The sequence below is a fragment of the Taurulus bubalis genome, assembly GCF_910589615.1.
Source record: "Taurulus bubalis genome assembly, chromosome: 3".
NCBI classification, from domain to species: domain Eukaryota; kingdom Metazoa; phylum Chordata; class Actinopteri; order Perciformes; family Cottidae; genus Taurulus; species Taurulus bubalis.
Window position 1 is genome coordinate 29,888,103 of NC_136591.1, and position 144,179 is coordinate 30,032,281.

The following is a 144,179-nucleotide window of genomic DNA, read 5'->3' on the forward strand; positions in this document are numbered from 1 at the left end:
TGTGTGTGTGTCAAGGTGCTGTGCTTGGGTTTAACAGTGCATGTTTGCAAGTGAATAAGAAGCAACGTACCGGTGACAACGAGGTGTCAACTAAGCATTTAACAGTCTCAGATTCTGAGAACCCTAAATCCCTTAATGCATCAATTTTATTCTAATTTAACATTGTTATGGTGAGGAAAGTTAACTGAGCATTCCAGAGTGAAACGTTTTATGATGTTATCCACTTATTTGGCCCTGGAGTTCTGTTTGTCCACTTGTGAAAGATACAGATGGGTGAAGTAAAAAGAAAAAAACGGAATAAGTGAGTGGAGAAATCTAACGAATTAAAAATGCTTCTGTACTGGGCTCGGGGGGGTGGTCACTGAATGGGTAAGAAAACAAGCCTTGTCTTCAGCTCTTAACACTTAATCCTTCAATTCATCTGAAAATTAAAAAAAAACACTAAAACTGGAGATGCATAAAGCAAAACCTGAGAGACATTTTAAGGCAGCCAACTCGAGCCTGCCGCTACACTCACAGGGCACACTTCTGTCACCGCCACATATATCCAATGCACCCTTTCAACCACTGCGTTGTACTTCAGCTGACAGCGATCTGTTCACTCTTTGCTGCCTCGCCTGCTGCCACCCCGCTCACCTGAAAGCTTTCACTTGCCGCTATTGTTGCTGCCACTATTTCTGTTCAAATTACGTTTCAAAAGCCCCACCATAAAGAGCGAGCAATGACCTGAAGGTGTCTAAGACTACCTTCACATCGGGGGGGAAAGCAGCCTACTGCGCTGAGTTAGACCCTAATGTGCTGAGCTTGGCAGGGAGCGACAAGGTTAGAGCATGAGCTGTACATATTCTACAATAATTGATCATATTTTCCGAATGACTTGACAAACTGAAATGTTTTGCATTGGACAGGGATGATGAGTTTTAGACGTTCGCAGTCGTAAGATGTCAACCCAATTGAACATTTACGGAGGATTTTGTAAAAAATGGGTAGACGATGCTCTCTTTTACTGTCATTAAAAACTAAATGAGGGAATATATTTCGAATTATGGTGTTCATCTCTCCATAAAGCTCCAATGAGCGAACTATGACAAAGAGCGTTGAAGATGTACAGTTTACTAAGATCCTTGATTTGGATTAGTTCGGTACATTTTCACCCATTTGTACTTTCAAACCTTTTGGGAATCACAGGTCACAATTCCAGGGATAAATTGTAAAATGTACACATAAATTGCGTAAGGATGGAAGACATCATATTTCACAGTACGAGTCGTGACACATTTCACATTTTCTTTTTTCCTGGTGTTCTATGCAAAGTGTAGGCACTGCATATGTTTAGACCTTTTGTGTGTTGTGTGTGTGTGTGTGTGTGTGTGTGTGTGTGTGTGTGTGTGTGTGTGTGTAGATGTTGCTTATCTCTGCAGTGTGTGTGTGTGTGTGTGTAGGTGTGTGTGTGTGTGTGTGTGTGTGTGTGCCTACAAAGGTGTGTCACTGCCCGCATGTCTACATCTTCATGCTGCATGCTGCTTAAACTGATTATGGTCCAGTAAGTTGAAGAACAGTCTACATACGTGCACATATGTGGCACATTTCACCCAGCTGGAGGACATAAAAATATTATCATAATGGCCACAACACATTGTGCTGACAGTATCCTGCTGTCCTGTTTATCTATTTACTAATGGACCAAAACAGCCAGAGCGAAGGTTATATCAGCTCGAGCACTGTCCAAGCTTAATGCATGCAGTAGATAATAAGGCAGTGTCATTGGGTCGTCCTCTACGCATGCTTATTAGAGCAAGTTGAAACTGTTCCTGTGGAAAATAATGTTTGAACAACCTTTGTTCGAGCTGGCTGTGCGACGCAGGTGTGCTTGTGTGTAATTACAGTGTGTGTGTGTGTGTGTGTGTGTGTGTGTGTGTTTGCTTGTAATTAAGACAGGCCCACAGAGTCAGCAATGAAGCTCGTCTATAAGATCCTTGTGGGGTTTTCCAAAACAGAAGTTCTCTTGATTTAATTACCACAAAAAACATACAGGCGCATGCACACACAGTAAACAGTGATCCAACAGACCGTGTCTCGTTCTCTATTGCACAGCTCTCTATATTCCCCTCTCGTTTGTCACTAGCGGACCTTTGACAGCCCTCTACAATTTCACTGGTTCTTTGAAGGGCAGGAGGGTGGCCACCATGACAGGGAATTAACCCTCCTCTGTGGGGCCGCCTGACCCTCCTGTAGGACAGTATCGCCTGTGTGCAGCGACTGCAGTTACTATTGTGTGTATCAGCAACGATACAGATCAAACCTGATGAGGGGAAAAGGTCAGACATCCTCAACCGAACAGGCCAGGACTGGTGAACTGATTGGTCCACGGTGGCTACTGGTAGTTTGTAGCTGGGGGGTTGCTTCGTATGACTGTGGCTCTGGAAGGCAGAAGCAGCTGCTGCTGTGTCACTGCCGCTGGCCTGTGGGGAGTGGGAGGGTGCTGGAGATACAGGGCTCCTCTCCCCTCCTTCTATTACTCCTTTTCTCTATCTCTCCTCACCTCACCTCCTGATCTACCGTGCCTCTCTCCCTTCTTTCTTTCTTTCTCAGCAGCACTTAAACACCAGCACCAACAGGCAGAAGATAATGCATGGACACACACAGACACACACCTGGGAGGGATGTACTCTCATGTGTACTGCTTCGTTTGTTGTGTGTGTGGGCTTGAATACAAAAGGCTAGTCCTTCTTATCTTTGTCTGTTTTCCTTGTGCCTGTGTGTGTGTGTGTGTGTGTGTGTGTGTGTGTGTGTGTGTGTGTGTGTGTGTGTGTGTGTGTGTGTGTGTGTGTGTGTGTGTGTGCGCGCAGTGGGAAGAACGTACAAGATAATTCTACGTACAAATGTGCTTCAGTCTCTTTCTTGTTTTCGGGCAATGAGCTTCTTTTTTTTTCTTTCACTGGCCTGTCTCTCAACACAGCACGGCACTAATAAGCATTCTGCAAGCCACTCTGCTCTGCAATTAGCCGAAAAACCACGGGAAAAACATTGATAAACAAAGATAAAACAATTCACGCCTTACCCATCGCAAAGCCCTCAATCGAAGTCAAATGCTATTATCATCCCGGCAATGCATTTCGGCAGGTGGACACCCGCTCTGCCAAACAGACACTACTATGCCCTTGAAACGCATCAAACAAAAGCAGATGAGAGCGCCTGTTTGTTCAAACACTTATTAGAAGCCTATATAGGCTATTTATGTGGGTGTTGTTACTGGAACCGGAGCTAAAGCGGTGGTGGGTGCTTCATCCTTGTCCACACAGGGCTCTGGCAGTGTGTGCTGGGGGCCACTGCCCATAGTTTCATGTCAGAGCCAAAGACAGGGGCTGGAGCCACCACCAAGGCTGAAAAGCTCCATCATCCAGCAAACACGCTTGTCTTTCCGGAGCTGGCAGCACAGCAAAAGAGATGGTTTGAGGAATAAAAACAAACAATAATGAAAACATGAATTGTTCTCCCTTTCTTTTCTCATTGCCGTTTGTATCTCTTCCTCATCTCGTATTCCCCAGATTTCACTCATTTCAAGCTATTTCTTTCTTGAAAATGTTTATACTTAATGAAACCCAACCAGCCTACTCCCTGATGCCTTTGAACATTACTCTTAGCCTCAACAGATCAATATCAACCACATTCCCTGTCTGTCTGTTCGCAACTGCCTAAACTTTGTGGTAATGAATGATTTTTTTCTTCTAAACCTCAAATCCTCTCTGGAGGTTTCTGATTAAACCAGCAGCATCTGGGTTCTCCGGTTTGTTTTCCCTGTGAATGCTGTCAGGCCAAATAACATAGTTTTTAATCTCCCACCAATAATTGAAGTGTAACAAAAATCAAAATCCTCACATTCCATCACAGCAGTCACTCACAGTGATGCAAGCTGACGGAAATCCAAAGTGCAGGCTGGATATCGGACAAGGGGCCGAGTTGCATCACAGCACAAGATGGACAGCATATTGTATTGGTCAAACTAGTGCCGCGTCCGGCACTCTGTTTACATCAGAGCCGGTCAACGGGAGTAAAGGAGGTGAATTGGAGGTTGACTGGTGCCTTGCTTCACTAGACTCACTGACTTTTACAAGGTCTCTGTCAATAGCCGTGACAAGCTACTAGCAACATGTCTGCCCTCTTGAGAGCACTGGGGAACCTGCGAGTCTGTATCCTGAAGCTCAATGGGAAGAGCATAACACTAACAATTCCTAGAAGGCCTCTAAGGGACTTCAGTTTACAGTATGTTTAATGCACAGCGATAAAATACAGAAGTGAAAAGGGTAATAAAGTGCAGGTAGAAGAGATGATGCATTAATATGTATTAATAAGAATATAAGAAACACCTTAAAATATGCAACTTCATGGCATAACAAAAATTAAAACATGAATCAAATAAATTTGACTAATGTCAAGTGAATCATGATGCACTTTTGAGCCGAAATGATTCGTCAATTTTGCAGTTGGTCAGTCAACAGAATACCATTTTTTTTACTATTTGTTTATGAATCAATGATGTCCTTTTATGAGCAAACATCTCAAACATTCCCTTGTTAAGGTGGAGATACATTTGATGTGTTGATGTATGTAAGGATGGATCCTATTCATTTTCTATGGCGAGCAGGAGATCCAACATGTTTGTCAGATTTAGTGCTTCTCGATCATCAGGATTTGCTGCTTTACTTTGCTTTATTTGATAGTAATCAGACAAATGTTTGCTATTGGACTATTGGATGGACAAATCAAGATTCAGTTTAGGTTTTAAGAAATTGTGAAGGCCGTCTTTCACAATGTCCAGGCAGCTGGACAATAAAATACTGGGTAACTGTCACACATTTTAATGTTTAAACTGAAGTTTAAACTGAATATAATGAATTAAATCAATTGAAATTTTATAATTATGTTGAGAGGGAGTTTGTTCATCCAGAGGCCTTGAAGGCTTCTGCGTCTGTATTGAAAACTCCTTTGCACAGACAACCACCCGATTCTTCATTCCAGAGCAGACTAACATGACTCATAGTTATTGTCCGACAACAACCCTGCATCATGTTCCTTTCCCTCCTGACAGCCCCGTCTCCACAGCTGTGGTTTCTGCCTGATCAATGTGTATTCTTAGCAACTCCATCTCTTTCTAATTAAGATATTTCAATATGTTCCCATCAAGGATTTCACAACAAAGGTCAAGCTGACAATTATACAATTGTGTTCAAAAAGGTCTTGTTCGCGAAAGACAATCCATTCCCTGCATTTCCATAAGGCAAACGTTTTAGCAAATGATGACATTAGGGGTTTTGGGACATGTGAGATGCTGACCTGTGTCTCGCTCCCCCGCTCCAACTACATCTGCACTCCACTTGCTGTGTAATCACCTCATGTTCCCTCAGAGCTTTCCGATGGGACAAATGATCGCTATAAAACACAAGGAAACAAATTAACCACTGGTGTCAAGATTTTAATGGTTCCAATTAGTCAACACTTTGGGGAATGTGCATTATTAAGAACGATAGCGTGCCACTTCCAATCTGTGAATTCCCCCTAGCTTGCAGCAGTCAAAACAAATGTGTCCAGCAGTTTTTTCCTACAGGCCTAACTTGACTGTAACTAGTGTTGATTAACTCCTCCGTACGTGATATGAGAGCAGGACATTCAGGCAGACTGACATCGTCACCCGAAACCCACACACTTATCTCCACATGCCACATCACCAATGCGTGTGTTCATGCTAAAAAGAATGGTAGCTAAATGTCCAGACAAATCTATATTTTAGTTAAACACATTTTGTATGTCTGCAACTTGGTTCCTTCCTCTCAAATGTTGCCAATTGCAACTCACAGAAATAGTGCCAACCGGATAGCAAATATTTCACACTTCAACTTTATATTAGTTTTGGTTTCCTCCAACTTGCTCAGAACTGAGAGTTGTGATTTGAATACGCATCTGCCAGCAGCTCCTGACTGATTTGTTCCCAGATTGCATTCTTTGGAGCACTATTAGTTTGGCTTGTCCCCCTCTTTTGCAATGTTCTGACTCCAGACAGAGACAGTAACCAATCCGTTAGTAGCTTTTTACAGAGGTTGTGAAGCCAGCTTGAACTGCTTCTGTTTATGTATCATTGTATAGATGTCTTGTTACCTTTAAAAACATTGAGTACTCAACTGCAAGTGTAACAACACTTTGCATTTTAATAAGCCATGCTAGCAGATATGTGAGACTGGGATGATCACTGTAAGGACGTCAGATATACATTATAACCCAAAGTATTGGAAACATTCAAATGTTCTTTTGTAGCCCTTTTGATGAGCCGAGGTGAGAAGTTGAGGGATCACCTTGTAAATGCGCGAGAAGAAAAGTAAGGGCAACACCAAATATAGTAGGATCCATCCTTTGGGGACCATGAATGGCTGTACCACAATTTGTGCCAATCCATCTGGCAGATGTTAAGATATTGTGAAAAATGTAAATGTTGCCTTGTTGATGGAATTCAAGGAAAATACAGTGGATCATCAAAGTCAATAGGATTCATCATCTGGGGAACATGAATGGCTGTACAAAATTTAATGGAAATCCAAGTCCATCAATAATTGTTCAGCAGTAACAACATAACAAAAAAAACAATACATAGACTAATGGCAGCAAGAACAAATTCGTTTTTGAGTCTATTGGTCCTGCATCTTGGCTGCTCGTATCTGCAGCCAGATGGACGCAACTTGAACGCCACCGACAGGAGGTGACCCGGATCAGCCAGGATTGACTGGGCCTTCTTACCTGGTGGTGGTAACCCAACAACCAACATTACCATCCCTAGAGCCGTGAGCTGCAAGGAGGGATGTCACGATACCAGACACTTTGTAGTCAATACCAATTCCACGATGCTCGACACCAAAATCGATACCATGGTAAAAAATAAATAAATACAAAAACACTTTGAGCCAGTGTTAGGAAGTGAAAGGGGCCAGAATCCCTCTCTTTTAAATTGATGTGAAACAATCTCCATCAAACAACATTAGCAAACATTGCCGGCTGGACCTGTGTTAGCAGAACATAATGTAATATATTTGCTGCAGAATATTACACAATACAGGCCTATTAACCAAATGGCACCAGAACAAATACCTTTGCTGAACAAAGACTCAGCTGGCCTCTGAGATCTGGAAATAGCTGGAGTACAAAGGATGCGAATGAGCTTTTCTATCGATTGTCATGAAATATATTTGCACATATCTGGTGTTAAAGGCTAGGCCCCGGTTAAGACCCACCCCTGGTGTACCTCTAACCAGCTCCCCCACCCTTTCACTAACATACTGGCTTATTGAGCTTCACACTGCAGACAGGAGAGGTCAGATGAGGGCTCTGCCTCACCCGCCTCTCTGCATGTCTCCTTCAACTTGTATTCACGGAGAGGCTTGCCAACTTTCTGTGTCACGTAGGGATATTAGAGGTCAAGGTGAAGCTCTTACACCCTCACCCCACCCACACCCCAATCCCAAAACCCTGCTGCCCCACCTATCTCTGCCTCCTGAACAAAAATGGCTCTAGGGAATAGAGGAAGGGCAGAGGAGACAGACAGTAAGCAAGTGTGTGTGTGTGTGTGTGTGTGTGTGTGTGTGTGTGTGTGTGTGTGTGTGTGTGTGTGTGTGTGTGTGTGTGTGTGTGCAGATGATAAGGTGAATGTGAGTGCATGTCTGAGCCTGTGTGTAAGAACTTGTGTTTGTGTCTCAGAGTGCTGGCATGTTAGCGTGCGTGCGAGAGACACGGTATGTCAGATTTAAGTAAAAACCGTGGAGCGATTTCAAAGCATGTTGCCGCCGAAGAAGGTGCGCAGCTGTGTGTGAATGATAGAACGCTTGTGTCGCTCATCGTCTTTCTGCTCACGGCCGCGGTTAATTATTCACCGGGGTTGTGCTGCAGAGATGAACTGAGGGGCTCTGGGATAAAGGCACTGGAGGAGGAAGATGAAATTATAAAATCCTAATGACGAAACACTGGCTGAATGGTAATTTCTTAAATTGATTTTGAAAGGGTGCCCAGACAGAACTTGCGTGGAGAGACATTGAGGTGGGGATAGGGAGAGGATTCCTCTGTCTCTCTCTTCTGACATGTTTTAGCCCTATTCACCTCTGGCCTAATCTTCCTTCTTAAGCTTCACACATCTGTCCTTTTGTTGCAATCTCTTCTACTTAACCTCAACCTTCCCCTGCTCATGTTTTCTGTTCACATACCTCTGCGGTATGATTATCTGATTAACAGTTAACTCATTTGACTCAGTCCTAAGTATACAGGAGATACAGCTTCAAGTCTCAATCTTTATTGAGGTAAACAGCATGTATTTTTTAATAATTGAGAATGAAATCAATGGAAACAACTGCAGACAATAAGCATGAACACACTTGGCATCTGATCATCAGCCGATGGATGAAATCCAAGGACAAATCTGTGGTGATACTTATAGTCTGATAATATTATTCAGGTTGTGGACTTCATGCTCGATATCTTGCTTTGTAAGTGTGACTTTCTTTGACGCTTCATCACCATTTATATGTACACAACCAATGTGTTTATGATTAAGATATTTAAAACAAGTAAAACTTCTTTCAAAATGTTATCTGAGTAAAGTATTCGCATCAAAAAGTACTCATTATGCAGAATGGCAAATTGAATATAAAATATTTAAGTCTATATCACTGGATTATAATTATCAATGCATTAATGTGTTGCAGCTTGTAAAGGTAATGCTGATTGAAACTATGTTATACAACTAATATTTAGGCTATATAGTTTGTTCGTTAATTACAACTTTGTAATAAGAATCGGAACACGCAATATAGCCTAACTATTAATATTGTCAAATAAATGTAGAGAAGATTTAAAAGTGCAATATTTCCCTCTGAGATGTACGTAGTTGAGTATAAGTGCACTGCTCAAAAAATTACTGTAACACATAATAATCACAGTATAACACCAAGTCAGTGCATACAGGCACATTGGAGCTACACTACTGTGACAAATTATAAATTATCGTGATGAGATTCACTCAAGTCTTAACAGCCGTAATTTACATTTTTCGCTTTGATTTTCGGTTTGACTTTCAATCCAGCCCTCAATGGGTTAACAATTTTGGTTTCCATCGACCGTTCTTCAACATTTAGTTCTCGACGATTTACACAAAGAAGGTATCAATATATCAATACAAATGATCAACTTGAATATTTTTTTTCATCAGCATCTAATGTACGGTTTAAGTGTTCCCTTAATCTTTTTGAGTCGAATATAAAGTGGCATATTATGGAAATACTCAAGTAAAAAAAATACCTCAAATATGTACTGAAGTACAGTGCTTGAGTATCCGAAATGTACTTAGTTGCAGTCCACCAATGCAAGGGCACACAATTCTTTACAAGAACCAGATTGTCCCCCTAGGGGGTCCGAGGTGCTCTCTCCCAAAATCCTGAGGGAAACACAACCGGTATGAATGCCATTTTTTTTTTTTTTAGATTGATGAATACATGTATTGGCTGTAGCTCAATGGATAGAGCAGAGGAGCGGAAGATTCTCTGCACCTGCAGTCTGCATGTTGAAGTGTCCTGGGGCAAGATACTGAACCTCAAATTGCTTCCAAAAACTGTCATTGGGTGTGAGTGTGTGTGAATTAATATTTAGATTAAAGCCTGATGGGCATGTGGGCTCGTTGGCATCTTGTACGGCAGCCTCTGCCATCAGTGTATGAATGTGTGTGTGTGTGAGTGGGTGAATGCTGACATGCAGCGTAAAGTGCTTTGAGTGGTCGGAAGACTAGAGAGGCGCTATGTGAATGCAAGTCTATGTTCCCACACCTTTCCTATTGGGGGAGATACTGTAACTGACATCACATACTATTGGTAAATAGCTGCTTTATTGTAAAGATTCATCCATCCATTGAGAAAAGCACACGTGTGGAGTAGCTTAGTGAATCTTTATGGATGGATCAGAAGAAGGCATGTTCTCCTATACTCCACTTTCACACAACCTGTACATGCACAGTGCATTCAAGCAGAGGCATACAAACACACACCTCTTTGATCTTCCCTCTCCAAATCTCCCTCTGTCTGCTCCCTTGAGCGCTTCCTCCCTCTCCTCCCCGTCTATCTCAGTTTGTCGTCCTCCGTGACCACCACGCCATCCTGGCCGGTCCCCGTTCCCCTGTTATCCGCGCAGAGGGCCGCAGAGGAGAGCGAAAGGCACAGTGATTGACAAAGATAAGGCCTCTAATTAGAAGCAGTGATTGGGGGCTCCGGAGGGGGCTTAGCTTTCTGGCAGGCAGCGAGAGAGGAGACAGAGACGTATCCAGGGCGCCCAACCCCTCCGCAATTAGACACACATCTGCTATCAGCGATCAGCTCAGTGTCCCTGGAATGGGGAGACGTTCTACAGCACGTTGCCTGTCAATGTCATTCATTGTCCATTTTCCTTCCCTTGAACAACCCGCTGCCACCCCAGCCAATGGATTGGGGAGATACTGACACAAACACACATACACACATGCTCATAGAGTGAGCATGATGAGAAATCATACCCAGATTTTGGCACACATGTTGGACAGAAAGGCAAATAAATACACAGTCATGCAAATACTATAGTCGATGCACACACATGTCCAGTCATGGCTGAAAGCACTCGTGCGGAGAGTTAAGATGCCCAAATGCATCTGGTTAGCTGTTGTAAATGGTGCATACATAAATGAATACACACATGCATACATCATCAGAGGATGTGTTTAAATGAATGGGATGATTGCACATGGGACGAGACACACCCTCTCCTACTGTATATACACACCTTGAACATATCATTAGCATGCACAAGCCTGACTCAGTACTTTTATGACTATACAGTGTGAAAGTACAATCAGGCTGCTGAGATTTTACAGCCCGGGCAAAATGTCACATCATCTCGGCACCAAGTTTTATGACTCTAATCTGGGTGGCTGACACCGGCGCAGCACCCACTAGCATGTTCAAAATTGAATAATAGTACATTATGACACACAAGGGCATATATCACAAAAGCTCTTTGCAGCAGGAGTGTGTTGTTGGATCGAGACAATTTATGAGCAGATATGTCTACAGTCTAATTTCACATATGAGGGAGCCGTCATTTGAATAATCTACACAGAGGGAGCGGAAGGCTAAGGGATATTTAACATGATGAATAAGCCAGGGCCATACATCTTGTACTATCTGCTAAGGTATTACATTTAGAGTCCTTGCCAGAGGTTGAGGGGTGAGAAAGTGTATGGAAAAAGTCCATGTTAGTCCAAAGCTTTTAGAAAGAGAGAAAAGACCGAACGTTCAGTCGTGAGACACAGGGGGCCAGTTACACATAGTCTACAACTGAGGAGATTTCTCAACAGAGACATCCGCTGAAAAGGAAAATTAGTCTTGGACCAAGCTTAATCCATGTCTGTGAAACTGGCCACGGGTGTTTTCTCTCCAGGGGGCCTGTTCTTCATTATAGCCCTGTGTTTCAATATCACATCCCAGTCTCCGTCAGGAAATAGATCGCCTCAGCAACAAAGGACTTTGGTTTTAACATGCTCTGATAAACGTACCATGCTGGTCCGCTCCTCAGTTTGCTCTGTGCATTACTGTTTTGAGTCATTAAAAAACATGTTGTGGAGGTTAAATTTTGCTCTTCCTCTCTTGAACATCCTCTCATGAACATCCTGACATTGGCCTTGAATGAATGACCTTGAGCGAGGTGAGCACCGGGAATGCTCAGCATTTTAGGGAGCAGGAGAATATTGTCGTATCCCTTTAGCGCCGGTCAAACAGACTCTGTGACAGAAGGGACAAATCAGGACGACAGAGATACGGAGGCAGAAAGAGGGACAGGAGCAGGGATGGAAGGACGGGGGCAGATCTGGGAGCTCACTCAAGGAGAGAAATTGGAGAATTGGAGCATCCCCCCCTCGTGGATACAGAACATTTATGACCAGACATAAGAGATAGGGAGAAAAGAGAGAAGGAAAAATATGGAGTGTGTGTTTTCTTTGTTCTTTGTCACTCACATTGTACAGTGCAGCTTTTTAGGCAAAATATTGTGTCTCCTGCTTACTCTCCGATTCTGTCCTGAGGAGTCATCTTAGTCCAGGCGAGGGAGAGCTATAACAACCCGGATCCAAACCAACCATCTGGGAGCATACGACTAGCTTGCCATTAATGCAACTAGACTTTTTTATAGAGGCAAAACCGCACACAATAACGTTATTTATGTATTTTCAAAATAGTAAAATATAATACTGGGGATATTTGTACATTTGTCCAACCCTATTGCAAGACAAGGAAGTCGATACTGAAAACCTTGGAGTACGATCGATAAGATTTTTTTTTTTTCTGTGTTTTTTCTGTCCAACGTTAACATTTTCTTTCAAATATGGTTACAATAAATGAAGTTACGACAAGTAAATATATTGTTGGGGCTGGGTAAAGGTTTTAAGGACAATTTATTGTGATATCCCATCATGCAGCACCTTCGAGACAAACTGTGTCTTTTCAGCCAGTTGTAAATGATGCAGCCTTCTGCTGGACACTCAGCCTTAGAATTCAAAAGCCTTCCTGCTGCATGCAAACTGAATATAGCAGCTGTGTGAATGTCTCATTATTATAATTGGAAAACGAGCATGTTCTGCTCTGTACTTTTGTGCAGCCTTTTTCTGACTCCTACTTTTCCTCTCTTGTCAAGATGCATTTCATGTTTCCATATTCTGCTGTTGTGATAAATCTAAGTGTTGCTTATGTTACGCCCAGACACTGAGTCTCATGAAATCTGTGACTCTGCGAGGCCAAGTGAAGGCTCAAGTATTTATCAATGGCTTTTAACAGCAGGGGAGAGATGAACTGCCGGATTTTCCTTGCTCTCGTTTCTAGCGACGGCTCTCTCCTTCTCGCTTTCTCTCAGCTGTTCAGCCCCCATGCCAGGTTCATGTTCGGCATCCCATTGTGTACGACATTCAGCCTCAGTGTGAAAATCAGCAGATGGGTCACTTTGTTTGTGGCTGTTGTGTGTTTCTGCCTGTGCATGATGGAAGAGAGAGGGTGATGTAGAGCCAAAGAGCAGGGAATAATTTATCACCAATGTACCCTATAATTAGCAAAAACTAAATTGCGTGTCATGTAGGAGGCAGTTAAATAAGGCTCCTCCTCTGTCAAAGGACATTATAAACCTCAAAACGAGCTACAGTAGCAGGCGGCAGTGTATTGCCACTGACTCCCTCTGAACTGATAAAATAGGATTGCTGAAATAGGAGCCCATAGCCTGCATGATTTAAGACCCGGTTTGGCGAGACCAAAGCGCCAATAACTTTTTGATGAATTGCTAATTCTCAATTAATTTTTGGCTTTAATTAATCTGTTAATAAAGGCCACAGCAGAGCCCAAAGGCAGAATCATATTTGAAAACACAGAACAAATTCTGAAGAAATGACCGCAAAGTGCAGTTTTAATTCTTCCTTTATACACTCTGTTGCCTATGAAGGTATGCAGGCTAGCCTGAAGTACGAGTGTGTGTGTGTGTGTGTGTGTGTGTGTGTGTGTGTGTGTGTGTGTGTGTGTGTGTGTGTGTGTGTGTGTGTGTGTGTGTGTGTGTGTGTGTGTGTGTGTTTTAAACACCAGCAAAGCACTTCCACAGTTGGAGGCTGTTCTCATTTAAACAAGCGGTTGGCTGATTGATCAAATTGACTTTTTAGCTCACAACCCCTCAAGCTTCATCTGAGACCTTGAATAAGAATGGGACGTGGGATGTTTTTTTGTCCCGTTAAAATCTATCCATGACAAAGTGTTCGCAATACGACACATGAACCATTAGATGTAACACAAGATCAAATCAAATTTCTAATTTTATTATTTTATCCTCAGCTAGATTTTTCAATCTAACAATTAGATCTAACAATCTAATTATATTGATCTAAAATATAACCCTTTTCTTCTGATATGTTCAGATCAGAATGTAGAATAAATATTGTCTTGAAATGTAGGTGGAGATCGATGGCTCAAGAAATTTGTCAAATGACAGTAATGCAAATTTGACTTCACATCACAGAATGACAAAATATTGACAAATATATAATTATCTTTAATATTAAGAAAGCATTAAATTAATTAAATTACAACTCAGCAAAGTTTTTCAAAGTCAGAATCAGACCCAGTTTATGTTGAGTGTGACTCATGATAGTTCAATCCAGTTATGCCTTCTCTTGTTAGCTTACTGCATTTAACATCCTTTTGACTGGCACATCTGGAATGTGGCTGTTTTTAAGTCATATTTTTCGACAACTCTCAGATTTGTCATTCTTATTTGTTCAGATTCACCCATTCAAGACAACTTAAAATGGTATGCTGCTTATTGATGTACCACATGCAATACTCCATAACCAAGCTTGTATCTATGATACATAATAAATACTCCGTATCCAAGCTTTTATAAAGAGAAGGCCAATTCGCTTTTAATTGCGTTAGAAACAAGTGTCCTTACAAATCTTCACTTGACTAGCCAAATCAAATTGTTTGCAGTCTATTCAACCCTCGTTTCTTTAAAATGCATGTCATACATGACTTTTTTCTTTACTGGGCTTGTACACAGGTAATACAGGACTCCATGAATATGAGGTATGAGTTCACAGATAATTTCAATCCCTCCTTGGCATGGAGGAGGTAGGGTTTTGGTTAATTGCCGGTTACACCTAAGTCTATGGCCATATCTGTGCGTTACACTCATTGTCTTTTTGATTGATTTCACACTGTTTATTCTGTGTGTACGCCCTCCGGTGTTTCGGAGAATAATGCAGCGCACAGCACTCCCAGCATAGACGCCTCCGTTCATGCTTGGAGCTGATGCACCATCTATGGCACCAGGCGCGAGTATAAAGCTTAAGTGTCAGACGATGAACACAGTCTGCTTTGATGACGGATTTCTGTATTTTGTACAGTTCCTGGGGAGGAGCCCTCTGCGGCATGTCACCCCTCTTTAACCCACATCTCTGCATATCATACATCAAACAACAATGCTTTGAATTTTGGTGCAGCTGAGGAGTTTTTCAGCTGGACTGCAGTAGAATAGAATAGTCATTGGACAGTAATGCAAACTAGGAGGTAGATGTATTCATCATTTAGATGAATTAGGTAGCCTGTTGAATACTATCTACGCAAACTGTGTCAAGATTATTTGACCATACAGCTTAATGTGCAATAAGCTACACATGAGCACTGCAATGTGTTATTTCAGCCCTTTGATGCTCATAATCAAGCCACATACAACGATGAAATGTTGACAACTGACATGTAACATAGATTTTACAATCAGGCTTGCAGAAAAGCTGCATTTCACCATTAAAGTGTTTGCAGTCACATAATTAATACCTTAGATTTAAATCGCTTCTCTTAATGGCTCCTCCCCATTGTTATTCGTAAATTACTGCATAACATTGTTTGAAGAGCATGACATAACAGAGGTTTATTAGTGTGCCCCATCTGCTTCTGGGCCTCTTTAGGGCTGTTTACACCAGACAACCTGATGTTTGTGTCATTTTAGATGCAGGGCTTCAGATCTTCCAAATTGATAAGAAGAGGCCGGCAATAACAACAGCAGAATATGCTATTATCTCAAAGCGGATGTCAATGATCCTCTGTGTACTGACAAAGCCCACTGGTTAGACAGGTCTAAGGAGCGCAATAGTTCTTGCGCACGATAGTAAAACATGTTAATTCATTAATTGCACTATGGTAATGAATTCATGGTGCAAGTGAATTATGTTATTGATTCTATAAAGTGACACATTCCATAATAACCCATTTTAAATGTAACATGATTATTTTCTTTAATGTGCACATAATGAAATAACTGACCTATAATTGACAAGAAAATCTATCAAGGATCTTGACATCACTATCTTGTATAACACTGGCTCCTTAAACGTGCTAAATACGAGATTGGGAGCATTTTGATTCCCTCTCAAAAGTCTCTCGACGTGGCGACGGCTGAGCTGGCAGCTCGCGACAAACGGTGCAAAAAAGCACGAAATACGACAAAAGTGCTGACAGAGCTAACAGTGTTTACTTGAGAGGGAAGCGGAGGGGGTTGCTACGCTTCTGCAACGACGAGGTCGGTTGGGACGTGAGCTAACTAGTGGGGCTCGAACATGCACTAATAGCCCACGCGGCCCGCCCGGCGATAAAACAAAGCGAGGAGGATCTGGGGAGGAGAGGGAGGGCGACTTAATTCTCCGCTTGGGTGGATATTACTCCACTATATCTTTACACAGCAAATAGTAGTTTGCTGCTCTATTGATGTTCAGAACGTTAAATGCAGCTCACAGGTGTTTTCACTTACTCTGGTGATTAGACCTCTCCTCATGTTGATGTTGGGTGGAGCTACAGTATGGAGGACATCACTTCCTGTCATGTGACTATTTCCCTACCCCCTTATATGACGGACTCTCAAGAGTTGACTCTGGTAAGCAGTGAATTCAGATTCCAAATGCGTAGTAACCATCATCACTTCATGTCAAAACTAAAGTAGCAAGAGCTGCATCACTGTCATGTATGCATCTATAAATGAGACGTGTTGCATTGTGGGAGGTTTTGAGTTCACTATGAGTCACTAATTGTCCCACTTAAAATGTTGACATTCAAACATGGTAAGGTACAGGAAATATAGTGCACGGTGAATGGGAAGTGATTTATGACACAACCCATAATAAACTGTACATGTCATCCCTCCCTCACAGCTGCAACAAAACAGAGATGTCAATCACACAAAGTTTACACTTGCCCACACAGTCTTGAGAAGAGGTCTATCAGACAACATAAGTGAGAAAACCTGTGTGGGTGAATAATAGGAAAAGGCTTTAAGCCTCACTAACCCAGTATGTCATGTCCGTGCGTGTCCTATAGATCAGTGTTGGGCAGTAACGCTGTGCTTCACAGCATGTCACAGTAATGTAATCACTTTTTCAGTAATCTTTTTCATTTGATTTATGATACAGTTACTAATACCAGTAACGCTCCATTCCTTTGACACTTTAGGGAAGTCGGTTTATTTGCCTTCATACCAGGAATTTCATGAGACAGTTTCTATCAGTTTCCACTTTGTGGGTTCAGTTATTTATTTATTTTGTATCATGCATTCAGAGATAGACAGTAAAGGAAGAGAGAAAGGCGGCAACATGCAGCAAAGTGCTGCGGGACAGATTCAAATTCCAGCTCCTGCAGTGAGGACTCACCCCTGGAGGCTGCTGAGCTCAGGTCTGGTGCATGTCAGCTTGGTGTGCTGTGCTGGAGGGAGGCAGCCTGCGTCTCCCAAAGGAGGAGGAATATGTCTTCTAGTTACTCCGAGTTTGTATTATTTACATTTGCTGTCTTCTTAACTGCTCGTTGACCTCTTGTAAGTCTAAATTAAGGATTCACATGGGGGTTCTTCAGCTTCAGTGAGTGTGGACTTTTGGAGTCTCTGTGCAGTCATTAGGGAGTCAAGTAATCAGTATTTCATTAAATTGTTCAAGTAACTTGCCAAACATTGCGATAACTGCATGTGTGAGAGCAAAACAGCTACTGGCTCACAATTGCATCATACAGACAAATTATGGCATCAACATGAATTACCCATCAACACATGCGCACTGCTCAGCAGATTCACAACAACATGCCAAAAGCTACCAAAGTCTGTTCTCAATGACAGACCATAATTGCTTGTAAAACCTACAACACATAATAAGGCCTGAGGGAAATGACTGGTCGTATGCAGAATAGGAGCCATGTCCAGTTAACTACTTTAGTCAAATTACCACAGTTGTACAATTGTTGGGTTTTGGTTCCACTGAGTAAATATAAATTAAATGAATTTCCCTTTAAAGCAGCACAGCATTTCTAAACTTGAGAATCATACCCGAACACACCTCAGCGTAGGCAGTTGCCAAGACATTTGACACTTCTCAGCGAGTCGCATGGCAAACAATTGTTTAATCCTGAAAATAATATTGTTTTCCATTTCATTATCATACAAAGCAGGTGCTGCCTTCAGAAAACACCCTGCCTGTGAGACACATTTAAAGTTTTGCAAACGTTTTGTAAAGAACACGGTTTCACTCCAGAGATGTAACATAAACCACAAGTACAGAATCTGACTAAATCCTTGTTTGCGCTGGTAGTTCATCGGTAGAGGGTGTATCATTTAGGCTGAGGCCTTTCCACAGCAGCCCAGGTTTGATTCCAGCCCAGGATCCGTGCATGTCATCCCCTCTCTCTCTCTCCTCTGCCTTTATATGTGTCTCTCTCATAATCAAACATCTGCACTTAAGGTAAATTATCAGTCATTAAAGCCTATCATACTTAAAATGGGAAACATTTCTCCCACCATCATTATATTTGCTACACTTGCTTCATGGAAAATACAATTTTAAGACTGAACGTAAGATGAAGTGACTTGTTGAAAGGGACTTTTTTTTTTGCTTCTTTCTGCCTGGTTTTCACTCCCATTCCTGAGTCCCGGCAATATTTAAATCTGTTTCGTCTGCAAAGCTATCCATTTTAACTCCCAGCTCATTAGCAGCACTTCAAAGTCTCCCTGTATCGCATCTCTTTTCCCTTCTATTCAATCACGTGGAACAGTAACCCTTGCTCTCTTGCATGCATCTCTCTCTGCCTTTCCCTCCATCTTATTTTCCTACCTCTTTTTTTCTCCGGTTACTTTCCTCCTCTGAGGATGGTCATGAAGGTGACTGATCCCGCCCTTTTACCTGCCAGTGCACATATGCTTTATGCAAACTGGTGGGAGTAGCAGAGTGAGTGGGTGTTTAATGGAGATAGAAGACAAAGTGAGCTTTAATGGTTAGGATAAACACCACCGTATAGAACTAGAGGATTCTATTCTGCAACTCTGCATTTTCAGCCACTATTTGCTGCATTAACCAATACAGAAATGATAATACTGTAAGGACCTGTGAGGTTTTGATGTCTTTGGGAAGTCATTTTACCCTCAAGTGGAATGGAAAGCAAACAGAAAGGAAGCGTGACTGGAATGAGGTATGGATGCCACTTCCTTTAGGGTGGCCAGATTAGAAATGGCGACAGTGAACACAGGAGGAGGAATTGCAAGGCATGACAAAAGAGCAGGCGTAGGAGGGGAGAAAGTGGGACTGGGCGGGGGGGTATTGACACAAAGATCAAATGGATCTCCCTCTAATACCGCTGGATAAAAATTCCCTTCTGTCCCTGGGTGATCACACACCCAAATTATCATTAGAGAAATTATTATGAGAGCTGAGCAAATCAATATGCTTGTTAAACTCTTGCAAGGGTGAATTAAAAGCTAGAAGAGTGCATAATAGTGTGTTACCATGGTACAGTGCCCTTCCAGAGTTATTTCTGTGTGTGTGTGTGTGTGTGTGTGTGTGTGTGTGTGTGTGTGTGTGTGTGTGTGTGTAAAAATGAGGGTAATGGTAATCACTGCGGCAGTTTATGCTCTTTTGTGGCCGACAATTTAAAAAAATTGAAGGGGTGTCCAACAATCACTTAAAGGGACAATCCAATTATCAGTGTGAGGGGTAGTTACAGTTTGTGCTTGAAGGTGTGTGTTTTTTTTTTTTTCAACAGAAGAGATTAAAAGGTAGCTAGACTTAATTATTCAGCCAATTCCTAATTGTTATTACTCAAATTTAAGTCACAAAACCAAAAGCAAGGAACAAAGCAGCTGGGATTTATATGTGGCTTTGCTTCACTGGCTGCAATCTGGAGTTTTGATAGAAGTGAGAGAAAATGAGGGGTTATTTCACAGGGATAAGGTTATGTTTCGTTGATCAGAGCTGACAGGAGCATAAGAGGCTAAAGCACTTTTGGGTATTAACCTCTTCCACCCCACCCCTATTTGAGGAAAAACGCCAAAAGTGACGTACCAAAATTAAAATGGCTGTAGCTTCTGAACCACTTTGACTATTTGCACCAATGAGATATTGCCAGAAAGAAAACCCCCTAAAGTATCTTGTGAAAGTGTCAGAAAACCTGTAGGTCATACAGAAACAGAGCAGTGGGCCGTTGAAGTCAGTAAAAATTGAAGATTTTTGTCCGCCTAAAATAAAAAAGTATCTTTCAGTATACATAACTGCCTGTGGCTGTATCTTTACAGGTTATGGACAACATAGGGCTGTAACTACACTATCAGTGAACTCCTGCCTCAAATTTTAAGAAGATAGGACAAAGTATGACCATTTTACAGTGTTTTCTTTATAAAGAAATCCAGGCGCAGCTCCAAAAAAAAAGAACATTTGAAAACTCCAAATGCACACATGGTAACCAAATGATATTCTGACACACTAAAGGTGTTTTTTCCTGTACATGTTGATATATTTCATCAATTGGAGCAATATTTACAATTTACAATCACAAACATATACCAATGTGTGTAATAACCAATTACACACATTGTATTGTCTAACATGCCAGAGGCTGTTCACCTTGGAGACCTGCTGCAGAAACAGAAACAATGAAAAATATAACTTTGACTCCAAGTGGAGCAGATCTTTTGAAAAATAGATCAAAAAACAATTGTTGAGCTGGATGACACTCTTCTCCGACCTCTGCTCAGTGTGGTCAATGGCTGTCTTCTTTTCCTGGGATGTGTGAGTTTCAGGGTGGGTGCAGAAGGTGCAGGTTGTTGATCTGTGTTCTCATCCAGACTGTTAGAAAAGTTTTAGAATGAGTTGGTATCACTACTGTAATAATAATTATATTCACAAATGTGTAGCTCCATGCAAATATGAAATCTCCATGGGAAAATACAATAGAATAACAGTAATAGTTCAATGATAGCATGCAAAATACTTGTAGTCACAGACGAAACACATACCGTGACGTTCTTTTCCTTCTCGGTTGAGAGACAGAGGCCTGTGGAGGCTCCCAGTCCTCATCATCATCTTCCTCATCGACACTGAGAAAAATAATAAATACGATTATAAATAGTTTATGCAACTACGAATACAAATAATTGTGTCAGCCAGAAAGCTAGAATAACTACATTTGAGTCATAACTACTCAAATGTGGTCAAATGAACAAAACATCCTAAACATACAATCAATAAATTGCATGTGTAAAAAGTATTGTCTCTCCACCCAAAGTGACTATGTGGAGTAGTCATTTTTATATAGTCACACCAGAATAGCACAAAGATATAACCATAACACATGTGAAACATGAAATAAATACAGGGTAAACCAGCCATGATATGACTACTCTTACTTGTCTAGCACCGGATCAATCCCACGCATGAACAAATCCTCCTCGTCTGTGACATAATCCTGGTCACTGTCGGAGGAATCCTCAAAAATCTTCTCTAATGCTTCTTGGACAGAATACTTAGTTTTACTTTTAGCCATCGCAAAAAACAAGTATTTGTGGTCGAAGACGCGGTAACTAAAGAGCAGACTTGCTGGGTGTAAAACGACGCGGGAAGCTCCGTTTCGCGGGAGTTCACAACAATGTTTCTTCAGAGATAACTTGGTCTCCTAGCTTCAATACATTACTGTCAGTGAGCACAGCACTGAGCCTGATGATAACATTGTACAGTATTGAAAACAAGCGTCATTATGACCGCTAAAGTCTGATGAAAAGTGAAAATTATGAACCCGTTGATTGACGGCTTATGACAGAGAAAAAATAGGTTTGTAGTAAAGTCGCTTACCTTTTCTGAAGCCGCTAGCTCCATGCTAACTTCCGCTAGTACATCCACTCGTAAAATCAGGCGTATCCTGTAACTTTTGCCGTCAAAATGCTGCAAGACCCGCCTTCAGCGATTATCGCGACTGTCGACAGTGCGTGCTTGGGCTCCTCTTGTGAAAAATGCATAAGAAATAAAATAAAATCGATGTTTTCTCTGCAAAGATGAGGAGTTCTTGAATGCTGGGATACCAAACACGGCCATGTTTAATGACGTGGTCTGCGTGAGCAAGACGTAAGAGGAGGAGGGGAGGGGGAAATGGACGCGGGCGTCCTTGCGGAGTAGAAGAGGTTTTAAAGTGTATTTTGTAGGTCAACTGAAATATCAGAGAGCACAGGTGTAACTTGCGATAATTCTTAAACTGAGTGGGACTTCCCTTCATAAGATGAGGTTTAAACTGGCAGCAGTATAGTAGTGTGTCCCCATTCTAACTGGGTTCATATCATTGTGTCCTCTTACACAATGACAAATTGGGTTTTATAGGCTTTTACTTGAGCTTCAATCAACTCAAACGACGTGTAGTATTGGCAGAACATCTTGTTCTTGGTCTTGATCTTCAAAGATGCAATAATCAATATTTGTATATGAACAATGGCTCAAAGTGTCAAAGGAACGGAGCGTTACTAGTTTCTGAAATGACCATAAAGTGAGAAAAGGGTGTCTTATAAGAATCCACAGAGAAACATCAGCAACTCTGCAGATAGCCGGAGGTGCTCAGTGATTTGTCTGCTGGTACGCCATCAAAATTAGATTTGCACATGTATAACGGAAATTATAATAACACACTAACACATTCGATAATTTATGCAAAAGTCTGTATCCAAAACTATTCAAAAATATATATTTTCCTCGTCCTCAGTCAAAAATAGTAGTCAACAATCCTCAGTAATAGTATTATATGTAGAATGAAATGCTAGTGGTGGATGCGTATAGGATTACAAAAATGTTATTTCGACAATTTAACTTAATATAATAATAACTTATCTGACTTATTTAAAGAAAGTGGATTTAATACAAACAGACAAACTCATGCTCAATCACTTTATCCAAATGGTGTATGTTGTTTTTAGGGGGGTCAAGGAAAACAGGTTGGGAACCACTGTTCTAGCTCATTGTTTTGGTTTTATGGAGTCACCTCAACCCGGCTTCCTGCCTGAGCAAGCCAAACAGGCTCTTATAAACCCAATGTGCGCTACTTGTACGACACAAAATAGCAGATAGACACATGAAGCAGTTTGCTGGTGAACATGGCGAAGTTAGGCTAGAGCAATTGTCGAAGTACGCTGAGTATTTCAAAATACGTTGAATTGCATGACGTGCATCAGCGTGTCACACAAAGTGACAGCCACTTCCAACAAGATGCAGCTAAAAAAAACATCTCCCACAATCCACTAAAGGGTGGGAGTGTTTTAGACAATGACCCAACTATGTGGTGCTCTTTAAGAGACTGGGATAATTTTGTATGTGTACACCATGCGTCATCTAACTTTGTTAGTCAGACGTTTTATATTTTCTATTTTAATTGTATTGACCAAGAATGAGTGAGAAAATGGCTTTGCCTTACGATAAAGATTGTTGTTATTATACACTTTTTATTTCCCTTCTCCCACACCGTGATGAAACCGTTTCAAAAGTAAAATTACAGATTTTTCAGATCAAGATATTGGTTGCCATGAGATACAAAGATTAAATTGATCCATGTGAATGTGAATCCATGCAATCTGGAACGGTGCATTTATACTTTAGTATGAAATATTATAGAAATTGTTGCATCCTTTTTTCATGGCTAAGTTATTCCCTTCTTTTTTGGCTCTATATCTTAATAATAATGATAAAGCCAAGTCTTGACTTGTGCTTTCAAACGATTACTCATATTCACAGACACACTGCTGTACAGAGAGCTGAAGTGAAATCACTCACAGATTGTTGAAGTGTCAGTTGTAATAACACAAATTAAGTGAGTGGAACTCATCTAAAACCTATTGGGGAATCTAGTTTTTTACATTTCAGGGGAGGCTCAGTGAATGGAAGTGAAAAAATATGAAATTTGTTATCAAAAGAAGATTAGATAGAATCGCCTACATGTGTGCGATTTGTTGAAAGAGATAGTTTAGAGATACAGCAGTTTTGTGGAATTTTACTGTCCCACTTCCCCAGAGTCTCTTCCACTTTTTCCATGTTTTTGCTGTATATGTCACGCGGTAATATTAGGCTTGGCACTTGAGTGTCTATCAAATATCAATTATTATCCCATAGGCATCCAGGCATTGAGCAAAACTAATCTAAGGGCAGTTGAGGGGGCACCTTTTTCCATCTCTCTCTGAGGGGAGGCTCAGACTTTGAGAACCAATGAGAACCAGAACATGGTTGGTAAAACCTAGGATTCAATGCATTGAGTTACAGCAGCTACTGGAAGAGTGGTAAAGGGCTCTCAGTGGTGTCAGGACACTTGACACCACTGACTAACTCATTTGACACTTTTGATATCAAACTCAACTGCTTGTTGTGCAAACAATGTGAATGATACGCTTTTTTAATGAACAATCTGGACAATTTTCATGTGAATAAATGTCTATTAAGTCACTGTATCGCTGAATGAGGTAGCACAATGGTGGTTGAGCCTACGGGGCAATGATGGAAGCCCTGGAATTTGCGCAGTATTACGAACTAGGTGACTGTGGCGACATTCCCGAGGCAAAAAAGGCGCTCTCTGGAAGTGCTCATCATTTAAGAGAGCGAAACAGAGATCCTCCAGATTGTGACATCAAACAAAAAGCTGAAACTTTTCACAGCCGTAGCCATTTAGACAGCATCCTCTTTGCACAATACTTCAAGAGGGTCTCTTGTGTATAAGTCGTGCGACTCGTCATCTTTGCCCCCTTGTGTCAGTAACTAACTGCCGGGTGGGATGTCAGACGGCTGCTCTTTACTTTGCGGATGACTCACTGCGCCACGGTGCCTTTGATCCTCTCCCCAGCTTTGTGAATAAAGAATGCACTATGATTGACGCCGCGCAGGTACGTTATGGCCGTTTGAGAGTTGGCAGGGGAGAAAAAGACACATCTGACATGTTGAAAGGCCTCGTCTCTGCTGCTGAGGGCCAAGTTGGAGGAAAGCACTTTCGAGTTGCTTCCTCCCTCGAACCCTATACAATGCCAATAATGGGAAGCCACCCTGCACAGCAGCTAGCCATCCTTTGTCATGTGCCGCGTGTTTGATTTCGGCAGCGTTTGATTTCGGCAGCGTTTGATCAACACCCACAGCTATTTAAAAGCAGCGACAGCCCGAATAGAGATTGGGTTAGTTACAGTTATGTGCTGAAATGAACCTTCAGTGCTTATCACCCACACACACAATGTGACATGGCAAAGTAGAGTGAGGATCAGCCTTAATCAACTATAATGGGTGATAAAATGAGCTTAACCACTGCTACAAAACACGGCCCTCTCCTTATTTCCAGAGCCTCTTCAGTATTCTAACCCAGTGCTACATCATGAGCAAATACAAGCATATTATGTAGTGACAACAAGAAAACAAGAAAACAAGAGAATGGGAATCTCAGAGCAGCAAATAACACACACCCCGTGTATTGTGTTTGGACTAATTGAGAGGTGTGTGCACAAAATAGGTGGAAAGGACTCAACCTGCCAAAAATATTGATAGCAAAAAGCAGAACATACGTGTTTAAAATGTATTCACGCAGCACCACATTGATCCATTATAGATGCAGAAGATATAGATTGTGAATGATGCATCACAGACAAGACTAAGCCCTATTAGGGCGGCTGAGTTTGATGGTTTTCACATGAAATGCGCTGAGCATCTGGGAGATGTCACACAAATTCATCAGTGCAACTGGGGAAATCAAGCTGACATCTTCAAACATAGCCAGGTTGGTTATCGTAGACATGTCTTAACAGTCTTCAAGGATTTGGGGATATAATACTGTATTGTCATATCATCTGAGGGTGTATGAGATCAGTGTGTGGCTACAGAACATTATCAGGATTTGAAAGACGTGACTTGCAAATCGCCGACCATTCGTGAACCTTAAAGGCAAGGAAAAGGTGTGCGTCAGAGCGTTCATACATGTACACGTGAGTGCATGTGTGTATACTGTTTCTGTGTGTATACAAGCATGTGCTCAGCTGAGCTGTACTCTGTGTACTGGGCGTATTCAAAGCAATCTGCCACCTCTCCTAAAACTAGCTGAGCGCTGACTGCAACACAAAGGACGCCGCAGAACACCTGCTGAGGTGATGGAGATGGCTCGCAGCCAAGACGGCATACGCGTCTCATTCTGGCCCTAATGAAGACAACCTGACATAAATATGGAACAAAACGGACCACTCCAGAGACCTGCGTCGTCCCACCGCAGTGCTGCTGACATTGACTCAAACATTTGATCATCCTTGGGGTGTTGAGGCATTAGAAATGAGAGCAGAAGCGTGGAGCGAAAGCAGAATCGGGGAGGTAATGCGATACATTTAATGCATGACAGTGAGGCTTCCCAAAAGAATACAAATCTTTTTCTTTGAAGCCCACAGGTAAAAGAGCATACCAGCCACAGTTGCAGGATGAAATGATTGTGCTGCTGTAAACAAGTGCTAGCTCGCAGCCCTCGCTAGGTGTATGAAGTGTCAGAACACCTCAGTATTAAAAGAAAAGCTCCTTGAAGCTTGTAAGACGTTACTATCCTTAAGCTGTGAGTCTGAGTCAAAAGAGACAAACATCAATAGCAAGAACCCAGGTAATTAAGATAAGTCGGTGTTTGAAAGGAAACTGTTTTCGTGCAAAAGCAGCACCTTGAAAAAGCACTGTTTTAACAACCTATACGCATTTGAGTGATTTCTTTTCTCCCACATCGTAGAGAATGGAAGGAATGTGCCAAAATTACTGTTCTTCCCGTTGTTCTTGTTCCTTGACCCTGACAGACCTTTTCTTTTTTTTAGAACAACTGTAGAAACAAACCAAAAAGTAGCAGAATGCCCTTTTCTGCCCTAGCCTTCGTCCTTGCTGTGATCTATGTGGAAGCCTGCGGCCAGTAAGGTTGGCTAACAGTTAATATAACTGCCTGACAAGGAAACTCTGGCTGCTTAGAGAGATAATGGTCTTGACCACAGCGACAGTAATAGCCTTCCCCCTGCAAAGACGTGTTGCGCTGCCAGTTCAGCCCTCCATGTTGCCTTTTTATGGTACGCCATAATTAATATGCCATAATTGAAGCATATAAGCAAAGCTGGAATGTACAGCATGCAGTACACAGAGGCAAAAATAAATCAAGCAAAGATGTGAAAAGATTTTATCGCAGCTGTCAAATTACAAATCAATGGAAACATTTTTCCTTCTTTTTTTTCTATTCTATCTACATGGCTAATCTTCAGCCTCGCGTTATACATTATAAATGCTGAGCAGAATATGCAAAAACCGAGCAGAGCACTTCTGTCATCATTTCACATGAACAAATGCACTTTTAAATATGGCAGAAAGGATTAATAATCATCTATTACTGCCAAAGTTCATCAGGTTCTTGTTTCGCAGGGTGCCCATTTAGCGCCAAATCCTGCTGATGACATCTTGGGGTCTATGCTTCGCAGCTGTAATTCCTGCGAGGTTCAAACCATCCAATTTGGCACTCTCGTATTATCACGTCGGCTGTAATCCGTTAATTAGGGAAACAATCTCAAAGTCTTTTTTTTTATAATTAATGGCATTTAAATGATGATGTGATGTGCTGTATATGTGGGATCAGCCTTCCTTATAGCATGGTAATGATCCACGGCCTTCTGCTAATCAGTCAATTAATCACCATCCTATGAATTTAATCTCTTGCTTAGGCACTGTCCCACATAATGGGTTTTAAACATTCAAATTCATGCTTGGATTACAAATGAGGATCATGTCATGCTCTTCTTAAGATGGGCTTCTATTGACGGTCTTTGATTTGTATTGTTGTCAGCTGTTACATATTATTATTGTGCTTCAACCCACAAGGTTATGTCACAATCACACAGCACAATAAATCCATTCCAGCTCTGTTGTTGTTGTTTTTTTCTGTATATTCTGGCTGGGTGTGCATACAGTTCATGCTCTTAAAGGGTGGTATTTTCTAATGAAAAATAACCTCTCCACAATCTCTGGATCTCATTCAAAAACCTCAAAAGCCCATTTTGCTTTGGTGATTTCGCACAGCCCAGCGGAAAACAAACTCATGTTTATTTATCACACACTTAAAATTCTCATATCAAGAGCTCAGTTAGTTAAAATGGGAGTGGAATTGAAGCTTTGATTTAGAAAAGCAAACATAGTGGGGAAACCATGTGTAATGCATGTCTTGATTGGATTAATAATTTTTAAAAAGCCAATCAATATGACGAAAAGGTTCAACTAAACTGTAAATGGCAAGAGCACAATGTTAAGCGTTGGCCTTCTGTTAAAACCACTTAAGCCCTAAAGTCCCCAAAATTAATTTTCTAAACTAAACTGTAAATGGCAAGAGCACAATGTTAAGCGTTGGCCTTCTATTAATGTTAAAAACACTGTTGAGCCGAACCACTGACATTTTTAATGGCGGTGGGGTCCTCCCTGTTGCTCTGTCTCTTGTGGGTCACATATCTTTATGGAAAAGCAATAAGAAGTCACTGGAGTACCCCATTGCAGATCAATATTTTATGTTTATACACTGAAGGCTTTTAAAGTTGTCAGGTCTTTTTATTACATTGAGATATGTTGGGAAATACTGAAATAAGCCGTGGCAAACCAACCAGTCGGGTACAACCTGTGCAGAGAGATAGACTAAACATTATTCATATCCGAGTCTATAATTCCCTTCAATGCACTTTTTGTAAAAATGGTGGAATAGTTTGGGATGGCTCCACATCTCATAACGTTGATATTGCAATTCTAAATCAACATTTGAATGCTAGACAGCTTCTTTTTCATTAAATATTTGCATGTCTATTCGTTGTGTTTGATCCCCGTGTTTTTTGTGTGATGACAAATATCTCATAAAAGGACAGACATTCAACGACTAATTTGAAAACCTCAACCGAAATAAGACTGGACCACAGGCTTCAACCATTATTGATTATTATCAAAATCAATAATCAAATGCATCAGTTTTTTTGCTTTGTTTTCTTATAAATAAATTGAACCAAAGACCCCAACAAATAGCAGATGAAATCAGGAATAGTAATTCTACATTAATCATTACGCATCAACATAAATTGTTATTATTATTATTCAGGCCTATATGTAGACATAGACTACAACCCTGTCTCCTAAAAATTACGTTCCCCCAGAACTAATACGCATTCCCAATTACGTTTGATCAGAAACGTATCTCCTCCCTGATTATGTTTGTGTTTGACGTATTACAAATACATTTACAATCGTGTGTTTGTGTTATTGTTTTCTTGCTTTATTTGAGCATATTTTAATTTTTAAACTCTGCGGAGAAAAAAAAAAAGAGGGGAGGGGTGAGGCCAGTGACCCGAGTCCGGGAGTCGGCCGCACAGGGAGCCGAAGACCGTTTGCCCGCCGTTGTTAGGCCGGTAACGGGCCGGTGTTCAGACCGCGACTTCTCTGAGTCGGGTTGTTTGGGAATGCAGCCCAAAGTGTGTGATGAACTCCATCTAGTGCAGTAAACCACTGCGATCATCAGCAGACACTCGAATCTCTGTGGTCACATCAGCTGGAGAATCTGACGTGAAAAATATTCAAACGGGCGGATAAGAATGTGAATATGTTCACAACATTTCTGACCACATCCAAACATCTTAACTGTACTGGTCATACAGAAATGTTGTAATATGTCAAACACAAGGTACTGGTACAGTTAAGATGTTTGGATGTGGTCAGAAATGTTCTGAACACATTCATAACAGTTAGTATTTTGAAAACCGGATGTTGTGTTCCGTGACTCCTTCCGCCCGTTTGAATATTTGAACACTTTGGGCTGCATTCACAAACAACCCGACTCAGAGAAGACCGGAGCCGGCGCGAAGGAGGCTGTCACCAAGCGGTCTGAACAACGAGCCCCGATGCAAGCGATCTGAACACCGGCCCGTTACCGGCCTAACAACGGCGGGCAAACGGTCTTCGGCTCCCTGTGCGGCCGACTCCTGGACTCGGGTCACTGGCCTCACCCCGCCCCTCTTTTTTTTTTCTCCGCAGAGTTTAAAAATTAAAATATGCTCAAATAAAGCAAGAAAACAATAACACAAACACACAATTATAAACGTATTTATAATACGTCAAACACAAACATAAAAACAATAAAACAAAAATACGTGTATAAGCAACATACCTGTTTAATCAACGTATACGTGTATAATCAACGTATTTGTAATACGTCAAACACAAACATAATCAGGGAGGAGATACGTTTCTGATCAAACGTAATTGGGAATGCGTATTAGTTCTGGGGGAACGTAATTTTTAGGAGACAGGGTTGAGACTACAGTATATTTACTTATTTCTTTGTATCTGACTAAGATCTGTTTCTTTTACTGACTGAATGATGGGTGAGAGATGACTGATGCTCCTAAAGAGGAGGAGGTTCTGTCCCTCTTCTTTTCCGCTGTGTGTGTAAGCGTGCATATGTGTGCGTTATGTCTGAGAAAGATTAATACAGTTGGCCTACAGTGAGTCGGCCTATACCTTTTGGGGCCGCAATTTCTGTAAAGAATAAAATGTAGTGCAACATCCTCGTCGAATATATCGTTGAATATTTTTCTCATTGAAGCTTCGAAAGCCCAAAGAAATGTCATCCGGTGCAGCCCTGAGAGACAGTAGTTGCATGGTTTTTCAGCCAAACATATTTGGTTAAAGGATTCATATCTAAATTTGAAATGTATCTCAGCTGACAGAAACACGAATGTGATTTATTTGTGTTCTGCCTGAAGGATCCAGTGACAGGAGGAGCAGACAGAAGTGAACAGAGCAACAGATAAATTCTAGCTTCTCTTGAAGCTCGCCAAACTCAACCAAGGGCGATGGGTCTGCTCAATTAACACATTTCACTTTCTTTTATCCAGCCTTGTTCGCTGTCTGTGCTAATAACTTAGACATGCTGTGTTATTTATGGACGGGGCCAGTGCACATAGTGGGCTCCTGCTGGTGAGTTTAAGAGCTCGGCATCTGCACAGTTGTCTTTGAAGAAAGCGCAGCAAATGTCCAACTGGACTGTTGATGAGACGCCCTCCCTGACCCAACCCGTCACACGCTTCAACACACTCACATCAGCTGGAATATTAAACAGGTCAAAACAGAAACACCTTGAAACATCATCCAACAAAAATACACTGTAAATGGAGCTCGAATTGAAGGCAAAGTAAAGCAAGACCAATGTAATTATCAATATAGTTTGGCATGTTTTAAACTGCTGAAATGTGGTTTTGTTTTCTGTGTGATCAGCTTCTGACTCTATCTAATAATCCTCCAGACTACAGTGCACCAGAGGGACTCAAAACATGCAGGAAATGAACTCTTTGTCATCGTTTTCCCCATTTACCCTCGCATAAGAAGAAAATGTAATGCCAGGTAATGCAGTAAAAAGAAAAAGAGGTGCCAGTTAGCTACTATAAGAGACTTTAAGTGCTTGTAATAAATCCTCTTTAACTCCCCAAATTAAACTACTGTGTATTATGGTCCCAAATATGCTGACTATGATAACATTACCATCGAAGCGCATTAGCTATGCGTCCAGATGTCTTGTGACACATCACAGACAATAGAGAGGTAATGACATCCTGAAGCAGTCTGAGTGTAACATGTGCAATATGCTCTGCCCTATCAAGTGGATATATTTTAGCCAAGCTGACACATTGCTTGGGTCCTCATATGTGGTGGGCCGTTGGCAATGAAAACTGTGTTATATGGCCCAGTAGTGCTGACAGGTTTCTTTCTCCTTCTCCTCTGCCCTCCCCCTCTTCTGCTCTTTATTTCTCCCTCTTCTAGGCTGTGGAGAGGCTTGCACGTGGCAAGAGGAGGAGGGAAGGATGGATCTCCAAACCGATGTAAGAGCCTCCCCCCAGGGACGCTGGCGTCATACGCAAGGCCTCATGGGCCGTTGACCTACTGTCTGTGTGATTTATGGCGGCTGGGGGCCTCTGGCCACTGCAGACTCCTCTCCTCTCTCTCCTCCGTTTCCCTACGCACACACTGCAGGATTGCAAGGAGCCACACAGGCTGCACCACCGTATACAGGAGTATCCAAAGAGGAATTCCTCGCACATGCTGAGCTGCAGCACGGGCGCGTATACAACTCTTGCTTCCTACGCGGTCTCATACAGGAATAAACCCCTCCATAAACATTGCTGTACTGCAGCACCGTGTCCCGCAATCCCATCGCATGTGCATTAGACCGAGCCGACTAAGAGTATTCTCCATCGGACTGTGTGTGGATGACTATCGGTCATGGTGTGTCAGCTGTAGAGACGTTGGTTGTAGTTGCTGCTGAGGGGCAGAGGCGGATCAATGGAAGTGCGTTGAGTAACGAGGTGATGTTGTGAGAGCAATCAGCAGCCAGCATCTCTCCACTGACTCCACACACTGCTCTGCTTCTACATTGCAATAGCCGTCCTCCTCTATGGACTATTAGTGCAGCGACTTATAGTACTGTTCTAATATTAGACACAGGAGTCAGACATTTGCTCCTCTGCACCACCTTAAATATTTTGTTTTTTCTCCAACCGTAAAGGTTTGGAGAGGACACGGTGTCGTATTCACCATCTGGATTATTTTTGCTTTTAAAAGCTGGGAACTGGGAGTGTGTGCCAGCAGGTGCCCTCGCCATGGTGTTGCCACCCCCAGACAAACGCCACGTGTGCCTGACCACCATCGTCATCATGACCAGCATGGCCTTCATGGACGCCTACCTGGTGGAGCAGAACCAGGGTCCCAGAAAGATCGGTGTGTGTATTATAGTGCTGGTAGGGGACGTATGCTTCCTCATAGTGCTGCGATATGTGGCAGTGTGGGTCGGCGCCGAGGTGCGCACCGCCCGGCGAGGATACGCCATGATCCTCTGGTTTCTGTACATCTTTGTCCTGGAGATCAAGCTCTACTTTGTCTTCCAGAATTGCAAGGCAGACAGGAAGAGCCTGGAGACGGTGGCCCGGAAGGCTTTGACGTTGTTGCTATCTGTATGTGTGCCAGGCTTATACTTGGTTCTAGTGGCTCTGGATAGTATGGAATATGTGAGAACTTTCCGGAAGAAGGAGGACATGAGGAGTCGTCTATTCTGGGTGGCTCTGGACCTGCTGGACCTGCTGGATATCCAAGCCAACCTGTGGGAGCCCCAGCACACAGGCCTGCCCATCTGGGCCGAGGGCCTGATGTTCTTCTACTGCTACATCCTGCTGCTCATCCTGCCCTGCGTGTCGCTCAGTGAAATCAGCATGCAGGGGGAGCACATGTCGCCCCAGAAGATGATGCTGTACCCAGTTCTGAGCTTGGTCACCATCAACGTGGTAACCATCCTCATACGAGGTGTCAACATGGTGCTGTTTCAGGACAGCCGGGTTTCCACCATCTTTGTTGGAAAGAACGTGGTTGCGATCGCCACCAAGGCATCCACCTTCCTGGAGTACCGCAGACAGGTGAAGGAGTTCCCCCACCCGCAGAACGCCATGGCGCTAGAGCTGCAGCAGAACAGCCACACGCAGCCGCTGCCCAACGCCACTAGTTTGCCACATGAACCTTCGCCGGTGCAGGATGTCATTGACACATGACCGACCAGCGGTGGACTGAGCACCATTAGAAACGGACTGCTTTTTATGAAAGCTCCAGAAGTGGAGGTAGATAGAGAAATCAGCTGCATGACAGGATGATATTCTGCACTTGTCAAGCCCACAAGAACTGCTATGAAACCATAAAAGAGATTTTCAGCATCACCTGCCTGTCAGAACATATTGTAAACCTACACTTGACTGAGTGCAGCGTGCAGACTTTGAAATCAAGTCAAAGGTTTTTATGGTGTGTTTTTAATTGTTTCAAAAGTTTTAAAAGTTCAAACTTTTATGGGACAATCTCCGCAGTGCAAAGCCCGGTGACATTATGTTGTGTAAAACAGACAGTTGGTCCACCCCTCAGCGAGCGTCTTGTATTTTTTAAAAGGTCACTTTTTCAACAGTGCATCTGCGACATTTCCTTTGAGTATCCAGCAGCAAAGGACGTACCACTCAGCGTGACGCTGTGATGGAGAGGAAACGCAGAGAGTGACCAGGGTCAGTCATCTGTGCTGTGCTAGAGCAAGGTTGGTGGCAGATGAAAGCTTTTTTCCTTCTGTGTTTGGTTCTGCTGAGAAAAGAGCTCTGTGGAAGCTGCTGCCTCGGCCAGTGTGACACTTTACGGCCAAAGGTCTGATTAAAGCACCAGAGCTCAGCACTATACCCCCCACTGCAGGCATCCGAGCGTGTGTTTTATTGTGTTTGTGCGTGAGTCTATGTGCACGCACACTTGTCTGTAGAGGATGTGTGCCGGCAAGCATACATCACAGCAGGTTTGGGTATTTCAAATCGTTTCGGAACAGATGTGAGTGGTTGATATGTGTGATGAATAGCAAATGAGACAAAATATATAGTGATGTCAGAAAAAAAAAACTAATATGATGGGGGTAAGATACTTATGTTTTGTTTTGTGTACTGTACATTCCTCTAAAACTAGCTGAAGCCTTGAAGTTGGAGAATGCAGAGTCCAGAGAACACCTCACTAAAGATTTGACAAAAGATAAAGCATAAATACTATAACATACAAACAGAAAAACCTTTTTCTGATGTTATTCAGTTTATTATTATGATTATTATTATGAATTATTATGATTATTATTATGTACATTCTTTACTTGTTGGAGGCCAATGATGTTTTAATAAAAGTATGTATAAAAGAATAATGACGAGAGCTTGGTTTCTTTTTCCAAATTGTTCGTTATTATTAAGTATATATAATTTTTTAGCCAAAATAAATGTTCTCTATACGACATTCAGAGCAACTAGTTGCTATGTAAAGATACAGTGGAGTAATGTCTCCTTGAGTAGAGAAGGAAGTCACTTTCCTCTGTGTGTTGTAATCACAGCTTCTCTACTTTGTTGACACGCAAATGTGATAAAAATGTATTAACCTTTTTCTTTAATTGTTTTTCCCTTTTTCTTCCCATCACTCTTTATTTGTTTTTGTGTTCCGTTAATTCAAATCTTCTCTGCACCAACACCATATAAGTGATGAAGTAGAACTTGTACAGCTGATGAATTGCCTCCATGTTTCCATACAGAGTTTTATTAACTGACCAAAATGTTGTGGAGAGATGGAGGTCAGCTACGTGAGGAGAGTCTGTCACTCTGCTGTCGTGAGGTTAACTAAGTTTAACTGCTGATCTCAGCTTACAGAGACACTCCATTTGCGTTAACTGCCGGCTGCAAAGTGACAAAGAGACTGGGTGAGTCGGGTTTCATTTTCCTTGCAAGCAAAATATAGGGCACTTTTAAAAAGATCATTCTGATTTCATTCATGGGTCTCAAAATAGTTCACAGCTGTCTATTTGAACCATTGGAGCAAAATCAGACTGACTGGACCGCAAAGACCAGAACAAATTTCAGTCATATTATAATTCACAAAGGTACATATTGTATGACTGCATTACATTTTTACCATTGAAGCTATTATTAATTTAACATCTCCACATGTGCAGGGGTAAAACTACACTACAGACAGTAATGACATAAGTAGGTTTGCTCACTCTACTGCCAAATATCCAAGACAGCTATTTCAACAGCTTCATTTTATTTTAGTTGGCAAATTGCTTCAAGACCCAAGTTACAGTATATTTGCAAAATATGCGAAATACACAGAGAAGAAGACTCAAAATCATGTTCAGAAAGTTACACGACTGCAAGAAACTAAGTATGCACAATGAAGGGTTTTCTTTTCTTTTTCCACACCCGCGATATTGTTGCTTAAAGCTCATCAAACAACCAATCGTTTAACTGGCTGAGCAGGATCAGTTTGGGGCTTACAGTATCTGCACAAACTGCCAGTCTCCTCTCTTGGAATCTCAACACAAATATATAAATTGTTCTTGCTGGTGGTGGAGTGTTAAGTATATCTCTCTGGGCACATCCAGTTCATCCTGGTTGTCTGTTTTCCCTTCAGCTCCTGTCTTACAGTAACTCAACACCATGAAGCAAATAACTGACATAAAATATGAAGTCACTCTGACATAGTGTAGTTATGCTCCTATTTGCAGTGGATTTCCTACTGTTGAATTATTCATGGCATTAAGAAGTTGTTCATATGGTTTTTTATGTTATATTTTATCTATATTTTATTTTAATGTATGTGTTTATTCATGTATATATACATGGCCATTACTAAAGTAGACGATTGAGAGTGACACAACAGGATAAGAGATTAGATTATTATTTCCAGATAATTCCTGAATTCTGGGTATTTAGATCATTCCAGTTCATAGTTTTGGTCCATGATTCCTGACGGTAGTAATACTTTTGTTCTCATCCAGTGAATTGTTGAGATCTGGGAACATGGCGACATCATTCATAAGAGATCAGAACAAAAAACATGTCGTTCAAATCAAACCCTCAGACAGACTTGTTTGGAAGTGAAAACAAGGGCGAACGGTCAAAATATGTCTTTTAACATCCGAAGTGCAACACAAAGCAGATAATTGGCATAATGTCTAAGCTTGTACTGCTCTGATTTTCTACCAGATTGTGTGGTAAAAGTTCAATTTAATCAAACTTCGACCCCAAATGTGTCCAGAGAAATTCTGGCGTGGACATTATGACGGAGATAATTCTACTGTTGAGAAGAATTGAACATTCATTCTGTACATCTCTGAATTCCTGGAGTAATTTCACTCTATTCCCCGACCCTACCAGGACGTGGGGGAAAAGGAGGACGGTGGGGGGGAATTTGATAAAGGGATTGTTTTACATACGGATGTACCTGTAGCACCTTGTGTAGGATTATGTGCTGCACGTCATTCTTTGCACTGCTTCATGTAAACTATTCCCTGCTGCTCATTTGGTATAAAACCAGCATCACCCAGACAGTCCATTGTTTTAAACATCCATCATAGTTTACAGACAACTGCTTCCACCTTGACCAAAAACCGTAGTACAGGCGCATGTTTTTCCATTTTTATTGCAATCATTTTCAGTTTTGCCTCCAAATAAAGTGGTTCAGAATTTTTTGAGGCTTATTGGAAACCAGTTTGATCATCTGAAGGCATTTGTATGTTGTTGTGGAAATATTGCCATATAATCAGATTTTGTCAATTACTGAAATGAGTAATTCTCATAACCAATAGAAACAATAGACAAAACTACAAAATAAGACCCAAGTTCCTTTTGACAGACGTGTATGGTCAGTCTCAAACCCCGAACATCACTCTTGCATCATCACATAATATGCTGTTAGACAAAAGGATGCCATCAGTTGCTGTTTGCACATTTATACTCATTAATATTACATTACACTGTTTACTGCTAATCATCCAGGAAGTGATAGCATCAACTGTACCCCAATAAATAATGCTTTAAAATATTGTCACCATGGCTTGCACACTTTATTGTCATATCCAAGTCTCTATATTTAGAGTATACTTGTTATCAAGAACAGCAGTTTTGATGCCGTGCAACATAAACAAGTAGATTTTGTTTTGTAAAATGTAATTACACAGCTCATGCACAACAACATTATTTGTTAAATGTAAAAATACTATAAGTCTAAATGTTGAAATGACTTTGATAATGCTAAATGCAGCATTGCGAGGTGACAAAATGTCAGACATAGTGGAGCCTAATGGCCCGGTTGGCTCTCTGCTGCAAAACATATCTCTAAAAATATCTCTAAACAGTAGACTCAGCAAAATGTTTTTTAGGAGAACCAGGACCAATATTTGATTAAAGCTATTTCCCAGTATGATTAAGAGCCACAGAACCAGGCCCTGGTACTATTCAGAGCCTTTATGTCTGTGACTGAGACCAAATCTTTGCTGTAGTCTGGATCGCAGCTCATTGCTAAGCTTCGAGCGTAAAGCCACGATTGTTTAAAAAAAATCTCTTCAACCTAAGTGGTTAAAGGGGAGAAAGTAAATGGCAAACTTGGGACTAGAATAAATTACCTGTGGCTGCCTGTGCAACAGATCACCTTTCCAGAGACCCTCCGAGAGAGAGACTCATCCATAAATCACCAGGTATGTGAATCAGGAATGCAATGGTGCTCTCTCCTTATATGTAATAACTCGGTAAAGGCGCTTTTTCTCTCTCTGCCTCTGATTTACTGTGTATGACTTCTTGGAGCACTTGGTCTCAGTTAAATTCAATCAGAAACAATCAAATGAGCCGCTTCCAGATTTAAAGACTCTCTCTTGACCACTTTTGGATTTGCTGACTTGCCAGCTTTTGTCCATTTAGTTGCTCTCTTTGCTTCATACAAGTTAGTAAATGTCTCGGTGCTCACACCATATTAGTTTTATTGGCTACACCAACAATAAACTTCTTGCCAAAATGTAGCAATCAAGGCTGCATAGGGCTGCAGATATTTATGAATATGCAGCCATAAATAGTTGCATATTCACAGTTTTCCATGACAATTAGTTTAGTCAGAATCAGAAACCGTTTATTTGCCAGGAATGTTTACACAAACGAGGATTTTTTCTAGGCGGAAGGTGCATACATTAGACACGAGACAAACAACAATCAACGACAACAACAGTGCAGTAGTCTTACTCTCGGCCAGGAGTTTTGTAAATCTGACAACTTAACTGTCAAAAAAGCAACAAGAAAAAACACAAACACGATTAAACCCAGGCAATCAAAATTATTTAATTGTAATCATTTGGCAGCTTTATCTTTAAAATTCACTAATTGAGGGAAACATTACATTTTAATTATGGATAACAATAGAATGAATTATGACCATACTTTCTACTGAATACCAAGCAGTGTATCTGAGTCAGTTTTACTGTTTTAATTTAAAATGAGATTTGTGTGATTCTATATATCATGCTACAATAAATACAAACCCTGGACTCTCTCCAACAAAGATGCATTCTTGTAATGATGGATGTTTGAGGATTAGCCGAACAAGCACTCAGTGATCTATGGCACACTATCCTAACTATAACCTTGATTAAAGGAGTCATTGCATGACTCACCATTGCTTTGATTTTTTTTCCAGATGGTCTTATCAAAACTATCAGTCTCCATTGCACACTGTTACCTTCAACAGGGCTGACTGCTTAATATTCATATATACCTAGATAAGAAGGTATTGTGTTATCGTCATGAAGTGTACAGCGTGTGCAGAATGGATTAATCACTGAGCCACAACGCACAAGGGAACCGACTGTGGGGGGCTGCCATAAACAGATAAGCAAAAATGAAAGCCGCGCGGCCATCGTGGCTGAACGTCCTGTGGTTAGTTATGAAAACAGCTGACTGTCCTCTGAGCTTATGACTTGATTTATGTGCTATTTTAAAAGGGGCTTCATTATTGGCTGGGTTGCTTATTAAGAAACAGCCAGTGACCACGGGGTGAAGCTCTGATAATGCCATTGTCCTCATCGTTATTCAGTTTATTTTAATTATATCTAGTTATAAAGTTGGCAAACGGTTTAAATACCAAGGAAAGGTCACATGGTGGTACTGGAGGACGATATATAACACTTACGAAGTGTGGGCTGTGATCTTCCAGACTTTAAATCGACTCAGCCAGTGGATTTTGAATGCTGAACAAAAAAGAAGGCACGTGAGACACAGATTTGAAAAGAGTACCTGGGTGTCAATTCTAAGAAATCCACTAAAAAGAAGCAGCTTAACAGGATCAATGTTGAGAGTGCAGTTCACAAAATTGCCTTTCACATGTAATTTATATGCTGTGTCAGTTCGAATGCTGTACTTTGGAAAGCATCATGAACTAAATGGTCCAAAATCCCAAAAGAAAAACTAATTCTAGTTGTGGGGGTTTGTTCCAGAGGACCTAACTAATAAAAAAAATCCCATTGACATTCATCATAAAATGTCATATAATCACATACAATGCTTACATTGGGTCAATTTACATCTTAATGCACCTGACATTTATTAGGGCAAAATCACTCTGGTTACACTGAACAGGTGGAAAGAACTTGTTTCATTTTTAAAGGGACTATAGTCAAACAGGATTGGGAACATCTGCTTTAACAAACACTAATTCCCCAGACCTTCGAGTGTTATAGGTCAGATCGACAGACTGAGGCCAGAAAGGAAGATAGACCACTTTTTAGAAAAGAGATTACAGCTATTTGGGAAATTCCAAAATATGTTTTATCAACAGTTGTTAAAGGGACATTGTTTCTGGGAAGAGTTTTTTTTTTATGTATTTTTTATCATTGCTGTGAGCACCACGATAAAATTAAATTGACTTCCATTGAAATTGTATGAGGTAGAAATATATAAGACAATGTCAAAACCCAAACTTTCTCCATGGACACATCCAAATAGATAGTACATATTTGTTTTGTCATTTGAACTAACTAGCACAGTCAGAGTTCACCAAAGAAAGCCAAACAAACCAGTAGTTGAGAAAACAGGGTCGACCCACAGCAGCGTGTGTGCAGCAGCACAGGAGGCCTTCATGAGGGACTGCAGCAAGCGGCAGCAACCCAGTTTGTTCACCATCCATCATTGCAGCACAGCAATTTACCCAAACAGCAGACTGGAGTCAGAAAAAATACTGGCAAGGCACAAACAAGGAAAGAAAATGTCCCCATACTGTAACTGCGGGGGCGGCGGGTGAATAGATAAACAACTTTTCCAAAGCAGGATTACGATGCTGTATGTGTAGAGGCAAGGAATGTGTTGTCCTCGTCTCTAAATGTGGCACAACAAATGGTGAAGGGGAACTAAGCCGGCATTGACGGGAGACACGCAGTAGCTGCCCAAACGGGCTTGTTAGGGGGCAGAGAAGGAACTCATCAGTGCACAAGATCACGGCTGACAGGGAAGCTTGTTAACTGCAGCACGGTAGCCAAGAGGGTTGGTCATTAGGGAGAAGCACCAGTAGCCTTGCTCGTGCCATGCTGGTCTCACCAGATGGCTGCCTGTCTGCTGGCTGATGACGAATGTGGATGTCCATCATTAACAAATGATGTGTAGTATGTTTTATGTGCAGGAGATCATACAGCACATTCATTCCAGTCACATTTTGATATTTGAAACTTTATCACGCCGTCTTATTCACTTGGGTAAAGGAGCTCCATTTTAATTTCATACATAGCCATTACAAAGTTTCTCTGTGGCACTCTGAGTCCTGTTGCAACATTGCCCCCTGCTGGTGATAAAAGCAAATACAATCTAGATTGATGGATGCAAGATGCTGATCAAAACATGAATTTTCCCATCACTCACCTCTCAATGGACTCTTCACATGTTGTCTGCCGTCACCATAAATAACAAATTGTTTGCAACCACCCTGTCAGTGCTCTTCAACTTGATCATCACACAAGACAAGTTTACAGTAAGGTTCAACACATTATTATTCATCAATCACTCAGGGAGAAGTACACGACTCGTTCATTTAAAATGTATTTTCAGGGGCGTTTCAACCAAACAAGATTGTTTATTTGTTAGCTAATCTCACATATCCCCCAAATTAAAAGTATTGTTCCAATGTTTTACTTTAAGCATTGGCCAAGTGTGAATTTATGAATGTGATTGGAAGATGCTGGAACTTTAATTAAATATCAGTGAGTTTGTACGGAAGGAAAGCACAGCCAGCAGCATGAAAAAAGAAAGGATGCAATCAAACAGGGCGATATGGTCAGAATATATTATTTTCTGAGGGGACAATTGCTGCTGGTGCAACGGAGTAGCCGTAAGGAGTACATGGAACTCATTAACTTTACCTTAAGGGTGGTTTCACCATGAAATATTACACATTTTAAACTGCTCAGATCAAAACTGTGAAAGCTGCACCGTGTCATTTGGCTTCGAGTCAGCGTATCTGAGGTTTTCCTCCAGTGTTGTGACTTTGTTAATTAAATTCTTAGCCAGGAAGTTGAATAGATTACAGAAAATACTTAGTATGCAGTATTGCTAGAAGATAATCGTTCAGATCAGAAATTAGTGAGAGGAAGGATCTTTACCAACACAAAGTAAACCATCTTTTAAAAAAAAAAAATAGTACTGAAGGGAGACTCCACCTTACATATTTCAGTTTATAAATCATGTGGAATACTGTACAGCGTGTCCAAGCAGTTTTATGAGGTCTTCTGTGACTCTGGAAGGAGTTTTCTAATGTCTGAAGTTAAGGTTGCATTGTGGGAAATGTAGGATACATTGTTTTTGGACAAGGAACTAAGTCAGGGCATCTGCTGCTTAAATTTTAACCAGTCGAGTAAAATTACACGTTTCAGTAAAAATACTAAAGCGTTATAAATATACAAAATCTGAAATCTAGTAACTGCAGCTATGACATACATTTAGTTATAGACTATGTGGGTGAATCAATTAGAAATGCTCACTACTTCCATTGAGGTCATCTAAAATATGGTTGAAAAGAATACCCTTTTAATCCTCTAAAACATTAGAATATGGTGGGAAAAACAAAAACGGCACCCTAACCCTTCATTTAATTCATATACTTTAAACAAGCCAAGAACTTGAGACAAATGTACATGAATTATTTTTGACATTTTATTTTTTTTCTTCACATTATTGCTTTACAGTAAAATGCATTGGTTGGATATGTCCAGTATAGCAAGACAATACATTCATATAAGTTACACAGATGTCCTCAGTAATGTTTTATAGTAACTAACTTTACATTAAATATATTTTTTTTAATCATGTATTATTCTTGACAAACAACTCCCACATCACATTGAGCTCACAGTGCATCAGGTCGCATTCAATCAAGAAATACATACCGGTCCTCTCTTGTGTTCAATTGCCATTTCTAAAGTGTGTGTGTCCTAAAGTATGTGTGTTTATTTTGTACACAGGATTGCCATACAATCTGGATTTATGGAGAGAAATGACAAGTATGGCATCTGATGTCAACACTGTTCCCTCCCTCCCCCCCTTTCAAAAACAGTGACTTGTTAACAAAGACGCGAGTAGACAACCGGTAAGAACGCGTATTAAGATGACAAAAAAGAGCAGTGTATTTCCCCTGCCGTGTGTTTTACCACTCAAACCTGGCAACCAGGGCGTGACCACACAGAGCAACAAAAATACACACAAATGAAACCTCAACACTGCACATTCTGAATCAACTCGAGTACAGTACAGACGTGCCTTCCCCACAAAAAGCATCCCAAAAAAAAACAAAAAAAAACTAGGTCCTGTATGTCCAGAAGACCCACTGGAAGGGTTTAGGGAGGAGGAAGGGTGGCGTACAAGGATGTCAGTGGGTGTGTGGAGGCTTCTGTAGGCCCTGTGTGGTCACCTCCTGACCTTAAAGTCTGTTCTCATCCATGTTCTTTAAAAAGCGACAATGGCCGCAGGGCGGTGGAGGCAAGCCATCCATTCATTCATCCATCCATCCCTCTGCTCCTCCAGCTAGGGTTGGTGGAGAGTTAATGCCCTTGTGCAAGTGGGGACAAGAGGGGAGAAAGCGAGGGGTGGAGGAGAGCGTGTAGGACTTCCCTCAAAGCCACCGTTCCAGAAAAGTCCCTTTGGGCTCAGTTTTTCGGCCGTCACAAACACACATCTGTGAGCTCACACATCAAATACTACAAGACAAACTGACATCACATCTCCACAGGATCCCCGTCTTAATATGGCAGCCTTGCAGGGGCCTTCCGTCACATAGAACTCTTTAAATTGAGATTGCATATACAAGTGCCTGCTGCCAACAGCGTGGGAGAGGAATATTTCTCAACACTTAAAACCCTCCCCATGCACTTTTGAGTCTCTGCACCTCACTCATGGACTCCTCACGGGCATTTTTGCATGACGTCAAGATGTCTGGATTGCAGTGTAGCTCGTAGCTGCCGATTTTTGTAAAGTGAGTTGGGCGCTTTTCAATGGAGACGCCCAGAAGCCCTCAGCCTTTTGCTGTGCAGGAGCTGCATTGAATGTCCTAGCATGCGCTGCAGACAAGAGGCGGGTGTGCTCATGGTGTTAACGAGGTTCCAATCCATTCGAGTTGAGAGCTCATTGTGGGAAATGTAGTGTGGGCCCATACTGAGCACGCACACACACACACATACATACATAGTTCTCACACAGTCAAATATACACTGAAAATACACACACACACGGAAGCACTAGTTGATTCAGAATGAGAGGACGGCTGTTAAAGTGCAATATCTACATGTAACTCAAAAACAAGAGACCATCACCATCGCCATCTGCTGGAGTTGTCCATCTCTGAGTTTCCCTGATAACCGTCGGCTGTGGTTGGCACCCCCGCCCTGTGTAGAGGGGCTGCGGTACCCCCTACTGGCCAGGGGAGTGTTATAGCAGACAGTGTTGAGAACTGTCTTGTTTCTTTGCATTTTCTTGAAAACAACCATCTCCATGCTGCTGCTGTCTAGAGATGACAACAAGTCACCTGATGACAGAAATACGATGCATCGCACAGATTCTGGAGCCAGTTTTTTTCTGAAGTTGTGCAAAGGGAAAAGTGGACTGACTCATCGCTGAAAGAAAGAAAACAATGCTGGAGTGGAGTTGCCACCACCAGTCAGATACCCCTCCGAGTGGTAAAATCTCCTTACAGCACAAAGCAAGAAAAGCATTTCCATGTGCAATTTGTTTCAGTGAAAAAACAGGCAATGTTCTATATTTGCAACAAGCACTCCTCTGTATTTCATACTAGACAAATCCTTAGTTTGAAAAAATTAATAGAAAAAAAGTGTTTACATGTTTACATTGTGCAGTGCTGCAGATGCATAACACCCTCACAGTCATCTGATCTGGACTGTGGTTCAACTTGACACAGAGTGTCCGGACAAATTGTCTTTTTTTTCTTCCTTTTAGTTTTTTAAAGAAAACACAGCAGAATTGATCAAGCAGGTTGTGGGTGGAGGAAAGTTGCGGAGGGCGAGTTAAGTGAAGAGCTAACAGTATCTGCTCCCTGATGCCAAAGGCCATGCTAGGAGTGGGGTCCAGGCTGGAGGAGGGGAGCTGCCGAGGACAAAGCCCTCCTCCGTGGGGTCGAGAGGGAAAAGGGAGTGTACTTCTTTCTTTGGGTGCTGGGGTAACTGTAATTCTGTGAGGCGCGAGTTCATGGAGAGTTCCCTCTATGTGCGGGGTTTTGGTTGGAATCTTTTTTCTTCTTCTTCTTTTGCCCCCCCTCCGTCACAAACTCTGGTTTGGTTTGTGAAAAGGCTTTGGAAATTGAGTGGAAATCTACAATGTGAAAACACACACCGACAATCAACAGGGGCACTTATGATTCTGGAGGTCCCCAACATCTAAAGGCATGCTAGATGGGTAGAAAGTTAACAGGCGCACAGAATAACTAAAGACTTTTTACTGCAATAACAGGCAATGCCTGAAATAATTAGAATTAAGGACCAGCACTGTGACGAGAGGACAAATTAAAGAAAGAATGAAGTCCACTCTTACAGCGTGTACTGCCTCTGAGGAAATTAGATTTATATTTGGGATGAGAAGGATTGCAATAAAGAGCGCAAGAGAGAAGAAAGAGTCTGCAGATAGGTCCAGTAATATTGAAAAAAAAAAGAGCCAAAGATTTTGGGGTTGCTATGGGAGCGTTGAGGTTTTGGTATCGGCTGTGCTCTAATCCTCAAAGCACATGGGCAGGTTGACAAAGGTGAAGACGTTGTACTCGATCATGACGGAGATGCAGAGGAAGATGGCGTACAACACCAGGACATACAGGCCCAGCTTCACGTCCAGCCTCCATTTATTCAGGTGGATCCCCAGCACCTGCACACAAATACATCAGAGAGGGTTGTGCCAGGTATCATGAGTTTCAAATGAAATCTTAATGTGCAGTGTTTTGAGATAACGGGCAATGAAATGGACCAAAGAACAAAGTAACATGTAATACTTCTCCCAATGTTGTATAAAAAAAAAAAAAAGCATTGATGAACTGAAATTACTGTAGAAATTGAGCAGTTTAAATAAAGATCAAACTAAAACTTAGTTTCTTAATAGAAGTAACATTTGTTTTCCAACAGTGTTGTACCAAATGTTTGTTTGCATTGTGAAGTAGGGATTTATTGCAATTCAGAGTTCTGGTCTGACATTCTTTTCCAGTACGAGTTTCACATTCCACTTAATTATTGAATGCAGTAAGAGTATCCACATTTCTGTTTAGTCACAAAAAAAAAAAAAAGTCATCCATTACCTCATTTGCACCGTAGGATCTTTCATTAGGAAGGATAACACTGAATTTTAACATTTTGATGACCTAATTACATAACTTGGTTCAGTCGCTATTGCATAACAGTGAATCAGTGATGGTAGTAGCCAAATAGGGATGTTATTTATCCATGTAAAAGTAGTGAGGATTATTACATTGATACACTTAGAAAAAACAATTGTTGGTGAACATTTGGGACCCCGGCAGCATAATCATTAACATTCCTCACCGTAAGGCCCACGGAGCCCAGCAAAAGCACCACCGAGTACACCAGGCCGCGACTGTTGATCATCACCTGCAACGCACAGGAGAGGACAACAATTCACATCAAAGATGAGGAACTGGATTTTGGTAGTTTCTTACGCCAATAGGTACAATGATACAGAAACTACTTTTAAAGTAAGCACGCTCCTTACCTTTGATCCATAGCTGACGCACATTGTCTGTATCGCCCAGGGAAGCCCAAGTCCCACGAGAATATCAAACACATTACTGCCAATAGTGTTGGACACGGCCATGTCTCCCAAACCTGCAACAAAACCAAAGGAAGCCATGGGGGGCGGGGGGTGGAGACAACATTTGAGAACAGATATAAAAGATTTCCATTGAGACTTTGCCGTTCTGTACTTTAATTTTCTCGAGGGCTCTAACCTTATTCTGACGTGTTATTCCTGTGCTTAGTTCCTAAAACTATTTTATTTGCATGTAGTAGGCAACACATTTATGGACAGTACTCCAAGAATGTTATACTGGATTTGTAAATGCTTACAAAGTCTGTAAGTTCGATCAATTATTGCTAAAATGCACACGTGCATGGTAATGCCATCTGCACTAAAGTTGCTTACAATAAATACAGAGATCTAAATACAGTTCTATATCCATGTTCCTTAAGAAAAGAAACATCCCAGAAAGCACTTCCACCACAAAGGTCCTGGAGGACTAGTGATATAATGTATCTCAGGCAATATCAGCGTCTGGCTGTCCACCGTGTAATTTATAATAATAAATTACATTGATGGAATTGCAATCTAAACCCGTTTCAGAGGGAGCGGTCTACCTTGCCGAGCCACAATGAGGCTGGCTATGCAGTCTGGGACGCTGGTGCCTGCTGCCAGGAAAGTGATGCCCATGATGACATCGGGAATTCCCAGAGTGTAGCCGATTATAGTCACCTGAGAGAAATGTACAGAGTGTCGGAGCTCAAAAATAGCATTTTCTATTTGTATGAGAAAAAGCATGTCAACCGTAACACAAAGTACTCATGTTTAATGCTTCCCTGCTGTGTCCACCAGTAAATAGTGTATTGCAATTATCTAGAGCCCTTGATAACATTTTTCCTGTTTTGTCTAACCAAAAAGATATAAAAATGTACAATGATATTGTACAGAGAGCTGGAAATGCCTCACTCAATACATTAAGTTATTGCTTTCCCACTCACCATCCAGACCATAAAGTAGGAGAAGATGGCAATCCATATGGTGGACAGGATGAAGGAGAGCATGAAGAATCTCTCCCAGCGAGGCTTGGCAGAGTTCGGGATGGTAAAGAACAGCAGCAGGAGCAGAGGCCACGAGATCAGCCACTTCAACTTGCTGCCAATACCCCCTGCAGCCGGAACACACATTGGAGATTAGCCTCTTGCTCTTTGCTAATATGCTGGAAGACAAGTTTATTGCTCACATGACAAGTGCAATTTGAATGCAACACATTCTTTTTCCCAAATTTCAGTCACATGAAAGTGTTTCATACATGTCTGAAATGTCAAAGATGTGATTATTCCAATGTCCTTTTACATCCAAGTCCGTTTATACACAAATGACATACTTGGAATATGAAAAGGTGAGATAGTTTCATTTTCTTTCTCTTCGCTGGGTTTGTCCTCTGGCACGTTTCCATTCTCGATTTCAACCTTTCCGTCAATCACTTGCGTCTCCACTCCATTAGCTGCTTGGACCAACTTCTGGCGCTTTCAGAAAAAAGAAACTAAGTCAAAGAGTACATGAGCAGACATGCTGCGACTTTGCACCATGTTTTTTATGCAGCGTTTCTGCAGTCAATAAATGAATGAATAAATAAAAGAAAAATACAAGTACATGTAAACTGTGCCAGTGTTTAATGATGCTCTTTGGGGCTTAAAAAAAAAAAAAGAAATAAGAAAGTGTCTGAAATTTTAAACTAAACTCAGAAAGTCAAAGCTGAAAATGGAACACTCAACACATGACAGTAGCAGCTAGATACTCTATTGGGGCAACAACACTGGGCTGTACCTCAGTGATGATGAGGCGACTGGCCATTCGCAGACGGGTCTTCGGTCCAAAATGGCTGGTGACCATGACACGGAGGCCAGCTTCTGGGAACCTGAACTTTGAAGGGCTGGCGTTCATGATCTCGTCCACCATCACCACTGATCCACGGTGGTAAGCCTTGGTGGGCTTGACTGAGGTGTGGAGGAATATGATGCAAACATACAACAAAAATCATAACTTAATGAATAAATTACCTTTGCGTCAATCTACCACACCATGAACATATAGCCCAAGGTTTTTATACATTTTTTTGTTTCACTTAAGTGCATGTACTTAACGCTTCCTGACAGTGCGCCGTTTTGAAAAAGGAGGCACTGTTGGAGCATCCTTAAGACTAATTAAAACTTAGAGATATGTACTTACTATAAACATCTGTAGTGTCACTTTGTAGTCTGACGCACTACAGTGTCCCGGGCCAAGTTACTAAGGAACATAAATGGGCGCTCAACCAGGGCTACTTTATCACCATGTCAAAACTTAAGCTGCATCAGGCAATGTTGTATTTCAACAGGCACCATTCCCATTAACCTAAATCACAACTTTGGCAGTTTTATACATATACAAATCAAAACTTCAGCACAACAAAGTCCCCCAAGTCTTGTCTGGACAGGACGGGGCGTTTTTTCAACTCTGGAACTCCCTCCTTTCACACCACTCCTTCATATTTTACAAAGTGACCTCGACATTTATGTTAGTGCCTTTATGTTGCTAGTTGTCTCAAACAGTAATGAGGAAAGTGAGATGAAGCCATAAACAAACACTTAATCATTCAGTCGATATGACATTCCTGTTTTTTACCCGACGGTGGCGAATGGAAAAGATTCACATGTTAGGACTACATGAACCTGCACATATTCACAGGATGTTGCACAGGTATGCGTGTGAATATGAATAAAACTCGCACACAGCAGAAAAAACGCTCTTGGCTGAAATACTACTTTGGGGCTTGAGCCAATTCAGTTATGATGGGGCTACTTCTTTTAAAAAAAAAAAAAAAAAAAACACATCTCGTCTTGTGAGTAGCAGATTAATGGTCCCAAATTATTTATTCCTTTCACCCTATGCTCATATCATAGGAGGAAAATAGTTTAAATCTTGGAGATTCTCTCCCTCCCTCCACCTCTCATCCCTCTGGTATAAAACATAACACACACCAGCCGAGTTAAAATGATGTCTGGATACTGAACATCAAATAGCTTTCCCAAATTGCCTGGTGCAGCTTTGAAGTTGCCCAACCGTTGTGAATATTTATGATTGATTTCAAGAGGACATGAAAGACGCAACCTCTGACATCTTTGATCTAGCTATCTCAAATTGTTGCACAGGTGTCAGACACTTAGACCACTTCAGTCAATTTGTGCTCTAACAATAGTACAAATCTTTAAATGATTTATTAGGATCATATAACTCTGCATTTGTCCGGCGCTTACAATTAGATACAAGATGCAGTGCATGGAGAATAAAAAGTTCCAAAGTACACTTATTAGTTTAACTCTGCCTTAATCCGACTTATTATGCATGCAAGGGTGCACATAAATTAAGTGTGTAAACAGAGTCGGCATCAACATTTCCTCTTGTGAAATTCATTACCACTTCAGGAGTGAGTGGGTCTACGCCTCAGAGACCAGCAGAAGAAAGTAGTATGCAAGCAGAAAGAATTGGCACACAGCAGCACAAGACTGTTGACAGTAAGCAAGAATAGGTTTAGTAAGGCTAAACAGACAGGCATGTTAAGACTAACGCAGCCAAAAGGTAAGGGTTAAATATCACTGAGTAGACAGACTTCTAAAAAGGTCAAAAGTGGGAAAGCAATTAGTGGAGGACTGTGTTTACGAGGAAATCTCGCCCAAATATTACTAAAAGATGTTATTTTGAAAAATTCCCTGACATTGAACTGCATTACCGGAAGATGAAGACTATGTTCATTATGCGGTTTGTGCCCCCGTATGCTCAGATAAGCTTCAGTTGCTTATCACTCAGAATAGGACTTAGTGGGCAGAGGAAATGAATGGAGGAACAACGAGAACTGAAAATTACCACAGGAACGAAAAAAAGAGGGCGACACATTTGACAAACCTTCTCTTCAAGTAGTGCAGTTCATGAGGTCAAAAGGACTGAAGTTTTCCTGATATTTGGAAAATGATCCTGCAGAATCATGTTTAAAAAAGGAGTAGTTTGGCATTTTGGGAGATGCGTTTATTTGCAGTCCTGCAGAGAGTTGATAAGATCAATATCACGCATGCCTATCCGTTCCCGGTGTTTTATAGAACTATCAATCTTCTCATAAACATATTTCCCAAAGTGTTGAACTATTCCTATATGTAAATTGCAGCAGAATACCATAGAAGATGAAACAACTCACATTAGTTCAGCAGAAAGGGGCACTGGTTAAAGCCACATACCCGCCAACAGAAGGGGGAAAAACCAGTCTTCAGAGAAGCAAAGTCAAATCTTCTATACATTTTTTCCAACATCCAATTCATGTTCTGACAGAATAATGGGTACCCAGCCTGTCTGATTAACCTTACCTGATGAGATTAAAGGCAATGACGGGTCGTCATCCCAAACATAGTCATAACTAGTATTACCGTCTTCCATCTCACTGCTGGCTGCAGCGTTACCATTTGCCACATTCTTGTTTGGCTTCGACCCCATGAAAAATCTCTGCATGCTGGTGTTGAATCTAGTAACCAGACGGAACACAATCCCTGAATTAGAGACACAGAAATAATTGGGCCCAGAGTCCATAAGGGAAAGAAATAAACAAGATTGAGTTTCAATATTCACATTTGCAAATTGGGTTTATGAGCTCCTGAAGAAGGGCTCTAACTACTTTCTAAAAAAACTGCATCAGCATAAACTAAGAAAAATGGCTGAAATATGCTGTTATGCATACGAGGAGGGAAAAGTGTTCCCAGAGGCCAATCACACGGCTTTCATACGCAACAAGGGTCTTCGATGAGACCATTTGAGTGCCATTACATAAAAATGGATTACAAATGCTGCCTTTGAACAGAATGTGTGCAAATTACCACTCAGAACAGCTCCATCCCATTCAGAAGCTACACCTTTGAAAGCCAACATGAAAACTAAAAAGGTTTGGTATTTTACAGTTCGCAAGAAATAATTCAATATAGTTATCGTAATTCCACATTTTACTTTAGTTTCTGTTAAGCTACCCTCTGAACTTATAGCTAGTGATTCTTAGATTTGTATAGAGATCGATGAAGCCCAGCACGAGTCTGTAAAAGATAAATAATACTTTGTTAAATATGAAAAGACATATACTGAGTTTAATCTTTTTTTAAAAAGGAAGACTAGCAAGCTAAACACACAGAACCACAAACCATGATTGAAGACTGTTAACTGTTTCTAATTACATTAGATGTGGTTCAGCGGTTGCAACCGTTGAAGGCTACATATGAAGACCATCACAGTGGCTTAGTTTTAGGCCCAAGTATTCTGGACTAATGATATCCGAAAACAAATTCCCATTATTTAAGATTATAAAGTGGGCGACTGTGGCTCAGTGGTTAGCATGCCCATCTTTCAGAGGATCGGTGGTTCGAGCCCCGGCTCCGCTAGTCGATGTGTCCCTGAGCCAATTGCTCCCTGTTGCTGGGTCTACGGTGTATAGAGCAAAAATTTAAGTCGCTTTGGATAAAAGCGTCAGCTAAATGAAATGTAACATAATGAAGCATGAACAGAGTTCTACTCTTATTGTGGCAATACGTCTTTCCCTTTGCTGTCATTTGTTTTCACGATTGGCAGTGTGTCTACTATTTGAGGAGGAAGAAAAGAATCCTGAAGGTCACCTCAGTGCTCTGATCGAGCTAAATAAAACCCACTTTACACCATTTCACTGAAACAGCCCAAAGTGGGCAGCGGATATTTTTGGGAGAGGGCAGACATATGACGGCACATACAGTAAGCACTGCTTTCCTCCAAATGAGAAAGGAGCGGAGTGATCCGGTTAAGCCCGTGCTCTTAGCCACTGCAGAGGGAGAAAGATTAAACTCTTATGGCAGGGAGAGAGCAGGCTGCTGCAGAGTGCAACACAGATTACCAGCTGGACGGAGACAGCGGCACAGGACGACGTGGGCTGGCATTATGCAGTTTGGACTATAAAAGACACAAATGTGTCGCGATAGATGAGTCTGCATTTTGTGCAATCAGTTTGCTCATACAAGATGAAAGGCAACAGATTCAACGAGACGAAGTTTTCGGGGGCCGACTAAACAAATATTGTGATTGAATGCACTTATAGACAATATAGAAGAGAAGAAAACAAACTACTGATTATAATCAAAGGCTCAAATGACAAGCCAAGTGCCAAGGGGCAATAGTTTTATAAAAAAAAGCCATTACAGTTAATTATCTGTCGGCCGCTATGTGCAGCATTTATACATTTTTTCAATTAATTATAGAAAATGATTTTAAGTTCTGATATCAAGCATCACTGTCAAAGATCTAAAAATGAGAAAATGTTAAATTGTGTCCCAACTGTGTGAAATTGCATTATAACATTCTTTGAGCTTAATCTTTATCTAACATCTGGGATAAGGGGACATGAATGAGACCCTCCCCTCCAGCTGGAACCCCATTCTTCTTGTGAAAATACTGAGTGCTCTCATCATGCTCGGACTCAAATAAAGTTCTTAAAAAAAAAAAAAGTGCAGAATTAAAGCAACTCTCCCCGCGTGTACATGCTGGTTATTGCAGTAGGAATGTGTTTCAGTCAGTTCGACAATAATAACTGGGATTTATTTTTTAAATGTGCAGCACTCACTTCATGACAAGGATGTATCCTGCATACATGACCACCAGTATCAAACTCTCCCACCTGGTGAGGATACAAGTACAGGATGAATTATCAAACAGTGAATTCAGGTTCCCACACACTTGAAATAAGGGTAAATCCAGTTTCATTTAGCAGCTACTACTATGAATATTTGCAGATCTTCTAGCTGCAACCATTATTTTGTGGCATTTAGGAGTGAAATCAATAAGAAAACCTGGAAATGTCTAACATAAAAAAAAAATTAAAAAAAGTATGCCACAGACTACAAAACCGTGCTAAAACACGATGTCTTTCATTCAAGAGCTAATGAAAACACATTCTTAGTTTCGGGTGATTATACACTTAGAAATGGCATATAATATTCATAACTTTGTTTTCCCCCCTGAAATCCTACACACTGGTCCTTTCAAGTCAGACTAACTTTTGCTGAACAATGACATTTGTTACATGAACGGTAAATTGTGTAACATTGGCAATGACAGGTGCAGCCATGTCTATTAAAGTTTGATAACATGCCAACATAAGCTAGAGGCAAAACAAGACCAGGTGAAGATATAGCAGCAAAGTCCTTGTGTGATTAAGCTTTCCAATCATAAGTGACATTTTAAGATATGGACACATTGAAAGCAAAACTGGATGAATAGCTTACCAAACTATCTTCCCATCGTAGATGAACTGAAGAAAAAAGGATCACAGCTTCATTAAATTTAGAGTCGGAAAAACAAATTCAAAGAAGATGGTCTGATGTTGATTTAAAAAAAAATTTAAAAAAATGCATGTGGTCCAACTTACTGCAATTAAAGCCAAAACAGACAGGGTGTAGTAGAAGGAATCCCTGAAAACTGCCCACCAGGTCAAAATCACCACCTGATTTAAAAAGGGCAAAGTAAAGTCATATTTTAGATCATTGTATGTTAGGGTTCTGTGAAGCATTTTGGGTCCAAAAAAAAAAAAAAAAAAAAAAAAAAAAAGGCATTAACCAACAAACTCATTCTGTCAATTTCACTTGACAGAAAGCACTTAGAGAATAAATAGATTTATTTTAACAAATTTACCCTTGGAGATGAATAAAGTATATATCCATCTATCTATATTTACACCTCCAGAGTTTAGTTCTCTAGTTCTACTAAAACCTTTTCAGAGAACGCCAACTGAAGCAGATGGCTTTGTTACACCCCCCCCCCCCCCCAGCAAAAAAGAAAAGACTTCTGCTACACGTGTGCTCTGCAGTCTATAAATAAACAGAAAGATGCAGCCGTAGCAGTAAGTCACTCCCTCCAACACACACCTGTCCAGCAAAGATCCCACAGACACCAATGATGCAAAGGATGTTGAAGACCGCCGAGCCAACGATGGTCCCCACCCCCACATCACCGTGGGTGATGAAGACACCTGTACACATGGAGGGGCAGCCAATCAGAACTAGCGGTGACAGCAGCCATCTGGAAACGTCTGAGTGTGTGTGTGCGCGTCACTACCGATGACTGAAGCAAAAAGCTCTGGTGCAGAGCTGCCAGCTGCCATGAAGGTGGCTCCTGCAACATCTTCACTCAGATCAAGTTTCTGCAGAAATAAAGCAAAGAAGTTGTTTACGCAAAACAAAAAACGCATTGTGTGATGTTAACACTGACAAAGCAAAGACTGCAACGCCCAAGTACCTCACAGATCTTCTCCAGCGATGTCACAAAGTATTCGTCACATGTTATGGCGAGGGCCAGAAACATGTAGAGTGCCTATAGACAGAAACAGTAGTTACTATGAAGTGTGTGCGTGTCAAGGGCAAGACAGAGTGTGTGTACACACATCCTTAAATCAGCAGAAATTAGTGAAGTTAATAGAGCCTTGGCATAGCAAGATGTTCTCCAGCTAAAGGACGGGTGAAGGGGAATCTCAAAGCACAGCATCCAATTATGATAGTGCCTGCATTAAATTCAAATGTCAATTCAGCAACAAGCTGTTCTCTTGCATTTTGAAAATCTACAGGATCTGTCAGGGTAGATGTGAGAGAGAAGAGGGGGGGGGGGGGGGGGGGGGTAAGCAGCATATTTCAGTAGCTGGGGCAAGATCTATAAATTATAGATCAGCTGTGACATCAGGGCCCGGCAGCCCCAGCAGCGGTGCTCTGCTCTATGCTATCCACAGGGGGCAGTGCAGGACTGCAGTATGATCAGACCCCCCCCCCCCCCTCCATTGTACTCTTCTCAGCACTGAAGTCTGGACAGTTAGAAGTTACATTTCAGTGTGGAGCATCCAGTTTGAGTCACTTATTGTTTGAGTAGTCCAGTATACTGCGCTTAGACTTAAGTCTCTACATGGATTTTCACCTCACAAGTGAAATCAAATTTGGGTGCACACACACCCACCCTTATTGTGATCATGATAATGTTTTGAGTGACGAGAGAAGATGAGCTGCTACTCTCTAAAGCATCCTCGTAGGCGGAATCTCCGTGTGGTGAGACGTGCCAAACCATGTCAAGAAGGCAAAGTACTACAGTTCTCACAACTCTCCTCAGAATGTCATCGATTTCTAGTCAGAGTTAGACAAATTCAGTAGGCATCTTCAAATCATCCCGTCGTCCATTTAGTATGAAATTCCCTGTGTTTTACCTTGCCTAACTGCAGCGAAGGCATTGGAACAAAAATAAAAGGGAATCTTCGACTATCACTTTAAGACCGACTTTAAATAATGTATTTTGGTTGACTAAAATATGAGTTAACAGTTTCACGTCTCAGCCTTTCTACCCCAGTGGGGAGAAGGCTTTGAGGCAACATTTCATGCCGCGATATCTAATTTCCATTCATGGCCAATTCATTTTGGTTTCTGGTCAAATTTGTTTTAGCGGAATGGGGAATGTGTTATGAGGGGAGGAGCCTCATGATCTCAGTATTTCTCAAATCCTGCAGCCCTGACTTGCATTTGACTATTACACTTTTTAAAGCCACTTAAAATCCAGCATGAAGAGCATTACCTCCTGCTGAACAATACTTAAGAACTCCATTGAACTCCACAGGTCAAGTCGGTGGTGTTTAGCATGACTATATGTAGGCGATAATGCTTTTTCATGTGGACAACCAGCTCATACAAGATAAATGCATGGGAAACGGGGCAGGCAAATGGACATTTATACAGGCATCACCATTGCTATAATGAATGTAATCATTCTTAACATTAAATCTGGCAAAAAACTGGTAGTTTTGTAGCTGCTCCAATGAATACATTAAAAAGACTACACGGGTTATATCAGCTGATTATAAATCGTACGGATTTGCTCCCTGGCCTTTTTGTTTACGATATCATACACCCTGTTAAATGTGGTTGCGTTTTGGCTTTAATAATTCAAAATAAATGTCATAAAATATTAAAAGTGCAATTACTTAGCTATTCCCAGAGCTTTTGTTCGCATCCCACGGCCTTCTTCGGCACAGATCTGCATTACAGAGGACATAAACCTCCACGCTCAAAGTACTATTGAATTGTTGTTCTATCCATTTTTTATCTTCCTCACATCTGTGTGAGTTACATTTGTACAAAAACGGTGAATGCCGATTTGTGCAGAAAATCATTTGAGCATTAAAAAGCTTCGTCTTCACAATCTGGCTAAGCAAAAACTGCTACTTTGCAGTAATTCCAACCTTACCTTCCCAGCTTAAAGCTAAAAACAAGCAATTAGTGTGCTAAGTAAAAAGCTTCTAAATCCACCTCAAACCAGCTGAGCTCTACTGAGAGTGTTGACTGGGGACAGATGTGATGAAGATGCAGGTGCAGCAGCTTAAAAAAAAAGAAGTCCTCTTACCGCCGCGATGTGGAACAGAACGGCCCCGCTCTTACGTTCATCATTGGTGAAAACGTCATTGGGGAACTCGTGTATTGCTGAGGAGAGAGGAAATGTCAGTCACCCCACAGAAGCGGCAAAACAGCGAGGTACATGTCCCCAACCCACCGAGAGAGGACCACAGGACTTCATGATGGGTGTCTGTCTCAAGGGCCGCGGGTGCCCTGTTGGTTCAGCAAGCTGCCACTGAATTAGTTTAGTCATGGTAACAAGCCGTGTCATCCTGACTCGTCTTGTTCCATCCCGTCACACTATCTAATACAGCAAAAATCTCTTGTACATCTAAAAACAGGGCACCGCAGTCGGAGAGGTTCAAATGCAAATGAAATAGCAGCCTGTGATCGTCATCCAAAGAAAAAAGGTGGAAACTCAGACAACATCAAGAGCTTTGAATTTCCAAAGGACTGACAATCAGCCTGCAGTATGTCACACTACTCTGCAACCAATGACTTCATACCTATTCATGGAAGGAGAAGGAAGAAAACAAAAGAAATCACATCTTCTCAAAAACTGATGTAAAAGCCTGGGCTATATTAGGAGGTTGCAGTCATACAGAATTAAAGCAAGCAGGCAGAAGAAGAAAGAAAAAAGCAGCTCCCATGCTGAGGACTCATCATCCATCACCAGAGCTCCAGCTGGAACACAGTGTGGTCAGGGTGCCGCCATACGGCCCACATCTCTGGGAGCACAACCGTCCACAGTGCACCTGGCTGAAGACAGAAGCTGGCCGTCACCCTGACCGGACCCGGCATCTGTGGTGATCGGCCTCAGTCTGACCGGTTCCTGTTGGGCCCACAAACTGCAGGCTCGCGTCTCGTTTCTATTTGCAACGAGCCTGTAACATACTCTGCATACTGCGTACACAAGTTGCAGCCATCACAAGGCTACATTTAGACTTTTAGTGCAGAATGAACAGTCCGAATGAAACAGGTCTACAGTCATGCAGGAACTGTGTGGCTCTACTTGAGCATAGCGGTGTATTAGCTAATGCTAATGCCAGCGTGCCAACATTATCACAATGGATTAAGATTTTAGCATTAGTTTTTATTGTTAGAGTTTTTTGTTCCACCTGTTCTAGCAGATTTTATATGCTCGCTTGTGTGGTGCAGCATCATTTGGTGTCTGGCTCTAAGTAGATAACTGATGAACATCCAGCTTTCTTGTTCAAACTGTTTTGTTTTAAAAAACACACATTCTGTAAATCACCTTGATAAAAAATACATTGTTACCAATCAGCCAGGGTTGCCAACTATTTGCACCTTATGATGGCACTAGATGAACAAGCAGGGAAGCACCAAAGTTGATCACCCGACTATGTGCCAAGTTTTTGTTTGTTGTAGAGACATTTCACTCATTACCAGATACGTCAACCTCAAGACATGAAAAGTTAAGGGAGCATCAAAATCTGTAGGATTCATCATCTTGTTGCGATATTTCAGGTTGGATCAAAGTGGTGGACCTTGCCATCCCCAAAATGTAAAATTAAAGTAGATGTGACTGCTTTGCTGTGGCACTACCGTTTGTGCCATCATTTTGGCATTCGTAGTTTTCAAACCACTGTAGTCCGAGCCAGGAGAATAACGCCGTTTGTAATTGAATATAAGGCAAGCTTTGGACCCTTGTCGCATATGGACTCGTGAAGTGGAACAGTGCTCACCTGAGACTTCCCACTGCATCTGTCCCATCCTCACCGTTGCCAGTTTGTATGACACTCAGCGTTGTGTGCACACATGACTGAATCAGCGAAGCATTTGGAACACTGCACAGGCAAATCAGACACTCTACAGTATGTGGTGCAAGCCCACTCAATCAACTGATGCATTTCACCATTTACATCCCGTACATGGACATTTTTCATGTTGCATCTCCATTATGTCATCTCAGGCATTGACTTTGCCAGAAATGGCATTATAATTTCTTTTACGTCATGCTCTTTGATCCAGCCTTGGAGTTTTGGCGTCTCATTGCAGCAGCACCGAGACCGCCTTCATGACACAGTAAATGCAACAGATTAGACAAAGTAATAATAGTATGAGTAATGTCTTTATGACCTTAAATATAATGAGAAACTAGAGAACACCTGGCTGACATTGGGATCTTACAGCAACATGGACTATTGTAGGCCGCTTCAGCTCATTTCCCTTCCGACACGTTTATGTGCTGAATGAAACGTGTCGGAAAGCCGCCGGCCTCAAGCAAAGGCGCAATCAATTATAGGATTTGTCAGCTGTGCCCTCAGAGGTGACTGAAAACAAACTGATGCTGATACAGTAGGCTAAAGTCCTGATACCTCATGGCCCAACACCCACAACCAAACATTATTCTACCAGCTCCTACCACTAATGCCTCTGAAAAACATAAAACCAAAAGCATCAGGTTTGAATTTCCTGCTGTTAGATCCTTTTCACCTTCTGCTTCCATGTTCAGCCACCAAACCTGCAGGTCTGCCATTAATCAATAATTAAATGCCATTGCCATCCATGTTCTTCGGTTACATGTTCAGCCCCTTGCCTCTGTGCACAATCAGGTCTGGCTGAAAGCGAGTTAAAAATAGGTGATCACAAAAGGTGTTTAAAGGGCGCCAGCAGTGAGAGGGCAAGCAGGGGTCACCTCCCCGTCCCTGTAAACACTCAAGCAGACATCGTCTACAGGGTTTGTCTGCGTCTCCTCAGTATAGAGGTCGAACGGGACGTGAACATGCATCCACAGCCATTTTACCACACAAGGAAAGGACAGGATGTACAAACAGGAGCGGGTAAACCGACAGATTATTAGAGTCATGCATCTCATAAATAGAATCAGAATTTGTTGCCCAGTTGAATTTGGTATAATTTTTACAAGAATTTCTTACTTTAATATGATACAATTATGGCTTATGACTTTATTACTTGATGATACCACCGTCTTTTTTGCATGAAAAAGTTATAGAAAAAGCATTAAAGTCAATTATCAAAATATCTGCAGGTTCATTTTCTTGCCAACGGTGAATCATTCAATTAATTGTTTCATCTCTTAAGAGTTTGCTTGCTATTAATCATTTGTAATCATTTCATAAGATATTGCTTTAGACATCTGCACATCATGTATAAGATGGTGCAGAGGAGGCTGCTATCAGAATGAAGGATGTGTTGCTGAACAAAAGGTTATGCAAGTGTACAAATCAAAACGTGCATCTATGCTGCTGTTCTTGTGTTTGCGTGGGGCCGCCGTCTGTTTGAGGCAGCGAGGGAGCGAGAGGATGTCTGTAGCGGCACAGCAGGCGGGAGGTTAAAAAAAAAAAAAAGTCCTTTTCATAGGATGAGCTACAAAATCTATAAATAAACCTTGGATTCTCCGTTTGGACACCTGACTGTGCTGCTTATGCAAGAAATTACTGGCAACAAGCATTGGGAGGATTTGATGAGATGCCATCTTCCTTAAGTGTGGACATTTAGGGACAGTATGACAATTATTAGGGGTAAAACTAAAGAGTGGTCTGATGTTAGGGAGAGACCAGGGGAGGTCCTTTTCCACCCCAGATGTATTACATCATCTCCGCCTTCCCATCCACAATATTAATATCTCAGAGTTAATACTTGTAGCTTTAGTGTGAAAAGAGGGCCAAACATATTTTTGCCATATGTACAGGACGGCAACTTTTCACAAAAAGGAAAGGTGTCAAGTCAGCTGATAAAATAATTTAAATTCAGCTTGACATGTTAGGCCCAGTTTACGCCGGTCAGCGGCAGTAATACGTTATTGTGAATTATTGATTTAAAAAAGTGACAGTATTCATCCATTTGTAATATTTGCTACCAATTTGGAAATGTTTAAAAATAAAATCATGTTTGATTGGCAGTAATGTTATTCCATGAAAACATGCTTTATACTTTGTCTGGGATTCTAATGATATCAATTAAAATGCATTCAATAATTACATGTACTGTAAGCAAGCGTATACTTTGTTGCAGCACAAAGTTTAGCCATTTAAAAACACTGAATACACTTAAGTCCTACAAATATTGTCTCTACGCAGGTGACAAGTCTCTCTGCATGTACCAGATAACCTTAAACTATTGCTGTATTAAAGCCAGAGCATGACCGCAACTCTTTACATGTGTGCATTAATTCCATAATCTGGTAATATTCCAGATATTATGGTGCCGTTACATAATGGAGCTCAGTATCGGGTACCGTCTGTTGTCCCAGAGATGGAAAGACAGGCAAGTCTCCACCCAGCACAGCGGCGGCCTGGACCAAACAGATGTGGTGGAGCCACGCAAAGTATGTTTTTTTAGATGGAAACAATGTCATCACTTGTTAAAAACAGCCGAATAAAATTATTATGATGCGAGCATGATGTTTTGGCAGAGTGCCCGGCGCTACCTTCTGTCACCGACCCACAGCCCAGCCAAGTCATTAACGGAATACAGTTGACGCTCCAGTACAGTAGTCAAGAGACTCTTCAGAGGAGAAGGATTCCTCGGGTCATTATTAGTTTATTAGATAATTAGCTTACTCCAGCAGACATCAGTAAAGAGCATGACTCAAATGTAACCGGCAGCCATTCTTGTAAACATAACGAGCAGCCCGACTAGAAAAACATCTGTGTCTCACAGAAGCAATAACTTCTTAACGCAGGGGCTTGGGTTAACTAACACGCACGTATCCTCTTGTTAGGTCGTTACTTTCACATGCTCGTACATCACATGTACAACTGTTCTCGCATGCAATTTCACCTGCATGAACACTCATACCTATCGCACTTCTACATTTAGCATGAATTCCCCTCAGCCTTTATGTGACCGTGTTCATACGAGAGCGAGCGGTCAGGCTGCTGAAAGAGGCCAAGCTGGTGGACCAGAAGACACCTGGTTCAATAACCTAAAGGGGACGCCACTGTGAGACGGATGCATTCAGCTGTGTACAGGAGATATAGGTAAACAGCTCCCTCGGGGGTGAGGTATGGATCTGCAACAATACAGAGCATAGAGCCGCCTCACTGCTGCGACCACACGCCTTTAAACCCAATGTCCCTTTTCTCAGTTATTAAAAAAAAATAAAAATCTGCAAATCTGAAGCAGAACAGAATGCGACCGAGTGGATACATGAAGAGGTCAGGCGCGTTTGAACTGGGCAGCGTGGAAAGTGCAGGTGCTCGTGCCTGCAAGCCTCCTCTCCTCTGCATTGTTCCACCGTTGGCATGTGTGCGCGAAGCAAAAGCGAGGTCAGTTTCCATTATGCACAGCAGCATAATCCCGCTTGTGTAATTCCCTTTTAAGAAGCCTCCTTCTGGTGTGTCCCTGGAGTTGACAGACCTGCATTCCAACGTGGACCGGCTGCCTCCCGCTGGCAGATTCATTCCTCGTGTTTCCACCACAGTTCCTGCCCCCTCCCCATGAAAAGTAACTCAGCATACAAGATCCCATTGTTTGCCTCGAATCTTGCCTTTTGTTTTTGCCAACAGCAGAACTCATTCTACTCATACCTTTACACCATAACAGAGCAAGCCTTTTCTGGTTGACCATTCCTGCTTTGGGCCAGTCACCCACAGTTCCTCGGCACCCACGACACTTTAAGCCAAAAATGCAACATGTGCACCCCCTGGCCGTGGGAGGATTGGAGCCATATCTAAAACTACTACAAATCAAATCCAGTCGGATTAATTCATAGTACAAACCCAACCATACTAAAACCTTTGCTTTGTTGTTCACGTCTACTTCTTGCGCTGTCGTCTTCTACCAGGCCAATTATGCCACTCGAGTGGGAGTTTTAAATATATGGTATTAGCAGCATCTTTATTAAAAGCAAATTATTCCTCCCACAGAACATTAGCCACGGTGCTCTGCCCCCCTTTCCAATTTTCTTCGCTCCACAGTTGGCATCAGCCGGTCCCACATTGGGGAATCTAATCTAATATTCTGTCCCCAAGTAAACCTCAAGTCAAACAGCAAAATGCAATTCTGGTCATACTTCTGATCATTACCTTGAAGTTTTCAAAAAACATTTTAATTTGGAAATAAAAACTGACATTTACTTTTGATCCAAAGAGTTACTTGAGACGTGTTGAATTTAGGGGGAAGTGAGAGTGCATCCGTTTTCATTTGCCATGGGCCTGCTACTGGGAAAATGCATCTTAAAATATGCCTGCGACTGTTAAATAAGAGTATCAAGAAGTTGTATGAGCCCCTTGCAGTGTGGTTTAGACTTTTGTAGATTACAAGCATTCACTGCAATCAAGCAGGAGCACACACAAAAAGCACTTTGTGTTTTCAAGGAGTTATTACTGAAAGACGAATATCATTTTATTTTTTTATTAAAAAAAAAAAAAAAAAAAAAAAAAAAAAAAAGCACTTATGATGAATGGTTGCCTTAGCAGCACAAGTTTCAGGACAAGCAAAACAACATTAACTCCCCGTGAACCCTGAAAAAGGACTCCCTCGCTGATCACAGCAATAATGATGAGGAAAAGGCAGAGAGACCAAAGCTGGCCGAGTGTAATCTATGCAGCCCACAAACACCGGCTTAATTAAACTGAGCTTCAGATGTTGCACACACACAGAAAAAGCCTCCAATAATAATTATCATCCCATCGAGCAGTCCATCCACGGTTAGAGCTCGACACACCACTGCTGGATCATCAGGTCTGGACAAACAACTGCATAGGGAATCAGGACAAACATACCGATCAGCGATGCTAAATAATTCTTGCATATTGGAAGAGTTGGAAACGGAGAACTCTCTTCAGTTCTTGTCAAATGTGTTGCTGGTAAACACGTTTGTCACAGTAGAAAGACCATGAACATCCATTTAGATTAATGTCATCTTGTAAATAGCCCTGACAAGTGCAACATGAACAATACGTTAACTGTAGTCGGTCAGACAGAAAAGTGATCAATGTAGGATTACTTTCCACAAAACTTTAGAAAGTTTGCGTTTCTTGAATCTGTAGAGTTGGGGAGAGTTAAAAAAAAAAAAGCTGAGTGAATAAGGAAAAATATATAATTGGCCTCATCTGTCAGATTTTGTTTTCCCCAATTTAGGATAATTTGGCCTAGAAGTAAAAGAAACTTGTTAAAGTGCCATTTTGCAGTACGATATTGGGAAAAGCCCAAATCAATGTTGTAAAAAATTTACAATCAGACACTCAGTGCCCACAACTAGCCCAAACATAGCAACTGGTCATCTGAGGTGCCTGAAATCTGAAGCTATGACAGGATTATTCACAAGACCATGACCCAAGAACAAAGAGTCACATGATCGGCTCACAGTGACTGGGCAGCGCAGGGATCAGAGGGAAGACTAGAGCCGGTGAGAAATGTGTGGAATGTGAAGTATAGTCTGGTGATGCCAGTCTGGAAGACATTTGAATGGGGAAAGAAAAAAAAAAAAAAAAAAAAAAAAAAGTAATCCTGAAGGATTAGGAAAACTTCAAGCACATAATCTTGTCATTTGGTGCTCATTTCAACAAGACCCCACTGTGATATTCAAACAGTCTCAATACTGAATAGTTCAAATCAAGTAGGGTTAAAAAGGTTTGTTTATATATAAAATAGCAGGTCACGGCACCAGTGACTCACTAATCCCTGAGGGATGATGCCTGCTGTGACCAGTAATGAAATCATAGCCAGTTAGTTCTTACTGAATCACTTGTGATGCCACATAAAAATAAACTACATTTGAAAAATGACTTCCTAAAGTGTCTGCGCCCTGGTGTCATCCTGCATGCGCTAGCCAAAATACAAATAGTGAAACAAATCCCAATATTGAGTTGGCAAAATAAATCACTCTGGGCTTAAAGATCCCCTTCAAGGAGGTCTCATTTAGTATCTGCATTTCCACTTTATGATCCTGCTCTCACTTACAAAAAACTCCAAATCCAATAAATATCACCTCTAACTCTGCGGCTCGAGCACAGCGCTTTTCTCACCGAGTCATAGGGGAATCACAGAAAGCTCAAATGAAACAGATGATTGTAAAAACACACAAGGCAATTCAATTGACATCTTACCATAGCTGCTACTACATTTCCATCAATAATATAATGAAAAACGTAGCTTTAATGTTTTTCATTGCCTGATGCCGATGTCAGCACTGTCAATGGAACTGTCAGCATAACGAATTAGAGAGAACGCCGCTTCCTTCAAGTATACCGGCGGTGCTGTAACATAATCAATACCTGACCCTTTCAATAGCCCTTTGAGTGCTCATTGGAGCGCAGGTGTTCTAAACTGAGTCAGAACAATAGCGGCCCAATTAAAGCAGCATATCAACTCAAACTCAACTACAGGGTGCTACTTCGAATTAGTCCTACAATTTCATAAAAAATAAAACAGTTGTACAGTGTGTATACAGTGCGTCTAATGACATTCCGACTGCATTAGTCATGCCGGGTGCATTCATTGGTGCACAAAGATCAATAAATCTTATATATTAATATTCTATATATTTCATGAGGGAAACATCTGTTTCTTTAGCTTCTAAATGCTCCACTACATTCACAGGCTAGTCGCCAACTTTGTTTGCCTGCCATTTAGTGCCGAGCAGGTAGCATACAGCAGTCTTTTCATGGCGGTTTTGCCCGGGAAAGAATATTTTTGTAAGTTGCAGGGCGTGAAAACAAAATGCTGCACTAAAAGACGTAAAACGCTTTGTGGAGGAGGTGTGAGGAAAACTGCAGAGCAGAGTGATAATTATCTGTTGGTTGATTAGTGCATCTTTAATAGCATACCTGGTGCGGAACAGTTCTTCTCCTCCGTGTCGTTGTCTGGTATTGAAGCCAGTAGCCGTCTTCCCCAGTGTTCAGGGTTCGTATGTCCCTCCACAATCATCCCATGGCCTGCAGGAAACACAACATAAAAACAGCTTTGCTTACCATACAGTCAACATGAATGAAAGTATCTATTAGCTTGCAGCGTAGTATGCAAGTTTGGTGCACATGTTGGAGGTTAAGATCTGCTGAAACTGTAAAAAGCCTTTTCTTTTGATGCAGGGAAACCTTGAAACTCCATTTTGCACATTGTAGAAGCAGCAATGAAAGCCAACATGGCTGCTCTTACACAAAAGTATGTTTTATGACTCAAAACATCCATGAACACTGTCATAAATCCAAATAAGGTGGCTTATCTTTAATCTGTTAAAAGTTTTCATTGATGTAGATATGACGTTGTCATCCGGCGGCCGCAATAACACAACATGCAGCTGCTGTGCCATTATGTTTTTGGGTGGCAGAGTGGAAGGAGGAGCGTACAACTTTCATTAAAACGCTCTTAAGCCTCCGTAATGAGGACATAACTGCTGTCCCATATCTATCATGAAAAATCACCAACGACCTGAGCTGCGTTTTAAACACATTTTCATAAAATGGCACCACACAAACACAATGTGGATAAGCGGTAACTTGCTCCGGGATGATTCCAGAGTATTGGGGAATTCTCGATTATGAGCAGATCACTGGGGAATACCCTGAGAACAGATTGTTTATTTTGTGCACAAGTTGTTCAGATTACCTCCATCTGGCTCGCCGTTGTAGGTTACACAATGAGAGTCCACTGTTTCAAAGTATTTCACAGAGTTTGTAAATGTGCCTTTAAGAGCAGTGATAGGTTGTAAATGCCCTGGACAATTATAATAACAGGCCCTAGGCATGTCGTCAACTGCTTGTCTTTTTTTCCTTCCCTGGCCAACCAGTCCAAAACCCAAAGACATTCAGTTTAATGTCACAGAAGATGAAAGAAAACAGTTTTAAAACTTGGGAAAATAAATTAGAACTATAGATTCATTTTCTGGCGATTAAGTAATTAATAGTTGCAGCCCTAGTTTTAAGTAAATTAGAAACAGTGCCAACTCTGTACACATCTTTGTCAAATTTGAAGTGACTGAATGTTTGCGTACAGTGAACAAGCAGTTTCCACAAGAACAAAATGTTACTACTGTTAAGGTAGTGTTGGTGAATCTGAGCAGCTCATTTACACATCAAGCAGGAGGTTTCTGCCTACCGGATAAAAAAAATTAAAACAGTTTCTGCACCGTTAATCGTTTTCTACTCTGCAACCTTCCACGTCATGTTTTTAGAAAGTCATCTGCCTGGACGGCACGGTATTTTCTGGTGTACCGACCCCGAAAGGTCTTCATTAAATGTCTTTTAATCCGGTACAGTTGGACAGCCTGACGCTCAGCAGGCGCTGGACAAACAGACTGTACACAAGGCGACGGCAGCTGCTTCCCACAGCTCTACAATCCAAAAAACACCAAACCATCCAGTCATCGCGCCAACCTGTTCCTCCTCACTAACCGGCTCAGTTTCACTCTTACGGTCTCTGGCGTATCCTTTGTGTCACGTTATCGGACAATAAGAGTCATGTGTAGAGCACATGGGCCGTCATTTGTGGACACGATGGACCATTAAAAGATGTTTGTGGAAGTTTGCATGACGGTGCATCTAAATGCAATTTCTCCAGGCTGTTATGTGTACAATCACTTGACCGCAGCCATGAAAAGTTATATTCTTAAAATAATGATTGTGCCGTTTCGTGGAAAAAGACTGCGTGCATCTCTGAGTCCCCGTGACAGCATGGGCCGTTCGGTGCACTGCGTGCTTCCTGCTGAGCATCTGAATTGAAAAACAATAGAGACGGCACTCTGCCAGGACTTCTAGGCAGGCTGGGGGTAGAATAAGGACGGCAGTCTGTTGTGGGCATGACTCACGTTGATTAATTGTCTTATTCGTCACGTTCAATGACCAGTGTTGGTGTCGTGAAGAGCTTGGAGGTTTTGATTGCTTCTGATTAACCCTTGTTAGTTTGTCAGCAGGAACTTCATGTTTCATTTGGTGGACAAAGAACTCAAGCCGAGAATCACCATTTGATTTAGTTGAAAATAAAGTGAAAAGTTACATAACATTTGCAGACACTGGTGGTTGAGACACGCTGCCAATTTCACTAAAAGAGTCTCCGGTTTCTCTGCGATAATCTAGTCCAGATTAGACCTGCCACTACCTAAAATATCTAACACGCGTTTACAACAGCAAGAAACATTGACTTTCACAGATTGAATTTTGAGGCCACAGACACCACTCGAGACTATATTAAATTCTGCAGGGACAATGTCCGACCTCAGAAGATGATAACTATGGACCGACACAAACCCTCTATCCCAAAGACATTTTAAAAATAAAGCAGTTAGGAACAGGTACCTTGTGGAAGTTCAGGAATGAGGACATTTAAAACTCACTGCTTATCAATGATCACCCAAAACTGTGATTCTATGAACCATCAGCTGATCCTGGTACTAGCTAAACCAGGATGAGAAGGCCAATGAACTAAATGACTAAATACCGTCAGGGAAATAGTGACTATCGACCAGTTGTATCGACTTCTGTCATTATGAAATGTTTTGAGAAAATCACCATCAACCTATTGAAACTAGGGGTCAACTGTTCACTGCCTCCCGTTCAGTGTTCTTACAGGTAACAGTAGGAGGAAACCTCTCTGCAACTCAAGTCCAACTCATGCAGACTTCATTGAATATTTAAAAAAAAGGTGTGAGAGAGCTTCCATCCCTGCAGTCGATCTACCAAAAGGCTGTTTAAAGGCAAGCCAAGAAAATAGGCTCACAGTACCAGCCGACCTTGCAGATTTTAAACTTCTTATCCCTACTTCAATACAATATTTAAACCGCAGCAGATTAAATAAATAAGGATGAAATTGAGATGAAACACTGAAATGTTTGTGTTTATTTATTGATGATTGACCATTTTCCAGTAGTAGCGCGTTTTGTAATCTATTTTAGTTTTGTTTTATTCCCCTTGAAGTGTTCTTTCTTGTCTCGTTGCTTGTGGCCGAGTCGGTCTTTTATGAATTTGGAATGTGTTGTGGATGCAGCATTGGTGAAAGCCCAATCAAAATGCACTAAAATGTGGGACAATAAAGTAAATCTTGAGCTTTAAAAAAAGAAATTAAAAGCTGCCTCACATCTTTGTATCGCTTTATACATGGAATGTTTTGACTGCAGGTCATATTAAGTAATTTCGACAATTGGAAGTCACTGAGGTCTGAGAACTTGGGATAATAGTTATTCATTTTGATGTGACAATAGTGATACGTTTCAGCCCATCAGTAAATTAACATATTTTATATTTTTGCCAGAGTCAAGAAGTCAGTGCATCTTTAGTGGCTGATGGGATGGAACCGTAGAGGTGCACCATCTGAAAGTAGATTAATTGCTATAGCCATTTTCCACGAAAAATGCCCCATATCGTCTTGTCCCGGTCTCTTAAATTAGGTTTGTTATTAGTCCTCCATCTTTTGGTTTGGGGATGTTGCGCCAAAAGAATACAAACATTTGAAGATGTGAGCATTAATTGCTCAACATGGTAAAGGATAACATTATGTGCCTTAAAGTCAGCCTAATTTATAGATGAGCACATCAACTTGCAATAAGGCCAACCTGACAACTGCAGTTGCATTAAAAGATACTAAATATATCTTGCTACTTTGGAGCACAACAAACAAAACAGCTGTGAGCACACTTTGATTAAGACTAGAGGGGCAGCAGTTGTCATCTTTCAATCAGCTCAACAGGGCGATGGATCAAGAACCCCTTTATCTTTCTGTACGCTGAAGATGCTCTCCTAAATCGGGGATTCGCCTTAATGTTGACACACCACCACCAGATCACCGTCTGCCTGTTGCAGATATCTGTCAGAGCTGAGCCCTGCTTCCCATAAACACCTGTTCTAGTGCATGCGCAGCTCCATCACACACACGTGCAGCCCCATCAGCATGCACGACAGCATGTAGCGCCCCACCCCTCTTTCATGGAGATGTAACCCAGGAGTAGTACATCAAAGCCCATCCATCTGGACCAGTCCGCACATAAACACTCCCCCACACTACTATCAATCAAATGGGAGCCAAACGCATGGCACAGGTTTTACATGGACATGACAATGAATGTTCCTGTTGGGATGGATGAAAGACGAGGGCCACCGCTATTAAATTATACGGATCGTATAATGGTGAGCTTTGGGTCTCGTGGGTGCAGAGGGGATTTCTGGCCTTCTCATCAAACACTTCCTCTTGCATGTCACCTTGAAATCCCACCACTAGCGTCATCACCGCTGCTGGTCAAACAGGGGATGAAATTCACAATAAACGCCTTCTGTCAAATGTCCCCACATGACAATCATTGTGTGGGTCAGGAGAACTTGATTAAATGAAAGAAAGAAAAAAGGCAAGCCATTAGTGACAGAGGGGGGCTTACTTTGGCTCCCAGTGCCTTTGGAGATAAGAGATTTGCACTCGCCTGTATGATATCATTCAGAATAATCTTTTAAGCCTCTTGTTGTTTTTAATGTAATTAATAAAACTCTGATACATCAGTTAGAGATCTACAGTCAGGCAGTAGTTTGTCAATTTACAGCCTGCTTTCAGCGCAGGGGCCTAAGTGGTTGCAGATGGACAGATCCCACAACAGGGGCTGGGACCAGGTTTAGGGTTAGTCAATTTTAGAAAAAATGTAATATAATTATAATAAATAAAGACCAAGCCCTCTACTCTCCCATGCTCATATCCCGATTTAAAAACAGAAGCAGCAAATCCATGTTGGCACACGTTTTATTGGTCCCTTCCTATGAACAGCACTGCGCTGGGGGGGTGTTTTGTCTAGTTAACCTCTGATCAAAGTAGTGTGTGTGTCAAATATCATTTTTCACCAGCAAAATGTCAAGGTTGCTTGTTAGATTACATAACGGCATGTGAGGCTGTGTGGGATGCTCTGCGTGTCAGCGTTGGCACGGGCCCGAGGTAAGAGTTGTGACTTGTGAGCATGGGTGTGTGGGAGTGCCTGCATCGGGGGAAATCACACGCATAACCCATGATCAGCCATCGGTCTGCTCGGCGCGCACGTCGAGCGACGAACATTAAGCAAACAAACGGAATGAGCGACTGTGGTCTCGGCGTAAAAAAAATAAAAAATAAAAAAAAACCGGGATCCCTCGACGGCCATGCGGAACCTGGAAGCGTGATGAGGCTCGAGCGTGATTGAGGTGATCCAGTGGGTGTGTGTGCGTGCGTGAGTGAGAGAAGCCCCGGGCCAGGCGCGATGATGCCAGCACTAACCACCATCCTGAGCGCCAGTGTAGTGTGACCGACGATATGCCTGCCGTCAAACTGCCCCCCACCCCTCCAAAAAAAAAAAAAAAAAAAAAGCAGATTTGGGGAAAAAAAAAAAAAAGCGCAGACGAACCAAATTGTGCTCGTTCTGGGATCAGTTACTTGATCGCGGTGTTCATGTGGAGCATGAGGTGTGCGTGTGCCGTGATTATGAGCCTCCCTCTCAAATTAGAAACGTGCCGCTGCCACCGCGCGCACACTGCGGCATATACGGACAAACAGACACATGTCTCCAGCACCGAGATAACAGAAGAAAAAAGGCTGTAACCTGACCATAACCTGTGCGGTGGACTTTTTCCACGGAGGGTGCTGGGCCAAAAATCAAACAGAGAGCATCCAGGGCCATTTACTGCATATTAATAGAAACTACACACACCATCTAAAATGGGTAGAAAACCACAATCTGAAGCATCGCACACACATTTTGGACCTGCTCAGATTTGAACAAGCAAACGAACACAACGTTGTTATCCTCTGCCCTTGACATGATAGCCTATATAGGCCTATGCGTGTTTCTGTGCTGGATGCACTGGAATTACAATTAGCCGAACTGTTGTGCATGTGGGTTCATGGTTTTACTGCAGATCCGCTTCGTCCACTCACCTGTCTTGGTCAACAACGCCGACAGGCTCCACGCCACGAAAAGGGCACTGCAGATGAAGCACACCTGGACGAAAAGCATCTCCCTCCTCTTGCGAACTTTAAATATCTTCGCAAGTATTGTCTTTTTGGACGCGCTCCCGGTGTCGGTGTCGTCCCGCTCCATGCTGTCGGAGCCCGGCCGGCGGCCACTTCTTTGCGTCCTTGAGAGCCGAAGAAACTGCCGCCCCGCGCTTTCACTCTTCACACGGATCACAGCCGGGTTGCGGTCCTCATTTCAAGCAGTGCACGGCGCAGATGGAGAGTATAGTGAAGCGGACAGTTTTGTGTGTGTGTGTGTGTGTGTGTGTGTGTGTGTGTGTGTGTGTGTGTTTTTTGCACTTCTAGTCTCCGCCGTTCATAAGATGCCTCGAAGCTGCCGGGACTGTGGCTGCTGCCCAATGACACGGCGGTCAAATCCCAATAAGGGGTGTCCGAATAAAATCACTTCAGCAATGCTCCTGAATTCGAATAACGTATACGAGGGATGGATATCGGACGGGTTCCCATTGCAACGTGTATCCTGTCCCGTGACAACCACAAAAAAAAAGAAAAAAAAAAGCCTATCAGCTGCAATATCCTTTTCTCCGTGTAGTTTCGGTGCACGGCATGAAATGCGTCACCGTATCCGGCTATAAACGTGGACGGGCTCAGCTGCGCCGTATCGCCAAATCAACGCACCTGAAAGCAATCTGTGCTCATCAAGGTTAATTGTTAAATTCGGCCAGCAGTCGTGCAGCTCGGCTCGCGCGGGCGCCTCCCACTTCACGCGGATTCCTCCTCAGTGCAGAAAAGCAGCGCTGATGAGAAGAGGACCATCAGCTCCCTCTGCTTCCAGCTTTACCCTGCTGTCAGTGAGACCGGGCCCCTTTAACTTTCCCGAGGACTGCATGTGCAAAACGGCCATAGGAACACTCCCGCCCCCCTCGTTGTCCACCTTGAATCCTCCGGGGCAGCTTGCTCGTCGATCACTCTGGACCCCAAACATCTTTTAACGTTATTTGCGCGTCACCGTGAAATCCAACGCGCAGGTTGGAGGATGTGTGCGACGAGGCATGCCCTATCACGCTGCTCCAAAAACAACACGAATCACTGTTGTGTTATGAAACCAAAGCCATGTAGCATCATCCCAGGTCCCGAACACATGCAGCCTCTTCCATAACTGGCCTCCACGTCACCTGCTATCCTCATTTTTGATGTCATGCTGAATAATTGAGGTTATAGATCTTCAGGTTCACGGGCATCAGCGTCTGCCCCCTCCCTTTCAAATCTACAACCATGAATTAATTTCTCATTGCCTAAAGGTTTTTTTTTTGCCACGATTATAATGGTTTATATCTTTTGCCCTTCAGAAAATTGCTTTACACAACATAGAAATGAATAATGTAATGGGGACCTTTATGTCAGTTTGGCATTAGTAAATTACATGTGGGTAAATATGTCCTGCAGTCAGTGATCATAAGGCAAACTATTACCATTATAAGTGGGGACAACGATTCTGCTGTGTATTGAGAAAAGTATTAATATCAAGGATGCTCACTTGACTTTTTATGTGTCAGGAATTTTTCATAAGTGTATATGTCAGCTTGCATGGAACCGGATTCAGCCTCCACTACGTCCCTAAATAGTGTTTGATAGTTGGCAGCCCAACAAACATGTTACCCAACAGGCCAACTGAGGACTGGAGACCTGGAGGCTGCGTTTGATTGGTGGAGCTCAGGTGTCGTTGCTCACCTATTATTTGGTGATAGCTGTCACCAGGAGCTGTGACTTTGTTTTACAGGAAATAATTGGACAGATATATTCCCTGGACTCTAGAGTGCACGTTCTATCGTTCGTAAGAAAAGGCCTGCTGTTTGCTGTAAAGCAGATCTCCTCTGTTATTACCAGCTGAATGTTTAGACTGCCACTGGAACCATTAACTCGCTTCCCATTACTGTACTGTTAATAGTTTAATAGATTGAAAGAAGTGGAAGTTTCCACTGACAACTGTACTTTGAAGAAATTGTTCCACGTGTTGTGTTCCACAGGAAATACGCTTATTTGCTTTAGTTACAGAGTTAGAAGAGAAGATGTATCGTGTCTGTAGCTTTAAATAGAACATTCAGGAGTTAGCTTAGCGTAAAGACCGTAGGCAGAAGCTTAGATTGCTCTGTTAGAAGCGAACAAAATCTGAAAGCCAACACAACTAAAGAAAACAGTATAAGAATAACATGCGCTCGACTATTTCTAGGTGTTTATAATATAGCGTGTTTATTAGTGCGCTTTATAGGGGCTTTTGTCAGAGTGGTATCGATGATTGCATCTAATTCTCTGCAAGAGAGAAAATATATATATCCCAAAATGTCTCACTATTCTTTTAACACTTGAGTGCAGTGTTGTCTTAAAATCACAAACAGCATCAGGCATGTGTGGGGGGACTTGTGAAGCTGCAGAGCCGGAGCTGGCTCCAGGCCTGCTGCGGGTCACCTTAGCTGTCCATCACACAACAGGTTGACACGGTTGAAACAGTGTGTCAGCTCTTACATGCCCACTTAAGCAAAAAAAAAAAAAAAGCAGCATGTAAGGGTCAGAGGGCTCACACTCCGACGCAATCCTCCCGCAGACCGAGGTTATGTAAGATCAGGGCTGTCCCCACCGGTGCAGTACGAGGCAGACCTCCAAAAAACATTGCCCCTCATCTATGAGGAACATCCCAGACTTTGTGTGAAGGCTGCTAGTTAAGCATGGAAGGGGTGGCAGGTTATTAGACAGGGCTTTCTGAATCTGGCGCCAGGTCTCATCTTCATCCTGCAGCTTGGGTCTTCTGCATGCACACTCACACACACACACACACACACACACACACACACACACACACACACACACACAGACGTACACACCAACATGTGTGACCAATGGCCTTGCCAAGGGATTATTCCCCTCCAGGCCCATGCCCACACAGCAGGCAGGCAATTGGGGAGAAGTGCCAGGGCCTGCTTACAGAGATTTAGCCCCTGCTTTACACTCTGGTCAAACATACATACATGGCCTCCTTTGCTTCCTGCAGGACCTGGTGAACGGCCGCTGATCTGCGGCGGAGACGATAACGTGTGTGAACTGCGGTCTTAGCCGCCCGGGAGACGGTGAGAAATTGGCTTCGCAGGAGTGTTTTAATGTGGGCAGATGTCGAAAGGAGCAGTCGGTGTGAATGTGTTGTTTGATATAAATGCCAAGCATGTGTCATGTCCTTGCACTGCAGATCACTAATGACTCGATGTCAAGGGTGTTAACAATGAACTGTGTGAGTGTTGCACAACGATTGACTCAGCTGCTCATGTCAGCTTCCAACTCCATTTCTGCTGCGGTGATTCATGTGGTTTGTTCACTGGTTTAATGCATTAGGATCCAGCAGAACCATGGCTACGCTTACATTATGGTTTGCAAGAATGGATTTATTTTTCAATGCAGAATTTACTATGTAGGCTTTTGAATCAAGAACGGGCCGTATGTACCTCAGCAATGCACTGTAGATAGATTTTAAGAGGTTCAACGGTTATGCATAGAATGAAGCTGAGTCTATGTCACCAGATAGTAAATGAGTATCAACTGCTTTTTGCAATCATAACACATAACTTCACCATGGTGAGGTATCCAATTTAAAATGCTCACTCAAAGACAGAAATAACTTAAATTGTCATGTTTGGTTATTTCTGCAAGCAGAATTAGTCCAATTCTGTGGTTGAGAAAACGATCGCACCACATGGTCCATGTCCATATTTTTCGCAGTTGTCATGAAGTTCAAGATAATCAAATGTCCGTTTTCTCTGAGTATTCTAAAGAAAGACTATGTGACATTTGATGGTTGTTTACCACAGCCTTCCTATTACACATGAGAAGTTAATATGTTATGCAATAAAATGCACTTTTTATGTCAGTGCACTGTAAGCTCTTGCAGCTAGCCTTACCTCAGTTAGACTGTGATGACCTTTGTGTGCTAATGTCAGCAAACTGTACATCGTGTAACTGACATTAAAGTCACAGTCGCTGTCTTTATGACTTCTTAATGAGTGTGACTGTTACACAACATTTTAACAGCTCTATTTTGAAAGAAAAAAACAAAAAGCGTCCCACCACTTTCATCTCGGTAGCCTAAAGATGACGTCTTCAAAGTAACAGACTCGAGTATCTCGGGAACAGACAGCTGTTTGTTTCCCGTTTCCAACCGACGCAGACAAGTTAGGTTGTCGTATGTCTTTTTTGTTGGATTTGATGGACTAATTGGATCTTGTAGTGATATTGTTGTTTAGATAGAGTTAAAGTTAAAGCCTTCAAAAACGTTATTAAAATGACATTTTTAAAACTCTTGATTTAACTCTGAATATAGCTTTACATGCTCTTTGTTTCTGTTTATATGATACAAAGGGAGAAAGGGGCAACTGGAATACAATGCTGGGATATCCCATGTATAAGTGGGACTGATTCTGCTGAGTCATATTTGTGGTGCAAGTGGTGACAGTGAGCCAAAAAAAGAAAGTGCGACATCAATTATTGCACTGCTGGCATCATAACTACTTTTTTACTATTTATCTGAAGCAAGTAAACAGATGGCGAAAGAAAGACCCCTATGAACCTCTTTTTTTCCCTCAACTTGCCAACAGAGCCCACTTTAGCCAATGGTTAGTACTAATAGTACAGTACAAGCTTGGCGTAGATGCCTGCACACACACACACACACACACACACACACACACACACACACACACACACACACACACACACACACACACACACACAAACACACACACACGCACGCACAGGAAATGTCTCTGGAGACCTGCTGATTTTTACTCCTTGCATAAGCTCCTCAGTCAGCTGCAGGAAAAATGAAATATTAATCGTGAGTGTTGAGTATTCTGTGGCAGCACTGCAGGTTTATTTGTCTGCTTGCTCAGGTGTGAAGAGTAAACAGGACAGAGAGGAGCATCAGAAACTCTAATCTGTGTATTCTAGAGGCAGCAGCCATCTCCTGTCCTGCTCTCTTCATCTTCCAGGACATGGAAACTCACCCGTACAGCTGTCGTCAACATAAGGCAACTCAGTCAACCGGAGACGGCCAGCATCTGTACCAAACATTGTGATTCATACAGTGAAGTCACATGCAGGTATATACGAGCCAGAAGACAGCAGATGTATCATGTACTGTATGTGTGTTTCACTCCTTCTGGCTGTGATGGATTTCATGATCTCTCAAAACACTCAGTTTCATAACACAATGAGCGTGATAAGAGCCTGAGAGGTGTACAGTAGGTGCTTCAGTAGCTACATGAGGCGGACTAAATGTGACACTTGTTTCATGTTATGCAATCCAGTACTGTAGCCATGCAATATGCTACCGTTGTTAAGCTTATCTTATTTTGCTTTTTTTGTTGAGATGGTTATGGAGATTGGTCTGTGACTGCTTGTATCTGCTAAGGATGAGTGTGAGACCAAAAAAAAAAGCAAGTAAGTGGACCTAGATTGTCAAAACGACTGATTCAAAGGCAAAAATGCACTTTCACGCTGAATTCGAGGCTGTAGTTTGTGGTGTTGCATGGACATATACTGCAGGGTGTTTGTGTCATTTTGTCCACTTTTTTAATGACAATTGCTACAATATATATCTCCTCAACATGTCTGATGAAATATCTTAACATGTCACTTATTATTAGACTTTTATGTTCACCTCTTTCTTTTTTGCATTACTCTGGTGACAAACCCTATTAATAGTTCGTCCAAACCTGCATATTTTTCTATTTTTCTTACTTCCCCCTAAAAACATCACACTCATCCCCTGGGCCTAGTACATCTATTTGACTTTTTAAGACTGGTTTTAATCATTTGAGCGAGACCGTGTGATTGGCTACCTCTGAGAGACTTGGCCTTCTGTAATGAGCTGTACATAAATAAGTCCATTATTCTTTTGTCTGCAGAGCAGAAAAGAAAAGGGTGGCATGCAAAGAGCCACCTTTTCCCTTTGCAAGGAACAGTGGAGAATCTTATTCAGACTGAGCACAGAGGTTATGCCAGCAGAAACATGCAGCCCATTCATTCTGGAAAGATAGCATCAGAGTTAGATGCACAGGCTACAAAGTCTATATTAATGCGGCAAGCAGTACTCTGAAAACAGAGGGCAAGTGAGGCTGAGTTCCTTCATTCACTTGAAGCCGGGGGTGGAAGGGTGTGCAATAAAGTCAGTGAGCCAGTAGATTTCCCTGCTGAGTGATTTCCTCACCTTGCACACCTCCATACTGGACACAAAAGTTATAGGCAGTGTGTAGTAGGAGGATGAGTAGGAGTTGTTAATGTCATAGTCGCATTATTCATAAGCAGACACGAGGACTGGAACGTGCTTTTTAATTTCAAAGTAATCTAAAATGCTTTTTAAAGTGGCATCCCGCCATTTTTACACATGAAGATGAGTTAGCTTGTCATGAAGAGTACCGCTGAGGCTGTGGAAACAGCTGGATCCTTTCAGCTGGGGGAGCCTATTAAAGTCAAAAAAATAAAAAATAACCCTGAGACATCACATTTTAAAAGTTGTATAACTCGGTCCGAGACCAAAGGGTAAAACACATGCTCACAGAAGTATTAAAGGGGAGCTCCAGGGTCACGTGGTGTTTGTGGTCGTTTGAATAATTGCACAATTTGTTTATACAGTATGCAGCACAGAAAGCATGACACAAATCCCGGGGGGGGGGGGGGGGGGGTTGCGGTAACATCTGCATTATTACATAATCTAGAGGCCTCTCTTGCAAAAGAGATACTAATACTAATTTGAAATCTAGTTTTAAAGCCTTTATTAATCAGCTTATCTTATTTCCTTAATCAAATAAACTAATATGCACATATGAGGGGTCAAAGGGGCCCATAGACCATTTTTGGCCAGGGGTCCGCACGCGGTTTTATTCAGCCACGAGTGGAGACTTGAATGTTTCTGCTCTCAGGTCTCAAGTCGTGCTCAGTCTTTAGGCGGTCAAGTCACCAGTAAGTCAAGTTTTGTTCCTTAAACCTAAAGAAAATGTGAGTGACATAAAGCATTAAAAGAAAATGGATTGGACACTGTTCATATTCGTCTGGTGCATCTCACTTACTTCGTGCTACGAGTTAAAGCAAGCGGGATCATTTGGCCATTCAGTTTGACTGAGGTCTGCAGGCCAGCGCTCAGAGCACTGCATTCTAAACTGAACAGCACGAAGATAAACAGTTGTAGTGCTGAGTCACTTCTCTGGATTCTCACTCCTCGGTCTGGCCTCTTCTCATTTTCACCTCGGTATCGTTCACTGCGGATGATTCAGCCTTACTACACGGCATGCCACAGAGTCATGCTGAGTTTAGGAGAGACGTCTGCAGGGGTAAACACAGAGAGCGAATCCTCATCGGGTTGTCTGAGCTTGAATTAATCATCGGCAGGGTCTCCTCATCGCTCTCAAGGTGGCGTCAGCGATGTCACATCAGATGAGGCCGGCTCCCTCTGATGTGCTGAGCGGAAAGAGCAGGCCAGCCAGGTTGCATTCTGCTGACTGGCTGGGACCACATGTCAGCCTGAATGCAGTTTGCTAAGAGGCGGATACTGCCCTCATCCAAGGACGTGTTTCCTGATCTTGTTGCCTGTATGGCCTTAAATTACAACAACCAACTGGTCAGGTTTGTTTTGCTCTGGGAGGAGGAGAAGAATGTGCTGTTTGTACACAAGCCAAGCAAAACAATCTCATGTGATCTGTCCTAAATATCCCGTCACATACACACGATCGCTAAGTCACCCAAATGCCTCTGCCAGGGAGAGCCAGCCGGGATGAGTCCACGAAGCTATGAATGCACCCAACAAAACGCATTGTTTCATCAAAAAGGAAACACGGCAGCTGCAGTATTGTGGACTGTGGATAATCTGGCAGCAAGTGCCTTCATGGATTTGTGCTCGTGAGCATCCCCGCTTGTGGACGGGTGTGAAGAGCAGGTTGCATAAGAGGATCACCTCCGTAATGGTGTAATTCAGGATTCCTGCTCAACACAGTCTTTCTATGTGAGTTGTACAGAGAGGGTGGGCAGGAGTGGTGCCTTTACTGAAGGACAATTACCACAGAAAGATGCTGGCACATGAGGATTAGCCACAGAGGCAGGAATTATGGAAGAGATAGAGGAAAAAGCATGCAAGTGCCTCGAGGGGAATTAGAATGTGTGGAGTGGGGAAGAAAATTAAAAGACTGAAAACAGGAAAGAGAACGAAGAGAGTCCGTAAATCTACCTGATTAAAAGGCAACTCCATCCAAACAGATTTTTAGAGAAATAGCTGCCAGTTACATTTCATTCACATGCAACTGCCAGCGATGAGGGCTTGACAATCATTTACAGTTTGTCAGATCTGTAGCTTTTCCCCAATTATGAGATATCTTAGCTCTCAGAGATGACCAATATATCTCAGACTCAAAATTACAACTAAGAGACTGGCATGAATGTTGTCTTGTATGTCTTAAAATGTATCTGTTTTTGAATATTGAATTTTCTCCGATAAACAAAAGTAGGGAGGCAAGAGATGCAACAAATTTCTAAATATCTAGCACTTTTGTCAAAGGATTGCTCTGTATTAATTGACAATCTTGGCTTAAGCTCATAAACAAAATTAAATAAAGCTCCAGAAATGTCCACGTGACGTCCATTTGGGCAAAGTGACAAATTCCATTTTTAACGAAGGGTATCATGCAATTTTCGTGCCTTATGCTATGTTTGAATATTGTGAGGTTTCATAGAAACTCCACCCCTTTCCACATTATTACATTGATGTCATTGGCGTTAAGTGGTCTGCTTAGTGAGTAGACCGGGAATTCAAAAGGGATTATATTCATTCATCCTCCAATCGACACAGATGAATGGATAAACACAACCAAGGTTCTACTTTTTGAGTACCGCTTCGTGCCAACGAGCACAGTGTGAAGAGCGGAGGGGTAGTCAACACGGAGCCTGGTTATGGATTTATGGATTAGATGTGGTCTGACAGACAGGCAGGGCACTTGTTGAGCGGAGAGCAGATCTCTCACCGGCCTCCAGGGGGCAGAGCGGCCTCAGTGCCTCAGGGAGACTCTGCCCTGTGCTCTGGGCTTAGCTGCTCGTTACATTAAAACAGGGGCTTCTGTGACAGAGTCAGCATTATGAAAGCTAAGAGGATTAACTGATGGACATTTCTGGCGTTGCCGGTCAATTATCAAAATGAAAAGCAGTGACTGGGCAGGGCTGGCATGCTCTGCGGAACAGAAGAGCTCCTCTCTCTCCTCCTCATCTCCACTCTAGCTCTCCATCTCTCACTCAGCGTCTGTCTGTCACAGGTTACTGAGGGTCGGGGTGGGGTGGGGGAATAAAAGGCACCATTGAGGCGTTTCTGCCTTTCTGAACATGAAAGTTTTCGTTTGTGTGTGTGTGTGTGTCTGTGTGTGAGCCACGGATTAAAAAAGAGCATTTAAATTTTAATGTTTCTAAAGTGCAAAACTGTATGTTATGCAACTGTGTAAGAACAGGCCTGCACGTCAGCCAGACATCAGTGCTCAAGTGTAACTCCTCCACCCATGTGCATGATCACCCAACACACACACACACACTCTTTCTAACACTGCTTTCCCTGACCTACTCGTGTGAGTGTGGCCCCCAGTGATTGCTTAACAGGCTATCAGTGTAGGAGGAGTCTCCACCACTATGCTGCACATGTGATGTTGGGAGAGTTCTGGATGATGAAGAGTTGTGGGAAGGTAGGGAGCAGGAAGAGGGAAGGGGAGGGGGTGTTTTGGTGTATCCATAAAAGTGGCATTCTGCAGCTGCCAGTGTTAGGGATATACCCCCGGGATTCACACAGCGCTGCAAACGTAATCGGCCAAGTCAATGTGCCACCACGGCTGCAGCGAACACATCTCTCCGGCAGTGACACCCGGCCTTCTCCTTCGCCTCCATCCTCAACGCCATGCGACATCCCCTCTTATCACCCCGACTTTCTAATACGCCGGTTAGACCTCACTGGAGCACAGCAGAGGTGAGGCTGTATATCCATGTGTGCCTGAAAAAGATAAGAAAACAAACTGCTGAAGCATTTCATTATTTTTTACCGTGTGACGAACAGCCAGGGATTTTTTTTTTTTTTCATTTATTTATTTTTATTGCTAGTAGGCTGAATTATATTCAATCCCAGTTATCTCTTCATGGACAGTGTCATCTCACCGCTGTATTACAGATGGTCCTGCTGCATGGGCAGATTTGATATGGGTATTCAGGGGCTGGTTAGATGCAGCTGAAAAATGTCTCCATCTGGTGTTGCAGCACTAAGTAGTTGAACTAGTAAGCAGTGAATGGTGTGTTGATACATGCAGCACATGCTAAAGTACACATCTAATATGGACAGAGCAGCGTACCATTTTGGGACAGTTTCTGCACCTAAAATTATACTTTTCAATAGATTAGTTTGAGGATTATTCACTTGTCACTTGATCAAAATACGCAGATTTTACACATGGAGATCAGTTTACTACAGTTGCGTCCTGTGGCTCTGGAGGAATTGTTATAATTTTGCGAAAATTACTCTGTTGATGTCATCAGGGTTAGTTCAGTTTGGTCGTAAGACATCAAATCTTAGAATGCATCCTGCCTTACAAGCTGGAGGTGTGGGTATGTATTAAGACAGGAACAAAAGAATGAAAGATGCTGTTGAATTGCATTTTGAGAAGCGTAGGATCCAGCATTTTTTTTGGACTTGACCTAAACTAGTAGTATCAAACTCCGGATACCCCGGCCTCTGCTTCTGGTAGGTCTCTCACTGGGCCACAGCTTTATAGAAGTGCAATAATAAAAACACAGGAGCACCCTTTCAATGTAGCACAAGCAGGCATACAAGAAAATCTAAAATTAACACAAAACAATGTAATATAGTGTACAAGAATAAGGCTTTACTGTAGGAATCAAGTGTAAACTATATCCACCACATAGTGATCTCAAAAATTCCAACTATGAAAGTAGTCCATGACAAGGACACTACGTTACAGATGGATGGGAAAACCACAGTTGTGTGACATGACACCTGTCAGTCATAGTGCAAAAATGACGATGTCATAAGTGTCCAATATCTCAATTTAGTGTTCACTAAAGAGTCAACTTCTATGCCTACTACACAGTATAGGGAATGAGTGAAGAGGACAGCGCTTAAGAAATGGGCCAAGAATGTGATGCCAACTTTTGATTCTTGATGCTTCACTCACATTTTACTCAAAAGGTTATGAGATTCGTTACCCAGCCATAACTGTATACATCCAAGACAAAGCATATTTGAAAAAAAAGTATTTAATGACAGAATAGGAGAGAAACACATCCATTAGTCCATCGAGTGCATTAGGATGTTACTGTACAGAGGGAGGAGTTGTATCTTTTCACACACAAACAGGTCAGTCTAGAGAAAACATCCGTCTCTGTGGAACTATCAAATAAAATAAAATAAAAAAATTGTTATCTGGAAAACTATAAAAAGGGAAAATGTACAACTGGGTTTGCAGTGAAACAGCTGGAGCTGCCCATGAGGCAGAGTGTGGTAGACTCTTCTCCTTTGGGTAAAGTCCTCGTAAAGGATTGTCTCTGTATTGCCGCTGTATGCTCTTCTGCAGTGTGTCCTCGTCCTTGTCCTCTTCCTCCTCCTCTTTCTCCTCTTCCTCCTCCTGCTGCTGCTGCTATACCACGGCGTACTGCTGATACAGCAGCTCCCGGATCTTATAGTAGTCGTCACACAGGCAGCCTTCCAGGCCAATGCGCCCGGCCTCCGTCTGAACAAAGATGCACAGGTCATATGGGTCCATTCATTAACACTTTAGACGTACAAGCACTGTTTCTCTAGGCCACTGACGACCTCTAAAATAAACATGTGTCCAACTCATTCCCACAGACTTTCTAATGAAGCGATTCGCTTCAAGTTGTCGCTTTTAAAATAGCACAAGCGCCTTTAAAAAGGCTCAGTTCTCTTTGATCTCATTTTCTGGGTTGTGTCTATTTTAAGTTATTGTCAATTATGCATTTTGTTGTTGGTATCCTGGCTCACTCCAACTTTTCCTTTTCCTTTAGCTGTTAAGTTCTGCCTTTGATTCTTCTTTTGCGGGTTTCTCCTAAGGTGAGATATATTCATGTGCCACTGGTCTTTTGAATTCTCCTTTTACAACTGGTATTTGTTTCATTTGTGTTTAATGGTCCATTTTTTGTTCAACACTGGTAATTCATCTCATAGGGTGTAAGTAAATCAACCTTAACCTCAGCAGGGGTTGGCAACCTTTTGATACGATGTGCCATTTCAAAATGTTCTTGTTAATCCGTGTGCGACATCAACATTAAGGTTCAAAGGTTGAATCATGACACCGCATCAAAATGTAAATCTCCAACAGATGTGTAATTCTAATCCATCCATATAGGCAATGTGCATAACATAAACAATACAACAAACAGACCCCATAATCAGGACATTGACATTATATATGAGAGCACGATACAAGAAGCTACTATCTTGAAACCATCATGAAAACATCCACATCTGCATTGAAATGATTAACCCTGCCAAGCTTCCACCATCTGTTCATCAGCAATAAACGTAACAAATCCTGGCCAATCAAAGGCAGAGTAGGGTGCATGGGTCGTTGTGGAATGTGGGTGGGGAAAGAAATCAAAGAAACTACCACAAATGACAGGCAGCGCAACTGCCATGGCTGTGAAAGAGGTGATTTGGCATGCGGATGAGAGGGCACTTCAACATTTCCAAAAAACTCTCATGCATACTTATTGCTAGCGTGCCACTAGTTGAGCTACCGTGTGTCAATGGAGCCACTTGTACCAAAGGTTGCCAAACCCTGAAATAAACCATGAAGAACCACACTTTTTAGGGTAATTTTAAAGACACTATTAACTTGACAGGTTTTTGTGAAATTTTGACCAATTACCATCTCCAAGAAAAAAAAAAATCTTTCAATGTTTATTTATTTTTTGTCTTAATCTAAAGTAACTACGCTATATGGCTTTGTAAACAACGTAACTGTGATGTCAACAATTTGACTTTCTTTCACTGACAATAACACACAGAAATACATTCGATACCTCTGCCCATGTTTCTCGACTCAGCTGCTGTGTTAATGTACTTTGACGGGTACGATAAAAGTTATTGAAGATTACAGACAGGATATGTGAGAGGATGTATTTTTTTTGATAAACCAAAGGCCTTTTAAGTTCTTTAAATTTGATGGATACTTAATTATTTTAAGTGTTTTGTACGGGTCCTTAAATTCCCATGCTTTTAGTTTCATTAAACCTCTGGCTATATATCAACCATGCAACTCCTTTGCACATAGACCTTAATGGGAAGGACAACTCACCCTGCGGACGGCCACCATGTTGTTGCATACCAGCACTCCGCCCACAAACTCGGCCTGGATCCCCTCTCTCAGCAGGATCTGCTTAAAGTCGGAAAGGCGAGGCTCGTTGATGAACACCGACTGATGTCCAGCAATCTGGAGGGAGAACAAAAAAAGAGCGGCGATTAGGCTGAGGTCTTTCTGAATGGCTTAAATGCCCTTGTGGACACATAATAGTGGAACTGCGTTATAATGCCTTCTCAATCAGACCTAATGGGTATCTATTGACTGCTTTTCTTTGCGACTCACCTTGGGAAAACTGTCTTCCAACCTCTTTCCTGACAACATGGAATGACATGAAAAATGCCCACTGGCTGTAGCAGAATGTATCTGTTACTTGCACTATTTCGTTAACCATTAGTAATTTGCATGACTGTAAAGACTCTTGAAATGAGGTTGTATGTTTTGTTCATCGTTGCTTCACTTAGATGCTTGCCCTTCACTCAGTAGAATGATGTATATGCAGAGTTTGACAAGAGAAAGCTGTTTTCAGAAAGTGCTGAAAGGGGGGACGTTTCTTGGAGCTCACCTTCGAGATTAAAACAAGCATAATTTGTGACAGCACAACTAGTGTGGAAGACAGTCATGGTCAAATAACTAACACCAGTTTGTCATTCATGGGGAATGTGCTTCTCAGTGAAGTGGGACACTTCTTTTGACCAGCACTTAAACCATAGAAGTGAAAATCTTTGCATATTAATTTATTTTGGATTTGTTAATATGGGGAAGGGAGTAGAATTTTTAAGAAGGTAATTCCATTTTTCAGTTGAATCAAATAGTATTCCAAGCAGGGAGAAGAGATTTTTTTAACTTACTGGCAGAAAAATCCAAAAACCCATAAACTCATTCATAAATAATGATGTATCGTTTCAAAAACGTTGTGTGTGATCCCTGCCTTACCTCTTGTGGAGGCAGTGGCTCCAGCGTGGGAATGACGTCGCTCTCTTCAGACACCTCCTTCTCGTCCTCCCCAAACAGGTTCTTAATGGCTCGCTGTGCTGCCACCGCCGTGGCGTTTTGGTCGATGTCAAGTTCAGGGGCGACGTCCATGGCCACCTCTCCGTCCTCCGTCTCCTCTTTCACACCCTCCTCCAGCATCACGCCCGTGTCCACCTTCACCACGCGCATGTCCAGCACGCCGTCGATCCAGGCTAGCTCCGTGTCTTTCGCCTTGCAGAACTGAAGGGAGCTCACCAAGGAGTCTTTCAACCGAACCTTTACCGCGAGAAGATGAGACAAGATGAAGAGGTTCGCCCGTCATGGAAGGTTGCTTTTATGCTTAGCTTTAAAAAAAACAACACACAATCAACCTTGTAGCAGTTAACTTGTTGCCTCAATTAAGCGTCAGCTAAATAAAATGTAATTGCCAACCGGTTGTAAAATATTAAATGTTTTACCGTACAGGTTTACTATTTCACAGGAGAATATTTTAAGCTTCATGAATCTATTAACAACATTTAAGGATACATGATAGACCTACATACAACAATTCTGTAAATCATCTGAAATAGGCAACCATATTCACAGACTTTTTCTGAGGCTGACCTGGTAGATGTGCGTTTCACTGGTGGCGTCTATGGTCTCCTGCAGTTTGGGTGTGTAGACCTTGATGTCCTTGCTGAAAGCCTTGCAGGACTCAGCCAGGTCGAGACTGGCTTCCGGCGGCCCACGAACGATCACCAGCTGTCTGGGCTTCATCTGATTGATAATCTTCTTGATGGAGTCGCCATCAGAGCGACCTTCGTAGTCTATGTACATTATCCTCGCTCTGGAGAAGAATTAAGTTAGCACAAAGCTCTTTAACTCAGCTGAATTGTCAAACATTGTTTCATATCCTCACAGATACGATTTCTTAAAAGACTTGAGACGAGACGTATTGGGAACTAAAATCAGTTCTTGTCACAGAGGCAGACGCATTTAAAGTATCACTGACCTGATTTCAAGATTTTCTATACTGGAGACGCATTTGGTGGGAACAACAGAGAGATCCTGGTCCATCGGCTCATCCCCGTTGGTCATTCCGGATTCCATTTTGCTTTTCTCCTCCTCTGTGGATTGCAGTTCAGGAACCAGGAAGTCTTCTAGCCTGCGAAAGAACAATAATGGCTTATTGATGATGGCGTCAAATAGTCAGAGTAAATTCTCTGTATGCATATTTATGTAATCTGACGTGTATTAAGTTGTAGTACCTGATGATTTCCCCATACTCGTCCCATTTGATTCTCTCCTCGTGTGTGGGGAACATTGGATAAGACTTTTTTGCTTGTTTGAAGAAGCTGCCTTTGCGGCTCCCCTCGCTCTTCATCATCAGGTCGTGGTGTTTAGATTTAACAACAGCTGGCTGATCCAGATCATCGTCCATATCGCTCTCGTCACTCGAGTCAACATCCACCCTGCAAGTGCATAAAATACACATTAAGCTTATACATACAAGTTTCAGACAGGCAACACATTTTTGCTCAGTTAAGTATGAACGTTGCCTTAAAGGGTTGTGACTCATCTCCCATTTACAGATTACCATTTAAATAGCCTCTTTGAAATTTGCAATCTGGAGCACCATTTGCATTTCTGCTGGCTTTTTACATCATTTTCTGTTTTAGCTGTTAAAAGACGGTAAAATTGTATGAATTACATGTTTTGTTACACCACCAGGCATAAAGCATCATTAAAAGAGAGACATCTAACCCTCGAGCACTGAGTCAACCCATGTCAATTTCTACTTACTCTTTTTCTTGTTCCAGTTTTTTAGCTGCTTCTTTCTTAACTTTATCCTTTTCAAGGAATTCTTCCAGCTCCTTGCCTTCAAGCTTTACTCTTTTCCTCACCTGTCATAACAAGAGGAGTGAAAGATGGATATGGTGCATATAATAGGTCCAAACGTGAGAGAACAGAGCTTCTTGAGGGGAAAAAGCTGCGTGAAGAGACAATCTGAAAACCCTCTGTCATGATGCATCAGCATTGTGACCGCCGGCCTCACCTCCAGATCCAACATCTTCTCTCCAGGATTGTCAATGAGGTAGCGGGCCAGAGTTCCAGGTGAAGTGCGGTAAGTCAGGATGACAGAGTTTTTGGTGTCTTGGCACCACTGGATAAAGAGTTCTCTGGAAAAGCCCGACTCGAGGTCCGGTTGGCTACAAAGCACCACCTTGGGACTGGGCACCCGCGCGAGGTCTGCCAGACTGTGGCACAGGGTCAAGTGGCGAAACTGGAAGGGGTTGTTTCGCTTGTCTTCAAAGCACCTCATGAGCTTGTCACTCATCCACTCCACCTTTAGAAAGAAAGTGGATTAAGTTCATGTAATTATGTACGTTTGTTGTATTTGGCAAATATATTGATTCTGAATCTGACCTATCCTGGTAAAGTCACAAGGAAGGACTAGTACAATATCCTCTTAAGTAAAAATCGATGATTGATACCTGGGACTTTGAGAACTCCACTACATTATAGCTGACATTGTTCAGCAGAGCTAGTGGGTAGGCTCCCAGCCCAGCATCTTTTGTCCTCCAAATCTGGTCCAAGAGCTGAGCCAGCTCCAACACGCGCCCAGCTGTGTCCACGGCGATAAGGACATTGCCGTCACCACGAAGAGTCTCCATTACATTGGCTGAGTAAAAAAAAGAGAAACCAAACAAAAATGTTATCCCATTTTATACATATTAAATTGAGTAGTAAAGAGGAGGGACTAAGAAGAAAATAAATCATAATATAAATGAAAAAAAAACAATTTGAATTGCATGCAGGATTACATGGTTTTGTTTCACTATAAGATGTTATAATGTTATAATATAATTGCAATACTTCTTAAACTATAATTAATTCAATTGAATAAAGATACTGTTAAATACATACATTACTACTTTAAATTCTTGCGAAGATTACTTACTAAGGAGCAGCTCATCTCTCTGTTTGCGACGTGGCTGTACATATGTAGCATTGAAGGAGTCTGTTATAAGTAAAGATGGACGACTAATGCTCTCCAACAGGCAGCCGTTGAGGTGTCTAGAATAGAGAAACAGAGTAAACATGGGCATGAGCTAACAGACAAACTAAACAAATATTCTAATTTCATATCAAGGTTTTGTGTGCTCACATTTCTCTCTTGTGGTTGAAGTCAACAGCATAAATAATCTCCTCCTCGCCATCCTTTACAATTTTCCAAATAGTACCTCCAATCATGTGACCGGCTGGAAGTGGAGTGATGGAAAGACCATGCCCTTTCCCTGTCAGGCAGAAAGAAAGATGTTAAACACTTGGGTGTCTGCGATACATAAACAGTGGCGACTCCTGTCCTGGATAGGTCTGCAACTAACTCACCTTTCAAATTGACAATCTGAGAGTATTTCAGCTGCTGGATTTTATCAAAAGCACAGTCCACATCATCAAGGGTGAACAGTTTGAAATCTTCACTGTTATTTCGAGACTAAGTGGAAAGAACGAAATGATTAGGAAATCACTAGCAATCATGCAATCAAGTACTAATACAATACATTACATTACATTCCCCACACCCCTTTCATACCTGATATAGATCATACATGAACATCTGACCCATCTTGTAGACAGGGATTGTAGCATAGATTGTGCAGTTTAGACCCAGTTTCCCCACCGCATACGGCAGGGCTCCCAGGTGTATGGGGTCAGGGTGGGAGAGGAGCACGGCATCGACCTGATGAACATATCTGGAGGGGAAAGCGGACATTCATCACACACTTGTTTGAATTTGCAAACAGAAGGGGAAAGTGATGGAATCAGAAGATCGACGCCACAATTACCGTTTCATAGCATCAATGTGTTCCATCGAGAAGTTCTCATCCCAGCCACAGTCCAGGAGGAAGCGGAATTCATCCACCTGCAGCAAGTAACACAGGGCCGACTCCTCCTGAACCCCTGATACGGCTGTCAGTTTGATAATGGAAGTCATGTTTCCTCAGTTGTCACCCTGAAAGTAAAATGAGGTTAGCAGGAGGTTATGCTTACCACACAACAACCATCCTAATAAACGAAACCATCTGCGTTAAGTGGTGTGGATCTGTGCAACTTTGATTACGACAGAGCACTCATTCAGTTTAATCAATGTAATCTATATATATAGACACTTGACTGGTTGTTAAATATGTGGCTGGCTAGTTGAGCCGTCGATTAGTTGCAATAATATTCTACAAATAAAGCGGTGTGGTTGCTAGCTACAGCGAGTTCACTAGCAACGTTAACAAAGTAGCCGTTAGCCGGCAGTATATTTAGCATGCTAGCTACACTTAGCTTGTGAATGTAACGTTGAGAAACGTGGGTCAAGGAAGGTGCAACGTACCACTAAATATGAGATAATATAATTTTCTTCCGTTGATATAGAAACACAATTGGTAAATGTTCTAGATTTCCAACATTAAGACATTTTGGCTCGCGTTTACAGGACACACTTGACTAGCGGACATGTTTACCGCTGCATCATGTGTGAAAGGGCAAAAGACCGTACCAAGTGTGGCGGTGGCAATACAAATAATATTTATACGTCTAAACACCAAATACTCATTTTTATCGTAGTATATTTGAATAAATGTGCGTAAATACGTTTAATTTAGATGTTTATTCGTATTATTATTACCCAAGATAAGATTAACTATGGGAATACCTTTCTTTTTATAGTTCAAATTACACCCTCACATTTCTATGGTTGGCAGAGTCCAATGTCCTCTGTCTAGTGAGTGAGGAGCTAAAGCTTGAGGCCACGGCTTGTTGTAAACAGAAGGTAATGTTTTATATATTCGTTGTGCGTATTTGACATTTGAGTAATTGTCCTGTAGCATGTTGGTTTTTGCTAAACACAATGCAATTGCGAGCGATACCATTCTCAGCGAAAACCTGACACACACATAGCTAATGCCAGCTAGCTAACCGATTAGCTAGCTAATGCTAGTTGCTGTGGTTAACGTTATTAAATGAGGTTCAGAGATTACCTTCACCCCACACCGACTAACTGAGAGCTGTCCGACAAACGTTAGCAACAATAAAATTACTAAACACGCGCCATTTATGTTTCTGTCACCACAAAGTCCAAATAGTCTCCATAAGGTGGTCCAAAGGCTAAAAACAATGTTTTACAAGTTTTCACCACCCATTATGATTTGTCAGTTTTAGTTGTGCTATCTTATCAATCCCAAATCAGAAATATGTCCAGCTTTATTTTTGCAGCAGCTTTATTGTAACACATGTGTTGTGGCGTTCCTGTAAATAAAGATGGCCTTCTTAAAACAATTGGTAGCCCTGTCTCCTGCACAGTTCCTCAGATGGGGAAAATATTTCGTCATTCATTTGACTTACCTATTAATGATCTCAACTACCATAATGTGTTAGTTGTTGTACTCTAGACGAAGTCCTTTCAAAATGCATGTAATGTCATTTAGTGTCTGGCAGAGCAATCTATCGGATATTGCTTTTATGAAATGTAGTAGTACATTTTGTAATGAGAGTATGTCAGTATTCCTTACTGTGCACAACTTGCAGTGGTTTGTTCCATTGGGCTGATCGCCATTGAACTGCAAATGTAAGCATACCTGTTTTAGATCAGGGTCTAAAATCAGTTTTCTGCGTATTTCTGTAGGAACCATGGTCAACTTTGTGTCACTTGCCCGTGAGCATTGGGTGAATATATTGGTGCCCATGGGCTTTGTGATCGGATGGTACCTTGACAAACAACAGGACCAGAAGCTGACATCTTTCAGGAACAAAAGTGTTTTGTTCAGCAGGTAAGAATGAAAAGTAATTTCCCCGCTCTGTCCAAGTTAAAACAGGTCCCCCTAGATTTTTATTGATTTCAAAGTGGTGTGATGATGATGATTCTTGCTACTGCTTACCCATTCACCTCCACTTTAAACAAATTACTATGAATATAAGTAAGCAGAATGCTCAGTGATTAAAGGGAAAACATTTAGTTGGTGTTGCAACACTCAACTAACAGCTATCCAAAATACAGTTATTTTAATTACTTAACCCACAAACATACGAGATGGATCCCAAAAGCCTCTAGTTGTATGTGTTTTTACCATGTCAATTTGCCAGTGCACTTATTACATAAAATGTGACTACAATTATCTTTTAAACAAGTTTTTTATAAGCATTTCTAAAACTTGCCCGACATTAAACCAGTCATCTAATGGCGGTGTTTCTCTGGGTAAAAGCTTATGCAACGTTCTGACTTTTGTTCTCTTTAGGGAGCTGAAGCCTGGTGAGGAGGTGACCTGGAAGTAGCCTGCCCTTACCTGGATAATGTGTCCTGTCATCTGTGGTGTGAATGAATGATGGGTGTCCCTCAAAGCAGAATATTTAAGAAGACTGTATCTGTGCATTTCAGTTGTATCAACAAATAAACATGCCCGTTCTCATCAAAATAATGTGGGACTTGCTAGTGATTGCACATTACACCATTTCATTCTTTTGAAAAACGGGTTTATTTGATTCTAAACAGAGAGCAACTTCATAAATGGGTTGTCAGCATGACTAGTACATTCGAGCTAATGAACACTACTTGGGGAAAGAAGTGGTTTGCATGATATTGTAAGGAGGCAATCTATTCATGCAGTCAGCATAACTGAAGAATTTGTGGCCACTACAGATGTTCTGCAGTGTGGATAATCCCCCTCTCAAAGAGCAACTCAGCCAAAGCGATCTGGGGATAAAAAAAAATAAAAAAATAATTTAAACAGCTTATTAAACAAACTGAGGCTCAAATAATTTAGAATGTGTATCTATCTAAAATGGGACTTTTAGTCAGTCCATGGACATCCAAGAAAGGGGTAGGAATGACAGAATATATTACCATAAGTAATCAATTGTCAAATGCCAGACCCCTCCTAAAACCAGGCCGTACACATGCATGCCTGAATGTGCAGTAGCGTCACAGCTGAGCACTTAAAACAACATACCCTGTCCTTTGCAGAATCACATGGGAAACTTCCTACGGTCACAAAGTTGGGATATGAATGGATCAGAAACTCGATGGCATCGGTGTGCTGAAAGAAAAACAAGTATTAGTCTGTGACCACATCATTTGGACACTAAATACAAAACATGATTTACAAACACCTTCCAATCTACCTCTGCTTTTATTTCGAAACTCTTGAGCTCCTCTTTGTGGTAAACTCTGGAGTTTTCTGTTATGTAGTAAAGATTAACAGCTTCTCCATCACTGCATAACCTGGTGGGGGAAAGTATCATTGACAATCTTTTTTACATTTCTGCTTTAATTAATAATTTAATCAGGTGTTCTTGACAACAGTCAAAAGACACTATACTCCACATTTGTAATAGTCCAATCATGCCTGGTGTGAACATTATTTGAAATGCAATAAAAAAACAAAAGTTGTATTACCTGGCACATCCAGCGCGGAGAACTCTGACTCGGGTCTGGGTAGTGATTTGTGCTCCTACATCCATGACTTGCCCACGCTCCCACCTTGCAGATGCTCCTTGCACACTGCTGGACAATTCCTCTGTGGGAGATGGCGCGAACCCGTTAGAATCAGCAGCATTACCAAGTGCATCTCAGGCTGTCCAACTCAATTCACAATCATCAACAATGTTATGTGATACTACAATTTCTTCTGAATTAAGTGAACTGAAAGCAAGTTCATTCCCAGAACTGACGTATGCGTCATATACCGGGTGTGAGCATGGGAGGGAGGCAGTCATGAAGGAAGCTTCTGGCTTTCTGATCCACGGCAGCATCGACCGGGGAGTAGGTTGCTAGCTTCTTCATCAGATACTCAATTCGTGAAAAGAATTGGGTCCTGCGTGGGTCATCCTACACACACGTGCATGAGAAGGACTTGGGTAATTCGTGGATAATTGGTGAAAAGCCAAGTATGGTGAGGATGACAGGAAGTGACAAATTAATACAAAATAACTGCTGAACTACCTTGTCAGAGTTTTGTACTCCCATGTACGTCAGGTAATCCAAAGGTAAACCCTGTCTGAACTCTACATCCTCCTCCATTGCTATTTCCAGTGCTGCTGGAACCACCTGGAAAAAAGGGGCAGTTCAAAAGTGGAAAGACCTTTAGTGAATGTAAAAATACAAAATTAAAACCTAATTCAAATGGTTAATTGTATTGTTCATCTCTTGCACTACTCTTATCTAAAATGTATACTGGAATATTGCACAACAAAAATTATTAGAATGATCCTTCTATTGTATTCCGATAGATTGGTGCAGCACGTGTTACAACAGCTCAACAAGAAGAAGTGTTTTAAGTCCCTTTAGTAAATGCTGTTGGTTATTGTACTATGCCTGTAATGCGTCATCATTCAAAGTGACAATCTACCCTTGCTCTTATGCTGCCATTTGTTAACATGTAGGTTTTTAGTCAGAGTTTCACCTTCTGAAGCAGATCCCCCCAGCTGTTCTTCTGGTAGGAAGAGATGGTAATGTGGAGGGAGTGAGCATCTGGGAGGCAGTCGCCCTGGTGGATGAATCCCCGGGGAAAGTAAAGGAGATCTCCGGCTTCCAGCACCACTTCCAGGATCGGCTTCCCGATGTCTTTCTGATCGAAGTTTGCTGGAGTGAAACAAAAGCTTTAATCAGCTCTGAAGAGGTCGTGGGAGGGCATCCTCGAGTATGACGACTCCCTTCCCCTTTGTGCGTCACCAATAACATACAGCACAAATAGATCTATAACTTCTGTTTCCAACCAAATTGAGACAAATGCCGTTTTTTTTACTCACGACTTGAAAGCACAGGCAAGACCTCATCGTCTGTCCTATGAAGAAGAAAGAAAAACAACTTCAGTGTTTCGTGGAATCAATCCGTCACTTATCTACTAACTTTATATCAAACTACTAGGAACACATTTTGTGTTGACATAGGGTAAATGTAAAGTGTAAAAACTGGATTAGCTCCTAAATGCAAATGATTAGTGCACATGACTTGGTGTTCCATCTCAAAATGTTGAAATGATCCACTAGTTTATGAATGTAAATGATAGAAGGGCTCCTTGCTGTATCTCACCTTGGGTTGTACACTCTCCAATGTTTCTTCCCCTCCAGCTGAACCACAAACGCCTCGATGTCATCATAATGTGGCGCAAAGCCTTGTGTTCCAGGTGGTGTCAGGTATCTGGTTTAAAGGGAATAATACACAGATTGAATAGTTACCGATAGCGTCCAAACTGAGTGTCCAACACAAATACTATCCAAAATACTCACACATTGGCTCCTGCCATGCTGCCAAACTCCTCTTGGAAGATGGACAGCACATTCCACACTGTGGAGGAGAAAGCCTGGGGATTCAGCATGCGGAGGGAGCAGCCGTTCTGGAAAAGGGCGATACGATGATGAGGATTACAATTCTGCGACTAGTGTGCCATGCAGATGGTGCCTTGCTACTTTAAAAATGTACTGAAAGCTAAAATACTTTTAGCTTGAAGAATAGAAAAAGATTGAATCAATGTATTGCTTAATGCGTACATCCAATTGCTTTTTAATGAGGGTGGTCCTTGGAAATTTAAAAGTGAGAAGAAACTATAAAAGACAGAGAAAGCCAGCGCAGCTAACAAACTGCAAAGGGTCCAATTACCTCGTACAAGTCCCACACAGTGAACGGCAGAGCTCTCCCCGCAGGATTGTGTGTCTTTCTTTTGCCATTCGTGTAGCTTGTGACGTCCAGGTTCACTCCATACTGAACATCCTCCTTAAATCAAACAACGCAGACATGTGGCCCAAATATAATACAGGTCCCCAAGATAATCATTAGTCTGTGCGATTACAGAGTCAAAAGAGCCAATGTCCAACATTAATGTTATCCATTCAGCAAAATCAGTTTGTCTGACTCCAATGATGGAGATCAATCCCTTGAAGTGCAAAAAAAGCCTGCAAATGCAAGTCCAAGTTTTAATAAAGCACCAAAACACAACTATTGTTTATGTAACCAATCTCAATACTTTGGATTACTTGAGTCGTTTCCAAAAAAGGAAAAACACTTCCACATTAAATGAAAGACAGTACCCTTTTAATGTTTACACTTTCCTTCACGAGTCCTATAACATTAACTGTGTACAATTTGGTGGTGTGCCAAAAGCTCCTTCTTGAAGATAACATTACTGAGAAATTCCAATACAGGTGTGGAAATAATGGACAAAGTAAGAATGGATGAGGTAATGTTTCAGAGCCTTACCTGTCTTAATATGCGATCAAACTCAGCTGTGGAGAACAGTCCCCTGTAATAATCTGAATTCTGACGTTGAACAAGAATGGGCTTCTTTTCCCACGTTTCTCTTCGGAAAGAGGAAAAATATCAGTCGGTGAGTTTAAAAAAATAAATAGATATGTACAGTCTGCACTTAGAGAAACCAGCCTACAACCATCCATACCTGAAGAAGGACTTGGCAGGAATGGGGTTGATGAGCCACTGGAACAGTTTGCTCGCTCGGTCCCTGCTGTTGTTGACTTTTGCCAGGTCGGTCAGCAAAGCATCCAGAGCCTCACCATCTCCATTTACACACGCCTCGTCCTGCATCAGAAGCATACATAATCTATGAACCATAACTGAACAGCAATAATACAACTATCAAACAATTAAGTGGAGAAAAAAAACCTGTTAACAGACAGATTAACAGATCAAAACATCTTGGATGTGAAAATAGCCCCCATGGCATCTATCTTTGCAGCAGATACAAACTTACTTTTGTAAATCCCATAAGGCTCCCCTCTCTTTGTGGAGACTTAAGCAGCTTCTTTCGCTTTGTCTTCCTTTCAGGCTTTAACTGATCTTTTACTGTGTGGACCTTATTGGCCCCATTCTCCTTTTTCCTTTTCTTCTTATCTGCCACCTAGAACATTATACAAGTTACCATAAGGCTAAACACAGTGAACATAGATGCATAGTTAACCTGGAGAAATGAAGAGCAGGTAGCATGGTTGACTATCAGAGGGACTGTGCCAGCTTCAGCACCGTCCCTCCTGCAGCTGAGAGTCTACGACAGAGCACAGCACCAAGCACTACATACGTTTCTACCACATTGTTCCAACAATATATAACATTTACCTGCCGAGTAGGCTTCGTAGCAGTAGGAGACACGTCTGTTGATAGCGTTTGATACAACGCAAAAGCTGACATGTGTTTCCTCTCCATTTTCTTCAATGCGCGTCATCAGCCCGCGACCGCTGGTGTGGTGAGTCTTCTTTTACGGCTATTTGTGTGGCTTTGCCTCACAACGGACTCACTGCTGACGCCTCTCGTGTTGGACTGCAAGTTCCAGCTCACTCTGGACAGAAATGGCCTTATTGCTCCGGACACCTTATCAAATGTTTTTATTGACTTTTTTTTAAAAAAATACAAAGTACACGTGAGCAGCCAGAGAATGAGAACACTTGGACACAGTAGGGCGTGTATGACTGAAGTAAAAAACATGAAAATAATAAGCAAACAAGCATACAAAAAATACATTTGGACATCAGCTAATATAGTCAATTATTTTGCATTAAAAATGCAAAATTAAGATGTCCCATCAAGCTAGAATTGCGGACTAATAACACACATTTCCATTCAGATTAATAGATAATAACTAAGTTATGCTTTGCAAAAATACGATTTTCATATTTATTTCTGTATCTCACTTAGTCAGTTATATGTGTACAAAATGTACTTCCATTTATAAAAATAATTCTATCTATCTATCTATCTATCTATCTATCTATCTATCTATCTATCTATCTATCTATCTATCTATCTATCTATCCATCCATCCATCCATCCATCCATCTATCTATCTATCTGCTGCGTTTCAGCAAACTTTTCTGATACAATTTCCCACACCCTCACGTTGACCACCACTTGGTGGCGCGTTTCCCCAATATTTCATGTCAATCGAACGACACGTTTTAGTAAACACCGTTTCCCACAATGCTTTGCGGCGCGCCGTCGGCGCTGTTTGTCCAGCCGTCGCTCCAACAATGCAGCTTTTAATGGTGCTGTGAGCGGCGCGAGCTGAAAACGCAGCAACACCGCAGGCTTGTCCGGTGACTGTAGTCGGTTCAAATTCAGCACAGCAGGATTTTTTGGGGGACGGTTTGACAAGCCTGCCACGCGGCTCCGACTCAATTTTTTCGGGACATCCTCGACTCTTCTGCCGGGGTGAGTAGCAACTGAAGCTAACGTCGGTCCGCCAGTGGAGTTGAGAGCAAATGCATTTTGTTATGTCGGTCGCTGGCTAGCAGGCTAGCTAATTGGCCAGATGAGACATATGGCCCCTTGTGTCTTTCCCCTGCAACCCCCCCCCTCGCCGGTCCTCCACTGTCCTCGTTGTGTTTTAGATGCGGGGTTTCTAACGGGTCTGAGGATAAGCGGTTTACGGTTTGTATAAAGACTTTTGGGGCAGTTGTGTCGTTCTCTGTAGCGGCTGCAAGTCGTGAGTCTGTTTTGCTTTGATCACTGGCTGAGGCACACGTCAACCAAAGCCGGTGCACCCGGTGCTTTACCGCGACGCTAACTTGCACGGCACAGACCGACCTATGTGTGGTCTGTATGTAACTGCCACACATGTTGGGGAATCTAAACACATTTTAAAATGTGACCTCCCTCCCTTTTGGATTTTCAAACCCACAACCCCCAAAACGTGCCGCTCTTTGACGATGAGTAAAATGTCACGCCTGTAACTCCATTTAAAAAAAATAATAAAATAACCTGACCATTTGTTCTCGACCTGATTATTGACAAGCATATTTATTAGCAGGATATTGCATCCCAATTATGAAAACCACAAAGAGCATCTTGGGGTCTCTCAAAATTGGATAACACGTTTGAAATGTAGCTCTGTCAGTCATGTTGTACCTTTTGCCTTTGGGCAAAGCAATAACTTTAATTCAGAGTGATCTACTCGCCATAGAGGATATTGGGTATTGCAGCTCTCTTTAACTTTCCTCATTCATACTCTATTGATTCCCTATAATATAGCTGAAATATAAAATGTTGCTGCCAAATGTTTTATTTTGACCTTTTTGCCCCATCTATATAAATGAGAGTATCCGAAACACCCAAAATTGGACCATTATAACCTACATGAAGGTGGGATTTATTGCAGAGCTGCATGGGCAGAATGAGCAGACCAATCCAGAGAATATGAGTGAAATGGCGTGAGCCGGCCTCTTGTAGTTTGGGAAATTTACCCTAGTTGCCTCAATCAAGGCCAGGCTTAGGATGTTGGTGGGAATACTGGGGTTTCCTGTCAGAGGCATTGCTTTTATGACTTGTTTCAGTAACAAGTCGATCAGTTTTCACAAAGAGTTCTGAGCCCATAATTGATCTCCATAAAAGATTAATCACGCGGCGACTATGGCTCAGTGGTAGAGCAGGGTCGTCCTTCAATCGGCGGTTCAAACCTCGGCTCTGCTCGTCCATGTCGGTGTGTCCTTGTGCCCTTGGGCAAAGACACTTAACCCCAAATTTCTCCCAAAGCTGTGCCTGGTTGGGAATGGTTAGATAGTCCTGATGGGCAGGTGGCACCCTGCATGGTAGCCCCGGCCATCAGTGTGTGAATGATGACATGTAGTGTTAAAAGTGCTTTGAGTGGTCGGAACACGAGAAAAGCCATCATTTTGTAGTTGTATTGTGAGCTGTATTTGTCGTGCATTATTGGATCAATGTGTGATCAGAAGTTACCCCAGACAGTGGTGGGTGTAGATTGTAGTTTTTGTAGGTCATTTGCCTCATGAAGTCAGTGCTACAGTTTGTGAAAGTCTCACAGCAGATGCTAGCGTTGGTTTGGTTTCAGATGGGTGTTTGTAGTTGGAGGCATTCTTTTCTGCGCTGCGATATAAAAAGCAGTATGTAATTTAAATGTTTGTGAACAGTGAACTAAGCAAAAGGCTGTATGGGTTTTTATAATAATTATGACTAATGTTAATATATAGACACATGTATGATTTTAAACTCCCCCCTGTTATGTGAGATTGGACCACAGCATACATTATGAGGCGTTGTGAATCCCATTGTGGAAGAACTTTGATCTATTTCTCAGAGGGGCGTGATTACCATGCTGTCTGTGAGTGATTTTATTTATTTTAACTTGTGGTCACATGGTAGTTAACAATGCCACAAAGTATTAATAATAATAATTGCAAAATCAACATTTCATTATGTGATAAGATGCTTATAAATGTGCTGCCCTCATTTAGCAATTGGGTGCCTGTCTGATGCTTTCATTTTCAGAATTTGTCATATAAATGCCATTCCAGTAGCAAAATCTGTACCGTTTGATTAAGGGAGAATATTTTGGCTTGCGACGGATGTTTGAAATGCAAAAAAAAAAATCCCATTGAGTGGTTAGATAGCAATTTGAAAGGCTTTTGCTTGCAAATTAAACCTCAAAGTTGCCTGTTTCAATTTTATTTTACCACATTATTTAGCGTGGTTCTAATTTATATTTTTCAAATAACATTGTATTAAATGACAACGTAAAAGGGGTCCTTGGACATCTCCCTTTGCCTTCACAGAGCCTTAAAACTAGTTTCATATCATTGTTCAGGGAACCCGGCATATAGCTGTTTTCAGCATTAAAGCTGTAAAAACCCTCTTCACAGAACCTGCTCAGCACCAAACAGCAGACTTTTTTCACTGCCCACATGGAAAAAGGTCAGTTAGTGCAGGTGTAAATGAAGTGCATCCATTATTAATGTCAGTAGTTACACCTGTTCTTAGTCTGGTATCATAGTGAGATATTAGGTGTCACATGCCACGAAAGGCCTCACATTCACCAGTGAAATCTTCTACTCCAATAGACATGGAAGTTATTTAGAACTTTCACAGCAGGAAAAGTAGAGGTGTAACTGAAAACATTATTGATGCACCCATTGAATTGTCCCAGTAACACATGACCGTAAACCAGCATGCACAATACCGTTGCTTGTAAAAAATAATGTAGTGCTTGTTATTTTCATGTCATTCCAGTGCAAATAGCTGTCCCAAAACTGCTGTATTACTTGGCTACTTTAATAGTTAAAATGTGTATTTTATAAAGATGTTTTAGAAGCCAGGACATGGACTAGCTTGTCAATGATAGTCAAAACACCAAAGGTCTCCAATCTGCATGTTGAAGCACAATTAGGTCCCTGTCTCCTGAGGTATAATTTCATGACTGTTCAAAGGGCTTCCTCCTGAACCCTTTGACTGGCATGTGATGTGTAAGGGATGATGTTTGACAGCGCTGCACACCACTATACTAATGTCAGGGATGGAGTACACTTCTCGCAGCCCTGATTTGTGGTTTTAGTATGATATTGTTTCACTGTCCAGAGAGGGAGAATCTGTCTGTGGTGTTGAACTCTGAGGCTTGGACATTAATTGCCATGTCCTTGTAATGAGGGTCTGGATAAATCCTCAAATGGAGCCGCCTACTCTCGATTTGCATTCTGTCAAACTGTCCTGCTCTCGTCAGACAAAGTGTTGCGGTTTAACTCCTCTTGAATAGTGCCCCCGAGCTCCTCTTCTCTAATGAACATCTGCTTTAAGAGGCCGGAAGAGTTGGGCTACATTAACCTAGGACAGATTGTTCTGTATGTTTATTAAATGACGGCAATTTTTTTATTTTTTTATTTTGGTATTATTATGCAAGAGAGAACTGAATGGCGTGAATAGAAGTACTGACTGGAACAGATGTGGCTGCTCGGAGCGGGAAAAATGCTGGGAAAAAAGAGATGGCAGGACTAGTTTTACTTTTGGCCCAGTAAGCAAACAGCAGCTCTCTGTGCCATGACTAGTCAAGCAGTAGGATTTCTCAGCTAATTCATTTTCCAAGCAGCAATATATCCTCAAATAGAAGCACCATTGGTCTCCCTCCAGTGGACCTTAGTTAGTGCATGCCACTGTCAAGCTTAAGGTAAGAGCCTGACGTGAAGGAAGCAGTTAAAAATAAACTTTGCTGCAAGGCGAAAGTAAATATTTGATTGTCAGTACTTTGTTTTAGACAAGTCATGCTCCACAATCACTTTCCACTAGTGGTTGACATGTCGATTTCAAGCCCAGCGCATTTGTAAGGCTGAATGGACGTTAACAACGCGAATGAAAGCAGTGTGAATGCCCTCCGCTGACACTCAGGTGCAATCTCTTTTGGGGTGGTACATTGCAAGTAATTCTCTGGTGTCAGGGGCTAATCACCCTGGCTCCCCTCCCACAATCCATCAGTGTCTGGGGGACGAGGCTTGCGGGGTTCTGGCAGCTGTTGTCGGGCTGAGTCAATCTGTTATGGTCTACGCCAGCATGCACAGGAGGGGGAGAGGGAGAGCTCTCAGAAGGACACAGCAAGCGAGGCTGCTGCCACTGCTGTGGAAAGATAACAAGGGGATTTATTTGTTAGGAGGGCAGGATTTCAGGGTTTGTGTGTTCATTTTGCTGGTTTCTCTGTAAAGTGTATGCAGGGGAAAGCCAGGTTGAAGGAGGGAAGGGTTTTATGAACACAGTATTTTTATAAAACGTATGATAGTGGAGCCAAAACGATTGGTCGATAACAATCTTGGCAATTGTTGATCTTTGTAATAATTGTTTTTCATTCTTGAAGGAAAAACCGAGGATTGGCTGCTTCTCCCTGTGTTATATTGTTAAAAATGTAATATATTTTTGTTTTGACGGTTGGTCGGACAAATCAAAACTTTTCATGACGTTTCACCTAGGATGGACATTTCTTCTGACAATTTATAGACGATTAGTTGTGAAACTAGTGAATAAATACACTTCTAGTTGCAGCCATTAATGGCAGAAACAATATGTCCTGCAATATGCCAAAAAAAAACACTGGAGCGAGAAATAGATTTATGTGTACGTCTCCATATGCCTCCCTCATAATGTCCATGCACTGTAAGTTATTCAGTTGTCATGTGTCAGCTGCAAGTCTTACATTGTGTCAATCATTTATTTTTTTCTTTAAAAAAAGAAAACTCCTCTATAGTCAATCTTTAAAAAAAGAAATGTTCCATATTTACAAAAGAAATGCCAGTGACTTTTAAGATATTTATGCAAGCAGCATCAAAGTGTAATGTTTAAATTGGCCTCATTATTGAATGAGGACAGTTCTCGGTGGATTTAAATCACTTTTGAGTGTTATTCAGACATAGTCTATTTTTCTACGTGATTATTGTGGATTACAAACTAGTCTGGATTTAACCAAAATTGCTGATATTTCGGGGCTGGAACAGAGTGGTTGTTAGTGCTGGGAGAGGGACTTAGCAGAGACCTCGAGAATTGGATTCAGTCGTCAAGGCAAATATTTGGAGCCATACTTCCATTTGCAGACTGCTGCGAGTGCTCGACTGTTAGTTTTTTGAGTTTTTAAGGGCAGTCGGAGGAGAAAGGCTCAATAACTTATTTTTTGACATTTCGAGATGTAATACCACACTGAGAAAATAAATGAGGGCGTATTGCTGCCTACGAACCAGCAGGTGTACCTATGGACATACTGGGGGTTTCTGTTCTAAATCTGCTTCTTTTTTTCACAGTAGACACAGAAAAAACACAGGCGTATGTAATAGCATTACGATAGCTCTCGTCCATTCACGTGTTCCTGTAAGACGTGATGCACAATGCCAGGGCCCTGATATGTTATTTTGTATATCTGTGTTTGACGAGTCAGAGAGTCTGCTGTGGAAAATAAGCTATTCATGTTTGTTTTAGATGGCAGACATTATCTGTAAGAAATTCAAAGATGTTGCGTGTAGATATTAACAGGTGACAACAGCTGTTGGTCTCTCATATGTGGACAGTTGTTCACCAGCACATATTAATCTGCAGGAAGGATAAAGCTTGTTATATTTGACCACAGTCTCCCAATGGACTCACATTAAACCAATTTATGAATGTACTGGCATGTTCATCTTTAAAGTATTGTCTGTCAAGTTGTAATGATAGAAGTAGGTTTTAAGGCTTTAGGGTGGCACCCACCCTCACGTTTCTCTCCCTTCCTACCTCGATATAACCCATCCAATAAGATCATCTGGTCTATGGTGTAGCAACACATGACATCATTCACTTGTTACTAGGGCTGCAACTAACGATTATTTTAATAATCGATTAATCGGTTGATTATTTTTTCGATAATCAATGAATCGGATAAAAAAAAAAATAGCGTTCATTTCCAACCCTTTATTCAAAAACAGAAGTGACAGTGCAAAACATCTTCAGAAAGTGCACAAACAGGTTGCACCTTGAACATCCCTGAGCTGTTAATTAAAACAACAAAATGGACTAACACTAAAAACATACACATCTATGCTTTACATCTGCCAAATGTGAGCCCTTTTTACTGTAATTGATCCCTCCAGAGGCTGCATTTACATACCCTGCTTTATCAATATGTATGAAATACTGGGACAGAGGGAAGCTGTACTGCTCCTTATAAAGCCTCCTCTTCCTTAAACTCTTTCATTCTGGGTCTCTTATGACCACGACGTCACGTTGTTGGCTAAGCCCAACTACGTGATTTGCTTCATTCTACTTTGAGTAAAAAAAAAAAAAAACCTGCAGCCAGATCCGCCGGTTTAACGTTAACGAGTGACAGCGTGAACTGAACCAGACCGGGGGATGACGGCATGTTTCACCACGTTACGGTTTTTTACACGCAAGACTGAACTGTAACATAACGGAACTTTAACGACAATACACAACCCAAACACGTTAGCTAACGCGATAGCAAGCTGACTAGCTTCCATTAAAAACAAGTTTGAAGAACATGAAGACGCTGATTGGCCAAGACTCGTCAAAGATCTTCTATTTTTGAGATGATCACGATCTCAGCTTTTCTTGTGTCTCACTCCAATCTCAGAAACGCTGGCCGGCCAGTTGCTCTGCTCTTTTTTTTTTCTCCGCGACTTATTGCCCGGCGTAATAATCGCGCGACACAACGAATCGATAATGAAATTCGTTGTCAACACTTTTGATGATCGATTTTATCGATTCGTTGTTGCAGCCCTACTTGTTACTTTGATTAGTAGAAAACCCATTTGTGTGTTTTGAGTCCAAGTTTTCATCTTTGTAAAAAAAATTAAGGAAAATTGTATACAAAATATAGAAATGTATCCAATATATCTTAAAGTATTTAGAATTGCGAAGGCGACAAACATTTCTCCTTTTTAACATTTGTGGAATTTTCTTGGGGGTGTTTTCTTTAATGACTGGGTTGGGCACTATTACGAAACACACTATGAATTTGCCAACCGTCAGAGATAGAGATGCACATTTTATGACCTGTTCAACGCAAAATCAGCGACGGTTACATTTGGAGTCATAAGAACAGGTTAAGTAAACACCAAGCTGCTTGAATGATAAACTAAAAAACACAAAGTGTGAGGCTTGCTGAGACTTATTACTTCTGCAGAGGGCAGGGAGGTGCATTTGATTTACAGTTTGTAAGCTTTTCTGGTGGTCACAAAATAAATAAATCTCATTAAAAAGTAAGAAGCTCCACCTAGTGCAACTGCATGCTGCAGCAAATCTACACAATCTTCTGACGTTTACACGACATGTCCCTCGTCTTCATGCCTCTGCTGCATTATCAGTTCATATGTTTTCAATCGGTTAAATTGTTAACGCAATTAACTGTTGATTGATTGTTCAATGCCATCTAGAGTCAGATCATTTATAGTAGCTATCCCATTCTCATCTCTGCTTGTGTTGGGCCACAGCAGGACTGTTTTGTGGCAGTATTGGATTTCTATTAGATTTTTACATCATTGTGGCATACCTTAACTCTACAGACATTCATAGCTGATTATTTTGAAGAATATGGAGATGAGGAGGTTCAGGTGCGTCAATGATTTTCCATCCTCCATGTACTCCTCTAAGCGGTTTGTGTATCCTACGTATGTTTAGAAAGACAGGAAGTGGTGGACAATGTGCCTTTATCTGAATTTCCCTGAGATTTTGCTTCGCTGAGAGAACGAAAGGTTTCTTGAGCTTCTTCACTGCAGTGAACTGACACAGCTTCCACTCTTGAATACAAAAAGACTCTTCGTGTTTCCTCCTGTCCTCATTCTGCTTCTTGCCGTGGACAAACCGTTGTAACGGGGAGCTGGTGGAGTTCTTGTAGCTGTGAGATTAAACGTGATTGCAGCCCAGGCGACTAATCAAGGTTGGCCCTGCCCTTCAAAGTTGTGACATTGTGGCTTGGGAAAAGTCTCTTGATTAATGAAAGGAATGTACTTTAATCTAACACTGCATATAGGGAGCATTACCAATTTGATATGAAAAGCTTTTGGCTGAAATCCGAGTATAATTCTAAAGCAGTAAATGCGAACATGAAATCCACAATGAAAATCCATGAAATCCACAATGCTGAATGTCTTTCCCTGCTGAAGTAAGGAAAGTCTATTGATCAATGAGGGCAATTGGGACATCATTGCTTGAATCGTACAACCCAAGAAGAAAATGTAACAAACAGTTGAAAATCATTTTACAGTGTGTCAAATTTGACTATTCAGATGTTATTTACAAGCGGTTTAAGAGTTGAGATGAAGTAATATCAATAGATGTAAAGAGATCAGTGCAAGTATGAAAATTTATTTTGGCAATAACATACTACCACACACAATAATAATAATAATAATAATAATAATGATAATAATAATAATAATGCATTTAGCCATCTTCATCCTGAATCTGGTTTTAGTTTCCGTTTTAGGTGACGCTTTATGTGTTTCTGCCAGGCTGGACACAGTGTGTAACAGGCCTGTTTGTAGTCTTAGACTCTTACGTTCCTTTTCATCGCTGCATAAAGTAATTATGGAGACGCAAATGGCTAAATGAGTGCCATGTGGCATCCTGTAATTAGATTTTTGGTAATGAATGGGTCAAATACCAGTTGCAGGCATTTGAGCACAGACAGTCCCTCTGAAGATGTGGGCGTGACCATGTTGGTGCGTCATAAGGAACATGGGCGTGTCCTATAACAGGACATGTATGAGAAGCTTGTTTGAACTTTGGTTAGTCGGTCAAATATATTAGAATACTTAATCGGTTCAGTAAATATTGGCAGGTCAGTGCTGCTCAGATATGAAAACCTGATTTGAAATGTCAGTCTGTAAAAAATAATAAAATGAAGCTTCAGCCTGTGCAAAGTGTTTTTTCAAAGGTTTTTATATTCTGCAGAGACACAACACTAGTTTAGTCAGAGTGACTACGGCTAAAATGATAATTAAGACTATGTTTTATCTTTTTTTGAGATCATTATCATTTATCATGATTATTCATTGATTTTTAGGAACACAATATTTGTATCGCACTTTCAGATTTTAAATAAACAGAGCACTGCTTTCACTTCGATGTTGTCCGACATTCGAAATACATCTGGCCCTTAATCACAGTACATCTCCAAGAAGCAAAATATAGTGTACCAAAATGTTTTACCTAAAATTAAATCAAGTCTTTCTCTTTAATATTGTGCAAAATTCCTGGAAATTAATAAATCTTTGCCTTAAATAAGGTTCTTCTTCACCTGAATTACGTCTCTTTTCCGTTTTCCCATAGAATATACAGTAATGTTACTCTTTGACTCTGGGCTGCAACATTCAGGAAAGGCTTTCACAGGCTGCTGCTGACTTATAATTGCAAACCAATACTGTAAAATGAATGTTAAACAGATAACCCCAACCTCTTCAGTCTGACTGGTTAATATAGAATGATCTGCAGTCCCGACCCACATGATCACTGTAGCTAACGTTAGCTAAAACCTCTCTATTGCCACCCAATGGCTGGCTGTTAGCGTAGGAAGCGCTTGATTTGATATGCAGCTTTCTATGACGGGAGAACGCAGATTTAAATGTCAATATCACAGTTATACATGTTCATTGTGGAAAGCAAAAATCATGATTGCAATTAATCTTAGATTATTATGCAGCCACCAGTCTAGTGAGGCCACAGTTGTAATACCTTTGGGGAACCAACTGAAACAGTTTAACTTGCACCATGTGACCTTTTTAAAATGCTACTGGAACATTTGCATGTCCCAAAAGATTATTTGTCCCTCCTGAAAGTTAAATGTTGATAAAAGTAGTCCCCTGATCAGTAAACTATTTCAGCTCCAACATCGCAGATTAATTCAGGAAACTCATCACCATCCGTGCCGACCTAGTAAAAAAAGCTAGGTCAGCTAATGTATTTGTTCGATCAGCAAACTGCCAAAACATGTGCAATCACAAGTATTGCACAACTTCAGAAGCACACTATAGCTCATCTTTTGTCTGGGCAGATGTGATTTTCTTATTTCCCTCTCCTCTCTGTCAGACATGACTTGCATTGATTGTATGAAGTGAAAAGGTAAAGTATAAATACAAAAACATTAGTGGCGAGAGAAAATAGTCAAAAGTAATCCTCCTCTGTCAGTCTAAGCTTTACTGCCACTTTACAGATGTAGAAGACATTATAGAACTTTGAGGAAATCCACTCGACAGAGGCACTTCTAAGAGCTAACAGCTCCTAAGGCATGCACAATGTGAGCTCATAGTTACATTAAATAACCTCATTAGCACTCCAGCTCATATGTAAATAATATTTAAAAAGATGAAACGTATGACGAGAAGCCAAGAAATGCTCGTCAAATGCTGCCTTTCACGCCACATCAAGAGTAATTAGCATTGAATCTGGCCTTGAGTCTGCTCACTGACTGAACTCATCTACATCTGTATTTGAATTATACAGCTTCAGTCTGTAACTTAAACACATTCATTTGTCTTTCATTCCCTCTTCTGTGGACTGACAGATTGCCATTTTTTACATTAAAAAAACGTTTTTACTGCACTTTGGTTAAAAAAAGATTCAGTCCAAGGTCAATTTGATTTGACAAAAAGAAAAAAAGAAGTAAAGCCATTATTAAATGAAAAGAGGTAAAAGCAGCATCAAGTTGCTAACTCTGTCCTTTGTTTATTGGGAGGAGCAAAGTAACAATGCTAACGAACCATTTCTGGAAAACCAGAGGGCACATAATTAAATTTGTGCTTACTGTGTGAGTTTCTGGCAAGGACAAAGCGAGTAAGAATTAAAAATGTATCCCGTTTAGAGTTTTTCTTTCAGCAGTTGGAGCTCATTAGCAAAATGTGCGAGCTGTTGTGTGCTGAGAAGTGAGGGAGTCCTGTACGTCTGCTCTGACTCTAATTGGCTGTCACACTCTCACGGCAATTTTTACAGCCGAGGCTTCAGTGACAGATTAGTTGCAAAGCCAGCACGATACATTTTGTTTATCGCTCTCCCAGCTCTTACAAACACAGAGGCCTCATCTCTGAAGATGCTGACAGATTGCTCGAGAGTGGTGATAAAGTTGCCTGAAGAATTAACTGGATACATTTTAAATATTTGTTTTACCTTGGATTGTCTTTTAAAAGTTGAACATGTTCCCCGCAAGGGCTTGGGTCATCTTTTTTTAATTGCTCTCCTGTGTAATCTTTGTCATATTGCAGGATCTTTGGAGGTTGGGAGGCACCCAGCCCCATCTGTCATTATGAACTCATTCTCTCTCTCTCTCTCTCTCTCTCTCTCTCTCTCTCTCTCTCTCTCTCTCTCTCCCTCCTCTCTCTCTCTCTCCAGCAAAATGGTATTCAGAAAAGTTATAAATACACAGACGCGCTGTATGATGTTTGTTTTCCGAACAACAGGACAGTGAAGGGTGCGTTTCCTGTCTGCCTCTGTGTGTCTTTGTCTTCTCTGAGAGACAAAGGTGAACACACTCATATTTTGCACCGAGCAGGAAGTGGTCCACATGGAGGGCGACCTTAATTGCTTGTGCGCCGGGTCCTCACCGTACCAATGCTCCTGATGATCATAACGACCTCACAGTCCTCTCTTCAGCCTTATTAGATAATTAAAGGAGCAGCAGGAAGCAGCACCCACCAGTGTCACTGGAAAGTCTTCAGTGCTGATGCAGGGGTTGGCGCTCAAAGTTTAATTCTGATTCTAATTCAATTTGTAAAGCTAAAACTTGGTGATGTAAAATCCTCGGATTGGATGTAAGAAAGGAATAAATACTGCTTTGTTAAGGTACAAGTCGGCTACCAATAAAAACATCCTTTGTTATCATTGCATGTCAATCACACGTGAGATTTTCACAGCCATTTTCTTAATATGTGTTCCCAATATAAGTGATGGAGGAAGCAAGAAAAAAAGGGAAAACTGGCATTTGATGATCTGAATCATCAAAATGGTTGTCGGTTAATTTGCATTTTGTTAACCAATTAATTTTTTCGGCACCAACTCCGCTGTCTCTCTTAGATTGTTGGATCTAAAGAAAATAAAAAATGAATTTTCTGACTTTTCATTACTTCTTTGAGAACTACTCCACAGCCCTACAGGCACTTCTGTAATTTACCAGTAAAAAAAAAAAAAGTCCTTGGGATGGCTCAGTCAGCCGTCTGCAGATAAGCTGTGATCCATGGCTTCAACAGCTGCTCCCCTCATACAACCCTGTGACTGTGCTTTCCCCTGCAGCTGCTTCCATCTCTTCCCTCCATCACCTCCATGGGGAGGGCCCTACCTCGATCCTCTCCATGAAATCACAATTAATTATTTGAAGGGTTGTCTGCTAGCGCCATGAGCCAGAGCCCCTTAAGGGGAGAAATGCATCATGATAACCTGGAGTCCCAGAAGCCATGATGAGTTTCTGAAGTGCAGCAGCATTACCTCCAGAGGCCAGTGTGTCCTCACTGCTGCAGTCAGCTAGAATTGTGTATATTTTGGATTTAAAACATTCACATGTATCCATTTTTTACTAGTATTTCTTTTCTACTTGGAGTAGAGCTTAGGGCTGCAACTAATGAGTATGTAAAATGGTAAATAATGCATCACAATTGCCTAAAGCCCAAAGTGAAATCGCCAAATCTCGTTTTGTCCAAACAACAGTTGAAGCCCCAAAGTTATTCAATTAAAATAGATTTTTAAAAACTGAGCAAAGCAGCAAATCTACACATTAGAGGAGCTGGAAGAAGGAAACGTTTGTCATTTTGCTAGGAATAAAATGGCAAATCTATTTTATAGTATAGGCAACTTCTCAGCTCTGGTACCGCTCCATGTTGGGGACAGAGTGGAATGATTAGTGATTCACAACCTTGACCAGCAACATTTGTTATTGTAAAATAAAAAACATATTGATTACGCTCCATTTATAATGCAAGTAATCCGAGCCCTACAGTATATTTAACCCTCCTACCGCTGCTGTGAAGTGATGAGTGCCTTAACATGTGTAAGATTGTAACACAGCGGAAAGAGACCGTTGTCTTTGGCTGTTTTCTTTTAGACCATGTGGTTTGGATATAGTATAGTGAATATGGGCACAGCTATTTATTTGTCTCGAATATATGAATGAAATGTGAGAGTTTGCAGCGATATTCTGGAGATGGCAATCTGTCATTTGGTCATTTCACTGCTTCTGTCCAGGCTGAAACATCTCAACATCTGTTCAGTAAATTGCTATAATATATTGTTAATACATTCATAGTCCCCAGAGGATGAATTCTGCTGAACTTGATGATCCCCTGACTTTTTCCCCGAACGTGACAAAGTCTTTTTTTAATATTTTTTTTATATCCCAACAATCAGTACTTTGATTTATGACAATACAAGCAAATATAAGGACATTTCTATGTGGCTATGAGCTGCAGTTTGTGGTGAGAATTATTTGCAAATGTTAGCAACACTGTAGGTTAGGTTATGGGGATGTGAGCATTCAGCTAAAAGCACCGTTTTGCCGCAGGCTCTCAAAGCGTTAGTCTTGTTACCGTTAAAATAATAATAATACTACAAATATTTAGTGTTTTCACTTGGGGCCAGCAGCCCAACCAGACTAACTGATAATGAAGGAGGCTGTCTGACAAATTACAGATTGCTTTTTGACAGTTTGTCTTTGTTTATAATTAATTTGTCAGACTGATGAAGCAGCAAGTCATAGATTAAGTAGTGGAGGAGGAAGGCGTTTGACGTGTTGTGGAAAATTACTCTGAAAGTCAGTCTTATCGTGAGAAGAAGGTATTTCTTCTTGAGACCTTCAAAGGAAAATTCAAACATTCATCTTCTTAATATTTCAGTCCTTGCAGCACCTTCCTCTTTGAGCCTTGTTTAGCCGGGGCCGTATTAAAAATACAAACTGTGCGATCTTCCTGTCAGCACTCAAATTCCTCAGTTCTTCTTACTATCTGTCAAAAGCTCAGTCAGATGCCTCACAGACACGTTGGAAAAAACAAACACCATCACTCTGTGGTGTGGGAAGATATGTCGCTCCTCAGAAACTTGAACGTTCACGAGCCGTCTCCGGCTGCCTTTCCCCATCTTCCCCCACATGAGATGCGACCCTTGAATTGAGTTGATTGTTGTAAAGTTGAAAAATCCTGTTGTAGTTGGATGTCAATTCTGTTCTTCTCATTTCTTCATAGAGGAATTTCAGGACCGTCTCAGAACGCCAGCGTGCAGAGAGACTGTTCAAACATTAATAGAAATCGCTTGCTCTCAAATATCCGGGAACTATAAAAGAGCGTCCCAATTCATCATTCTGGCTCTGAGCTCAGCACCTGCGACTGTTATTCTTTTGACTTCAGATGAAGATAGTCTGCCCAAGACCTCTTGGTATTAATCACAGCATTATGCATCTCTTGAGTGCCTGCTAGCTTTACATCCTCTCACGCTCTCTGACTTGACTTGAGCCAGGAACTTGATCTTTATTGACACTAAAACCCGGTGTTAAATGCATCTCGCTAGTTTCCATACCTCTAAATCAAATTAACAGACTGCTAGACTAATACAGTCTGCGTTATTCATAGGCCTGGCCAGTAATTTGCTGACTAAGTCATTGCTTGCTCTGTGCTGCTCACCATGTGAGGCAAAAGGGATTTTTATCTGGGTCATCAGTGGGGCGGCTGTGCTTTTACTTCTTCTGTTCCCTGAAAGGACTGCAGAGCACTTGATTTGAATGCTTTGCTGGGTTTTGCCTTCTGAAAAGTGGCTGGCTGGTACATCATATTTGTATTGATTTTCAGTATGAGTAATGTAATATTCACTCTCACAGAGATTACTCGTCATAGGAAGTAAGTCAACATTCTTGGCAAAGAATAATATAATGTATTGCTTGGTCCCTGCAGCCATACCGTGAGAATTCCCCTGTAGAGTAATGTAATGCTGCCAGTTTCAGAAATGCTTCTGATGCTGCCTAAAATGTTGGCAAGTTTTGACTCTATCCACAATCCGATATTGCATTATCATATCATCAGCTCACTTACTCGTCACACGAACATCAACATCTGCCACTTGCTGCCCAATCCATACATCCTGCATTGGCCGTTTAAAAGAATAGACTTCTTTCTCATCTCTGGTGAGACTTGCACATGCGCGGTACCGATTTGAGGAGGTGCCAGCAGAGAGTGTAACATATTTCACGCTGGAAAATCCCAGCAGTAAAACATCTACATGTAAGTATGCAAGGGTTTAGTTTTGAGGGGTGACCCGAGTGTTGCCAATTTCAACACGAGCAATCGTATAATTATGTTTTACAAAGGCTACAACCTGCGGCAGGCTATACAACCATGATATTATATCCATGCGAGGTTAGTAGTTAACGGCTGTTGTTACAAAAATATTAAGATATATATTTTTGTTTTTGACTCACTGGTATCGGGTACTTAAGTATCAGAGTTCGGGAAAGACAAATTGTCATTGGAACATCTGTTTCCCCCCTGTGGCTTCATTTAATATTGTTACTGCAGACTGTGTTGTAAAAGGGGACGGCAAGGACGAGCATATCGGTATCTCTCTCTCGAGCGCAAATATATTTTATAGCACTCTCGTCCACTTGTGCCGCCTTGTATGCCGAAAGCCTTCAAGGGAAAATGGCTACAACGGCCCTTTTTAGGTGCTTAACACCAAACTGCCTCGCAGCTCAGCAGTAGGTAATGATGGCATTATCATTGATCCCCGCAAAGTAAATCCAGAGCGATCAATGCTTTCCTGTGTGTTTTCCATGCAGACAGCAGTCCGATTAAGCCGACTGCAGCGGAGCAGAGACATTCTGCAGATTTAGAAAGCCACAACTGAAGAGATTGAGATTTAGTTTCTATCTGTGTGTGTTGCTCCATTTCCCAGAAGCAGCCACGGGTAGAACTTTTAAAGCGACATGTTTTTGGCTCCGGATTAGGCCTAGCAACAGCGTTTGCCAACATCTGTCTGCCATTACTCCTGTGACCCTGGCAGTCATGCAGCAATTAATCAGACTGCTGTGATAGTCGCCACTCGGTCACTCTGCACCTCGGGCGCATCACGAAGCAGCGGGATGAGGGTCAGCGTTCACAAGGTCGTGTGTCCCGGGAGTTTTGACTGTACATGTTCGTTCCTCACTTCACTAAAAAGCCCTGACCTGTAGTTACTTTTTAGGACCGGAGCATCTTATCTAATGTTAACCAGGGTGGCTCTGTCTCCTTATCAGACTGTGGCTGCAGCTTTTGTAGCCAATCATATGCAGTGTATTCACGTCTGTATCTAATGCATACTGATGCTCTGTAATTGCTTCTTGAGATGGCATTGGGCAAAGTCAGCCCCTAGTCAGTAGCTCGGTAATGATGCCTAAGTATTTTAAATGCAGATCTATCCAGGCTATTAAGAAGTATTCATGCTTAGGGCTTCTGGAAACCCAACTGTATTATGATTTGAAGATGGGAATCAGAAGGCAATATGTTTCAGTTGTTCCAGAAGGCATTTTTGTGTGGAGCTGAATCTGCAACCTTCAGATCAAACTTAAACTCGAGGGTTGAAATGATGTCGATAGCGAGGAAATCAATCATCAACAATAATAGATTCATGAGTAAAGTCATTTATCAGAGGAAAAAGCCTCTCAAATGTGAGGATTTGCTGCCTTTTTGGTTTTATGTCATTGTAAATTGAATATCTTTGGGTTTTGGACATCTGAAGACAAGACTTGGGGCTCTTGGGACAACAAAATAAAAAAGGTGAAGACTCGTGAATTATAATTACCAGTTTTCATTATTAACCGTCACCAAATGAATCCCTTAATTGAGAAAATAATCAGGAAATTAATGTATGATGAAATGAATTATTATATTCAGTCATACTGATAGTAAGAAAACATTTAGACAGTGTTGTGTTTTTAAAAATGTTACAAGTCATAAAGACATTGCATTTGTCATCAGAAAACCATGATTCAGGTTCAATATCATAGCCTGATGGTATGTAAGGTATACAGTGCATTCAGACATGCAGCTACAAGCAGACAAGCAGCAGCAGGATGGCGGTCATTTTAGGCAAGACGAAATCACGTGCCTGCCATGTGATTGGCCAGTACCTTTCCACATTCCTCTCCTTGACAGGCATGCGCGCGAACACACACACACACACACACACACACACACACACACACACACACACACACACACACACACACATACACACACACGGCAGCTGTGTTGCAAGATGCTTTTTTCAGGAGTCGTGGGGGAGAAGTAATCTCTGAACATCAGAAATGCCCGTCCCATGGAGGCAGCGTGGAGAAATGATTACTTGACTGAGACAGCATGAGAGATGCCTTTTTCCCTATGTTTGTTTTAAAGATGGTATCTGTCTAGGTTTTGATCTAACCAGGCAGTAATGAAAACGTTACAGCCACAGAGGTTTGAATTCACCAGTCGTGGGAATAATATCCTTATCAAGAAGAGCCGCGATGTCGGCAAACGGTAAACACCACCTGCGCTTCTTTTCGGCTCTGCAACTGTGTCACTGAACTGCACTGCTTTATGGAGGCTCCCACTCATGTTGTGAAGCCAGCACTGTATTTGATAAGGGTTGTTTGGCACTCGGCCTATTCAACATCCTCGGGGCTTGTGCTGTGGTCTGATAAAGATATAGAGCTCAGAAGCCAGACGGCCTGCTGCTGTCGATCTGAGCTGAAACTTTAGTTCTGCTTCTGATGTAAGAATCGTTTGGTGACATTCACGCCTGTTTCTGGGGACTTAATATTACTTTAGCCAAGAGATTTGTTTTTTTTGAGACCATCTGCACACTCAAAACACAATTCCCAAGGTCTTGAATCTTTCTTAATTTTCTGCTTTTTTTTTAACCCGCTCCTAACTGGAGAGGAATATGTTATTCTCTCATTAATCTTAAGATAAATAACAAGCAATTATATCCAAAAGGCTCACCTCCATCTTGAAAACTGTGTGATGGTAATAGTAAAGTAGTCTGCATGAGAAGGTGGAGCTGGTTTCCTTCGTTAAAAGCCTGAGTCGTTTACATGGACTGTTATCGGGGATGCTCAGTAATTTGAGTCTGTGATGAGGTCGGGATGCGGAAGAGGCCTTTAATGAGTTTCGCTAGAGGTGATGGTGGTGTTGGCTCGCCTACTGTGTGTAGCTCACTGACATATACAATCTTTAAAACAAACATAGGGAAAAAGGCATCTCTCATGCTGTCTCAGTCAAGTCATCATTTCTCCACGCTGCCTCCATGGGACGGGCATGATGGCTCTCCCCTGTTTTGTTCTCTTTCTGTTACTTGGAAAGGGAAGAAATCGAAAGAAAAAGATACACCCTCCGGTATTCTGCAGCACACTGATTTATTTTTTCCTAGACTAAGCAATCATGCACATAATGCGGTGGGGGGAAAAAAGGATGAGCTGCAGAGCCTCTTTTACGAAGAAACATTTACAGTGGCTGACTATGGAAAGCCTCACTATAAATACATGTTACTGTGGACCTGACCATTTCAGAAGACTGTCCTTATTAATGCAAAATACAAAAGTGACCGACGTCTAGACTGACTCACAGGTTTGCTTTTCTAAAAGTAGCTTGACGTTTTGCTTTGTGGGCTCCAGCTGTTAAATCCAGCTCATTCTTTATTATAGTTAATTAGTCCCTTTGATGAACAGATGATTTCATCATTGTCACTAATTGTTTTTTTTCTGTTCTCTCCCAGGTTCCTGTTTTGAGAAGAAAGAGAAAGAGCTATTTCAGAAGTCCCATCTCCAGAGGAGTTCCTGACAAGGGTCCAGAAAATGAGCTCAACCCAGATAGCAGCAACTGGCCCAACCAGCTATCTCACAGAGCTGTGAGCAGCCATGCCCCCCATTCATCAGCCATCGAGGGGAACCCCTCTTGAGATGCGGGACTGTTTTCTGACATAGATTTGGAAGAAGTGGAACATCGCAACAGAAATGGCATTCGTTTGTCGGCTATAACGCATCAGAGTCCATATTAGAATACAGGTGAGGCTGAACCTCGAGCCAATATCCACAGGACTCGTACCGAGAGGTAAACCTCAGATGCCCTTTACACAAGGACGGAGCCACAGCTCAGCTTTGATGATTTAGTGTCCATCCCACTACCTTGCTGACAAGGTCGTATCATGGCTGCTGCTGATCCCCATAGCAACGGTTGCTTGGTTGGGCGAGGAGCAGACTGAGAGAGTCAACAATGCAGCGTAACGGTGGTGGCGGGGGTGCCGGTGGCCAGCCATGGGTGCTACGCCGCGTGCGCCTCACCTGGCTCAGTTTCATGCTCTTCTTCATCCTGGTTTTCTTCCCACTCATCGCCCACTACTACCTCACGACCATTGACGAAGCCGGGGGTCCCGATAAGCGCATCTTCGGGCCGCGGCCCGGCGGTGAACTGTGTGAGGCGAAGCATGTGCAGGACCTGTGCCGAATCCGCGAGTCGGTCAGCGAGGAGCTGCTGCAGCTGGAGGCCAAGAGGCAGGAGCTCAACGGGGAGATCGCCCGACTCAACCTGCGCATCGAGGCCTGCAAGCGAAGCATCGACAGCGCCAAGCAGGATCTGCTGCAGCTGAAGAACGTTATCAGCCAGACGGAGCATTCCTATAAAGAACTAATGGCCCAGAACCAGCCCAAGCTATCACTACCAGTCAGGCTGCTGCCAGACAAAGAGGACCCGGGACTGCCACCACCCAAGTCTGCCCGGTCCTGCCGCCTACGCTCCTGCTTTGACTACGCGCGCTGCCCTCTCACTTCTGGGTTTCCTGTGTATGTCTACGACACCGGCTCCTATGCATGGGCGGATTATCTTGACCCACTGGTGAAGCAGGCTTTTGCGGCATCAGTTAAGAGCAATATTTACATAACTGATAACCCCAGCATTGCTTGTCTGTATTTGGTGCTGGTAGGAGAGCTACAAGAGTCCTCCTCCCCACCGCCATCTCCTTCAGAGCTGGAGAAGCAACTAAAAGCGCTCCCTTACTGGAGGTCTGATGGACACAATCATGTACTGGTGCATTTCTCCAGAAAGTCCATGACACAGAACTTTCTCTATAATGTTAGCACAGGACGGGCGGCAGTTGCTCAGTCCACCTTCCTGGAGCAGCAGTACCGCGAGGGCTTTGACCTGGTTATCTCCCCACTAGTTCATGCCCTCTCCGAACCAAATTTTCTGGAAGTGCCTCCTCAAGTTCCCGTGAAGAGGAAATACCTCTTCACCTTCCAGGGGGAGAGGGTGGAGTCGCTGAGGAGCAGCTTACAGGAGGCACCCCCTCAGTCTTTCGAGGAGGAAATGGAAGGAGACCCGCCAGCTGACTACGATGATCGCATCATCGGCACCTTAAAGGCAGTGCAGGACAGCCACTTGGATCAGGTGCTGGTGGAGTTCACCTGCAAGAACCCACAGCTGAGTTTGCCGACTGAGTGGGCTCTTTGTGGAGAGAGGGAGGACCGGCTGGAGGTCCTCAAGGCTTCCACTTTTGGCTTGGTGATTTCTCCAGGGGACGGACAGCTGGTGGCCTCAGCAGGCTGTGGGATGAGGCTCTTTGAGGCCCTTGAGGTAGGGACCATTCCAGTCGTGCTGGGGGACCACTCCAGACTACCATATCACCAGTTTATTCGCTGGAGTGAAGCAGCCATTATCGTCCCCAAGCCTCGCGTCACAGAGCTACACTTCCTGCTACGCAGCCTATCGGACAATGACATGTTGGCGATGAGGCGTCAGGGACGCTTTCTGTGGGAGACCTACTTCTCCACCACGGAGAATGTTCTTAACACCCTCCTGGCCAGCATCAGAACCAGCGTCCAGGTTCCTGCCGCACCCATCAAAGAAGAGCCCGCCCATGAGATCCCCCACAAAGCAGGGAAGATGGCAGGAACTGATGCCAACCTGGCTGACAATGGTGATCTGGATTTGGGTCCCGTCGAGACAGAGCCCCCCTATGCCTCTCCACGCTTCCTCCGCAACTTCACATACACAGCTTCATACACTTATCGAACGTGGAACCGGGCCCCAGGGCCTTTCCATCTGTTCCCTCACACTCCTCTGGACCCTGTTCTGCCGTCTGAAGCCAAGTTCCTTGGCTCAGGTACTGGTTTTAGGCCTATTGGTGGAGGTACGGGAGGCTCGGGGAAGGAGTTTCAGGCAGCTCTCGGAGGAAATGTTCCCCGAGAACAATTCACCGTGGTGATGCTGACTTACGAGAGGGAGGAGGTGCTGATGAACTCTCTGGAGAGACTGAATGGACTGCCGTACCTCAACAAGGTAGTGGTGGTCTGGAACTCACCCAAGCCTCCTTCAGATGACCTGCTGTGGCCTGACATCGGCCTGCCGATTGTGGTGAGTGCTCCTTCAGAAAAAGTTCAACAAATGTAAACCTATTCCTCTAAATGGTGTTGGTTTCTTTTTATAAGGAATTCATCTCGGTCTCATCCTGGGTCTCTGAAGTGCAAAAAAGTAACCTGAAGTACATTACATTGAGCTGTTTGGATCAGTGCCTCTTTGAAACTCAGCAGGAGTCCACACCAATTACTAGCAGCTTTACTAAAAAGATGTGAAGAAGTCTGACACCATGAATAATAAAATGTGTGCTTTTGAATTAAGCCTGAAAAATAAAATATTCATATTCACACCATTAGTTTGTGACAGGGACGCTGTGAAAAGGAGCTAAAGAAATCAGTCGGTGTGAGGAGATACTTTGCACATATGAGATATGTTACCTTGCACTAAGCTACAGTATATTTACTTTTTCTGTAGGGCACATATAAACCTAGATCACATGACAACCTATAAAGCACTTAAACCCATGTATGGGAATACCTCTGTGCTAAAATGAGTCAGTTTTATCACGAGTCATATGCAGTCTGGTGCCATTAAACAGTCACAAACTATGTTAAAGTAGAGATCTGGTAGTGCAGTTTTATATACTGTAGGTCATGTCGAAGTACAACTTGTTGTGTGTAGCTGCAGATTCTCTGCGTTACATTTCTTAATGTATCACTACTCTCAAAATTGTCCGAGAGAAGTGTTGCTGAGCAGAGTCTTCTACGCCTGCAGGTTGTCCGCACAGAAAAGAACAGCCTCAACAACCGCTTCCTTCCCTGGGACGCCGTGGAAACGGAGGCCATCCTGTCGATTGACGATGATGCTCATCTCCGCCACGATGAGATCATGTTCGGGTTCAGGTCAGTGATGGTGATGGAAGGGTCAAGGGATTCATATACTAAAGAGAAACACATATAGACAATATTTGCTATCACTTTAAGTTCTGGTAACATATAGATGACCAAGTAGAAAAATACACTAACATATCTTCCTAATTAAAGACAATTATAAAAATTAGGTACTTTGCATAAGCTTTCATCTTTTAAAAAAAGACCACTGCATTACCAAGGCATTTCATTTAGACGTCATTGTGCTTTTCCTCAGGAGAAATTCTGAGATGAAAGATGAAAAAATGCAGTAAAATAAGAGTTATTCGTCTAGTGAAAATGTCCCATACAATTGCAGAAGCATCAAATTCCTGAAAATGCTCAACTAGACAGAGAAAATAAAAGTGAACCGTGCGTCCAGTGCCTTGTTTATGATTTATTTGCTAATACTGTACCTCAGTAAGGTGTGTGTGTGTGATGAATTATCTCAAACTTAAAAACCTTTAAGTGGTCTCACATTCGAGACATTAAATTGCTTTTTAGAAATTTCTTGCATCTTCTGTGTGTAGAAGGAATTCCAAGTATCTGATCGGCTTTAACTGAAACAGTGTTTTGTCTCAGACTTTACTGGGCTACATGATGAGTAAATAAGAGCCAAGAGAGACAATTTGGTTTTAAATATACGTGTAGAAGACAACAGAATGGTTACTTAATTGCTCCCAAGAGGCAAATAGTTGTCTCATTGCTTGTATACAGTAGATTACAAGTTTAAACAGATGGATGTAAAAGGGTGGCACACTTGGAAACCAAACTAATGACCATTTAAAGAAAATAGTGACAAATAACGACAATAAAAACTGGTCCATAAAAGACTGATTAATTCTGCCCACTCGTGTCTTAATTGCTTGATTGAGAATGAGGAACTCTGCTGACTTGGTGTTCTGCGATGTCTCACAGAGTGTGGCGTGAGGCCAGAGATCGCATCGTGGGTTTCCCCGGGAGGTATCATGCGTGGGACGTGAACCACCAGTCCTGGCTGTACAACTCCAACTACTCCTGTGAGCTCTCCATGGTCCTGACAGGAGCTGCTTTCTTCCATAAGGTCAGATCTTATACTCGTCACCACTGAGTTTATATTGGCACGGTCATATCCATATCATTCACGTGTCCCCCTGCGTGTTTGCATTTTTGTAGTACTACGCCTACTTGTACTCCTACGTGATGCCTCAAGCCATCAGGGATATGGTGGACGACTACATAAACTGCGAGGACATCGCCATGAACTTCCTGGTCTCTCACATCACCCGCAAACCACCCATCAAGGTCAGTGACGGAGCGGGCTGTGCTCGACTCAGCACCCGCAAACTTTGTGTCCCCCTCAGGGCCGTGTATATTTATATTTTTGCCCACTTAGCCTTGACATTACTCAAACTGACATATCCAATATTCCACACAAATGATAAATCAAAAACACAAGATCGAATTGCTGCGTTAGGCCTGATTTGTCCACTGGATTTTTATCGGAAGGACATTTGTTCAGCTGTGCATATTGGCTAGACAAATAATTACAGCAATCAAGCCATGGAAGCTGTTAGAGTGAAAATGTTACTGCAGCCCTCAGTTTAAGTTATTTTTGATTTAGTGGTGTGTTAATATTCAGGGGTGTTTCAGAGGGGAATTAAGGACTGCTTTGATGGAGTGTGTTGCATGACAGCGATTCGCTGGTAGGAATAAGCCTTGTGAATAATGAATTTGGGGCAAGTTTGAATGTGGAGGCCTAAATGGAGAGGGACTATATTTCCCTTTCAGCCCAAATAAAACTAAAAATAAATCGTTTTTATGCATCTCTAGGGATGAATTAACTATAATCAAGTATCGTTTTGGGATACTTGTATTTTTCTTCAACATTTATGCTGTTTTAAAAGGTAACTTCATAATTAATTTTGGTCCTGGGTCCTATAACCCCATTTTGTGTCTAAGTGACCAATGGGGACAACCATTTTGGGAATGAGTCCAGTATTGAGGGATAAGGCTGCAGTTGGCAGTCACTAAACTAGCTGCAGTTTAATCAGTCGGGGCAGTCGCTTACGGCAATGTACGTTGTTTTAAAGCGCTTGTTGCCACGGACAGCAGGTTACTATGTTGTCTGACAAGGACCCTTCAGGAAATAAAACGCTTTTCTTACCTCTCACTGTCTGTTTATTATTGTGTCATGTGACTTGTTACCAGAAGACATCGCTGGAAACGTGAGTGAGAGTCGGATAGAGAAGTTTATGATTAAATTTCAGAGTTGAATATTAAGCTGATCCTTGTCTGTCATATCAGCTCGATCATCACTGAACATGTCTTCAAAAATAATCTCTAGAAAAGAGTGTGAATTGTGAAAGACCGTTGTTCTTTTTATTGTAGTGTAGAGCTAGTTATTGCTAATAGCATGACTTTTATTTTATGATAAAATAACCCCATTTGGCTCGCTCAAATGTTCAGCCTTTTAGGATAAAGGCTCAGACGATGTGTTTGGCAACCATAACGCTATCTCTGATAACGAGTTTGGAAAAGGTTATGAAGTCTAAATGTCCCCAAATCCAATAAAGAGCTGCTGACATTTCACGCAGACGGCTTTATAGATTGAGCGACACAGTGGAGGTGCAAGTTGTGAAAAGAAATCCCATAAATGCTGACCGTCTCTCTTTCTATCCAGGTGACGTCGCGTTGGACTTTCCGCTGTCCCGGCTGCCCTCAGGCGCTGTCACACGATGACTCTCATTTCCACGAACGGCACAAGTGCATCAACTTCTTCGTCAAGGTGTATGGCTACATGCCGCTGCTGTACACGCAGTTCCGCGTGGATTCTGTGCTGTTTAAGACTCGTCTGCCCCATGACAAGACCAAGTGCTTCAAGTTCATCTAGCATCGGGCTGAGTGGCCCAGCAAAGACCCGAAGCAGAGAGGATTGAAGGACCGGAAGTGTTTATAAGACCAGCAGCTCCCACTCCGAGCAGTGATGAGGACGGACGGACTGCCAGATAAATGCACAGAAGCAAGGTTTGGGGTTAGTATTTTTGTCCGTGGGAAGAAACAAGGCAACCTTAAAAGCTGTTGGCTTGGTATTCTAATCCACAACTCGACTGAAAATCTGAGGAGTGGAAGCTGAAAGGAACCACTGCCAACAAAATAAGCCTTTTCAGTGGATGTCACTCCTCCTCTTTCATGTTCTTCAATCATGCTCAATCATCAACCACTACAGATGTCATTTGCACCAACGGCCTGCTGAGGAAAGAGGATGGTTGTACACAGTGTACAGAAATTCTCCCACAATAAACTCTACCTGACTGGATATATCAGTTACTGAATCACTGACGGACTGATGTCGGCTGCGTTCGGCCCAGCAGCTGTTTGAGTTTCAGTAAGTAGAGCAAAAGAGGCAGCGGCACATGGTTGCCACTGCGGGGTTTTTCTCTATTTTACAGTTACAAACTGTACTTCTTGTACATGGACATGCTAGAAGAAGCACTGATGGGCCGAAGTATTTTATTGAACAATCTTTCTTTCTTTCTTTTTTTTTTTTTTTTTTTTTTAAATAATGTCTAAATGTCTAAATCTGTCGACAGAACATTTTCCAGAACCTCCGACTGTGGGAGATCAGACACAGACTCGTTAGTCCGAAAACGAGACCGGACCTTAACTGAAGAGTCGGCCCAATCATGTTTAGTAGTGTTACGTTTTCAAGAAGGAATTCTCTTCAGCGGTCACCATAATGCCTCAAATGTGTCATGAAAACCAGCCGCCATTTTGTTCTGCTTACAGGATTGTCACTCTTTAATGAGTGGTTGAAACGGTCCTGTTTTTTATGCTATAGGGCGTTTACTAATGTTTGTAAAATTGGTCTGAGGTTGAAGTAGTCATGTTTAAATGTTATAAGATTAATCAACGGTTACAATGTCCCTTACTGAAGTGCAACAAAGTCAAGAATCACAGCTGCCAAAATTTGTTGTAATTATAAAGAAGATTAAATGTACTATCAGGATTATGGTAAAGAAAAAAAAAGCTCAAAGGGAATAGGTGATATATTAGGAAATAAACATTTTCTTTCGGTTCAGAGAGTTGGATGAGTTTGTCTTCGGGGCGCTCAAATCTGTCGCGTTAGTCCCTTGTGTACGCTAAGCTAAGCTAACGGCTAGCCTGGCTCTGTCCAAAGGTACCAAAATCCAAAACTCTGAAGCGCACTAATTAACATCTTGTTTGTTTAATGCGTTAAAAAACATGTGTTTCCAGATATTCTCATCCAACTCTCCACCAGAGACCAAATAAGCATAAACTATTGAACTATTGTCTTAATATATTGCCAGTTCTGGCTTTGAGACGGAAGTATTCGATTTGTCCCGCCATGGTTATGTCGCCCTCCTGTATAGACCTTTCCCAGCTCAGACAGAAACGTCACTTTACAGTGTCGCCGTGTTGGTTTCACTTTGTTTGTTTTTTTTACCATTGCTTGATGAATGTTTTCTTTGCCAAATAGGTACGACGTCGGCTGCTTTACAGCATAGTTTGCAGGGTGCACAGTGTGAATGCTGCTAAACGGATGCAGTCTGGTACGCCCTTATCCACTCTGCATGGTACTTTTTAGGAGTCGATCCTTTGGAGCCTTTTCCATCATGTGTTATGGATCCAAAGTCCTTATATTGACCCGTCTTAATTCCTGTAATCTGAACAAAAGATCAACTGAAATGGATCCCTTTTTAAAAATATATGTTTGGATATGTTTAGTATTTTAATTTGCTTCAAAAAGGTTCTAACTGTGAGGATGCTTTTATGACACAAAAACTCCCATAAATCCATGGTTCCTGTATATTTATTGAATATATTATTAAAAAAAGATTTTTTTAAACTGATAATGACACATTCAATAAAAATGACAAGACGTTGTAGTTTATTATTCCTGTATAGCAAAGAGGTTCCAACCTGATTGAGCCGTGAGCTTACTGCTTTGCCAAGGAAAACACGCGTGTGCCACTGAATGCTTGAGGAGGAACTAAACTGACCTGAGAGCAGCACTCGGGCCGACCAATGTGTTTTATAGACGTCAAGATGACCTGATTGTTCAGACTGTCGTCAATGAGCTTCTGCAACGGTCAGTTGGCAAGCAGTAACGTGTCTTTGAAGCCAAACGTTTATCTGCAGCTGCTGTTGCTGCTCGCTGGCCTCCGGTGAAATATACAAATATTTGATTAGGCATGTTTAGCTCAACCGGATAAATGGACAGCCAAATTTCTAATTACACTGATGTAAAACGGCCATACAGCTCAAACGAATCCAAATTCACACTTCTGCTGCACCAGAGGTGGAGAAACCAGCCGGTTTCCAAACCTCGTCGCACCTGAAAACTTTGATTAAAGCTCTGGGGGCCTCGTAATTACCTGGCTGACTAAACCTGTCCTGGGGCATGAATGGGGTCAGCTGGTACGTTGGAAGTCAAAGCCTCCCATTCCTCCAGTCATTGTCCCTCCCCCTCCCTCTATCTAGGCCCTGTGGCACAGCTGGTTTTCCGTGGCCCAGAGCAGGATAAAATTCCCTGGAAGGCCACAGTTCCCCCGCTCGTTGTTAGGAGCTGTGAAACTATGTGACTCCAGCCACCTGCAACGCTGCTCGCGCTGCGCCAGACTGATGTTGACTGATGATGATAGCGTCAAGCATACATTGAAGGCCAGATTAATGGAAATAAAAACTCAACATTGTGAAAAAATTGTCTGACTTGCAGCTTCGTTCTTTTCTCCAACTTTGCAAAACACATTCCTGCACTTTGACGGCTCAATAATTGTTCAACCTTTTGGGGAATTTTTTCTTCTTTTTCTTGAGTTAATGCCACTTTGCTTGATGATGATGATGAGATTGACACCACTTCCTGTTGTGTGGTGAAGATGAAGCTACAGTTAAGAGCTGGAGAGCTTAGCATAAATAATTGAAACAAATTTAGTCTGACTGTGAAGGAAATGAAATTTCTCACCTCGAAAACTTATTAAGGAACATATATGTTAGCCATAACAAATGTGACCAGATACCACAGGACATCATGGTATTTTTGGCATATAGTATGTGACATATTTGGGTTGCATCTGAAATCCCATGCTGACAGACTTCAGAATGCTAAGACAGGAGGCCGAGATTTTGAGGTAGGCTGTGTCCGAAACCTTAATAGTACATACATTGCATTCTATTTCCTGTAAAATATTGCAGTATGCAAACACTGGACACCACCCCTGCATAAATATCCCACAATGCAATGCGGTAGTGATGACAACATTCATAACAGACAGAACAGCTTTGTAACGTCAATTACGCTTCAATTTAAGTGTACATAAGATTTCCCTTTGCTAGGTGTAATATTTGTTTTATGTAGTTCAGACTTTGTGATCTCTTCAGATCATCGTTTGGTCACATGTCACCAGTGGTTATCAGTGGTTACGCGTTTCCAACAGGCACAAACCAATTGTTTATCTGGCAGAAATGCTAGACCTCCGGTTTGTATCTTAGAATGAATCAAATTTGACTTAGAAGAAATTTGGCCCTGCAGGAGAGCTGACGGGGCGAGGTGTGGTTGCAGCACCCCAAACCCTGAGCAGGGCTGTGACAGCTGTGTGTAAAAAGCATCTCACACCCTTAAGCTTCAGTCGGCAGAGATGAGAGAGGTATTTGTACTTTTGACTGAGACATGGGGTGTGGCTGTGTCGTCTTTTGGGGGGATTTTCGGACTCCTAGCGTTTCCTTTTCTGATGAGGATTAAAGACTGGCTTTGTTCCAGGTGAGAACAGTGCAGGTACAACCAGATTTCTCACACTTCTGGACAGGGTTTTAATGTATTATAGCCTTTATTCGATAATCCATCTATTCACAGAAAATATTTCCTTTATTTATTTTTGCAGTAATTTCATTTTGCCACTCACAGCTTAATTCCAAGCCAGCACTGCGCGGCCTCAGTCACCGGAGAGACAGCCAGGTTTAGTGGAGAAGGAATTGGCTTTCGCATATTCCTCCTCAGCGGGAAGCACCGTGTTTCTACATGAATGAACATGGCTGAGTTGTCAGAAGGCTGAATGGTGAAACCGGCTCAATCTGTATTACACAGGAAAGGAAGCTGCTCTTTGATACCAGCGGCATGCAGAGAGAGCTGTGTCCAATTCTGTAAGAGACTCAGCGAGCGCAAGACAGAATTTCATTCCTCTCGTTTAAAGTGGCGTCAGATGCATAGTGTACCGGGTTATGCAAGACCACAATAAATAAATAAAAGAAGAAAGCTGTCTGTGTGTAACGCATAACCCAAAGAGACACCCATAAATCTGGTAAACCATTTGACTGATAATCGAACAACATAAAAATGGGAAACCAATGAATGGATCTTGCATAATGTCATGTGCATGTAAACAAACTGTACAAAGCATTGCTTGTAAGCATAGTTGCAGCATGTTATAGGCCCTTTTGTAACAGTCTTTTCATTGCCTTCTCTTCTGTCAATGGCTATGACTGATAGAGAAATGTCTGGTATGCTGGTGGCCGCTGAAGTCCAGAGGAAACAGGGAGGAGTCTGCTAGTCACGGACCGAGCTCTTTGGTCCAAGAAGACAGAAAATGTTTGGAAGTGTCTTAACATTGTCCTGTAAACAGTTGGTGTACATGCAGATCTCGCTGTCGGCAGAATTCCTGGGAAACCTCTTTCTGTTCTTGGTATGTTCAGTAATTATAATGTAATTCATTTTCAGTCTGCCTCTCTTTGTGTCGATATAAAAGCTGCCTCAGGAGTTTACACCTCCACCAATAAAGTCAGTCTGCAGATTAAAGGGTATTAATGCATGCAGCCTCTGGCAGTGTAGACCGGGAACCCAGGCCCACCCTCACACCTGTATGCAGCACACACACGCACGCACACACACACACACACACACACACACACACACACACACACACACACACACACATCACACATCTCACAAGGTGCTTCCTGCTCCCTACAAACTCTTGACCTTCCGAGGGAATGTTGTCGATGTCGGTGTTCATAAAGCTCCCCCTATGTGTCGGTGAGGCTGTGCCAGTGGCAGACCTGCTGGCCCTCGGCCTCCTTCATCTCTGTCCAGTGGCTCTGCTGCTCCTCGCCGGTGCTGGTGAGGCCCAGGGAGACCCAGCCCAGCCGCTCCCTGGGCCTCATGCTGCTTCGGCGGCAGAACACCGACAACACCAGAGACACCTCGGACAGCTGGAAGAGCGCCACCTGGAACAGAAAGCTCTCCTTGTAGGTGGGGTCGGTTTGGCCGCGGCACACGGCCGTCTTACACTTGGACATCTCTTTCCCCTTTGAGTCCAGCATGGTGAGCTTCACGTAGGTGTCTGAAAGGAAGGGTGGGAGAGCGATGAGAGACTGCCATCAAGTGGCGGGATATTAGTGCTGCAGCAGAGGTTTTATGTCAACGCACATTTTTCTTGTGCAGGAATAAAAAAACAGGTTAAACCTTGGAAGCAGAGTCGGTGCAATGAAGTAACCCCAACCAGAACTAACCGGTACTGTACATTATGATGTATGTTAGTGTATATTTATCTGTTTCATAGATGGTGCTGACAGCAATAATAATGATATTTCAAGGGTGCCCTGGTGGATCAACGAGTGACTCGGGTTCGGTTCCGGCCGACGGTCCGATGCTGCATCTCGTCCCCTTTCTCCCCTGCTCTTCCTGTCTGTCTCTCAAATATAAATATGTCTCAAAGATATGATGCCTATAGGGCTAATTATTAAAAGAGTAGTTCAGCATTGTGGAAAATATGCCTTTATGCCGAGATTAAATCTCAAAATCTATCAAACACTCATATCGGTCGGTGAAATATGAAACTACTTTTCAGTGCTGAGAGCGCCGCAAATAAAACCAAAACTAGATTCAAGAGAAAAAGAATGTGTTGCTCGGAAATTTTGATAAACCAACCAAATATTTAGAGGATTACAAGTTTCATCATTTATTGGCGCATTAACAGAACTTAATCCAAATATGTGATGTTTTGAGCCAAAACTTTATAATCTACCAGGATTCAAAGATTCCTCACACTGATTAATTAGACTGCTGCCGACTTACCTCTCATGATATAAAGCTGCCCGCCTACGAAGTGTTTTATACAACAGAACAGACCGTCTGCGGCACACACCACAGCACACAGGTGGAAAGAAGAAACACAGGAAGCAGTTTAAAGATTGCGATACACACCAGAAGGTCAGCTTTCATGGGAACTCCGATAAGCAGCAATTGCTTCAGCATTGTGGCTTTAATATCTCAGGTTATTAAAAAGCTGCTGCTGTTGCCAATTCATATTTAAATGTATTGGTGCACAATTTGTCAGCTGCTGAGAGTCTTGCCCATCTGTTTTTGCCAAAACAATTGCTGAGTGTAGCAGCACACTTTGGTGAAGAAAACACTCAGCACCTCAAACCAAGCGGGCACAAAAGCCAAGAATGAACCGATTTAACGTGGATACTTTTGTACGTACTGACGGGTTTATCGGACGCCGTGGTTCTGAAGTGGCTTCCCTGGATGACCTCGGCAGATAGCTGTCCCGTGGTGGAGTTGTAGAGGAGCCCCACGAGGATCTCTGGCAAGGACGAGTCTTCAGTGGAGCGATAGGACAGAGCTCCTGCACTGCGGGAAACACTCACCACAGAGCCGCAACCCTGGCAGGAAGAAACACACTTTAATTAACTGGTGCAATATAAATACATTTTAAATACATTTGTATTCTGTCTGTATATATAATACTGCTATTGTGGATTCTTTACTGTTTTACTATTTATTTATATTACTTGTTTTTTATTTTATTTTACTGTGTCTCTTGCTGCTGTAATCCTGCAATTTCCCCACTGGAGGACTAGTAAAGGGTTATTTTATTCTAATCTTATCTTATCTTATCTTACTCGATGGGCCAAGAAATATAGAACAGACGTATATTTCCCCCTCAGAATGAATAGTACATGTGTTGATCAACTGGCTTTACATCTAGCATCATCACTTTTTCAAAACTTACATATTCAATAATTGTGTTTATTTACCTACCTAAACTAATAGCGTTCCCTTAAGCCATATCAGTACTTTGTGCACATGTTTAGCTAAACATTTAATCTGCTAAACATTAGCATTTTCAGTTCAAGTACAGCCTCACAGAGTTTTGACTCAGATTTCTTAGCGTCTTGTAATTAGATGTGTGGGATGTGTGCATCCCTTATCTTCTGTTCTGGTACATTTCATATTATTTGTATTTGAACAAAACACATTTAAAATTGAATTGAGAAAAGAAAAAGAGGATTACTAGATTATGAAAAGTGTCCTGCGTTGAAGCCAAGAACTAATGCATTGCTTCATATAACTATGTGCCAGATAGAAGATCACAAAGTGTCCTCACTGTGAGTTCAGAGCCCGGCTCCAGGGTGACAGGTAGAGCGATCTTGCCCTGCAGGTTGAGCTTCGTCAGGTAGAACACCTTCTCTCCCAGGATCTTCTCCTTTTTCATCCGCCTGATGCTGTACAGGCGGAAACGAACGGCGTAGTCCCCGATGGCCTCCTGTTCCACTCTGGAAAACTTAAACGTTTCTGTGAAGACGGGACACGGACCCTTCTGCACGCCGGTCTTGGCCCGTTGCTTCTTGGTGGGCAGCAGGACCAGGTGGACCTGCCACGCGATGTTGCCCGTCTGTTTGAGAGCAGGGATGTCTGTCGCCGCGGTGACGGTGACCGCCAACCACTGCTCACCGGAGTCGTACTCGAAGGCGACGTCCAGCGTGCCGTATTTGGCAAGCGGCTCTGGCTCGTAGGCCGTAGGCAGCTGAGGACCGGATCCGTCCTGCAAGGAGGAGAGAGAGAGTCAGAGGATGAAAGAGGAGGGGATGTTAGAGGGACCTCCTGAATAGTATTAGTTATAGACAGTTCATTTACTCAAGTCCCCAAGAGACATGTGTCAAATATTAGGGATTAAATATGGCTCAGTCAATAAAATTATACCATTTTAAATGGAAGATTGGGTTTGTATTGGTTTTCTGGCATTGATTGTACATTGTGTGAGTATGATTTTTTTTGCAAAAGTATTTTTCCCGACAATAGAGAGAGAAGTGAAAAAGTGTATGTCGTTCATAAAACAACATACATTATCAAGCGACAGAGGAAATTATATATTTGAGAGTCCAATTTGAATCAAATTACCTGTTTTTTAATGTTCAAATTACTCACCCAATAAATTCTGTGATGTATTACTGAAAGGTTAACCAATATATTGCTCCTTAGGGGTCATACTTCTTGGATCGGGATCAGATTTGATATCAAGATATTCTGTGGGAAGCTGGAACAATGCTGTTCAATTTGTTTCCTTCTTAAACAAGTAAAACCCGGCCTTACCTTTCCTTATGTTAAGATGACTTGATCTGTAACTGACACTGCAACCACAGCAACATGTGTACAGTAAACAAGTCATCTAATTCCACTAGTGGTCTTTACATTAATATCTTATTAATTGTATTTTATACTATGGTTATGGTGAATTACAGCGCAGGTGTAAACTAAATATAAATGTATTTCTACTATAAACTAACTGGTTCGAGACACAGAAAGGGGAGCATGCAGCAGCTTGGATCTCACCTCGGGTCCCAGCACAGCAGTGCTGTCACTGGGTATGTCCTCCTCACATCCTTTGTTGAGGTAGCTCTCAGTGTCCTGGTTCTCACTGGCCTCACTGTCGCAGCGCTGTGGGGACGACCCTCTGGTGACCCCTCGCTCCGAGCGGGAGCGAGAGCCCTCGTCCTGGTACGGAGGAGGCCGGGGCTCGCTGATGGAGGACTTTTTCTTTATTCTCTGGATCCTGTTGGCTGCTGTCAGGACAGTGACAGAGACAGAGAGGGATGCAGAGGGAGGAGTGCAATATAAGAGGAGGGTAACTGGAGACGTACTGTGCTCGGCAGAAATATCCATTAAGTATGCAACGTACAGTCGACCGCAGAGTCAGGTTAACCTCTTAAACTGTGCCGGACCCACAGGTGACCCCATCCTGTTAAACTGAAACAGCCCAGAGGTGTTTAAACGCTGTGTAATCAGCATCATGTACTGTAGGTCCAATGAAATGTTGGAAAAAGCACATAAGGAATATGCTACTGTGTATCTTTATACAATATCGTAATTCTAAAGACAATTAAAAGAATACTACTTGCTTTCTTGCTGAGAGTTTGAAGATCAATACAACTCATGACATGACTTGAATAAGAGTAATAACCATAATGTCACATTATAAATGTAGGAGTTGAATCAGTCGTTTGAGAAGCTGAGATAAAAACAAATTCACCTGAAACGCCCACTTATAATAATATAATAATATATTAAATAAAAAAAAAACCTAAAGGCACGAGGGACATTGAATCAGGCATCAAATGAGGTTCTACAAAGTTTTGAGCAACTTCTTGATCATAGCGAGATCGGAGCCTTTGACTTTAAAGAGACTCAATAGAAATTCTGTCGGGTGGAACATCATTGAACTATTGTGGAGACAAACAGGAACAGGATACACATATCTGACTGGTCTAAATGTCACCTTTGGGTGCAACATCAAGGTTTGAAGAGTTGTCCTTGAGTCCAATTTTGAAGTACTTTATTTAAATAGTGTTTATATATATATGTAATATTATATATGTTATATAGATATGCTATATAGTATTATTGCTCATTTAAAACTTCTACTTCACTTAAATTCAGAGGGAATGTTGTACTTTTTACTCAGCTATTTTTATTTATTTGACATCTTTATTTATTTAGCAAATTCAGATGAATAATATCCAAATATAATCTACAAATATATCATGATGTATTATTATGTTTTATTATAAAGACTTGACTGCTTCCCAGCAGTGTATTTAGTAAAAATAAATAACCCTATGTTTCCCAGCTTCAACATTAAAGCAATTGATGTATATTGTTTAAGTATATTGTGATGCTAATACTTTTGTCCTTTTACTTAAATATGATTTTGAATGGCTGACCTTTACGTGCAGCAAAGTATGTCTTTGCTGTAGTATTATTGCTTTTACGAAAGTAGAATCTCTGAGTACTTCGTCACCACTGATTATTGCTGTTATTTGATCAATCATTTCATGTGATATTTTCCTCATATTTGATCTTATTTACTATGAGTGTGTCTTGTATGTTTCTAGCCTCTTAACCTGGTTAAATGCAGTGTTGTAGACCTCTGCACGCTCTCACCCCGTCCGCTGGAGGCTTCACTGCTGTCGCCTCCCTGCTCAGCGGACTGTTTGCCTTTGTTGCTCCAAGCAGAAGTCTTGTTCTCCTGGGCCGCAGCCTCGGGGCCTCTGTCCTCCTCGCTGTCTGATAAAACTCCCTCTGGGTAGAACACACAGAGACTCTTGCTCAAACATTGCATTCATCTTACAAAACATATTTAGTGCAGTGAGACAAGAACAAAGATACAGATGCTGAAAACTGAATTTCAGGGTAAGAACTTCAGGTGATGGAGAGAAGAAGAAGAAGTGACCCAGGCGGTGAAATGGAAGCAGCACACCGTCTAACCTTGTTTTCCTTTTCTTTTCTTCTTGCTTTTCTTCCCTTTCTCCTTCTTCGTCTTCTTCTCCACGTCTGAGGCCTCATCCGATTTCTGCGGACTCTCCTTTGCTCCTTTCCTCTTCTTCTTGTCTGTCTTTTTCTTTTTCGCTGTTGAGGAAGATATAGAAAGCTCTTCCTCGTCATCTCCCTCTCTCTCAAGGCTGTCCGCCACCTCTACCTCCTCTTCTCCGTCTTCTTTCGTCTTTTTCTGCTTTGATAACCTGCTTTCTGTCTCAGGACCCGGTGATGGAGGAGGTGGAGCGGTGGAGCTGTCCCCGCTGACACTCACCTCTCTTTCCTCTTTTTTCTCTAAAGCATCGGCCTCCTCTTCTTGCTCTCCATCTTGGGACTCCTCTTTGTTTTTCTGTGCCGTGGCTTCTTTCTCAAGCTGCTTTTCTCTCCTTTCTTTTCTCCGTTGCTCTTTCTTCTCCTGATTCTCCTTCTCCTCCTTCTTCCTCTTCTCTTCCTCTGCTAACTCGGCTTCTGTCTTTTTCACTCGCCAGCATCCGTCCCTCCATTCCCACTCCAGCTGGCTCTCGGCCTCGGCGGCATCGCTAGGCTTGTTGTTCTTTGAGGCTGTGTTGCTGGCCTTGCGTCCTGCTTCCTGTCCAGTGGACATCTGACCAGACTCTTGGCCGCTGTTTTCCCCATCTTCCACCTTGCTGATGATAGTGGTGACCTGCTCCGTCAGCTGGTCGCTGACGGCGTATGTGACGTCGCTGACGGCGTTGGCCAGGTCATCCACGCGGCTGGTGACCGAGTCCAGGAGGGAGGAAATGTTGACAGATGGGAGGTTCTGCTGGAAGCTCTTGAAGAAAGCCATCCCTCAGCCGGGGATCCCGTCGCCACGCTGGCCGCTAGATTATCTCATCAGAGGCACTGACACGGACATGTGGTCGTTAGAAGAGTGTAGCGCCAGCATCACAGTGTGTGCTGAGATCAACACGTGCATACACACCAATATGGTGATTGTCAAGATTATAATGCATGTTTGGTAACAAGAGCTTCCTCACAGTGTTTTTGTATTCAATGTTCTGGGCTCTAAAGTCTCAGACTTTTTAATAGGGTTTTAGAAAACAATCACAATAATATGTAAATAAATCAAAGCTGCACTGCAAAAAGACACGGAAATATAGATTCTATGGTCTCAGTTTTGTCAGGAGTGAAGCTTCCACTTAACTTAACTCATTCATGACACGTTACGTGTTTTATCCCACAGTTTCTGTTCACATTTCCGACTCCGGGTGCTTTAACTATGCTTCCTCCGTTCCTCGTTCCTTGTTTCTCCGTCCTCCGGCCCGTGATCCAAGAATTAATCAAGGTCAGCCATCATTGAGGAAGGAGGAGTGAGGCTCTTGGAGCGAGGAAGCACCCTTTGGATTTTAACGTTTATTAATTGGTGAGCTAATCTGATGAGACAGTTAAAGTAGCGACTGTCCTGTCTAATAAGCAGCTTATAATAGTATTAATATCGCATGACTTGTACTGAAATTAGGCAAACCATCTGTGGAAATGGTGGCTCTAAAGTCAGTCTTGTTTGTTCATAAAAACTGAACCTGAATTATGAATGAATCAGACAAACATGACCACGCACAAACACACAGTCACATATACAGCTGCACAGTTGAGCATGCAAACATACAATGAACCCACTTATGATGGAACAAATTGTGCCCGCAAAGTAACATTAGCATTAATCCCTACTCCCTTGTGTTTGTATCCTTGCAATGAAAAGTGTCTATTGTATGTTATTGATAGACACTTTGGGGTTTGCATAATCTGCATAAGAGCAAACACTTCACTCAAAGGAAATGCACATTTGCACTGAATGAGCCAATAATCCTGTGTGTAAATGTGGTAGACCTATATGTGTGTTGAGTACCTGGCTGGCTGTTCTTATAGCCACTGAGATGTGACAGATCTGCCGGACTCTCCACTGACAGCTTGTTGCTGAGGTAAAGAAAAAACAGAGCCATCAACGCCATGAAGGCGGCAATGGAAGACAGGACACCCAGAAGCTCAGGAGAGACTAAAGAGGAGAAGAACAGAAACGAAGAGGGAGGGAAAAAGAGAGTCGGGGGAGGAAAAGGAAGGAAGGACAAACAAAAAAGACATACGAAAAAAAGTTAATACTGATGTAATACTGCTTTTGGAAATGTAACAGATTCATTATTTTATCCTTAAGAAAAAAATAGCTATAAATAAAAACAAACACAGATGGCTGCGAGCTAAACATATTTGCTACCGCAAAAAAATCTATTCGATGATACACATTTTATTTAGTAATCTAACTCCTAAAACGTTGCCTCATCAGTCGAGGGGGTCAGCATGAGCTATTGTGCATTTAGACAGCCAGTGCTTGTTCCACTTCAAAGGCTTAACAGATACAATCTACAGCCGTGTATGTAGGCCAACCGTACTTCATGTAACCATGCGCCGCTGATGTGCTATTTTTACGAGAGCCTCAAAGGGGCCGTATATCTCTAACTGAAACGTGGACTCGGTAAACCAGCCAAACCACACTGGGCCCGCACTTAATATGCTACAACGCGGTTTAGCTGAAGAAAACAGCAATGATGAGCTGTGGGCTGTTTCTAAAGACCAAAAGCCTCGGTGGAAAGTGCAGCTTGTAGAATGAAGCACTGCAAGCGAGGTCTGGGATTTTAAGTTGAAGTACTTCTTGAGCCACATAACAGTTTTTTGAGCCCACAATTATGTGGACATATTCAAGAATGAATCCCTTATTGTTTCATGGGAGACACCTACACAGGTGTTTTACAGTATATTGACTGTTCACGAAACCCCTCCCCTAAGCAGAGATTGTCCAATCGTAGCCTAGCAACCGTAGGCAAGCTGGGGACTTCTCCACATGTTGGTGAGCGTGGTGCGGTCAAGCAATACTTTGCGTTTAAAGCGTTTGTGGTGTCTCTTTTTTTTTTTTTGCCTTTTTAAAAACAAAACCACGAAAACCAAATGGTGAGGAATCTTATAACGTGTGTGTTTGCTCTCCCGCGTGCTGCGAAGGTCATCATGCCCCGATAACGAGCTCACTGCCGCAACAGTGACCTCGCCTTCCTTCCGAGGCCAAGAGTTGGCATGGCAACATCAGTTTGTGTGGTTACAGCTAGAAAAAGCTCTGTTCACAACCAGCACATCCACATTGTAGTATTTCCTCCCTGTGTGGCAGACGCTATAAGACTATAAGACTCCTGTTATCCAACGCAGAGCTTGCTCGCTCTTCTAACCTGTCTTGTAACATGAGCACCCATTAGGAATGTTCCTGGCCACCTGACAAGCTTTAGTCCAATATTAATTCTCTTTTGGCCTCCACCAACTCTTGAGGGAAATATCAGAATCAGAATCAGCTTTATTGGCCATGTGTGTGTCTATACTCTTCGACTGCTAAATCCTCGTGTCCACCAGCTAGTCGCTCACTTTGTCCGTGATGCTGAGCAGGTATACAGTCTGGAGAGGACAGTGATGGGAGCCTGAACCACAACAAAAGCCCAAATGTTGCATCATGTGTGTTGTGGCAGGTGCTCCCTGTATGTATGTTTTGTTGTTTTCAAAATCAGTGTCGAATTTGAGATGTTCACAAGTTGTTTTGTTTATGTAAGTGTTCAAATTATTCAAGATTTCACAAAAATGTAAAACAATACAAAGAAAAATTTAAAAAAGTCAAAGAAATTAATACATATTTGACTTACATATACATAATATACATATTTGTCAGAACTTGTGTTTTTCAATTTTTCTGACCCATCAATCACCACACAACCACTCTGAATTATCCTGTGACCTTTTGGAGGGGCCCAACCCATAAACTGGGAACCACCAGACTAACTCACTAACTGTAAATACAAGTAACTCCACCTCGAGCAGCTACAACAGTAAATGATGCATAGATATTGATTAACAATCTAATATAATGGTTTCGGCTGCATCAGTCACAGGAGGCAATTCACTGCAGACCAAGTACTTTTACTTTTGATACTTCTGTACTTTGAAATTTTGAATGCATGACTTGTCATGGAGTATTTTTGTCATTGTTGTACAGGTGCTTTTACTTGAAAAGTGAAGGATCTTAATACTACATTACTGATGAAATCGATCAACAGTGTTAAAGCTGGTACCGGCACTGAGAGCACAAACGAGAGAGGAGGAGAGAAAACAAGAGACATTGTTTCTCAACCCTCTTGACAACAGACTGAACTTATGGACAGACTGGTTTCACCATGGCAACAGGCAGAGACCACTGCAGCCTGACAACTAGTGCTGCTGCTTGTTGCCGACTGACAAAGTGATGGATGCTAAAATTCCCAAGGATGGCGAGAGAAGTAGGAGAGAGATAAGAGCTCCGACATGGCGGCAGAGGCTTACCTTCTCCAAACGAATATCCTCTTTAAAGTCAGGCTGTTCCCAAAAAGCACTATCAGTATGTCTGCTGCTTTAGATAGTAAATGATCTAAGAAGAGGGGAAAAACAAAGTTGTCCTGCTCTGAAGTAATCCGACATGCAGTAAATCCCGGCCCCGGCCAGCACTTGCCAGGCTTACGTGTCAACGCTCACTGCAGACAGTTGTGTGGATTGTGCCTGGATGACCTCTGCTGAGATACACACAGCTGACAGCCCTGGTGTGATAACGCTTCATACATGGCCCTGCTCTGTAAATGTCAACAACAGCTGAATAATTTAGACACCTGAGGTAACCTGAGGCCTCTCATCAATGTACACTGGAAAGTGGGGCGGTAGCGAAGCCGGCCTTTGAAACGGCTCTCCCTGCTGTCAGTTATTTTTGATGTAACACCCATCATTTCTCAGGAAAATCTGATATTTCTCTTAACGGATTAAAGTGGACCCTTCTCAGCCGTTTCTCTTTCTCTGCCCCTCTTTCCCCCTATCCCATTCCATCTGAGAGTGTGCGAGTGTACAAATTGTGTGTCTGAAAAGAAAATGAATCTGTTTGTTTTTTCTCCCGACGTATGAACTGAGGCTGAACCCGAGACTCTGAAAAGAGCCTCAGGATTCAATCAGCTTTTCTTTTTTTATTTGGAGGTAATGACTTCAGTAAGCTGACTAATAATGAACATGAAAACACAGCCACTGAACCATTCAATGTGTAAACAGCAAATGAATAATAACCTCGGAGGGAACGTGCGCTCATTTCGATAAAATGTTTCTGTGACATAAAAAGAAGGGGAAAAAATCATACTGTTGTGTCAAATGTCAAATATTCTCGTCACTAATTCTTTAATGTAAAAACGTATCCCACTTTTCAGCTTTGAGACCAGTTGGCTCTAGTTTGTAGGCCATGCTTGTTTAAAAAGTAAGTGTGGAAATGTTGCTTACACATGGACTTCTGATACGAAACAAAACCTCCGCGTTGAATAAATCATGAACACACAGCTGCTTTCTTTAGCTGAAGTGAACCAAAACTTGATACGCCATGCATAATTCATACGCAGGCATTATGCTTTGTGAAGTCTATAATGAAACACTTTCTACATGCCAAACTTCAGTGAAAACTCACAGGAATAAAGGAAGTTGAGAGCAAAATATTTGGACATTTAGCTTTTAAAGCGACGTCATGGAGTCCAGCCGAGCACGAACGCCATGATGCTCCAAATGAAAACAAACACAAACAAAAATATGCGACTTTGCGAAATTTGAAAAGTGAAACATGGCCTTACCTCGTCTGGCACAGATGAGCTCATGAACACCACAATTCCTCCCCCCTCCTGGGGGAGAGAGAGAGAGAGAGAGAGAGAGAGAGAGAGAGAGAGACAGAGACAGAGACAGAGAGACAAAGTCGGGAGTCAGAGGTTATAAATATGATTCCAAGTAGGCTACGGTAGAAACATATGTTCATGCCTCAGGTGAAGGAGGCTGGCAGATGGGCCAACAAATATAGAACTGGGTATAAAATAAATATAAAAAGCTGGAACCAACGGAGAAACAAAAGCTCAATCAAATCAGATGGTTAATTCTGAACATCAGGTTAACATGAATGTGCAATAAAAGGAAGGTGTTGGAGTGAAAAGGATATTGTTGAAATGTTGTGAAAGCAATGTAAACCTGGAGCAGGTTAGCTTAGCTTATTTTAGCTCGAAGACTGGAAGCAGGGGAAACAGCTCGCCTACAAACATATTAAAGTTAAAAATCACTTCTTTTTTTATGTGTTACATTCAGGACTTCTTTCTTTTTTTTTTCTTTTTTTGAGCTTTTTGAGGTGCATGCACACTTTTTTTTCACCTTTGGAAAGAGCCAAGCTAGCTGTTTCCTACTACTTCCAGTCTTTATGCTATGCTAAGCTAAGCTAACAGTCTCCTGGTTCCAGCTTCATACAGTATTTAAGGAAAGAGGTATTCATTTAAAAATAGTTTGGACATTAATTAGTAAAGTACTGAAAACCACTTAGAAGAATAAAAAGTACACTGTAAGCTATTTAACCATCTTAAAATCAGAACTAATTTCAATGGAATACATCCCTCAAAATTGGTCAAAACTGTGATTAAGCCCATTAATGTTATACCATATGATTATTACTTCAATGCATATCTCATAAGTAATATTTCAGGAATAATTGTGTTTCCTAACATGAAGGTCTAAATGTTTTCTGAATTATTTATTGGTCTACAAGTAACCACATTTAATAAATCAAATGAAAGATCTTTAAAATACACTCTGTGATTGGTAACGTGAACTCTCCCCTGGTTGCTACAAACAATAAATTACCGGATGGAAATAACAAGGTCATGACATTGTCAGCATGAAGATATCATCAGTTGAAGGCATGATTCACCCAATCACCAATTAATATGATCTTATTACATTATCTGGAAATACGTTATTGTTATATTTTCACTCCATTCTTTCCTTCACAATCCCACTGAGGCTTAATTTAATGAAGGATATAACACTTGTATCACTTGATTAACACATCCTCTCTCTTGGCTCGCCACCTCAGTATTTAATGATTCAGGTACCTACAGAGGAAAGAGAGAAAGCTCTGAGGGCGACTTGTGTTATGTCACACAGCGGATAGACTCTCTCTGGACACTTAATGTCAGAGAATCTCTCTGTTGGCTTTTCTTTCAGAGACAAAAAGCATGCCAGAATGTAGCAATCAGATTAACACTGCACTGATATCCTTACAATCAAAGGTATGCTTTCAATAGGGCATTTTACTAAGAAGGTTATTTTGAGTGTCTTCCTCTTCAGTCGTATAAAGCAGAATTTCTTTTCTTTTTTGAATAGGCTAACTCTACGTATGTATATGTTTCAAATATCAAAGTGCTGAACCACTTGCTTATGATGATGGTTTTGTAATTGGTGAAAGTAAAACCGCAAGCTTCAAGTTGCAAAAATAGCTCGGCCTGGATTTTGAAGCTGTCAAACAAATCAAATTAGTTGAGGGGAAGATCTATTGTTAGGTGATTTCTAAACACTCTGGCACTTTCACTGAGCTAAAAACAATGAAATCACATGAAGTCCAATAAAGTGCAACATCACATTGAACCTTCATCCTACCAACACAATTACATACACACTCTATGGATGATGATGATGATGATGATGATGATGATGGTTAAATGTTTGAAGACATATTGAACTCTGATTGAAAATGATGTCAAGAATGAACCATTGCTTCATAATACTATGGGCCTAATTCAGGATATAGTATTTTTATATAGTCGTGCATCAACAAACAGGCTGCCCGTATGGCTGCACGTGACATACTAACAGTGCCCATGACGGGACAGGGCAAGGCGCGTGCCTATACTCTTCACTGACTGCATCATTTGGTGTCATGTGTGCTCCGGTCACTTTCACGAGCACCTTGAGGAGACGCTTATCAATCGTCGCTCACACATTACCCATGAAGCTTAGCGAGAATGTCAACAGCACGTGCATCCACGATCATAACGGTTATTTGACAACAGCGGCTGGTTTATAAACTCAAGCCGTTATTTATTTATTTTGTATCGATAACAATGCATGATATTCATCCGCCAGGTGATGTAGTTTTTTCACAGTGGCAAAACAAAGTTGTCATGTGATGCTCAGTAGCAGCCTGCTGTGATTTTCGGTCGAAGCCCAAAATAAATATTCATATTATTTAATATTTAATCTCTGGCACAGGCGTGTCTCAATCGAATATTTGTTGCACAAACGTGGGTCAATCAAAGCTCCGGGACTGTGTGTGTCCGTGTCCACTTTAGCATCACTTCACGCGGCTGAGAGCACGCGCGCATCCCATGGAGGGATCACAACATTCCTGCATCCGCCTCGTGCCGCTAGCTGTCCCAGCTCCGGAGCACTGCGGCACGGCGTCATTGAAAACAGGAACTGCTTTCAGCATCACAGACTTCTGAATAAAAAAATGTATTTTTTATTTTTTTTTTAACAAACATCATTCTCATTCCGACCCAAGCAAAGTTTCCCACGAGTCCCGCAGGACACCTGAGAGCGAGGACTTACCGTCAATCGCCATGATGCTCCGGTCCGGACTCTACCAACTGTTGGGGGTGTGATGGAGGAGGGAAGAGGAGCGAGATCATTCATGTGCCAGTGGACGGTGTGCGTGCGTGCGTGCGTGTGTGTGTGTGTGTGTGTGCACACGCGCACGCGCGCATAGGCATCTGCTATTTCAACATCAGGGGCACTATGTAAGCTATTGGGCTGAATATTCAACATATTTTACAAATTGTGGGATAAAAAGGATGAAATGAGCCTCTACTGAACCCCAGAGGCCAAAATGCAGTTGTTGCAGCAGCACCATGGACAGAGATAAGATACATAGAAAATACCAAAATAATTATAATATAATAAATAGTATACTAAACTACAATAAGATCAGAAGTAAAAGGGAACACAGAAATAATACAAGAGCAATTAAAGAAATATTTACATGACAAAGAGACAGTGATTTCAGTAAAAAAAAAAAACATAAGCAGGCTACAAATAACCTAGATATTCGATGTGTATGGCATGGTGGTAGTAAGGCAATATAACAAGATTAATTTAAAATAAAGACACCTCTCAATATATCATGGATTATAAATTATCTATTTGTTGTGCAGTACAGTTAGTTAGTTGCTTTATTATTTACCATACAAAACATTTTGGCCATTCCACATGGGATTACATTTACAGTCAATTATAACATTGTACATATATCAAAATGTTTTTGGTTAAAGAAATTAATTGTTCACTAAATAGCTGAATAAAGAAAAAAGTGCTTTACTTTATTTCCCTCATCTTTCTCAAAGTGATATTGCCAAAAAAAAATCACTGATGAGTTCAAATGATTTCGGATTAGAAAGACATATAATTAAACAATCATGATGGAATTTACCAATGCATTCCTTATTATTCATGAGAACAATTTTTAAGAATATATATTGCTTTCTGTGCGTGAGGTTAGTTGTTAGAGTTTTCTTTTTAAAGACAGACTGAGAACACCATTTCAATTTGTAACCAAATTATAATTTGAGATTTAAGATTGTTTTGACCTCTCTGTGAAGGAAGTATTAAGATCCTTTAGTTTTCAAGTAAAAGCACATGTACAACAATGACAAAAATACTCCATGACAAGTCATGCATTCACTTGAGTACAGAAGTATTTACATCATTTATATTTATATAAGTAAAAATACTTCTGCAGTGAATTGCCTCCTGTGACTGATGCAAACGAAGCCATTATATTTGATTGTTAATCAATATCTATGCATCATTTACTGTTGTAGCTGCTCGAGGTGGAGTTACTTGTATTTCCCACATCACAGAGCTGTCTACTCAGCATGCAAAGAAGGATGTCTCCTGCTGTTGGTGGAAAGATCTGCTCCAGGTCCTGGCTTTCATTGGAGGTTTAATTACTGCCTTAAATTAACAGAATGTCACTGCAAGAATACAGTGAGTACTTTAAGTAAAAGTA

General features: G+C 41.9%; 7 protein-coding genes and 1 long non-coding RNA gene across 9 annotated transcripts; 3 read left to right on the forward strand and 5 right to left on the reverse strand.

Moving 5' to 3' along the window:
• Nucleotides 1–20,301: 20,301 nt before the first annotated feature.
• Nucleotides 20,302–21,936, reverse strand: LOC306734831. Its single transcript, XR_013770977.1, has 3 exons — nt 21,722–21,936; nt 20,890–20,970; nt 20,302–20,719 (listed from the first exon to the last, which is right to left on the reverse strand). It is a non-coding gene; the product is annotated as an uncharacterized lncRNA (long non-coding RNA).
• Nucleotides 21,937–32,553: 10,617 nt separating this feature from the next.
• Nucleotides 32,554–33,492, forward strand: tmem121ab (transmembrane protein 121Ab; the record flags this gene model as incomplete). The annotated part of the gene is made up of 1 exon (XM_079216227.1): nt 32,554–33,492. One exon carries the CDS (start codon nt 32,554–32,556, stop codon nt 33,490–33,492), a length of 939 nt encoding a protein of 312 aa, XP_079072353.1.
• A 12,021-nt stretch (nt 33,493–45,513) lies between these two features.
• Nucleotides 45,514–71,961, reverse strand: slc24a4b (solute carrier family 24 member 4b; the record flags this gene model as incomplete). The annotated part of the gene is made up of 17 exons (XM_079216225.1): nt 45,514–45,663; nt 46,332–46,397; nt 46,519–46,631; nt 47,160–47,274; nt 47,541–47,707; nt 47,927–48,068; nt 48,370–48,539; nt 50,997–51,091; nt 53,198–53,251; nt 53,859–53,884; nt 54,002–54,076; nt 54,498–54,601; nt 54,688–54,772; nt 54,868–54,942; nt 57,004–57,080; nt 65,753–65,860; nt 71,799–71,961. The coding sequence occupies 17 exons, from the start codon at nt 71,959–71,961 to the stop codon at nt 45,514–45,516; spliced, it is 1,785 nt and encodes a 594-aa protein (XP_079072351.1).
• Nucleotides 71,962–83,402: 11,441 nt separating this feature from the next.
• cpsf2 (cleavage and polyadenylation specific factor 2) lies at nt 83,403–90,185 on the reverse strand (the record flags this gene model as incomplete). 2 transcript variants are annotated; one of them, XM_079216221.1, is made up of 14 exons in its annotated part: nt 83,403–83,638; nt 85,226–85,360; nt 86,165–86,479; nt 86,810–87,032; nt 87,198–87,350; nt 87,454–87,657; nt 87,989–88,089; nt 88,242–88,532; nt 88,681–88,868; nt 89,148–89,263; nt 89,355–89,484; nt 89,579–89,684; nt 89,784–89,943; nt 90,037–90,185. In XM_079216221.1, 14 exons carry the CDS (start codon nt 90,183–90,185, stop codon nt 83,546–83,548), a joined length of 2,364 nt encoding a protein of 787 aa, XP_079072347.1. In that variant the 3' UTR covers nt 83,403–83,545. The 2 variants fall into 2 exon arrangements, with proteins under 2 accessions (XP_079072347.1, XP_079072348.1); XM_079216222.1 differs by lacking the exon at nt 87,198–87,350.
• Nucleotides 90,186–90,945: 760 nt separating this feature from the next.
• ndufb1 (NADH:ubiquinone oxidoreductase subunit B1) lies at nt 90,946–92,646 on the forward strand. The gene is made up of 3 exons (XM_079216228.1): nt 90,946–91,010; nt 91,863–92,007; nt 92,473–92,646. Exons 2-3 carry the CDS (start codon nt 91,868–91,870, stop codon nt 92,507–92,509), a joined length of 177 nt encoding a protein of 58 aa, XP_079072354.1. The 5' UTR covers nt 90,946–91,010; nt 91,863–91,867; the 3' UTR covers nt 92,510–92,646.
• A 66-nt stretch (nt 92,647–92,712) lies between these two features.
• On the reverse strand, nt 92,713–97,385 carry riox1 (ribosomal oxygenase 1; the record flags this gene model as incomplete). The annotated part of the gene is made up of 15 exons (XM_079216229.1): nt 92,713–92,927; nt 93,184–93,270; nt 93,356–93,455; nt 93,630–93,750; nt 93,920–94,061; nt 94,176–94,280; nt 94,636–94,814; nt 94,982–95,016; nt 95,265–95,372; nt 95,462–95,568; nt 95,832–95,945; nt 96,429–96,528; nt 96,625–96,764; nt 96,937–97,083; nt 97,299–97,385. 15 exons carry the CDS (start codon nt 97,383–97,385, stop codon nt 92,868–92,870), a joined length of 1,632 nt encoding a protein of 543 aa, XP_079072355.1. The 3' UTR covers nt 92,713–92,867.
• Nucleotides 97,386–117,679: 20,294 nt separating this feature from the next.
• Nucleotides 117,680–123,538, forward strand: extl3 (exostosin-like glycosyltransferase 3; the record flags this gene model as incomplete). Its single annotated transcript, XM_079216220.1, has 5 exons — nt 117,680–119,815; nt 120,533–120,660; nt 121,585–121,729; nt 121,822–121,950; nt 123,329–123,538. The coding sequence occupies 5 exons, from the start codon at nt 117,680–117,682 to the stop codon at nt 123,536–123,538; spliced, it is 2,748 nt and encodes a 915-aa protein (XP_079072346.1).
• Nucleotides 123,539–128,685: 5,147 nt separating this feature from the next.
• LOC306734823 (synaptotagmin-14-like) lies at nt 128,686–135,065 on the reverse strand (the record flags this gene model as incomplete). The annotated part of the gene is made up of 7 exons (XM_079216223.1): nt 128,686–129,002; nt 129,737–129,793; nt 130,146–130,326; nt 131,052–131,489; nt 132,278–132,507; nt 133,886–134,023; nt 134,210–135,065. The coding sequence occupies 7 exons, from the start codon at nt 135,063–135,065 to the stop codon at nt 128,686–128,688; spliced, it is 2,217 nt and encodes a 738-aa protein (XP_079072349.1).
• Between the last annotated feature and the right edge of the window lie 9,114 nt (nt 135,066–144,179).

Excerpts from the sequence above, each read along its gene's own strand:
- ndufb1 (XM_079216228.1), top strand. The coding sequence starts at position 91,868 with ATGGTCAACTTTGTGTCACTTGCCCGTGAGCATTGGGTGAATATATTG. Across the intron at positions 92,008-92,472 it reads AAAAGTGTTTTGTTCAGCAG|GGAGCTGAAGCCTGGTGAGG; the intron begins GTAAGAATGAAA and ends TGTTCTCTTTAG.